This window comes from Numenius arquata, chromosome 2 (genome assembly GCF_964106895.1).
Source record: "Numenius arquata chromosome 2, bNumArq3.hap1.1, whole genome shotgun sequence".
In the NCBI taxonomy this organism is placed as follows: domain Eukaryota; kingdom Metazoa; phylum Chordata; class Aves; order Charadriiformes; family Scolopacidae; genus Numenius; species Numenius arquata.
Genome location: NC_133577.1, coordinates 105,741,560 through 105,885,738, shown reverse-complemented (window position 1 = coordinate 105,885,738; position 144,179 = coordinate 105,741,560). Strand labels below are relative to the sequence as shown.

General features: G+C 40.9%; 2 protein-coding genes across 2 annotated transcripts; one reads left to right on the top strand and one right to left on the bottom strand.

Annotated features, from left to right (window-relative positions):
- The first annotated feature begins 54,227 nt into the window (after window positions 1-54,227).
- ANKRD26 (ankyrin repeat domain containing 26) lies at window positions 54,228-111,992 on the top strand. Its single transcript, XM_074168487.1, has 38 exons — window positions 54,228-54,430; window positions 56,527-56,641; window positions 56,912-57,085; window positions 57,183-57,289; window positions 57,809-57,946; window positions 58,723-58,871; window positions 62,473-62,523; window positions 65,307-65,340; window positions 65,420-65,492; window positions 66,755-66,815; window positions 67,178-68,175; window positions 68,889-69,036; window positions 70,581-70,636; window positions 71,799-71,910; window positions 73,304-73,332; window positions 73,433-73,499; window positions 73,590-73,634; window positions 78,529-78,614; window positions 82,144-82,382; window positions 83,222-83,371; window positions 84,330-84,363; window positions 84,594-84,732; window positions 85,868-86,081; window positions 87,516-87,699; window positions 88,279-88,425; window positions 89,534-90,487; window positions 92,895-93,047; window positions 93,550-93,725; window positions 93,920-94,013; window positions 95,566-95,643; window positions 96,614-96,748; window positions 97,817-97,929; window positions 98,345-98,486; window positions 100,322-100,603; window positions 101,262-101,497; window positions 102,217-102,463; window positions 110,151-110,196; window positions 111,687-111,992. Exons 1-38 carry the CDS (start codon window positions 54,228-54,230, stop codon window positions 111,833-111,835), a joined length of 6,558 nt encoding a protein of 2,185 aa, XP_074024588.1. The 3' UTR covers window positions 111,836-111,992.
- Window positions 111,993-124,463: 12,471 nt separating this feature from the next.
- LSM8 (LSM8 homolog, U6 small nuclear RNA associated) lies at window positions 124,464-130,814 on the bottom strand. The gene is made up of 4 exons (XM_074169089.1): window positions 130,742-130,814; window positions 129,569-129,609; window positions 128,021-128,148; window positions 124,464-124,715 (listed from the first exon to the last, which is right to left on the bottom strand). The coding sequence occupies exons 1-4, from the start codon at window positions 130,770-130,772 to the stop codon at window positions 124,625-124,627; spliced, it is 291 nt and encodes a 96-aa protein (XP_074025190.1). The 5' UTR covers window positions 130,773-130,814; the 3' UTR covers window positions 124,464-124,624.
- Window positions 130,815-144,179: the final 13,365 nt, after the last annotated feature.

Sequence of the window (144,179 nt, the reverse complement as noted above, 5' to 3'; positions counted from 1 at the left end):
CAATACAGCTCTCTACTAACTGTTTATTCTCTTGTCGTTATCACCCGAAGCACTATGATATTTAACCACAGGCTACTAACATTTGCTAGGAAATAGTGAAGTGTTTTTTTTACCTTAGCAGAGAAAGGCTAATTGCAGTATTTAGCTTTCCAATATATATAGAAGCAGAAATAAAAATCTCTGCCAATTTTAGTATGCCTTTGAAGCACAGAACTAATCACTATTCTAAAGATTACACAGCAGAAGCCAAAAAACTCTTCCTTTTGCCATCTGAAGTGGCAGACACCACCTGTGGGGGGTTTTGTGTTCATTTGCCATTCATTACTAGAATTCTCTTAACACCATCCTTCAGGAGTATTTCTGTCACTATCTGTGAGGCAAGAATCCTGATTTTCTTTCAGATTTCCAATATACAAAAGATGCCTCAGATGGTATTTCACATGGAATTTTTTTTTTTTTAAAATTACACTGAGCTTAATTAAATTAGTGATTATTCTACGACAAGACCTAACATGAATATTTGTCAAAATACCATGTTCATTCTTTTTGCTAAAAAACAAAAAACAAAAAAAAATCAAAAAAACACCTTTATATATTGCTTTTAGGTACCTATTTAAGTTTTACCTTAGCTGCATTCAAAAATTTCAAGAGATACCTCTTCATTTATATCACAGAAGTATGAAGTGTAGCCTTATAATTCCTTTAATTTGACAACTATTTCTAGGAAAGGGTTTGTAGTTGTTTATATATGGTTATCATGTGCAAGATCACTCAAAACATAATTTAATAATAATAAATGGACTCTGGGAAGAAAATGTGATACTTAGCAGTAGTAAAAAATAACTTATTTCCACTACCTATAACATATTCATTACTAACTAATAAAACAAGCCCATAATTTGAATTCTCTTTTCTGGATTTCCAGAGGGTATTACAGTATTATTCAGTAAACATCCCTCTATTTAAGACTTTGTTTATCAGTATTTTACAATCAATTTAATTTACCTCAAGATAAATGGGCATGAAATTCAGACACAAGCATCTTCTCCCTACCTCTGCCTTTCATTTTTGTTTCCAGGGCAGTATTTTAGCCACCAATTGCCTGGCCTGACCTTTAAAGCTTCCCAGAGGAAAGTGTTTGGTAGAACCTTGCCCAGCCACCTGGGGCAGCTGATACTCAGCAACAAGGTCCTGGCTTTGTCAAGACATTTCCCCAGCTGCCTCCCAAATGTGTCTAAAACAGATGCCTCCTTTGCTCAGACTTTGCTGCAGTCATGTCTGCTCCCACTGAAATCAATCCAGATTTCAATATATGCTGTTTGGTTAAAGTTGAGTGCTTTTCCAATCAGGAAGAGGTTTTTATTGTATGCTAATAGCCCTTTTTACTCCCCAGACAATTGATACTAAAGGATTTATTAGGGTTGTTGATTATTTTGAACGAAGCAAGTTTTCTTCCATAGAGAGGCATGAAAAGGATCAACTTTGCTTAGCAATATTTTCATTTTTAGAAGGCATGTTGCTATCAAGAAGAAAAATTACACAGACAGTCTTTGTGAAAGCTATTTCCTTCCTGGAGCTATAACACCAGGCATTCTCTATATTGCCAAATAAAATAGGTCACATTACCCCATATGTACAAAAAGGTAAAAGAGGAAGAAACTTCTAAGGAATGCCTTACAAAAACTGCAGCAGAAAATCCATTACTCCTTAACAGCGACAAAAACTTGTGCTCAGTTTGCGAGTCTGTGTGGAGAGCTGAAGTAATTTACAGATGAATCTGATGATAAGAATTGATGGGATAGCGAAAGTGGTGAGACGAGTTTTCTCTCTGTGTTGAAAGTATCACAATTATATAGAAGAAGATGTTGCAGAGTTCCACCCCTAGACTCAACGTACACTTACTGCTAATCTGTTATCAGAGAGTTTGCCTTTCTTTTTCTTTTCCAGTGCTCATTCCCTCAAACTAATGCAATCTCTTCTGAAACTTACCAGGACCATAGCTTTTGATTTAGAGCCATTACCACGGGTATTTTCAAGGCTCTGTCAGCACTGTCATTGCAAACTCCAAGTTCCATTTATGTTAAGCAAAAATCCAACACTTAGGTTCCTTCGTTATTTGTCAGCTTGCATGCTGTTACAGCTTTGTGTAGATGGGTACCCACTCATCAAGTTGTCAGCACAGAACCGTGGATATTAACTGAGTGGAGATTTATCTGTGAAGCATACCATCAAACTAAGGAATAAAATAGCATAGGTTTTGTTTAAAAATGTGTACTAGTCAATTAGATACTTCCTGATGAGATGAATTCACTTTTCTAAGTGAAGTATGAAAGCATGAGAAAAACTAACTCATTTTTCTCTTCATTATGCATTTGCTTTTCCTTTCTCCAAACTCTAACAGCTCTGAAGAGAGCTGTTCTTGTCTCTTTTTTCCTTTTATTTCCTCTGGTAATTTCTTTTAAGACAATGATAAACCTCTTTCCAGACTGAACTCTTCACTGGATTACTCTGTTCTTCATTGGCTGAATTTTCAGGAGTGTGTATGTCCATCCTGTATGAGTCCTACCAAACCAACTAGATATGGACCATGCTTACAGAACACAAGATATACCCATCTTGTAATGCTGTGACTGAGGACAGATCTTCAGGACAGTGTGTCTTTTCCTATGTAATCTCTTCACACCAGAGAGACCAGGATTCAAGTCTAACTTCACAGTGAGTTGATATCCCTTTGCCACATCCTCAGGCAAGAACTTGAGCCGGGTCAGACAGGTGCCCTACAACTGTTGCCATTCTGTGTGTTTTCAGTCACAGGAGCCAGAGGCTGCCTTCATCCTGTGTGCCCCATCAACCCTCAGGAGTCCTCTTGATGTTCCAGCTGATTGTTCACTGAGGACTCCTGGGTCACCCAACTGATGAGAAGGCTGGGAACAGCCATGCGTTATCAGCACAGTTCATAGCCCTTAGATGTCACTGAGCCAAGAATACAGCCAAATCTGAAGAGGCTACCCAAGGGAATCACCTATAAACAGGTCACTGTGCAGTGAGAAAACTGATGCATGGCTTCTGATGGCTCTGTGTCCCCCCAACCCTCCTCATGCCTCCTTCCACAGACCTCACGTTGTACTCCCCACACTTACTGTTTGGTGTGGGCTGCCTCGAGCTGCCCACAGGCTGCCAGGCACAAGTCACCAGCCTTTCCCTCAGGAATGGAGATCTCTGTCCTCTGTTTAGGGGCCAATCATAATCAGACTAGTGAGAACTTAAACATGCTCAGGACCTCAATTCTCCTCTGAAATCTGAACCCTCGTCAAAAATTTGAAAAATTTTTAGAAAGGCAGAGAAGGACATACAGAAAAGACAGCCGTATATGGTTTCTTCTTTAGGAAATCATGCTAAAAATATTTCAGATATTATATATATCATACCTATGTATGGTCTAAGAAAGAATAAAATTACTGGATTTAGAAATATAACTACATTTTTCCGTATCAGATGGACCATCAAGTTTCCGTCATGAACACACCAGTGACATCACTGACATTTCGCTTTTGCTTTCAGTGGGAACAGAATCCAGACAAGAGTGGACAAATACATCAAACAGCAACAGGTCAGTCTGCTTAGGTGTACTTTCAGCTTTGATTAATTAAGTATATATTACACATCCCTTCGGGGTTTATATGCTATTAACAACTAGAGTGGTAGACTTAACGAATAGACAAATGGACTCTGTAAGACAATGCTGTTGGTTACACCAACAAAAGTTGAGAGCCTAACTGAAAAAACTTGGCATACTTCATTAAATGTGACAAGCAATATATTAGGCAAACAGACTAGTCAGAAGCTATTTTTGCTGCTGTGAACTATGGGAACAGGTTGCGTGCTGCTTTTGTATAATTTTTAGAAGGAACTCTGGGCATATCTCCCACCCTCATTCATTCATTGTCGGCAATGCTCAGGATGTCTATTTGATGTCTAATAGCAAATTGCCTGCGTAACGCAATTCTGCTGGAGCCCACTAAACCTGAGCTCTACTTTATCAAAGCAAAGTGCTTATTACTAGTCTGAAGTTAAAGTTATTGATTCGGTTCTCAACGGAGATGTTATAAATCCTTAGGTAACACTGAATTTTGTAGGTCACACCTGACCCTGCTGAAGAAACAATTCATAAACTTGCAGTCCCCATCAGAGTCCAATTTCTAGAAACAATTGTTCAGGCAGGAGGAGACAACAATAAAGAGCGGTATCCCATCCAAGAGATGCCGAATGACATAGGCGTGTTAGCACAGGGAAAAGCAAGAAACATTGCAATCATACATGTAATTTTGCAGAGGACTTACTATAGTATTATATGTTATGTATGATAATAATAATGATGATGTAAAAACAACAACAAAGAAAAATACTACAGCAGAAAAGTTTTTTCAGTGAATATGAGGATGCAGTTGACAATGAATATAAGAACTAGTCAAGAGTACCCCTGCAAAGGAATTAACAAACACGAAATCAAACAGGTGAGGAAATTGCCTTTTAGAGACAGTTCTATGCTCCTATTATAGAATCAGCAACAATCAAGACTTAAATCTCGCAGTTTTTCACATTTGTTGCTATGTAAATTGCTAATGTCTCAATAGGAAAGAAAAAAAAAAGAAAAGAAAGCCCTCAGTGCAGACGAAGGGGGAGAAAGACACAGCACTTCCTAAAATAGGAACTTCTATATTGCACCAAGTTGTGGAGGAATTATCTCACCAGTGGGGCCCATGTTAGACTCTCACAGCTCCCAACATAATTGAAAAGGTTTATCTTCCCACAAAGAAACCCTTCACTGCACTGCTGCAAAGAGCACTTCTCTCCATTTCCTCCAGGTTCCTCTTGGCTGCCGTCCAACAGATCTCAGACAGCTGATGTGCTGCAGGATGCAGTGGAGTTTGAAGCTTTCCCTTCAGGGAGCAGTGACGTATACACTTTTACCATTGCATTGTGTCATTAAAAGGAGAATAAGCTTCAATGCACTTTGCACTGGCACACATCTTAGATGGGAAAAAGGGGTTTATTGCAAAATTGTTTTTATGATCCATTCAGTTCCTCAGAGATACACTTGGTATTAGCCTCACATTGTTACTCAATCTCTGTTTTTGTTTCCCGAATACAGGCTGTATTCATATCTGTAATATACCATGCTAAACACCACATGGTACAGGTCTGCACTGGGGAATACACACTTGCTCATAAGGTGCTCTGGAGCTTTAAGTAATCAGTATTGATACAGAGAACTGTCAGCTTCACAAATGTTCTTGTGGTTCCCTTTTGGTTCACTGACTCACACAAGACAATCATGAAAAACTGCCTCCATTTATAGTCAAATAGAAATATGCTTTACCGTCTTTGAGTGTGGTAACATTCAGATTTGGATCTGAGGCCAGTTTGAGCTTAATGATCAAGTTTAAAGTCAGGGTCTGTCAAAAATTTGAACCTAGATCTAATGATATTGAAATAAAAATGTGTAAAACGTTGCTCCAAAATAGCTGAAGTCTCCTGAGCTCACCTACATGAGCACACCTTTCAAGTCAATTCAAACCCCAGAGCATTTCAGGAGCCTCATATTCCAGGCAGCCGTGGTGGTTCAGGCATTCCTTCCTCCCACTAGAGCCAGAGAAGCAGAAAGCAGACGTGCACCCAGCTCTCCCAGATCCTCCTCCTCCTGATGCACAGGGGTAAGAGACTTACAGCAAAATGGTAGCTGTTGGTTTTTTTCTAATTAAGTAACAGAAAATATGTTTTTTTAATAATTACAGAAGGTTATTTCTGTTTTGCTATAGGTAAACAGCGACACTGTCATTAATATAGCTTTAAGGCACAAAAGAATAGAAAGGGCAGATGAGTATAATGAAATGGATGAGGCAATTAATCATTTGTTACTGGCTCTGCTGAAAAAAAAATAAACAGTCCTAAATGATCACAAACCAGTGGAGTATTTCTTATAGATGATGCAGCACACAGCAGCTCACCATGCTCACATCTGAACAACACCTCTACTTAAACTCTTTCCCTAGATCATCTTCCTGCCATAGGATGCATTGCCATAATTAAAAGAAAATAAACTTACCAATTAACTCCCCCCCACTTTTTTTTTCTTGAGGCTGGGAAAGAAAGTCAATCATTGCCATTTCTATTTTTAAATCCTTGGGAGGCACTCTGATACTGCAATGACGCAAAATCTGAGGCAGGCAAATGGATTTTGTAACTGAAATCTGAAATATTTTTATCAGGTCCACCAGAAGATGTAATGTTAGTCCCAAGGGCAATACAGTGATGTGGACACATTGCTTCATGTTATAAATCCCATATAATTTTTTCATTTCTGTCCCTTCATCTCCCTTGCAACATGTTTCCCTTCCACATACAGAGAACTGAATGGAAAGAACTGTTTACCAGGAAGATTTGTGCCTGGAAGGAATGAGATGCACTTTCTGCATTATCTCTGTGAAAAATGGATGATCTTTCCTGCAATAGTGACTAACGCAGCACTACTGAATCCAGACATTAAGTCATGAATATTTCACAACATTTTCAGAAATGGGCAAATAGGCGTAGGAGCCAGAAACTTTTCAAGTGGATGACATTACACTGGAGCTTCCATCACAATTAGGTATCAGTTGAATGTCCAGAAACAAATGCATATTTTTACCTCATAAATCATGAGTTATATAAAATAGGGAAAAAATATTTTTTCTCAAAATAGGAATTTTGTCTTTTTAGTACATGCAATTCCTTATCTGCCTAAATTACTTCCTTGCAAAATAATTTTGAGAGTGAAGTTTTAACATCAGTCTTTAAGCGTTTATCATACATACTTCATGTCACATCAATGCAATTTAAATTTCTTAGCTGAAAAGATTATTTTTTTTAATATGTATGCAAAAAAAAGATATGTTCCATGTCTTCAAAACCTAGGTAGGTTGCAAAATGGAACATATAGACTAGTCTCTCATCATAAGGAACCACATTTATCTCAAGATAAACAATGAGATCTACTTTTATCTTTTACCTTCCAACTCTAAAAAATTTTACACAGTTTTTTTAAATGCAAACTTTTTATATATTCATCTAGTGTAAATTTGATAGCTACAGAAACAGAGATATAATGGGTAAAATGAACTCATCATGTACAGCAGCATAATGAAATTTTGTAAGTTTTTTTTTTTTTTAAGCCACCTTTGAGTGGAGATCATGCCTGGAAAAATCTACAAAACTGAGCTAAAGTCTCAGAAACCTGTGGGGAGGGAGTTGGACTAGATGATCTTTAGAGGGCCCTTCCAACTCTGACGATTTTGTGATTCCATGATCCAAGCAGCATAAAACCCTATAATGGAAATGGTTGTTTAGTCTTTACTATGTATCCAATCCAACACTGCACTTCAACATGTGTGCAAATTTTATCTTCAAGCAAAACCAGCACAAGTAGTGTAGAACAGGAGTACACTTAATGGTACTTTAGATATATGGACCAAATACAATGATCAGTACACTGTCTGTATGGTGCTTTGAAGGGCTAGTATTAATTCATCCCGTTATGTGGCAGAGTATGCATGTGCTGACAGAAAGGTTCTTTCATAAGTCAGCTCCATGGTGGAAAATACCAAACAGTTGACCACTTTTTTAAAGATAACGGGTTAAAAAACACTTAATAATATTAATTAATAATAATAATAAATTAATATTAATGTTTTCCATAGAAAATTAAGACACGAGCCCACTAAATAAATTGTGTTTTGCAACTAATCAAATATTTTTGTAATTGCAAGCTACACCACACTGAGCATGTCTAAAGTCAAACACATATATTCATGATGAAAGCTTGCTGAGCTACAAGCTGGCCACAAAATATACTGACAATTTAAAAGACACTTTTTTGGTAAAGTCATGGCTTTAACAAACATTCACCCTTAATCATAACACCACTGAGGTGATACTATATTTCATTACCTGAAAATATATTTCATTACCTGAAAAGTTGAGCTCAGGATCTATCTGTGTTATAATTCACTGGTTTGTAGCATTAAACTGAATGTGTTTGAAGTACAAACTGTGACAGGCAATAATGGAGTATATTTAAACTACAAACTGTGACAGGCAATAACCTCTCTCTGGTTATCAGAGAAGTATTGTACTCTTAAAAAAGTCTTGAGACACTGGTGAGACAGATCAACACAAGTTTATAAATCTACTGAAGATGTCTGCATTAGTCTTTCCAGATATGATAGTGACAAGACAAGTTTCAGGCTGTAGTTACCATGAATTTAACTTCTGACAACTTTCCTGTTAGGGTGCACCAACTAGTAGACACTTAGTTATCACAAATCATAAAAATGACATAAAAAGGAAAAAATAAATAGCATGGGAAAAAATAGACAGCAACTTCTGTGTATGTTTTTTCAATGAACATTTAATTTTTAATTTACAAGTAACTCTTGTTTTATTAGTAGAAACTTAGACATTTTGCAGTATTTAACCATAAGTGCTTTGGAAAGAGATTGCAAACACTAGCCTAATTGTTCTTCTCATGTTGAGCCCCAGAGCAGAATAACTGGGGCTATGACCAGCCCAACTGTTTCTTCCTCTTAAACTAAAGCAAACAAGCAATCTAAATAATTACAGTAAGATCATTTGAATATTTAAATATCTACTTTTCAGATCACAGCCATAAGCCTAATCTACAAATGCTAACAAAAATATAAATGCAATAACATTATAAAATACTAAATTATTTAAAAAAAACAAATTAACATGAATAAACTGGATTATATAAAAACTCAGTTTTGCATCATTTCCATCATGCTGAGATCAGATCTGCATCTTGCATGGCTTTTTTTGGTTCCTTTCAAAGTATCTGGTTCTCAACCCTCACTGCAATGGGACAGTGAGCTGTTCCAGCAAGATAATATTTTAACCTCTGGGAAATGTAATAAAAACATAAAAGGTACTTGCAGTCCTCTGTGGCAGAAAGCACTAGGACAAAGGAATGCATGTTGCCAAGCTTTCCATGTTGTATTACATACTGCTTTATTTCTCTAACTGCCCAGAATTTCCACTAAACTATAAAACAAGTACCAGCAAAAAAAAAAAAAAAATAGGAAAAGGTATAGGGTTTTGATAAAAACTAAGCAAAACTAGTAATTCCTTTTTCCTTCTTTTGTCTTAGAATCATGTCTGCATGACACTAAGTGCTTTTCATGCATCTTAGTTTTTCTTTTTCTTGTGAAAGGGCAAGTAATTGATTCCATTTATAAAGGCTTTTTAATACATTCCTGTCACTGGGATTGCTTTTTATGACTCATTCAGGTTCATCTATTGCATTCTTCAGTTTATTGCTACCTTGTATTTTATATGCAACAATCTCTGCAATGACTACATTTCCACTCTTAACAATTCTTTTTCCTTTCACCTGCTTTTCTTTGCATTATCTATCCTTCCCCATCATCCAGTCTCACTCCATCAAGTTTTTGCTAGCAGTAAGGAAAAGAGCATCTACTTAATTAATTCAACCACCACTTTTCATAAATACACATTATCTGCATATGGGTGAGAAAACTATTTTCACTGTCATCACAAAAATTTAAAAAAAAATATAAAAAAAAAAAAGAACATTCAAAAGGAGGGACCTAAAAACCCAAACCAAATTATTTCAGCTTAGGTTCACAGAATCATTTTGGTTGGAAGGGACCTCTGGAGGTCATCTTGTTCAACTTTTCTGCTCAAGCAAGGTCACCCAGAGCAGGTAGTCCAGGACCATGTCCAGTTAGGCTTTAAATATATCCAAGGAGACTCCACAACCTCACAGTGGAACCATGGCCCAGTGTTTGACCACCCTCATAGTATTAAAGTGTTTCCTTGTCTTCAGGTGGAATTTCACATGATTTAATTTATGACCATTGCCTCTTCTCCTGTCAGTGGGCACTACTGAGAAGTGCCTGGCTCGCTTACTTCATTCCCTCCCATCAGGTATTTATTTATACACATGGATAAGATCCCTCTCAACCTCCTCTTCCTCAGGCTGAATGGCTACAGCTCTCTCAACCTATCTGCATATGAAAGATGCTGCAGTCCCTTAAGTCATTTTTGTAGCCCTGTGCCAGACTCAGTCATAGCTTTCTTGTACTGAGCTCAGGACTGGACAAAGTAGACTATATCTTCATCTAGCTGGAAGGATATCCTTATCTGTTCTGTTGCTTCAGTGACTCTAAGCTTCCTAGAAAACCCTGCTCTTACCACAGATTCTCTTACCACCAGAACCTGGTGAAAGATTCTTCTCTTAGTTCTGAACTGAGTTATTTTTCGAGACACAGGAAGACATCATTTAAAAGGTTTAAAAGGTAACTGAACAGCTTTTGCTCCTTAGAGCTACCTGAAGATCCAGCTACTTTTTCAGCGTTTACAGACCTTTGATCAGTTAAGATCAAAAGCTGGCAAAACTAATCTTGCGACCTGTTGGAGACAGGCCGTAAGACCTTCAGAGCTGGTATTGGTAGCATGGTGGTAACAGGTTATATACAAAATAGCTCCAGTGCTTTCCAGTTTTTAATTCCAGTAGGCTAGTACGCTGATGCAATCATTTAGGAATTCCTAATGATCTGCATAATGATAGTACAGCTTTACTTAAGATAAAATGTTTGTATAAATTATATATCTGTTTTGTTAAACTATCACAGTTATTATGGTATTCAGAACATCGTAGCATCATTCTGCTTCTGGCACAGCCCTTTCTACCAAAGCATTGTTCTCCTACAGTAAACACTCTATTAGCTAGATCTACACACAGTACTTGTCAACAGCTGAGCCCATTTTTTTCAAAACTATTCCTACCGAAATCAGACAGATGGCACAGCTACAGAAAAGAAGATATAAGCATCCACTTATACTGTACCCTGCAAATGCACAGTTTGATAACTCAAGATTAAATGCATAGGACTAATGTACACCCCCAGGTCAGCATTACTCAAATCAGTGCAGCTGATTTGGTAATTATGGCTTATTCAGAAAGCATTCAGTTGAATGTAAACATGTACTTCTATGGTAAGTCTACAATTTGTAATATTGACTTGCACTGTATAAGTGCTTTGGTTGTAGCTGATGAACTCTTCAGGACACATCTTGAGGCTGTGTGATGAAAGAAAGAAAGAAAAGACATTTGATCACTCTTATTCACCTATTCCAATATAATTTGCATTGGAATTAGCGTTAGCAACTGCAACTACTCAGCTATTTTCACACAAGAGTTAAACATACTGGATGTATTCTGTGTATTTTCATCCTCTATATGTTCTACTTAGCAGGCCATTTATTTCCTTATGTCTCTGAGTATCACATACTTAACCAGGGACAGGTCGAGTAGATCAGCCTTTTTCCTAAGTCAATTCCAATATAAATCCTTATAAAATGAACAGGGCTGGTCATTTGAGAGGGTTTTTGTAATTGTTAACTCCCTCCTGTATAATAAATGACAGTAGAATCTCAGTTACCTGAAGGTCTCTTGGGAGACCTGAAATCTTTGGATAATTAGGGTTAATTGGATAGAGTTGGTTGGCTGCAGTGATGCTGCCATGCACATACCCACAGGTTAAAACACTCTGCCTTCACAGCAGAGATTACTCTGGCAGAAGAGCAGGGACAACTTGATTTCACGAGAGGCATATTTGTTGCACTGGGGGCTTGAAGCTCATTTCTTCTGCGATGTCCTGGCAGAAAGACTGCAGTCCCATATGACATGGGATTGGGATCAGGATATCTTGGATTGCATGGGTCTCCATGAATAAGAACATCCAGGGGAAGGTCCGTTCCACCTTTTTCAGCCGCTTATCTACTCAGTGTGCAGTCCAGACAAGTTAGTATGCAGCTAGAAGGACAATTCTAAGCATAAAGGCATCTTTTCCTATGAACCTAAACTCTTTATTTCCATCTCTCTGTCCTAGAAACTGTGTGAGTTCCCTGCCTGTTCTCCAGAATTCCTCTTTGCTGCGTAGCAGAAAGCCTGCTACAAAGCTGCAGGAGAGACTGTCAGTGCTAATTTGAACAGGCTTTGGCAAACTCAGATTTGTGTCTTCCTGATTTTTAGATATTTTTACTTGATAATGTTCATTTACCCATTCCCACCCGCAATGGCAGCACATGACCAACTCCTTAAAAACCTGTTAAAAACATAGGGCTTAGAGTTATTGAAGAAATAGCACAGGCAAGGGCGTTGAATTGACAAAAGGAAGCACTTGGGATACTCACTTATTGCAATGTGGGTTTGATGTTTTAAAAATAAACATTCTTTTCACATTCTTGTCAGGTTGGAAAAAGAAAGAGGAGGGGGAGAACGTCAGCTGGCAACCACAAGCAGTGCTATTAGAGCCTTCCTACAGAGTAGAGCCCACAGGCTGAGCACTGTAGGGCTGTTCTCACAGTGGTGCCTGCACACGTTAATCCGAAGAAACCAAGAAGAATGAAAGAGGACAGAAAACATCTCGAAGATTATTCCCTCCTCTATTATCTCCTTTCAGAGATCACTGTGGTTCAAAAGGAAAGCAGTCATCAGATCCTGAGCTGTGCCATTCAACTAAGTTGGATCTAGTACAGAAACTGCTACAAACCACTGACAAGTATTTTTTCCATACTATTTCCTTCAAATAAAGCAGTGACTCTGCAATACTGTTAATATTTTGACTTGCCAAAATTTTGCTTTCATTATTGTCTTTTACTATGGGTTTTGCAGGTACACCAAAAAAGGCAGGGCTGAAGCTTTGGAATGAAATGAGGCATCGAATCATCAAAATTCTTTTTTCCCCAACAAGCTCATTTCAGATAATGGAACTTGCCAGACTTGTATCAATAAAGATATCAGTGCTTGCCTGGGGCTTTACCATGAAAAAAATCTCTAAATATACAACAGTTCTAGCAACTCTGCTCATGACACTAATATGCTTTCCCAACAAAAAGAGCATAGATATTGAATTAACAAAAAAGGAACATTTGCTTATTAAAGTGTAGGTTGGTGTTCTGCTACAGCCAGTACATTGCATTCCTGTCAGGCTAGAAGGAAAATGCAGGCAAAACCCAAATAAAATTAATCAGAATAAAACATCTACTCTTCTGATTATTTTTTAATTATTTTAACTGATTTTATTTAAATCTTAAATAATTTTTATATATTCTATGTGCCCCTAAGATCTAATTGTATACTTATTTCCTTTGTTCCTATTTCACACCCAGGACTTCAATGTTCCCAATGCTACATAATATTTTTTTTCCGTCATAACCTTTTTTTCCTTGGCTCTGCTTGTGATCTTGGGCCTCTTTCTCCCATTCAACCTCTTCCTCCCTCTTCTCCTCTACAGACAGGAAAAGGTTAGAAATCTCTCCAGTATCATAAGCTTTTTGGTATTTCATCCATCTTGCAAAGGTCTGAGTCCACATCTGATTGAAAGAGCTTTTACCAATTGGCCGGCTTTATGGGATAAGATTGAAGAAAGCCAATAGATTTATCACATTTCCTTTAACTCTTTCATCTACCTGGTGCCAAGGGAGAAAAGGTGACAGGTAGTGAGGCTGGTTTCCAGCTCCTTCTTTTGTCTGGCTTGTTTCTGCCTCTCCAGGTGCTGGTTCTGCTCTGAAGGAGGACTTTGAAGGATCCACTCACTGTCATGACACCCACTGTCGCTTGTGCCTGCACATCATCGTACTGCGGCTCCCCGTAGTAGGTCTTCCCTGGGAGCTTTGATTCTTCACTGAGGCAGAGCTTGCAAGCACCTGTAATGGGGCTGTCTCAGGGCTTTCGGTGATCACACCTGTATCGCCCCAGTTTTTATCCAGGTCACCTACATCAACGTGTTGTTCAACAAGAATACATTTATTTTTTCTTGGTTTTACCGCAGCTTTTCCTGCATGGCATCTAAAACTACAGCAATCTTGGTAGTTCTCTGTTTTCTTATTAAAAAGTGATACTGGGAAAGCAAAAGGCTGAATGCAGAACTATACAGTACAAAAACACAGTGTTACAGTCCCTGAAGTACACTTGTTTACTGCTAGGCAGGCTCTTCTTCAAAGGTCAGTTTCTGAGGTTTGAGTTAATCACAGGCAAGCAGCCTGTTGCCCCATGCCAACCTACCTACAGTATTTATTTTATATTTCTGTTTTATACATACAGGGTGAGGGGGAGTATGTATTACTATACGCACATGAAAATCACTTGGTTTAAAAAAAAAAAGGTCAATATATTAAACAAAAAAAAATGCTGGGATGATTATATGCCCTGATGAATATACCCTACTGTGTTTGATGGCAGCTAAGCTTCTAGTCTGGGTTCATGCTTTGACTGCTTTACATGCCACCCGTTGAGAAATGAGTCTTGGGACTGATTTCTCCTGCAGAGAAGGAAGATGGTATTTATGACAGCAAACTGCTGAGCTGCAGACACACTGAGAACAGGTGTCAGGTCCACTGGTATTTTAGTCCACTCTTTTTAGTATCTATTTAACATATTTATTGGCTCCTAGTGATATAGTTTCTAATCTGAACAGCATTTATTCTTAAACCCTTTGGGTCTGAGAAGCAGTATTGTACCCATTTGCACAGGTGGATGGAATGAGGCACAGCGATTTTTAATTATTTGCCCAGAATCACAGAGGGAGTTCTTGTTCCTTTACAGTGCAAGCCTGAGCTACAAAAGCTCTAGTCAATTTAATGACTTCCAAACTCTCAAACTCGTTGATGAACAAGCAAAGCAGAGCAGCGTGTTTGTAGCATCAGTCTGAGGTGTGGCCACACACATCTCTAACGAGCACACGACTGGCAATGAGGTTACAGCAGGTCATGCTGACCACGTCTTTTCTCTTCCTGCACAGCTCCCTGCCGTATACATCAGGGCTTCACTGGGGGACAGAAATCCTAGGGTTGACAGGGTAAAACTTACCTAACTCCTGAAATCAAGGTTGTTGCACAACAGCAAAATGGGGTGAGGCTAAGAGGACTCTGAGACACCCTGCCGAGTGCATGTGTCCTGGAATTACACAGGCACCTTTCTGAGCAAGGCTGGGAAAGGCAGGTTCATCACAAGCTTGTCACTGCTTTTACCCTGCTGCAGCTGGTGTGGCAAGAACACAGATTAGAGCCATCACAGGCAAAGGAAACAAACCGCAGCATCAAAGACACGGCGGCTGCACCACAGTTGTGCTTTGCTTATGTAGTGCCGGGCCTGATGCCTTTGGTTGGGAAGGGCGGCCTCTTGTGCCCCAGCAAGACTCCCTGGAACTTCTTACAGGGAACAAGACCAGCCATTAGATATAACAAGGACATCAGATTGAAAAGGTGTTTTGTCAAAGTGACACAAGGTCTCATTATGACATTTGCAATTGGCCCTGGAAAAAGGAGCCACAGGGCTGCGTACTTGAATCCTCAGAGTCCTCTGTGTTGGATAAAAGGCTTCTCTCTGCCCTGAGGATGTAAATCCACCCCCTTTTAATATTGCAAATACATGCTTTCTGGCTCTCTGAGATTCAGAGAGTCTCTAATGAAGAAGCTGAGGAATTTAGTGTTCTTCCTTTTGGCTCTTGAGAGCACTTGCCCCCAACCATTACATGTGTCACCTAGAACGTCACTTAGTAAACTTCCTAAAGGCAGCTAAAATCCAAAACTGCTATAAGCATTGACAGCATAAATCAAGCCAGAGAGAGGCTTTGCGCTAAATCCTAGCACACGTTTTCAGAGATAGCCCAGGGAACCATTCCCAGGTGGGAGGAGATCAGACTTAGCTGAGCCTTCATGCAGTCCCTGGCTCCCAGGAAGAGTGGAGTGTCAAGTGAAGGATCAGTTTTGATGTCAGTAATTTAGGACAAGGAGTGATAGAAATAAGAAGACCTGTGTTGATTTTTTTTTATGTGGATAGATTGTGCTGGGATTTTTTTTCCCTGACTCTCGTTTAAGCTTCACTAAGAGAAAGTAGCCAGTAGCTTTACTGTGCATGTCTGTGATGTTTCAGATACATGAACATCCTGTAATTATACAATAAAAATCTGTGGATGGATAACATGCTCACTTCCTAGCTCCACAACCTGTTACAAGGGACCAAAAATGCTTCTTTTGTTACTGGAAGAAAGACAGTGTTTAATATTAAAACTAGTTTATTCTAAATCTGGTAGCTCCAAACACTCCTATTTGTACATATCTTAGTGATCTAATTTCTTTCAGTTGCCTGTTTCAGTGCATTTCTCTGTCTGACTAAGCTTTAAGAGGCAACAACAACAAAAAATCTCTTCAGTGAATTTACTGTTGATCTATTTCTGGTTCATACAAATCAATGATGTCAAATTTCTCAGTGGCCTAATTTTTTAATCAGCAAGAGTTTTGTTGAACCTAGCAATTTTCATTGAGGTCTGATTTAGGTATTTGCCTTCCATCATTTCTATCATTCTTGACAGATAATGTTTTATAATAGCTTTCAAAATGTCCCATGCCCTAGTAGCTTCCAGCTTAAATATGCTGTATCTAACAACACAGTCTTTGATATTCTCTGACTACTTTACATTTACAGTTTCACCTTTCCTCCCCCTTCTCACAGAAGAATATCATATTTTGACCCATGTATCCCATTTATGTCTCCTAAACAGCAATAGCTCTTTTCTTTTCACCGCTGTTTAAATGTCGCCCAAGCCATCCATCACTTTAGGTCAGAGTGGTGCAGTGAAGGAGATGGCAGCGGGGCTCTGCGACTGCACTGAACCCACTACTGTGCTGGGCCAGTCAACAGAAGCAGCAAAAAAACCCTGCAGCATAAAAAACAACCCATCAGATTGATTAGAGCAATGGAGAATACTAATGTCTTAAATTAAACGCATCTGATAGTATCCTCAGCTATTTCTCACATTTGATGCCAGGCTATACTCACCTTCAGCACAGGCCATGACAACCTGCAGCAAAATATCAGGGATGGGGAGAACGCTGGTCCAAACAGGGGGAGATGGAGGGAAGCCGGAGGAAGGGCTGTGCAGCCGTTAACTGTACAGCACAGACATCAATGTAGAAATAGTTTTGTGTCGGCTGATGCTAATGGAAAGAATAAAGCTTTCTTATCACTGCTGGTAAATCTGTGTCTGGTTGTCACTTGGATTTCCTCCAAAAAATCAACCCAGCTAATTCATCTGCCCTGTGGTTCGCATATGTTCCATGCATTTAAACTGTCATGACTAAGATGTACAGACTCTAGCGATATTTACTCATCTTCCAAAAATTGCTACAATCTCATGTATATGAAGTCACGAAATGAGACAATTGCAATTACTCAAATTATTTCTAAAACATACAGTCTTTTCCACAATGGTTATTTGCACTTTCTTAGCCTCCAAGCTAGTTTTCCTTTAATATGATCTATACACAGCATTTGCTTGTATATATATAAGTATTAGTGTATGCAGGCCATATTTCTGTATATTGGGCTTACGCATTCAGCCACTCCGACTAGTAAGTCCTGAGCTTCAGTGGTTCCAAAAGTGTGAGTAGGAAACACAAGCCTGGGTCTTCCAAATTTGCTGAAAGTTTGTCCTGTGGAGTTAAAAAGGGATTTGATTGTGATGCTACTGAGAATGACATCAAAATCCTTACTATCATCAAATAAACTTTCCATTTATATTTTACGTGTGGTAATAGCTAGGGTTTTTTTCCCTTAAGGTTAGGGGACAGACTCTAAAGTTGATGTACAGTTGATATACTGACCCTTTTGATTGCATAGGAAGTTGTCTATTTAAGGCTTTGGGATTTGCCATAGCTCTAAGAAGACAGTATTCTTATTCTTCCTACACAGAATGAGGAAAATAGGCATATTATTTGAACAATAATCTTACTCCTCTTACTTAATCTTACTACCAGTGCCATAAGAAGGATTAAGTATTTGTGCAAGATCTGCTAGCAAAATCCTGTGAGCCACTACCATATTTTTAAAGAGCGTATTTTTCTGCAGCAGCAGGATGCCTTATGAAGAGATGATATAGAGTAAGGATGCACGATGCTAAGTATGTATCTCAAGTGTGTTATAACAGAAGGACTAAATATTTTGAAGAAAGAACAGGAAAGTAGGATTGGTTGTTGCAACAATTATGATACTTTTCCTCAGTTTGGATGAGATTCATCTCACCTAATTTTAGCACTCTAAAACTTATTTATTAAGTTTGAGCTAGTCATATAGAAGCACTTTTACCTCTCAGAAGAGGACAGTCTTTAAAATACAGCTCATATTCTAAGTTGTGTTAATTATTCTTTGGTGGAGCCTTTCTCCTTCTACCGGCTATACAATAGCATTGGCTATACAAGCCTAATTTAGTTTAGGCTAAATGAGTAACATCTAGATGGTTAAAGTCAGTTGAGATGACTCCCACCCTGCTAGAGGCTTACTGAGCGAACAACTAATATTAAGACTGGTCTTGTGGTTCTTCTAAAGGGAAATACTGAAAGGACAGAGGAACTGCAAATGCTGTTTCTCTGTTTAAAAAGACTGAAAAGGATGTGCTAGCAAACCAGAAACTGGTTAGTGTGACATCACTCACAAGTAAAATTATAACACAGTTAGCAAAAAATACAACTACCAAATAATATTACAATATGTAGTTACAGTGTTCTAAACGCAATTATAGTGAGTCAAAATGGGGATTTAAAGAAGATAGGTCTTGTCATACAAAACTGTTTCTTTTTTCTTTGAGAAAATTACAGGGATAACTGATAAATACTCCTGTGCTGATGATATTTTTCCAGGTTTTCATAAGCACCACTTATTACTACATGATACCTCAAATAAAAATCCCTCACTGCATTAGGCAACACCACACTTTCATCAAAAACTGTCATTAACAGATCTTTAACAGTAGTTGTTAATGGGCAGATGCAAACATTTTACTGGTAGTGTCTCTGCAAGGATGAGTTCTTGGTCCAAATCTAGTGTTTTCAGAAGAGAATTAGATGGTATCAAGCCTGGGGTTCTCTCCTTGAATTGGGTCCTTCCTTCAGAAGGACTTTAGGTTTTGGTTGGGCCCTCCTTTTTTCACTTCTACGAGGAGCTAGAGTCCTAAGTATTGTGCTAAACTATGCAGGCTGGCTACAAGGAATATAAAGGTGGCCTTTAGTAGTCTCTAAAGAAAACAAGATCAGACTGGCTGATCCCAGCAGTAACATCTGTGAAATTTTGTAACCTACTGTGTACCTGTCAGAGCAAAGAGATAGACTGGCCCCCTCACAATGGCACTGTTGATGTGTGAAATTCAGAAGACAGATAATGTGTCAGAGATGGTGACTGCCCTATAAAGGTTCCTGCGTTTGTGTTATTTTTCCATATGGTCACATTCTCGCGGACTGGTGGCAGAACTGAGGGGGGCATATCTGAGGCTTTTTCTCTATATCATCTTAAACTGGCTAGGTTTCCAGCTAAAAACTACAAACTCACTGCAGCTACACCAGATGCAACCACAAACTCTTTATTATCATTTACTTGGTATTTATGAGTTTGACACTATGATACATGTGTTCTATGTACGGCAGACCCTTCTCTGCTATTCTGTGATTAAACAGAGCTGCTCATCTCAATACCATCCCCTTTCTTGCTAGACTGAATCTGGGCTATGAACTCAGAACAAAAGAATGACTCATTTAAATATGTTTCTTCCACTAAGTAGAAAGCCTCAGCTATACTTTATCAAATCTAGAACACTAGTTGACATTAGGTACTCACCCCATTAGCTACTTGTTTGCTCACTAGATACAAAACAACTTTTCTTGTCAGTAATTCTTCTGAATGCATCTCACAACTCATTTGGCAGTGAAGGAAATATGTATTTTTATTGCACACCTCATCTCACTGACTACTTTCCTTCTTTCCTAAGTATCTTTGTGTGCTCTGCTTTCCCTTACGTAAGCTCCTCTACGTGTTGTTCTCAGTCTTTCTTTGTCTGTGTCTTCCTTACTTAGCCTAGCCTACAGTATACTGAGCCTGTCAAAAGCTGGCACAGCACCTACAGAGAATAACCAAATCGCCATGTTGATGCTTTTGAAAAAACTGATTAAATTTACACCATGTACTTGTCCTGGTACTCTTATTCTAACCTTAGCCAAAAGGAAATAGTTTGGAGAATTTCTGTTCACACAGTAATTTTTATGCTGAGGTTTGTTCTCATTACATTTTTTATCAGGCAGATGGAATTCTGAGCCCTTTTTGTTCTCATTAAAATTTATTAGATGAATGGATTAATTGTATGCCACTGTCTGGTCTCTTATGATCTTTGCAGGAAGAATCAGCCAGCATCTCTCTGAACAAAGAGAGGTAAGCTGTTGTTGAGTATTATGGTTGTTTTTTTATAACTTCATTTCTGAAAAATGTCATGGGTTTCAAAATAATGAGCATTTTCCCTCAGGCAATGTCTCCTTGAGGGACATACCACAGCTGGCTGTCACAGTCACCTCCACATGACAGAACATGACACAACCAAGCAACTGGTGGTAGCATGCTACACAGGAAATCTGGGGAAAGAAACACCTCCTCTGGGTGCACTTTGGCAAAGTTTTCCTGTCCCTTAGATCTGAAGTTTATGTTCCCTAGAAAGGAACAAGAGTGTAACATAAAAACAACAAAAATGCCAAGAGGCACTAGTAAGTTCTGCAATTCTGTTTGCCCAAAAGATTCATTTTGGACTGAGAAAATAAATAAAGCAATCTTCTTTTTTGATTCTCCTTCTTTTTTTTTTTTTTCTAATTCAGGAACCTGACTAAAAGTTTTGTTAAAGAATATAAAAAGTGCACTCATTGAAATGCAGATTTGAGAAAACCAGCAAGAATCTCAGCCTCTTATTTTGTAAATATACACAAAATCTAGGCTCACATATTTTTTTTCAACTGCAGTTTAAACCATAACTATTGAAATAGGCTTCAAGAAATGTCTGCATTAATATTTCTGTCTGCCAGAGAAGGGGCAATGGATGGAAAACATCTTATGCTACATCTGAGTACGTCACTCAAGATTTCTTTGATAGTCAGTGGAGATTCATCACTCCCTAAGACAGGTATTTAAAACAGGTCTGGTGATTCATGCTCTAGAAGTGCCTGTTTCTTCTTGACTAGAAAGGGATAGATGAGAGGTATAGGTGAAATGAAGCTATATATACAATTAGGTGAGATGGATCCTACTACAGGGTATTACTATGACCTGAACTCATTCCAGAAAAGAAGAGGGAAACTTTACCTTCACACATATTACCCATGTACACACAGAAATCTAGGAGCCAAATTTAACCTCTTGCTCCTTCACTGAGCCTAGCATATTAAAATCCTAGTTTCAGTGAGAATTTCTGGGAGCTTTGTCAAACTGAAGAGAAAATGCTGAGGGCAAAGGAGGGAAAAATACACCTTTCCATTTTTATACTGTATTTCTCTCAAGGTAGAAATCCTAGTTAGAGTTAAGCCTTAGAACACTATTAGTATCGGAGAAGGCAAGGCAAAGCTTATACTTAAACTGGAGCTTCCATCTAAACACTGTGAAGGAAAGCCTTTGCTTTGGATTTATATAAATTTAGGATTCAGCGTGATTAGAAAAAGCATCACTTCCAGCAGAGCAGCTCTCAGTGAAGTAGTTTTCTATACAGGCTTATGTCAGAGATACAAGCAAATTTACAACTTAGAAATAAATACACGATGATCCTGTTTAGGCTCCTGTGTATACCTATGACTTGTTAAATGGATCATTGCTTTCTATGTTCTTGCCAAAATCTGTAACTCCACTTGCTTTCAAGTTTCCTCATCTTCAAATACCACATACGCCTTATCCCGGAAAGTTGTTCAGACCTTCCCACCGTGTTGGTGTGTCATTGTCTTGGAGCCTACACAGCTGTAGCGCATCTTCTCCTGTATGTATTTCTCCTGTGGCACTCTGGAACATGTGTAAATGTCCCTTTGTTGGCCTTGGCGTTTGGTGTAACGCTCACCAGCAAAAGCAACATAACTGTCTGCTGCAGGAGGAGCCTCAGAGCCTACCATGGGAGTCATGGCAGATCAGATACCTCCAAAGAAGGACCCTAACCAGGCAGCACATTGTTTAGAGAGCTGTCTTACCCAGCAGCAAGAAATGGTGGCCACCAGACAGCTTCTGAAATCATGGACCTCCTCGGGTCTCTTTATGAGGAAGGAGCCATGTCTGCTCAGGATCCACAGGGCACTGCCTAGCTTCAGCCTCTGCATCTCAGGGCTCTGGGATCAGCTCCTCTGGCAGCCTCCAGGGATCCAAATCCCTGTCCTTTGCTCTGAAGAAGCAGCTCTGCCCTCTGGCTATGGGAGAACCTGGCTGGAAATACTCACCCTCCCTGCTGAAGCTAACATAGCAGAGCCAGGAGCCTCAAGGCTGGCCAGATAGGAGCTGTGAGTCGTAGCAAGTCTAGTGGGGTCAGTGGCCTCACTGGCCAGGATGCAGTCCCATAGGCCTCGAGCTAGAAGAGCAGAGCAGGTTCAGTGACAACAAGCGGGTCAACCAAAAGTGCTCCAAGGCTGCACCACATCAGTGCCAGTGCTGAGCTGACTCTGAAAAACCCCCAGAGGTCACAGATGCACTTGGGCCCCTAACAAGGAACAGAGAATGCCCTTTTCATCCTTGTTTCATACAGAAGTGCATCAATCCTGTGACTTGCTCCAAGTACCCATGTCTTTCACTGCACATGGTCCCTTCCCAGCTGCCACTTTCACAGGGATGCAGGGATAGAAGCAGCCCCAGCACCAGAGGGCCATGCCATCCGCGTACACACTTTCACATCAGAGGAGCTAGACAGAAGGTGCTCCCTGTGGGGCAGCAAGGGTTGGGTCAGATGTCAGCACTGCAGAGGAAAACCAAAAAATGAGGACTAATAACAGGGCTAAAATTCCTCCTGCCCCACAGCGAATCATGCCTGGTCCACGTTCTCTTAAGATTCCCCGGCCTCAGTGAGTTCCTTCATGACCCCATGAAATATAGAAGATGATGTAAAATAAGAATTTAATAGAGAAGCACTATCCCAGTATGATACTAATCTCAGCAATTTAGCAGACAAAATGCATACATTGGGAAGGAGTGGTATCATACTTTGTCTTAATTAATACTGTCTCCAGGCTGCAACTGAGTAATAATTAAATGCAAAAAATCTGCCTTTGTGTAATGCTAGGGTTAATATTTTATGCACGGTAGGAGTGAAGACAGAACAGAATGGTATTATTTGTCTGCCAAGTCAGACAAAATTGATCTATGCAGAATATTTTATATATAAAGAAAGAAACACGTTGCTCACTAGAGGGTAAAAATAGGACTCACGTCATTAGAATACTAGAAATAATCTAATTTGTATCATAGATCATGTCACCGTAATTACAGTGTTTTTGAAAGGTACATAATATAGTCTTGTTCTCTGTCTTAGGGAATTGTGTTGTTTTACTTACTGTCACTAGTGGGCACATGTTCCATGTTATGCTCTTGTAGCTTCAAATAAAATGGGCAGCTAATACTGCATAGAGCTATTTAACAAGATTCAAAACACTCAACGGCTCCTATGTAAGAAGCAGTCTGAATAGAAGAATTTATTGTGAATAAGATGAATCACTGCCAATATTAGAAAGTCTTAAAGTGTTTTTGTTCTCAATTAAATTACTCTATCACCTTAAAAAAATCACCTTCTGAAGGGAAACTTTCAGAAATCTCAGATGCTGGTATCTCCTGGCCCCTACCATCTTCCCCGATGCACTTTCCTGACCTCTGCTAAAGCCTGCCTTGTGTCCTGTATCCATCAATTACAGTGGCAGCTGTCCCCATTATATACTGTATCTGGCAACCAGAGTGAATCTTGTTCTTGAGTGAGTAATGCCAGTGTGAGTTCAGTGTCTGTGCCCCTCAAGGTCTTAGCCTCTGCAGTGAAGAGATTTTTCATGTACAGTATCTTGGTAACTTTCTTCCACACGGACAGTTTGCTTTGAAAATACCACAAATAGGTGAACCCTTTTTCTTTTTCCCCTAGACATGATGCTAGATATTTTGGAATGTAACTGTCATTCCACCTTTTTCAAAATCTGGTCCCTCACATCTACATACCTACCTCCTTATCTAACTTAGCATCTTTGCTGCAGTTTACACTACTTATTCAGCAAAAGCTCAGCATTTTGCTTGTCCCTTTGCACTAAATTTTGCCATGGAGCCACTAAGTCAGTCTACGCTGCACTTTAGCACATTGTTTTGCATTTGTAAGATAACATCATGATTGTTTCATTTGGCACTTGAGACAGGTAAGAAGGGCGCGCTGCAAAAGGGGGATGAAGAATTTGACCTGTAGCTACTCTAATACTTGCCTCTGTGTAGCCATCCAAGTGTTGCTAATGTATGTTTCTTGTTTCTCAGCAGTAAAAGAAAATACATCCCAAAACACTCACATTCCATAACTGAAAATTACAACATGTATTTTGAAGGTGTGATGACACTCTTTGCCTTGGGAGAGGTGTGCAAGCCCTGCATCTCCAGCCTGATAGCACACTGCCTTCTCATCTGGAATGGGATGGCAATAACGCAGGATGGAAGTTTGGGGAGTACTGCAGCACTCAGGCACTATTCCAGTGCTCTCACATCTTTCAAAGTTATGCTGTGCTAACGTGCAAATTACTAGCCACATGGGATTTTCAGGAAGACATCTGTAATTACCAAGTACAAGGCAAAGATATCTGCACTTATTTTGGCTTTGAACCAACAAGGTATTTAATCACACATTTATTTTTGAGCATGAGACTGGAACAACTAATTTCAAGTGAAAAGATAAGGAAATACTTAACCACTTTGCTAGACAAGGGCTATGAATTGCACTCTAAATTAGCGTTAAGGAAATAATCATGCCTTTCCACGTGATAATTTAAGTAAGGGCAAAAGAACTGGTTAAGGAATGGGGTCTTAGGGACAAAACCCCAAACTCAATAGTGGAAAGACAGAAGGAGTGGACAACCTGTGGGAAAATATGGACATCTCAAAACAGTCGACTGAGGTTTCTGTGCAACAGTCTGATCCCATTCAAATCTGCAAATAATTGATGACTATACCCTTCATGCACAAAAGAAATGTCTAAAGATTTGCAGAAGGTTAAAGACAAGGCTCTAACCCAGGTGTAGCATTACATATGGAGCCGCTCACCCTCTTGAAAATATGCAACCCTATGGTAGATCCTCAGTTGATATAAAATTATATGCTTCTGAAGCAAGATCAACTCACACCATCCAAGAATCTGCAGTGGAGGTCAGTAAAGCTGGGGAAAAAAAAAGGAGGCGATAATAACTGAAGATTTTGTCCCAAGAGCACTTTAACATCATAGCTCTAAAAAAAAATTTATGGATAGGTAGATTTGCAGTAACATAAGCAGCAAGTAAAAAAAACAAACAAGTAAACAAACAAAAATCCCCCAAAAAGCAGCACAGTGAGAAAGTGCAGGATGCTGAAATGTTTGTCTAAGGCACTACAATACTCTCAGGAGGCATTTGCGACATTACTGAAGTTCAACAGGTAATCTGAGAACTTCCACTCACATACCAGCTGGAAACACGGGACTGAAAATCTGAAGGACTCAATTCTGATAAGGGTGCTCCTACATTAGCAAAGAATTCGGTATTGTCTTTCTTGTGCACCCAAATTGCTTACAGCATCAGAAATACTAACACAAGAGTCTTCATTTTCATCCTATTTGCTTTTCATTACCTGAGGTAATGAAAACCCAACTGAAAACTGTAATGGAGGGTACCAGGAAGGTGGGAAAGGAAGCATAAAATTTTGCTTATTATAGATTAGTAGCTAATATCCAAGCAGCCTGAGAGAGAGGGAGAAAGATGTCATGCTTATCTTCTGTTTTCCTTCTGTGTCTCAAAACCCATCTATCACCTGTGATCAAGTTATAAAACTGCTCTTCTTAATGACTTAACAGACAGAAAAAAATTCCACTCCCACGCACATCGTCTGTGGTAAAAAGCCTGCATAACTTGTGTCATTGCGTTTTGGCATATAAAGAAGAAATTATATTCTATCTTTATTATAAATGCTGTATTCTGTGATATTCTGCTGATATTATTCTATAAAAGTAGATTTTCAGTATTGCTGAAAATATCCTGTAGTAGTTAACTAATTAGAGATATTTAAAATCTCTCACTGACATTCTGGAACAGCCAAACCTCACTAATTAACGCTAATGATCAGGGGGATCAAATTAGTGAATAATAGAACAAATACATCAACAATGCAAGGTAATGTATCAACCAAAGTTGTTTGTTAATTTCTTTGTCAAGAACAGTTTCATTTCCTATGCAATGCTTTATGATTAGAGTCAAATAGAATTCTTTTTTATTACCTTGGCAAAATACTTTCACAGTGGCAAATGCCGGTCTGTTAAAACTGAGACATCCTTGAGAAACGTCTGAACACAAGAAAAACACTTACAGAGGAGAAATACCTGGATCCCTAGATCTTTGGCATCCTGCCAAAAGTTACACTGCCCTGTCCAAACTAGTGTCAGACAGAAACACTGGTTCTATCTCCAGATAAACTGGCATTCCCATACAGCAGAATTCAATGCTATCCAGATATTAGCTTGGGTCCTAGATGCAGTACCCACCAGCCTATGCTTGCACAAACCTCTGCTCATGTGAGTGAGCCTGGGCAATGTGGAGTGCCCTACCCGTAGTCCTTTGGGGTCCCAACCTGGCTGGTTCAGAATGGCCTTGTGATGTACAGTTGCACACCCAGAGACAACCAGCAGCCTGGTAGATCTCGTTCAGGACTCCAGCAGAGATTCAGGAAGGCTTCTGAGCACCTTCTGCATCCTCTTGCTGTAAATATGTACGTATAGTGGCAGCAGGATTCCCCCATCTCCATGCTGGCCCCATGTACTGTCCCTAGGGCTGATCTGGACTGCTCCATTCACTCTAAAATTAGTAGAGCAACTAATTTCCATTTTCCTAAACTAAAAATTTTAGTTTAGAATTCTTTTTCCCATAGCAACCGTTTAAAATCCATCTTTTTTTTTTTAATTCCTGAAATGATAGAATTTCAGGAATTGCAGTACATGGTAAGTTATGATGATAACAGTACACCTAAGCCCTAAAACTCAAACTAAAACTTACCATTGCAGAAAACCTGAATTTTTTTAACATGCCTGTGGTCTAAACTTGCTCTCTTAGGAGTGTCTCTAACTTTACCAACTGGACAGTGAAGTATCTATTGGAGCACACAACAGCTTCCATCTGGCATAAGGCACCTGTGTTACCTTTGAGACAGGGTAATTTTTGGAAATACATGTTCCAGAGGCATTTGAATATGAAGGGAATTTAGAAGAAAATTCATTTTTATCTAAAAATTGTTATTTAGGCAAAGTGCAAGTTAGTAAAATTTCACTTTAACACTTCTTAAGATACGATTGCTAATCCAGCATGATAGTGAAAAGGCAAAATAGACACTGTACATATGAAAATAGTAAGACAAAAGCTGATATTAAATACAGATCTTGAGCTGCTACAATCACTGCGTAACTCTCTGTAGGGGAAGTGCACCACTGAATTTACCTGCTCTTCCAGCAGCTCTATCATAAACCTATGCTGTTTTACAGCCAAAAAAGGGAAATTGACTGTGGAAGTTCTGCCCATGGAAGCTGAACAGAAAGATAGCTGGAGGATGTCTACACAGATGGACAGCTTCTCTCCCATGCCCTAGCACTGAGCCATGAACAGCTTCACCCCAGGAACCAGACAGCTGTATCTGTAAAATGCAGAGCTGTGGGCAGCCGGAGCAGACATGGCTGTGCTGTTCTAGACAGGAATGGGACCCCAGCCTGACCTTCTGCCAGGGATTTCTCTGCTGGGTGACAGCACCACATCAGCAAAAGCTGCAGCACCTTGACTGGGGCCCCAGCTCACCCAGTGGTGCTCCCCAGCCTGAGAAAAAAGCTCCTACACATGGCAGGGCTTCACAGCAGAGATGAATTATCACACCCCTCTCTTCTTTATTAAACGGGGCATATGCACAGACTGTAAATAAGCAAATTCACCAGGGAAATTACTTTCTGTGTCACTAACTTTCCTACAGCCTCTCCTTCCAGAGGCCTGAGAAGACTGGTACTGAGCAAACAGGCAAAAATAATTAACCTCTCTGCCCTTCCAATTGATCGGCTGTGACCATCCTCCCTTTTTTCTGGCTAGGAGGTATAGGTTTGTGAAACAGCTTTTCTGTAGTTTACCACTGGTCACTGCATGGGAAATTATGAGATCTACTGATGCAGAAAGAGCTTATAATTAACTATCTGAGATGTTCAAAAAGCTGAGCTATGGGGTCAGAGATGAGATCTCAGGCCTTATCACATGTCCAGGGAAAATGACCAGCTCAGTGACAGAGCCCAGCCTCCTGCTGGGAACAGTCTACTCTAGAAAGACCTAACCCTTAGCCAGTAAAGTATTTTGCATGTGGAAATTCTATTGCAATGCTCCAGTGAAACTTGCATTGAACAAACGCAAGTCTGCCCTTCTAGTCAACCAGACGCAGAGCTTTATAGATATTCACAGATGACGCGTGACGCAGCTCCCAGAACAGCCCTCTGCCTCTAAGCACTTTTTAACATTACTTATTAAAATGGGTGTGGAACTTGTTCCAAACTTGTGTTACAAATAATCCTCTCAAATAACACAATTCCCTCTGTATGCAAAGAAAGACATGGTTAACTTTGTTCCAAATCTTCTGCAGATTGTGACCAATGAATTGTGGAAATTGTCAGGATCAACTACTACTGTGTAGGTCTCCCCGGAGCCTCCTTTTCTCCAAGCTGAACAACCCCAGCTCCCTCAGTCTGTCCTCATAGGAGAGGTGCTCCAGCCCCCTGATCATTTTGGTGGCCTTCCTCTGGACCCGCTCCATCAGGTCCATGTCCTTTCTATATTGAGGGCTCCAGACCTGCACACGGTACTCCAGGTGAGGTCTCACCAGAGCAGAGCAAAGTGGCAGAATCACCTCTCTGGATCTGCTGGCAACACTTCTTTTGATGCAGCCCAGGATGTGATTGGCCTTCTGGGCTGCGAGAGCACATTGCCTGCTCATGTCCAGCTTCTCATCCGTCAGCACCCCCAAGTCCCTTTCTTCAGGGCTGCTTTCTAATACCTCATCCCCCAGTCTGTATTTATACTGAGGATTGTTTCTTCCCAGGTGCAGAATCCTGCACTTGCTTTTGTTGAACCTCATGAGGTTCATCTGGGCCCACCTCTCCAGCCTGTCCAGGTCCCTCTGAATGACATCCCGTCCCTCTGGTGTATCGACAACACCACACAGCTGGGTGTCATCTGCAAACTTGCTGATGGTGCTCTCAATCCCTCTGTCTATGTCTTTGGTAAAAATGTTAAACAGTACTGGTCCCAGCACGGACCCTTGCGGGACACCACTTGTCACTGCTCTCCATCTGGACTTAAAGCCATTGAGTACCACCCTCTGGGTGCGACCATTCAGCCAATTCCTTATCCACCGAACCGTCCACCCGTCAAATCTGTATCCCTCCAATTTGGCAAGCAGGATGTTGTGAGGAACCGTGTCAAAGGCCTTACAGAAGTCCAGATAGATCACATCCATAGGTCGCCCCTTGTCTACTGACCTAGTCACTTCATCATAGAAGGCCACTAGGTTAGTCAGGCAGGACTTGCCCCTAGTAAAGCCATGTTGGCTGTCCTGAATCATCCCCCTATCCTCCATGTGCCCAAGCATGGCATCCAGAAGGATCTGCTCCATGATCTTCCCAGGCACAGAGGTGAGGCTGACAGGTCGGTAGTTCCCAGGGTCCTCCTTTCTACCCTTTTTAAAAATGGGTGTGATGTTTCCTTTCTTCCAGTCTGCAGGGACTTCACCTGACTGCCATGACTTTTCGAATATCATGGAAAGTGGCTTTGCAACTTCATCAGCCAGTTCCTTCAGGACTCTGGGATGGATTTCATCAGGTCCCATGGACTTGTATATCTTTAGATTCCTTAGGTGATCACGTACCATGCCTTCAGTTATAGTGGGATGGACTTTGTCACCTGGATCCTCAACTTGTGGGCCATCAACACAAGAGCTAGCAGGAGAGGGGTTGCCAGTGAAGACTGAGGCAAAAAAATTATTGAGAACTTCCGCCTTCTCTTCCTTGGTTGATACAAGTTCCCCACTGCTGCTCATTGGGGGGGTACATTTTCTTTAACCTTCCTTTTCTGATTAATGTACCTGTAGAAGCCTTTCTTGTTTTTCTTTATGTCCCTTGCCAAGTCCAATTCTAGCTGTGCCTTGGCCTCCCTGACCTCATTCCTACACAGCCGGGCAACATCCCTATACTCTTCCCAGGTTGCCTGTCCCTTCTTCCATTTCCTGTGTAGCCCCATCTTGCCCCTTAGTTTGACCAGCAGGTCCCGGCTCAACCATGGTGGTTTCTTGCCTTCCTTACCCAATTTCCTACATGTTGGGATTGAGATCTTTTGTGCTCTATGGAGAGCATCCTTAAAGATCTGCCAGCTTTGTTCTGTTCCCTTGTCCCTAAGGGCAGTTTCCCATGGGGTCCTATTTACTAACTCCTTGAAGAGTTGGAAGTTCACCTTCTTAAAATTTAGTGTCCTGATGGTGTTCCTCTTGGGCTTCAAACTTCTTAAGAGAGTGAACTGCACTAGAGCATGATCACTGCAGCCCAGACTGCCTTCAACTTTGATATCCCTGATGGCCTCACTTGCATTTGTGACCAGCAGGTCCAATAATGCATCTCCTCGAGTAGGGCTGGTGATTTCTTCTCTCAAGAAGTTGTCGTCTAGGCACTCTAGAAGCTTCCTGGAGTGCCTGCAGCCAGCCGTGTTGCTTTTCCAACAGATGTCAGGGTGGTTAAAGTCACCCAGCAGGATGAGAGCCTGTGACCGTGATGCCTCTTCCAGCTGGAGTAAGAAGGCATCATTGACAGGCTCTGCCTGGTCAGGGGGCCTGTAGTAGACTCCTACCACAAGGTTCCCTTTGTTGTCCCGATCTCTAATTCCTACCCACAAGCTTTCTACCTGCTCATGGCTATTCTTTAGCAACAAGGTTGTGTGGCTGCGTGTAAACCCAGGCAGGGACAAAGGGATCCGTTTCCCAAACTATCCCAATGAAAACAGGACGGGCGGCCTGCCTGCTAGATCCCAGAGACTGTGGGGGCCAGAGTAACCCCACTGGCTACCCCTGCTGGCTCTGTGGACAATGCTTTTACTGGGATATTGACTGGTCTGGGTGTTTTAATGCCCGTTTGCTCCGACTCACTGAGTTTCAAAGCTCACATTCAGCCTGCACCCAAATGCTCTGTGTCTGAGGTGCCTGGGGTTTTACTTCAAAAGTGACCAACCCTGAAGAAGGTTGTTCCCTTAAAATTCAGAACAGTTCTGCTTAAGGTGGAAACACAAACTTACTGTTCCTCATCTTTACAATTAAGACTAATCCAAATGAGTTAACATTTTACAGACTGTATTTATTGGTCTCTTTTAAACATTTTTGTATTGAGTACCCCCATATCCAATTTCCTCTCTTCCAGCTTCTCTTTCTTCGTATCAGTTTTTGTCTTCTCTCTTTAGTGGAGTCCAGTGTTATTAATCCTAAATAATCTGCTGCATAGCTAGTTATCTAGTGATACACAATTACTCCAGGGCTGTTTGACAGACACAGCACAACTAGCAGTTCAGTGGTAGATCATAGTCACTGGGGACCTGTGCAAAAAAATGCATCAGGAAGAAATCATCAAACTTGTGTACTTTACTGAAGCCTACATATAGCACTTCTGTGAGAAAGGAGAAGTGGCCAGCCAAGTGAAAACCCAGGAAATGCTAAAATGCATTACACTGATACTAAATAATATGGTAATCTAGTAGTTCTTCAGTAGACATGTGGGTTCACCCACAGCTGCAGCTCACCAGAACTTCAGAAAACAAAAACTGCACAATATACAAACAAAAATATCTGGTGGGAACTAGAGAAATTCAGCTACCTAGCTAGCATTCCTACTGCTAAGGTGGGGTGCAACTAAGGCAAAGCCTCTTGCAGACCAAGTGCTGAACAACGCAGACAAACTCTCCCTAGAGGAGAGTGACAATAATGGTGACATTTTTCTTTACTTACTGTGGTCAAGCCTGGAGACATATTACTGAGATCAAGTAGGATCAAGCCTGAAAGTAGGAAAGTAAAATGTATCACATTTCTCTGAAAAGATTATTGTTTCTTTAAAAAACAAAACAAAACAAAACATATATCTGTAACATCTTTCCTTGGGGACAAACATGATGAGCCTGGTGAAGAGGCTGACAATAGCCATCAGATCCCTGGAAACAGCACCAGGGCTCACTGCTGACCCCCTCTCCATAACACGTAGGTACAGAGTAGAGCCTTTTGACATGTGATATTACTCTAAAATGGTTGTTACCTGTGATGAACAAGGCACTTCAATTATCCCTCTCTGACTTTTATATAAGAAAAAATCCTTCTTTCTCTCCCTCTTTCCTCCAACTTGGAACAAGGAGAAAAATTATTCTTTTCTGGATTTGATCTTTGCTGAATTGGAATCAATTATTACAATACTGAATTTGGTTTTTCGTTTGTTTTGGGTTTTTCTGGGTTTTTCTGTATAAACAAAAAAAAGGAGCAGATTTTTCCCAAGTAGTTTACAGCCACAATTCCTCTGAAAACAAACAAGGTTTATATTCCAAAGCTAGTTACACATTTTAAATAGCCTATCAATTGTATTTTATATACATACTTACTCAACTATATTTGCGCATATGTATTATGTACATAAAGGAAGCCACAAATAGTGCAAGGTGTATAAAATGACCACCGTAATTTGAAATGTATAGCAACAGGCAAGGAAAGCTCCAGATTTTGTAATAAAGAAGAAAATTATTGATCTGTGATTATGCACTTAAAAATCTTGTTAGCAGAAACTAACCAAAGAAGTATATAGATGGCATAACAGTGGTACCCAGAGACGGAACAAAGAAATGCACCCAGTTATTTCACATCATTTATAAAATACTTTTTTTCGACAATTAATATTTTCATCACCAAAAGTAATCCTTTCATTAGATCATGTAAAATTCACACCCTGTATTTTCTGTCTTTCATTAACATAACATTATTTAGCGTTATCTGCAAATACAGTAATCAATGTTTTTAAAAAACTGATGTTGAAAAATAAATTTAATCTACACTTTCCAGTTTGCATACTGCATGGGTGATTCTTTTCTTATCTGCCTTTTAATTACATTGATAAAATGTGATGGCCAATTGCAATCCTGCAATTTGGGAAATGTTGCACTATCTTTCATTAGACACCTTAGTATTCGTTGCTTATTTACCTCTTACTCTAGTTACAGAAAAGACAGTTGTCCTTCCAATAATTACTGGTAGGTCAATAAAATTATAAATGTCCATTTTTCCAGTTATGGGTTAGACTTGTATTGGGACAAAACCTAAATTATTATAATTGTACCATAGCAGTGGAACATAATACCTTCTGCAGCGAGTTCTGTACAGCCATAGCAAGCCAGTTTGCTATTTAAATATGAGATGAGGAACAACAAGTGCTTATTATAACTGAAAAGATGGGGAAAGGTGGTAACAAAGAGCTAACGGCATTCAGCACCTTATCCAATAGCAAAACAACCAAACACCAATAGAACAGTAACTGTCTATCTCTAACAATACGAAATACAGCCAGCTGAGTACCCACCACAGAAGAAGGGTTATTTTTACCATTTCTAGTTACTTGTTTTAATTTGTCATAAAAAAGCCTCACTTCAAGAGAAGAATTTGCCACTTCTTTATATCACTCCTAAGATATGTGACAGTTTCTCAGCTTCTCTCAGATACTTAAAGGACCACTATCAGTCAATGGCAATGACTGAAGGCTGAGGCTTAAATCAAAACAAGGTTTAATGGTTAAACAAGCCTTTTACTTTCATTCTATGATCTTGTAATTTTAAACTAAGCAGCTTGGAAATTATTTATAAGGGACGATTATTTTAGAGTATTGTAAACCAATTTCCTTGGACAGGAGAAGAAACTGAAATTTAATTGTAAAAAAAAAAAACCAAAATCTAAACATCATACGCATAGAGGCTTTGATACAACAGAATAACGTTTCAGTCGGACAGGAAAACTTCCAAACAGAAGGTGGAGGTAAAAGAACAGCATTCCTTAATCACATCACACCACTTAAAGAAGGCTCTGCCCCCAGCTTGGCACACTATGTAACCATGTCCTGCAGTAAATAAAATAGGCCAGATAATCAGGCAATTTGGCTTGCTTACTGGGACTATTTCTGTGGGTAAATATGTAACATTGATGTTTGTTGGGCTCATTATGCATTAGCACATTAATTCTTTGACTATGAAAAATTTAGTATGTCAATAATATAATACACATTTAAGATATCTTTGCTATTGGTGTTTTCTCTCTTTCTTTGCTAGCTTTCTTGAAATTCAGCTTAAGTTCTTGTCTTGCACTAATAGATTTTTAGAAATAAAATGCTTGACCCAAAAAGAAGCATGGAAAAGACATGAATTCTTTATAGTGTGCAGCATTTGGGCTATGACTATTCACACCCTCCCAGATTCAACTGGAGTGGTGAAGGACTTTTCCACTTCCAGGTGCTGGTTACTGGCCCTCTGTCAGAATTACTATCCCACAGCTGGGTGGAAGCAAAAAGTAATTTTTGCCAACAGCAGCAAATATCCCCATCTAAAGCTATTACCTCAAGCCTTTGCAGAGTACTTCCTCAACTGCTTCAGGCAGAATCCAGTCAACCATTTTAAAAGGGAAAGCCCACCAGGGAACGCTCACACATACCACAGAGGTGAAAGGCAACCTCTTTCCTTCTGAGTGGAAGGCAAGAGCAAGCAGCTGGAGGCGAGATCACCCTAAATCACCACAGATGCTTGCTAAACAAACATCTATCAACTAGACATCTGGAAACTGTGTACTAATTGGGCAGTAGCCATCTGTGAAGTTTCCATAGGGGAAAGCAAATTAGCAGGCTTCATACATGGGAGAGGTGAGCCCCTAGAGCTCAGTGGGGCAACAGCTCTGTAAGACGCACATCAAATGAGGTGGGATTAAGGGACTGTCCTCATGACATCCTGGTGAACAGGGTGAAGATACTGTTAAACAAGCTCACTTGCTTATGGGAGCAAACATGGTTATGGCAACATAATCTGATTATGCTAAGAAATCCATCATATCATGGAATGTAGATCTACCTTAGTTCTCCATCTCCAGTGCAATGCTGCTTTGAGCTGTGTTGCCTTTGACTGGACTGTATTCTGCAGAGTGTTTCTGTATCTTGGGAAATAATGCCTGTCTTGGAGCAAAGAAAAATGCATTGTCAAAAAAGCCTGCTTACCAAAGTGCATTGCATAGCACTCTTCAGACATTATAAACTACTGGAGAGTATTTCAGTGAAGGCCATTTCAGTGTTGTTCTGCAAGATTGCTCCAGAGTGTAGTTCCAGTAAAGCTGTTTAGATAAAGGACCACTCCAAGGTCACTATTCGAGACATCAGGGCATGCCTGAAACACTCCACAAATAGCTACACTATGTCACATCCACTCCTGTGTGCAACATCTATGCCGAAGCACATGGGACATACCTGCTGTGGCCTTTTGGCACCTATCACCCATGGCGAACATTGCTAATGGTTGCTTTAGGTCTCAGTACCTCAGCAGTAATATGGATGGATATTATTCCTATCATACTTGCAAACTGGTGGGACTGTAGCACCCTTCAGATGTGGGGTGAACAAAAGTAGGCCTCTAATTTCTGGATGTGAAAAGACATTTTTCATAGCTTCACCTCAGGAGCTAGAACAAGCCATCAATAAAGACAAACACATTTCAAAGATGCAGCCTGCTTCAAAAGTGGGTGGAAGCTCAAGAAGGTGTCCACATGCAGTCCCTCCAGACCTGCAGGACTGCAGTTCTTCCAGCGAGGAAAATTTCTCTAAAGCAATTTGGCATTAGTGTCCTGGAGCTGGTTTAACTACCTGCATCCCCAACACAACTGCTGCATTTCAGATACAGCATACTTAATTGTGCTGATGGAACAAACACTCCCATTAAAATATGACTTTTCATTGTAGAAGTCTCTCAGTGTTACCTTTCAGGATTCATCCCCAAATCAGCAACAAGGCATCCACAGGATCACATAAGGAGTATTTCCTTAAATAACTCCAAACTCCATTAAGCTTCAGAAAAGCACCGATTTTGAGCATTCCTGTAGTTTTACTTGACAGTGGATATTTCCCCCAGTCTGACCATTTCAGAAAAGGCTAGTCTCCTGGCTCTTCATCACAGCAGTACAGTCAGTAGCATGGATGGATAGTTAGACCTTGCTGCTTGACGAAGTCCTACGGCACTATTTTGGACCATGCCTAGAAAGTGCGATTAAAGAGGCAAACATTACACCAATATGTTGCTGCCACTAGATGGCAAAAAGCGCACATGGAAAGCAGCAACACGTTTATGAGAGGAAAACTACCAGTCTCTTCACGCAGGGGTGTTCGTTCCTTCCTGGGGCTGCACAGGCAGGAAGGCAACACGGTAGCACCAAAGCCCTGTTCCAAGCATGCACTGTGCCTTTGGAAAAGCTGCATTGGGCCCCAACGCTGCTTAATTATCCATCTCCTTCTGCATTAAGCTGTGCTGTAAAGCTAGCTACCAAAAAAAAAAATTATAAAAAAAAAAAAGCTGCAGCTGGAGCCCCCACAGGGGACATGGGGAAGCTTTGAGGACAGGGCTCAACAGAGTTAAGGAGCCTGGCTCTAAGAGACTGTGAAGCTCTGTGGAGAATGCAAAACAAGTGGGCGGGGGGAAATCCTTAGCCATTTGTAAGGATTTACTCCTCGAGACTCCTTGTTGTATTGTGGAGTGATTATGGGATGAACCATGTGATGTGGACAGAGACTTAACCAACACAAAATTACCTCACCCACCCTAAACCTGGGGACAGACTGCACTATGGGGGTCACCTGGGAAAACAGTGGCACCAAACAGTAACTACCACAGTGACAGTGTTATAAGATTTCTTTCCCAAACACACTGGGTAACAAATTTCCCAACCTACCTCCCAATCTACATGGCACCATCTCCTTTGAACACTAGGCTGGGCAGTGATTCCTACTGCCATTGCACCTCTGTGAACACAAAATGAGCTGTCCTTAGGGGCTGAATGATTGCGAGGCTCACAAGTTACACGGCAGCGAGGATGCCATACATCCTGTAGCAGGTGTGCTACAGAGGACCATATTACTGGTAAGCTTCATTTCATCTGGCACAGTGCTACAGACAGAGCATATTCATCCTCTTTTTGCACCTACAAACTTTCCTCGCAACAAAATTCCCTTTCCATACTTCTTGGGTTTAACAGCCTTTGCAACACCTTGCAAAGAAGAATGACACAAGAAAAAGCAGATTGACAAGGACCTACTGTCACCCGCACTAGGGCCACTACAGGCATGGCAAAGGAAAGACAGTTTACATGAATATAGCTGCTGATTAATAGATTTTAGTCCTTCACAGTACTTAAGGACTAAATCACACCTTCCTTGTGCTGACTCCTCTACAAACACAGAAGTTCAGTCTTGAGCTTTCCACTCTGTGGCTGAGAAGGAGGACACAGGAATTGGTGGAGGTGGCAGCCCCTTATAGCGTCCCTTCACAAACACCAGCTGTATCATAGCCCTTGACTATCTATTAGGGAACTGTTCTAGCTGCTCACTATTTTCTCGACTCATAGCTGTACTGATCCGCTTACAATTATACTCATTCAGCATGATGTAATTTCACATGCTGCTGCATTTTCATACACTGGCACCTTCTATATCATAGAATCATAGAATGGTTAGTTAGAAGGGACCTTAAAGATCATTGAGTTCCAACCCCCCTGCCATGGGCAGGGACACCTCCCACTAGAGCAGGTTACTCAAAGCCCCATCCAGCCTGGTCTTGAACACTTCCAGGGACAAGGCAGCCACAACTTCTCTGGGCAACCTGTTCCAGTGCTTCACCACCCTCACACTAAAGAATTTCTTTCTAGTAACTAATCTAAATCTCCCCTCTTTCAATTTAAAACCATTACCCCTCGTCCTCTCACTACATTCCCTGATTAAGAGTCCCTCCCCATCTCTCCTGTAGGCCCCCTTCAGGTACTGGAAGGCCATTATAAGGTCTCCCCGGAGCCTTCTTTTCTCCAGGCTGAACAACCCCAATTCTCTCAGCTTGTCTTCACAGGAGAGGTGCTCTAGATGTCAGATCATTTGCGTGGCCTTCCGCTGGACCTGTTCCAACAGGTCCACATCCTTCCTGGGTTAAGGACTCCAGAGCTGGACACAGTTCTCCAGGTGGGGTCTCACAAGAGCAGAGTAGAGGGGCCAGACAATTTTGGAGAAAATCCTAGTGTTAGCAGCTTTCTGCTCTTACAGCCAAAATAAAACAAGGGAAATGTCTCCAGTGACTCTAAACCTTCAAGTTGCAGGCCTGATTTTATTCAGGTAGACCTCTTGCCCAATGTAACTAGCCTTTTGCCTGAGTCTGGCTTAATCTTTAGTTGTAGTCTTCATTTGCCTACATGCAACGAACAAAAGAACTGCAGAGTGTATTCAACATTTGCAAGCACAAAGGCACAAAGACTAGAACAACCTTCTTAGACACAATGTCATGTTGTGAGGCATAATGCCACCACTGAAGTATGGCCATAGATTTGGCCATGGAAATCTTGATTCCTAACTCCAGGTCATGAGGAAAGAGCCTTTTGGAACTTCTCCATGTTCCCAACCATTTCTTCTTCATCTCATCCATGCAACTTCTGAGCTGCTGAGATAACACCCTAGAAGCACTGGTCAGTGAGCAATCTGAGTGGCAGTGCCAAGGTATCTGTCCTCATGCTAATACCTTGCTCACCAAGTGACACCAGCTTTGTTATAACCTTTGAGTGTCAATTAGGTGGAGCTCTTCTACTGTCAGAGTGGTTTTTGTTAACAGGTGCAGTGATCTGCTTTCAATTAGATTCATTCAGCTTGCCACAATCTGACATGCAGCCACATTATCACACTTTTTGACTGCTGTTTCCTATAGCACTGGTCAAGACCCAGAAGCAGAGAAGAACCACCACATTCCAGGTCTCTGGCTGGGAAGCAGCTAGCTATGGAAGTCCACCTAACCAGTCTTCATCTCCTCAAATGCATGGATAGGCATTATAACTTTGACAAATCACTCTTCACATGTACACCAAAGCACACTTGACAAAACCACATTGAAATACTGTTCCACCTCCTCTCCAAGTGATCACCCTTCACAGTATATTAGTATTAGCGAACGTCTGGGCTGTAGAATCAAAATGGCCCTTGGAAGATACCAAATTTATTCAAACAATAAACTGCACCTGTTCATCACGTAATTGAGAATGAGAGACCACTCTGCCAAGGAGCAACAGTTCTGTAAACTCCCAATACAGGCAAATGACATAAGAAGCAGCAGTAAGCTCTGTGACAATGTGTATGCTGATGACATCTGACTGCTTAGCAGTCCAATCAAAAAATATCACAGAATCTTCTTGGTTAGAAGGGACCTTTGAGATCATCGAGTCCAACCAACAAAAAAAAACCAAAACCAAAAAACAACAACAAAAAAAAACCCACCAAAAACCAAACACCAAAACAAAACCAAAAAAACCCCACACAAAACAAACACCCACAACCACACACCACACCCACCCACAAACAGACACAAACCAACAATCTCAGGCACTAGAGCATGCCCTGAAGTGCCATGTCTACACGTTTCTTAAATACCTCCAGGGATGGCGACTCCACCACCTCCCTGGGCAGGCTGTTCCAGTGCCTGACCACGCTCTCAGTAAAGTAATTCTTCCTAGTATCTAATCTAAACCTCCCCTGCTGCAACTTTACACCATATCCTCTGGTCCTGTCATTATTCACTTGGGAGAAGAGGCCAACACCCACCTCTCTACAACCTCCTTTCAGGTACTTGTAGAGGGCAATGAGGTCTCCCCTCAGCCTCCTCTGCTCCAAACTAAACATGCCCAGTTCCCTCAGCCTCTCCTCATATGACTTGTTCTCTAGACCCCTCATCAGCTTGGTGGCTCTCCTCTGGACACGCTCCAGCACTTCAATGTCCTTCCTGTAGTGAGGGGCCCAGAACTGAACACAGTACTCGAAGGGAGGCCTCACCAGGGCCAAATACAGAGGCACGATGACTTCCCTGCTCCTGCTGGCCACGCTATTCCTGATACAGGCCAGGATGCCGTTGGCCTTCTTGGCCACCTGGGCACACTGCTGGCTCATGTTAAGCCGGCTGTCCACCAACACCCCCAGGTCCTTTTCTGCTGGGCACCTTTCCAGCCACTCTTCCCCAAGCCTGTAGCGTTGCCTGGGGATGTTGTGACTGAAATGCAGGACCCGGCACTTGGCCTTATTGAACCTCATCCCATTGGCGTTGGCCCATTGATCCAGCCTGTCCAGAACCCTCTGTAGAGCCTTCCGACCCTCAAGCAGATCAACACTCCAAACTTACTGAGGGTGCACTCAATCCCCTTATCTAGATCATCAATAAAGATATTAAACAAGACTGGCCCCAAAACTGAGCCCTGAGGGACACCACTGGTGACCACTCACCAACTGGATTTCACCCCATTAATCACAACTCTCTGGGCACAGCCATCCAGCCAGTTTTTTACCCAGTGAAGAGTACACTTGTCTGTGCCATGATTCGCCAGCTTCTCCAGGAGAATGCTGTGGGGGACGGTGTCAAAGGCCTTACCAAAATCCAGGTAGACAACATCCACAGCCTTCCCTGCATCGAGAAGTTGAGTCACATGGTCATAGAAAGAGACCAAGTTGGTTAAGCAGGACCTCCCTTTCATACACCCATGCTGGCTGGCCCTGATTCCTCGTCTGCCCTGCACTTGCCGTGAGAGCTCACTCAAGATGATCCTCTCCATGATCTTTCCCGGTATCGAGGTCAGGCTGACAGGCCTATAGTTTCCCAGATCCTCCTTCCGGCCCTTCTTGTAGATGGGCGTCACATTGGCCACCCTCCAGTCATCTGGTACCTCTCCTGTTGACCAGGGTTGTTGATAGATAATGGAGAGAGGCTTGGTGAGCTCTCCCACCAGCTCCCTGAGTACCCTTGGGTGAATCCCATCCGGTCCCATAGACATATGCGTGTCCAGGTGCATAACCAAATCATTAACTACTTCCTCCTGGATTATGGGGTGGTTGTTCTACTCTCCATCCTTATCTTCCAGCCCAGGAGGCTGAACACCCTGGGGGTAGCTGGTCCGACTATTGAAGACAGAGGCAAAGAAGGCATTAAGTATCTCAGCCTTCTCCTCGTTCTTGGTCACAATGTTTCCCCCCGCATCCAGTAAGGGATACAGATTCTCCCTGACTCTCTTTTTGTTGACGTATTTATAAAAACTTTTTTTGTTGTCCCTTAAATTAATGGCCAGGTTGAGTTCCAGCTGGGCTTTTGCCTTCCTAATTTTTTCTCTGTATAACCTAACAAGATCTCTGTACTCCTCCTGAGTTGCCTGTCCCTTCATCCAAAGGTGGTAAACCTTCCTTTTTTCCCTAAGTCCCATCAAAAGCTCTTTGTTCAACCAGGCCGGCCATTTTCCCCGCCCTTTAATTTTGCGCCTCATGGGGACAGCCTGCTCCTGGGCCTTTAGGATTCCCTTCTTGAAGAGCGTCCAGCCTTCCTGGACCCCTTTGCCCTGCAGGATTATCTCCTAAGGGACCCTCCCAACGAGGGTTCTGAACAGGCTGAAGTCCACCCTCCGGAAGTCCAAGGTGGAGGTTTTGCTAACCCTCTTCCTTACCTCACTAAGAATTGAAAACTTGCCCATTTCATGATCACTAAGACCAAGACGGCCTCCGATGTCCACATCTCCCACTAGTTCTTCTTTGTTTGTGAAAAGTAGGTCTAGCGAGGCGCCTTCCCTGGTAGGCTCTCCTACCAATTGTGTCAGGAAGTTATCTTCCATACACTCAAGGAACCTCTTAGACTGCCTGCTCTCTGCTGTGTTATATTTCCAGCAGATATCCGGTAGGTTGAAGTCCCCAACCAGAACAAGGGCTGGCGATTGCGAGACTTCAGCCAGCCGCTTATAGAATACTTCATCAATCTGCTCATCCTGGTTGGTTGGTCTATAGCAGACTCCCAGCACAAAATCCCCCTTGTTAGCCTTCCCCTTCATCCTTACCCATAAACACTATGCAATACCTTAGCAAATCGCTTGCATTTGTATTTTGATTTGGCATTGTTTTTTTTTTTTGTCTGATACTGGTTTGATTTTAAACATCAAATGTGCAAAATTATTTCAGAAAGTCTCAGCCTTTCAAGCTTGAACTTTAAAAAGAAGGCTAGCAATCAGTATTTGAGGCTCACAGAGAAACCACTTACCCACTGAAGCTTTCAGGGCACTTTACTGGGAACAGTCATGGTTCTCTCCCTCAATACCAATTGAGAACAATGTCTAAGCCTGTCGGAGTGGGAGACGGACCCGGAGTAACGATGAGTCTCAATATGAGTATGGTCGTTCTCCCTTTATTCAAGTTCACACAGAGTATATAAAGACAGACAAGCAGAGCACGCGCTAGCAACAATTATACGATTGGCTTACAGTCTCTGTTCACGCGCCTAGAGCGCTCACACAATTAGTGCAGACCTCTTGTCCACGCGCAGCAGATGTTTCTCTATCTCCCAGAGGCAGTACCGCTTATCACTTACTTATCATGTAGCTACTTCTTCATACTTCTGTTTCTCAAGGACAGTTCACAGCCTCCTCCGGGCTCTCATCCCTATCAAAGACTGGGTTGCTCATTGTAATCAAGTCATGCCCTTTTTCACTCAGCCATTCCTCCACAATTCCCCCTTTTTGTTTTTGAGCAATCCAGGCTTGGTTTACTACTTTTAACATAGCTCTCTTAATACAACTAAGCACTAAACATAAGCATAGACCTATAATCACAAGAGTTATTATAATGCGCAAGCCTTCAATAAGCAAGCCTACTAACCATTGTGGCATATTCCCAAACAAGTTAGTCAGCCACCCATCTAAAAATCCATGGTTTTGATGAATTTTGTTTGCATGCTCTTTTAACCACTGCAACTGTTTATGAATTGATTCGCTGTGATCGGACAAATTCATATAGCACATGCCTTCAAAATCCTCACAACCATGACCTTGAGCTAATAGCAAAAAGTCAATTGCGGCTCTATTCTGCAAAATTGCGTGGCGTAAGCTATTTTGATCTCCTAACAGAGTTTCTGTTACCTCAGTGGTGACTTTAGCTTGTTTTTCAGCCCAACAAGCTAACCGTCCTATCTCCTTCAAAGCTCTGCCTGCTGCTGCCCCAGGTACAAACATGGATAAAAACACTCTCTCAGTGGGATTGAGTAAGGTAACTTCATCATTGCAATTTGGTGGGAGACCCGTGACCGCTCGTTTCGTACGTGCGGCATTTTCTCCCTTGGTCACATTTTTCCACCAGTTTTGATTTGGGGCTAACAACGTTAATTTGCCAAGATAACATGGACCACCTATCGCATTTTTCGGAATTCCCTGCCATGCCCTGTCACCACATATCAAAAACACGTTTGGCGGCAAGGCTTTTGGGGTGCCATTGTTCCAAATTTGCTGTTCCCCTTTTGTTCCAACCCCAAGGGCTCCCAGTCCTTGTTTTGATGTGTCATTTGTGCCACAAAATGCACCTTTATGTCTATAGTCATAGTAGTTTGCTTTCGGAGTGACGTTTGTCCACCCCGTCCAATTAAATGATCGATAATAATTTATGCCAGTAAAGGCAGGTCCTCCAAAAAATATGCAGGTTTGAGTCCAGTTCTGGGAGACATTTCCAATTCTCATTGATCCTAACAGTTCTAATTCTTGAGGGTCCCAAGGCAGCGTAACATTCAGGCTATTAAGGAGCGTGGCACTACAGTTACTAACACTCTGAGAATTAATACAGTTCTGCTTACTATACTTGCTAAAGTCTTCTACCTTAAAACCAGGCACTCCTATCAAACATGTCCGAAAAGGCTCTGTAGCAGAGGCAAGCGATAGACAAAAGGCTTGTTGTCCTGTCTTATTCGCCCAGGTGACCCACATGTTTTCCCTAGGTTCAATCTTGTGGAGCGTCATTACCGCCGGAATCAATATCCCCAGGGTCAGGATCTTGAACATCTTGATTGTCAGGCGGATCATGTCGAGTCAGAGCAGGTTTTACAGCTCGACTAGGCACCCACACTGGACCGCAATCTGTGGAGACACACATATAACCTCGACCATTAAATATAACAGGAACAGGCCCCAACCAAATTCCAGAGACTGGATCTCTATACATCACTTTGAGTTGCGGGAGTATTGTTGTACTATTGAACTTAAGGTTTTGATGGTGAATCATCACTGGCGGTTCCTCTCGATCACCCATGAGACAGAGAAAGTTCAACGTAAAGAGCACACGATGTAGCCTTTGCTGAGCATCTGTCTCTACTCCCTTCTGTTTACCTAGATAGTCCTTCAACACTTGATGAGTGCGTTCCACTAATCCTTGTCCCGTAGGCGAATGTGGGATCCCTGTCGTGTGATCAACTCCCCATCTTAGCAAGAACTTTCTAACCTTTTGACTAACATAAGCAGGCCCATTATCAGTTTTAATGCATTCAGGCACTCCTAATACAGCAAAGCAAGCAAGCAAGTGTTTACATACATGATGTGCCTTTTCTCCGGGCAATGCGGTTGCCCAGATCATTTTTGAAAATGTATCAATGGTCACATGTACATACTTCAAGCGACCAAACTCTGGGATATGTGTGACATCCATCTGCCACAACTCTAACGCCTTTAATCCTTTTGGGTTCACTCCTAACCCTATTCCTGGGCCATGGCTCCCACATTTCGGGCAGGCTTGGATAATGCCTCGAGCCTCATTTTCTGTTAAATTAAATTGTCTTTTTAGCCCTTTTGCATTTTGGTGAAAATTCTCATGACTCTGCCTAGCTTGTTGAAATTTATCCATAGGAGGCACATGACACACTGGACTAACCAGGCTGTCAGCAAGTTGATTGCCCTGGCCTAATCCAAGGTCTAGCTGATGACTACGAATATGGATAACACAACAGGCAGCTGTTCTTTGGTCAAGTACAGATCGCAACCGAATAAATAAAATTCCCAGCCTAGGATTAGCTGTCTCTCTAAGTAGAGCGTCTTCCAGGCGTGGCACTATTCCAGCCACATATAATGAATCTGTTACTACATTCAAGGGAGTGCTTAGCCAATTGTTCAAGGCCCAAACTACTGCGGTTAGTTCCAATGTTTGAAGGGAATCTCGAGGTTGTCCCTCTATGATATGCTGACACCATTGACCCTTTTCCTGCCAAACACAGGCTGCACGCCGCAAGCGTTTGCCTGCATCTGTATACACAGTGATACCATCTGACAATGGGTCTCTCCGTACCTTGGGTCTTTCTAGCCACTGATTTCTTTTTAGAACTTGCCATAATTTCCCTTGTGGCTGTTGTGAATGCACTCTCCCACTGTAGCCTAACAAGGCTTCTTGCATGGCAGCGTCATTACGCAGCCACCATTCTAAATCTACAGCGTTAACAGGTATGCTAATATCCTCTGGTTCTTTACCACTGATTTCTATGATTCGTGATCTTCCTTTTCGTATCAATTCACCTACTGCTTCAGTTCGCGTTTGAATGCTCGTTTTTGGTTGTACACTTAAGAATACCCATTCTAAGACATTGAACACATTCTCTTTTGTTACCTTCCCTTCGCATTTGTCAGTGGCATCACCAAAGAAGGAGAAGGGAGTAGCAAGTTCCCCCTTTTTGTTTTGCCATTGACAAATGACTGCATATGGTGAATCTTTCCCATTACATATTATCAGAGACACTGGCAACATTAAAATGCGTCGAGATGACCACGTCGATTGCAGTTTTTGTGCAATTTGTTGTAGTGCTGCTTGCTGCATCGCCGTCAGAGTAACACCGTCTGCTGGATGATTGCTTCTCAATAATTCTGTTAAGGGTGCAATGTCAGTATTGGAAATACCAACACAGTTCCGCACCCATTGAATGTCTCCAAGCAGGGTTTGGACATCAGTCAGTGTGCGCAATTGAGTTGCAAGCTCGGTTTTTTGTGGTCGAATCTTGGAGTCTATGATGGACCATCCGAGATATTTCCAGGGAGCTGTACGCTGTACCTTTTCGGGTGCGATAACAAGGCCTTTTCTTGATAATACGTCGGTTAATTGCTGCAAAGACTCTTCAGTGAAAGGCTCCTTTTGACAACAGAGAATATCATCCATATAATGATAGATTATTGTGTTCGACCATTGGTTCCGAAGTGGTTGTAGTGCCCATGCTACATAAAGTTGGCATAGCGTGGGTGAATTTTTCATCCCTTGTGGTAAAACAACCCATTCATAGCGGTCTGCAGGTGAGGCTTTATTTACTGCTGGTATAGAAAAGGCAAATCGCTGTGTATCTTGAGGGTGTAAGGGAATGGTAAAGAAACAGTCTTTCAAGTCCACTATCAATATATGCCATCCATCTGGTAACATATTAGGGGAAGGCATTCCAGGTTGTAATGCACCCATAGATTGCATTTGTGCATTAACCTTTCGTAGGTCATGTAAAAGTCGCCATTTTCCAGTCTTTTTTGGGATTACAAAGATGGGCGTATTCCATGGGCTAACAGAAGGTTTTATGTGGCCAGTTGCAAGTTGCTCAGCAACTAGCTGTCTAGCGATCTGCAGTCGCTCTTCGGTCATGGGCCACTGGTCAACCCACACGGGTTCATTGGAGGTCCAAGTTAACGGCGGGTTGGGCGACTGCTCTCCAGTGCCCATGACTAAAAATGGCTTGTAGTTAAAACTGCTCCAATTTGGCTGAGAACATCACGGCCGATTAAGGCTTCTAATGTCCCAGGTAAGGGTAGCACGTATACCTTGAGACTTACTTGTTGGCCTTCTGGAAATTGCAAATGTATTGGCTGTTTACTGACATAAGGTGTAGACTGTCCTCCAACACCTGCAATGGATGACGTTGGTAACTCTACCGACCAAGTTACAGGCCATATAGCTCGGCTTATAATTGTAACATCGGCTCCGGTATCTAGCATTGCCAAAATTCGCTTAGACATGCCATGCTGTGAAATGATTACACTCATCGTGGGGCGCTGGTCCATTTTCGTGGTAAAACACACTGCAGGCCCAGTGGACCCAAAGCCACGATCACCACGATAGACATCTGATTCTGGCGAATAATCCAATGAATTGTCAATAGCGACTATTTGCGCAATTCTGCTACCTTTTGGAATAAATAAAGGCGGACAAACGGTGTAGGCCATAATGTGGACGCGACCAGTATAATCTGCATCAATGACTCCAGGCAGTACAATCAGTCCCTTGATTCCTGCCGACGACCGGCCTAGTAACAGTCCTCCAATAGCACTGTTTTGATGAAATAAAGGCCCTACAGCGTTGCTAGGAATTTTCTGGACGTTGGAGTCGATGAGGGTAACATCTATTGTAGTTTCCACGTCGATTCCCATGCTTCCTCGGGTTGCTGGTTGGTGCTGTTGTAGAAAACCTTTGTCTTGTTTTGAGGGTTTATTTGTTTCTGCACGCGGCCTCTCCCCGCGCTCAGCTTCCAGTTTCCCGTACAGACTTTGGTAGCATGAGTACTCTTTTGACACTTGTCACACCATACGGCACTGCGACAGTTGGTTTTAACATGGCCAGGTTCACCACAGCGGAAACAACTTCCACGGAAGGGTTGTGCAGGCCGCCGTATTTGCTTCTGTTGGACAATTGCGGCCAAGGGCTGCACGACTTCTCGGACAGCTCCTTGAACTGCTGCAGCAACTGCGGTGCTTTGTTTTTGAGCTTCAGCCCTTTCTACTCTCAATAACATTTCTTCAACGCCTGCTCCTTTTGGTAGACTGGCTAGAATTTGCTTGGTGGTCTTATTGGCATTGTCAAAAGCCAATACTTTGAACATCTGTTGTTTACCGCTGTCATCTAAATCAGGGTGATTCATGATTGCTTCCCACAGTCGGTCAACAAAGTTACTATATTTTTCTGTAGTTCCTTGCATCATGGTACCAAATGACGGAATAGTAGAACCTGGGAGGCCAAGAAATGCCTCTAGGGCAAGTTGCGCCGATCGCTGTAATAGGTTTGCTGGAAACGTCAATTGTACTTCCAAGTCACTAAATTTTCCGTGCCCTGTGAACATCTCTGCCGTGACTCCACGGAGGGGGTCTCCCTCCCCTTGTCTTCGAGATGCTTCATTCATAGCTCGTTGTTGCCAGGAGGATTCCCACAACAAATATTGTGTTGGAGTAAGCAACAGTCTCATTAGGTTACGACAATCATATGGACACATCAGATCAGCAGAAAAAATCCAGCTGACAATTTGTCGGGTAGCCTCAGATTTTACTCCATAAGTTGAGATGGTGGTGCGAGCTTGTTGTAAAATTTTCCAATCATGTGGTTCCCATTTGCCAGTATTGTTTACATGTACAACGGGACACGCGAGAGGTGGAGTTCCGCCCAGACTAGCGGCTGTTCCCCACTGTCCTTCTAGTATAGCGTCTCTAATAATGCCATTCCAGCGTGCAGTTCTCGGAGGTGTTGAGGGATTCACTAGCCATGGAGGCATGTTATCATCCTTCCTCGCCACACGTAAATCTAACTCGTCGAGCCGCCTTAAAACTGTCTGTAGCAGTTTGTCTGTGGACAGTTTACGACTCTTGTCCGGGGGTGGAGTTGGCGGACCAGACGAGTCACTGGAGGGGGGTAGCGGTGGATACAAGGCAGGCGGAGTTGCTGGAGGCGGTGCTGTGGGCGGAGGGCGACACGCTGCTCCTCCCAAATCGATGAGATCAGTAGACGTTTCAGGCCCCTCCCCTATCGGAGTTTTCTGAGGAGACGCTTCCGCATTTGCATTACTTTTCTGTTCTGGTTTCGCATCGGTCACTTCCGCTTTTCCCGAGTTTTGCAAGGGGTTCAGCGGCAAGTCTTTACTTTTCTCAGGACGGTCAGAGTCCTCATTAGCTCGAATTTCAGCAACAGTTTTACACACAGTCCCGGTCATTCCCTTTACCGCGGGCAGCCCGAAGAACCGCGCAATAGGTCCAGGCTTACTTTCAGGTTTTAAGGCGGCCGCTCCTGGACCTAACATTTGAGCAGCTGCACAGGCTACTTCCCGCTCCGCTTTCATCGCTTTTAAAGTCTCTAGCACAGTATGCCACAACCCACGGACGGCTTTTATCTCTTTCTCCTCTTTTTCATCCCCCTCGATTGTTTTTTGCCACATCGTCCCTCCAAAATCTCGCCATTCCGAAACAGAAAACAGCATAGGTGTGTCAGAAAAATGACCCCATCGCTGTCCTAATTTAATTAACTTTATCAACAGTTTCGCCGGTACTTCATTATCTCTCTTAGAGAGGATTCCAGCGAGTAGCATGGAACTTATCAACAGTTTCGCCGGTATTTCACTCCCTCTCTTAGAGAGGATTCCAGCGAGTAGCGTGGCCGCAGCTTCTACTTGCATCACTGCACCTGGGAGGCGAGAGGCCACCTCGCACCGTTGTCTGCTCCCGACTTTGCGCCCGAGCAGCACTTCTCCCAGCCGTGGTTTCCCACTCCCCTCCTCTAGCTGCTTACCGCAGACTCGGAGAACTCAGTCCCGCTGAGCTATGGATCTCTGTGCATCCTCTGCTACCAGATGTCGGAGTGGGAGACGGACCCGGAGTAACGATGAGTCTCAATATGAGTATGGTCGTTCTCCCTTTATTCAAGTTCACACAGAGTATATAAAGACAGACAAGCAGAGCACGCGCTAGCAACAATTATACGATTGGCTTACAGTCTCTGTTCACGCGCCTAGAGCGCTCACACAATTAGTGCAGACCTCTTGTCCACGCGCAGCAGATGTTTCTCTATCTCCCAGAGGCAGTACCGCTTATCACTTACTTATCATGTAGCTACTTCTTCATACTTCTGTTTCTCAAGGACAGTTCACAGCCTCCTCCGGGCTCTCATCCCTATCAAAGACTGGGTTGCTCATTGTAATCAAGTCATGCCCTTTTTCACTCAGCCATTCCTCCACATAAGCCTGTTCCAAACTTTAGTTTATCAACATCTGAAATACAGCTGGCACAAACTCTAAGCACAAACACCATCCATTTCAGCAGCCAACAAAGTGAATAATAAATACATCATTAACTTTCTGTCTATTCTGTTATTCACTATAGTGGTCCACTGCTGGAATGAATAAGGTCCCCATATCTCTCCAGCAGAATGCTTCTCACAAGTTCTCCATATTCATGAGCGCCTCTGGGCAGGGCTATGATATGAGCACTGCAGACTCAGAATAACCGATGTGTTACATCAACTGTGTGGATGCACTAAACCCAACAACACTGACCATAACTCTGACTCAACAAAGCGTTGTAGCTCAAATAATTTCACTAACATTTTTAGTAGCAGGTATGTGCTCACAGGGCTTGATTTTTAAAAAATTTTGAGAATAACCATGTTAGTAGGAATGCTACTCTCTGTTCCTTTGGGAATTGAAATAAATTCTCAATGCATTGCAGTCCTACTTTTAGCAGACATTTCTCACTTTCTTATGGTTTATAAGTAGTTTAATTAAAAGAAGGAAGACAAAAGTTTTATTTTGCCTTGTTATCAACTAAAATGTAAATAAACCTATGAAATCCAATTATGATCTATCTGGCTCCACAATAACACACTCACAGTCTATTTCAATAATAACTGTATATAGGTATGATATGCATGTGCTTGCCCAAAAAGCGTGAACCAGTGAATCTATGTGGTTCTAAATATGCTAGTGTTATGAAAAACTCACACAATTTATTGTCATTTAGACAATTATTCTATCACCCAGTGACCCCTCCCCACCCAGCAAGGGGAACCAGGAAAAAACAAGGAAATCCAAGGGTTAAAATATAAACAGATTTAATGGAATAACACTAAATAATTAATATTAATTACACTGCAAGTGCTACAGCTTCAGGAGGAAGGGAAGACCTCAAGGGCCAGGCACTGGGGCAAGAAGTTCTCAGGATCACAGCCATCAAGGAAGAGAGAGAACTTATCAGTAAACTTTCTAATCTATATTGAATGTGATGTTCATGGTATGAAATAATCCTGTTGGCCAGTCTGGGCCAAGTGCCTGGGTCTCACTCCTTGTCCCCGCACCTGGCGAGCTTGAAAAGGCTGAGACCTTGAATCCCACATACTGTAGCTGGCTACACAGTAAATATTTCCACAATTTCAGACACTAGAGTCTTCTAAAAATGCAGTTTTCCCAAGCATTAGAAGAGACCTTGCTGAAAAATAAAATTACTGAAAGAGAAATTAATCCTGTGTCACTCAAACCAGGACAGCTCAGGGACCAGTCTCATCTGTTACACAGTAACTCTTTTACTGTATTGAAAAGAAAATAACATTTCTTGTTCATCACAGAGAAAGCCAAAAGAAGTCCATTCCACATTCTCAACAGAAAGCTAGCTGTTAATCCTACTGTGGGCACACATGTGCATGGGATATGGCGTGAGTGTCAGACTGGTGTGGGGACAAGTAAAACTGCCACCACTTGACTCAAGAGTGCCCACTGGCTGTGCAGGGCTCCAGCGGTGGCACACCAGAAGCACCACCGCAGCTCCAGCTCTCCACCTAGACACAGCAAAAGCTGTTACAGTCACCGCCTGCAGGATGCATGTAACAACCCAGTTCTCTTCAAAGCCTCAAAGCAAGCAATGGCAAGAAATGCCCAGACAGCTTTCCTGAATTGTACCACTCCTCCTATAAATACAGCAGTTGCAAAGCAAGTGTAATAAAACAGATTATTAGCAGCATATGCTTATCAGCACAACAAGTATTTATTGAATTTTCTCCTTCTTGGTAAACAAGATACACAGGGTGACTCAATAGCGGAAAAGTACAGATTGGAAAAAGGTAATTTTAGACTGACATTTTGTACTTCAGAGGTACAAAGATGGTAAACTAAATAATCCAGCTACAGTGAATCACGATGAAGGAAAGGTATACCTTTAGCAGACGAACTCAAATACCAAGGCTTATGCAACACTTAAGCTGCACTTAAGCCCTATTTGGAAATCTTCCTGTGGTATACAGGTCTTGTGCAGGGTACCAGAACAGAAATGAAACATTTCATGCAGACAGGAATAGAAACAACAGTTACTAGATGGTACTGAGAAAGCTACAGATAAGCCACATAGAACACATTGAAAGGACAAAGCAACACAATCGGAAATACCAACATCTTAAAAAAAAAAAACAACCAAACAACAACAAAAAAAGAACTATTACAAAGCAATTAAAAATAGGAGTGAATTAAAACTAAAAGCAAAAAAAAAACTTGGGTATCTTCAACATCACCTATGAGCCAAAGAGATTAAAGAGCACGAACAAAGATCAAAAAGCTGGCAAAAAATAATACGAACCACTGACAATTGGTGTATAGATTCTAGCTACTCATTTTGGATCTTTTTTGACTAATAATGAATTAATAGTTCCTGTTGTGCCCATATGACCCACAGGCCCCATCAGCACCCCCTTATCTTCAAAACGTGAAACTAAACTTCAGCCTAAGCAGCTATCAAAGCCGCTACCAACTAACGCTGACTCCTTAGTCACAGGGGCTTTTATTGATACCATTCTGAAACGTTCGACATTTGACAGGGACTGTAGGGTCTTGGGTCTTGGTTGGCGAGTGACCTGTAAAGGAAAAAAGTTTTTGTGGTTGAGCATGTGTCTACTTGAAAAAAGGACTGGAGAAGAAATACTTCCTCCTGGGAAGAGCGTAGAGGTAGACTATATTTACTCTATATTGCCATCTTGTAACTAAAATCCTTTCTTCTAAGACTTCTGGAAGACATCTTAGTTGCTGACCCATTTAGTGGGTTGGACGGGACGTTAAAGACCATCTGGTTCCAACCCCCCCTGCCGTGGGCAGGGACACCTCCCACTAGACCAGGTTGTTCAAAGCCCCATCCAGCCTGGCCTTGAACACTTCCAGGATGGGTCATCCACAACTTCTCTAGGCAACCTATTCCAGTATTTCACCACCCTCACAGTAAGGAATTTTTCCCTAAAATCTAATCTAAATCTCCCCTCTTTCCATTTAAAACCATTACCCTGCGTCCTATCTCTCCACTCCCTGATAAAGAGTCCCTCTTTATCTCTCATCCTCTTATCCCTCTTTGATTTAAGAGTGGGGAGGGGCAGAATCACCTCCATCGACCTGCTGGCCACACTTCTTTTGATGCAGCCCAGGATGCTGTTGGCTTTCCAGGCTTCGGGCACACATTGTCTGCTCATGTTGGGCTTTTCATCCACCAACAACCCCTCCCCCCAATTTGCTTTCAAAGCAAAATGGGCCAAGCTGCCCCGTGGGCTGGTGGCCCAGACCCTGCTGGGGGCCAGCGGGGAACCGCTGCTGCCAGGTACACCAACACCCCCAGCAGCTCCGCAGCGGCGGTCCCCGAGTGCTCTGTGGGGCGCAGAAGCCCCCCAGGGCCCCATCGGGCCACGCCAGGCCCCTCGCTGCCCCCGCCGCGTTCGGCAGGGCCGCGTCCAGCTGCCTTCTACCTCAGGCCCGTCGTCACAGCCCGAGGGGGAAGAAAGCGACATCACTCACCGCTTGCCACACAAACAACTCACACGGGCAAACCCGCAGTTAACTTTAAAGTCACGCGTGCCGGCATCCCGCGCGGTATTCGAGACGCCCGATAACTCCCGCCGCCGCGCATGCGCGGACCCGCCGGCGGAGCGGCCCTTCGTCCTCCCCTCGCCGCCCCACCGCGCCTGCGCGAGACGCGCCGTCCTGTGGGAGGCGGCGGACCCGGGGGGTGCCGCGGTTACCGGGGGTGCGACCCGGCCCTCGGGGTCCCGGCCCGTCGGCGGTTCGCTCCGCAGCAGCCGTACCGGTCCGAGGCCGCTGCTGCGGGCTCCTTTCTCCTGCCTGAGGCCCGGCATAGCCCGCCGGCTGCCTCCCGCTGTAGCTCTCCTGAGGCGGGACCGTGCCCGCGTCCCAGCCGCGGGATGAAGAGGATCTTCGGGTTCGGGAGGAAGAGGAAGGGGCAGCCGCCGTCGGGCAGCGCCTCCCTGCCCAGCCCCGCCGGTGCCTACGAGCTGCGGCAGAAGGACCTGAGCAAGCTGCACCGCGCGGCCGCCAGCGGCGACCTGGCCCAGGTGCGGCAGGCACTGAAGAAGTCCCGCATCGACGAGCGGGACAAGGCGGAGCGGTAAGGCGGGGACAGCGGCGCTGAGGCAGAGTGGGGGGTCCCGGGACAGCCAGGAGGCCCTGCTGCAGCTGCGGCCCCCAGCAGCTCAGCGGTGATGGGGGCGAACAGCTGCCTCCCTGCCGGGAGCGGGAGGGCTGGCTCCGCAGCCGAGCTCGGCCCTCGGTTGGGTGCGGGAATGGGGCTTGGGCTGCCCGAAACCCTCGAGTTCGTCCTGGCGGGCAGCTGTCGCCTGACACTTTTTGTCCCAGTGCTCTCATGCCCGGAGTGATATTTCCTTGCCTGGGGGCTGCAGGAGTGGAGGGGAGCTGGTTGCAGCCCGGCAAAGGTGGGTGGCACAAGGAGCCTCAGGGCCATTCCCCAGCCACGCATTGAAGTCAGGGTGCGATCTCATCCATCACTGTGCATCTTTGAGGACTCAGTGTGTAGGTTTAGTGGTTGAGCCAAGAAAGCCTCAGTTGTGACTAACTTAAGGAGAGGGGTTCTGCACTGCAGTTAGGAGAGTTACAGTGCAGAATCACAGGATAACGAATAACAGAATTATAGGGGTTGGAAGGGACCTTCAGAGATTATCTCGTCCAACCCCACTGCCGAAGCAGGTGCCCCTAGAGCAGGATAGACAGGAACACCTCCAGGTGGGTTTTGAATATCTCCAGAGAAGGAGACTCCATAATCTCTCTGGGCAACCTGTTCCAGTGCTCTGGTACCCTCAAAGTAAAAAAGTTCTTCTTCATGTTGAGATGGAATTTCCACTGTTCTAGCCTGTGCCCATTGCCCCTTGTCCTTTCACCAGGCACCACTGAGAAGAGTCTGGGCCCATCCTCTTGAAACCCGCACTTTAGATATTTATAAGCATTGATGAGGTCCTCTCTCAGTCTTCTGTCCTCCAGACTAAACAGACTTGGGTCTCTCACCCTTTCCTCATCAGAGAGGTGCTCCATTTCCTTTGTAGCCCATCATCTTTGCTCCATCATCTTTATAGCCCTCCACTGGACTCTCTCCAGTAGTTCCCTGTCCTTCTTGAACTGTTGTTTCTTGATGCTGTGTGCACAGTTGCCTGATATGCCTTTTGTGACTGTGATGTAGCAGCCAAAGCAACAGTCTGATTTTAGGTGGCAGTTACTTAGTTTTTTGCTCCGAGGCTTTGGTATAGCTAATTGATACCTTGGATTGGAAGATCTGGACAGTGACTTGCAGGAGAAGCGGCTTCTTCTGGCAGGTGTTATTGTGTGGGCTTTTGAGTCAAGCACAGCAAGTACTTGGCAATTACATCTTAAGGAGAAGCCTTAGGATGCAGCATAGTTCCTAGTGATCCATCGTAAGCATAAGGAAATCAGCTGAAGTTTTGGGGTTTTGTATGTGTCAACCCTTTAATGCCTTTTCTGAAAAGACTCAGAGTCAAAACCTTCATGCTGTTCTGAAGAGATGCTGGCTTTATCAGAGTAGCTCAGCTTCCTAGACTGTCTATCCTGAAGACCAAACTTTTGCCAGCCAGCTAGCTTATTGCCCTGAAAACACCTAAAACCACCTAGATCTGTAGGAGAAGCAAGGAAGAGCTCAGTAAACATGCACTTTAGTAATGTGGGTTGTGTGCCTGAGTGTTGCCAGTCAGTATTTGCTTGTGCAGCTGGAGATGGGGCATGCAGTTTTAGGTGGATTGAGTGCATTTTGTGCATACTCCAGTTGCCTGAATCCATTTGCTACATCTCTGATCACTCCTGGCATGTGAACGATCATGGAAGAACTTAGAGGTTTACTTGCCGCAGTCCTCAGGTTCCCAGGCTCTGGTCTCTGTTGCTGTGGCATGTGTGTAGTCCTCCTGGAGGCAGTGACCAATGCCTGGCACAGGAATATCTGGTTTTACAGATTCAGTTCTACAGTGAAGGAAACGTCACCTTACTAAGCGGATTCTCTGGAGAGTTTTTGCTAGCCAGCCTCACGCATTTGGTGTGCAACTGCTGTTACTCATGATGGAATGAGAAATCTTTTCTTAAGCTTGCTTTTTGCAAGGTGAAACTTGTGGCCATATCCATTTATCTTAGCCTGAAATTATTTCTTTAGTTGCCTGTCTGTGCTAATTTAATATATTTAATTTTTAGGACACCTCTGCATCTTGCTTGTGCAAACGGTCATGTGGATGTCGTTACATATCTAGTAGAAAACAAGTGTAATCTAAATCTTTTTGACAATGATAACAGATCACCACTGATGAAGGTATGTGGAATATGTTATGTATGTGGAATATGTTGTGTTCTTACAAGTGGGTCTTACATATTATTTCATGCATAATAAATATTTTGCAGGATTCTTTACTTAGACCCATGCAGAAAATGTATATTGTAATTAGCATGGAATAGGAATACAATAGCTAATCTTTGAAGGTGCTCTTATTTTACTTTTTTTTAGCATTGGGAGGCTGAGGGGATTGTAGCAGAGTGAAATGTAAATGCTGAAGTTTTTCCTTTTTTTGTGTGTTGTTCCCAGGCAGTACAGTGCCAGCAAGAAAAATGTGTGGCTATTCTGCTAGACCATGGTGCCAACCCGAATCTGGCAGATGCTGATGGCAACACTGCCCTTCACCTGGCTGTCATATCTCCTAATACATCTATAGCAGGGCTGTTACTTGAGCATAATGCCAGTATCGATGCTCAGAATAAGGTAATTTTTTATATTTGTTCAGGAAGTTCTTTCTTTCAAAGAGTTGCATTAGTATTGAAGATTTTTTTTGACTTGGTTTATTTATCTGTCCTTTCAGGAGGGATATACCCCACTTATTCTTGCTGTTTCTGAACATCATGAAGAGATGGTAGACTTTCTCCTTAAAAGAGGAGCTGATGTGCATGCTCGAGATCAGTGTGAAAGGTGAGGGATTTGTCAAAACACTGCATCAGTGTTTCTAGTATTCTTTAGGTTGGATTGATGAGAGGCATGGAAATGAGCTTTGGAAAAAAACAGGGAGCCACAAAGAAGGAGCTATTTCCATGTGACTTGTGAAAGCAGGTCTGCACTTGACTGCTCTCATACTTCAATGGATGCTTTTGACGTTAAAGATTGCAAGAAGGCATTGTCTGTTGTGGCTCTTCTGGCAGGAAATGCGCCCATTAGCTCAGCAGTATTGCCCCAATTTGAAAAACCCTCTCCTGCATAGCAGCATGGTTTTTAAGTGTTGTCAATGTGGAAGCTTTGTCTAAAGATTGAACACATGGTTGTTATGTCTCCCTCTCTGATTTTATTGTTGCCCTTAATAATGAATATTGCTTTGTCTTTTGTTCATTTTAAAGTAATGGGGGAAAATACTTTTTTTGAGAGCAAATAGGAATAAAAAAAATTACAGTGTCTGTGTAAAATAATCTATTTCATATCGTATTTTGGATGTTTCAGAACCCCACTTATGACTGCTGCCTCTGGTGGGGAACTTAATTTGATTAAAGTTCTTCTTCGGTATGGTGCTGATGTTTCCCATAAAGACACTAATGGATGGACAGCTGAGGATTATGCTGTTATTCATGGATATTCTAGGTGAATATTTTACTTTATTGTTAGAATAAGTTGCCAGTTATCAGTGTGGCTTTTCAACTGTTTTGGTAACAGCACCAAGGTGTGTTGAGACCTGTCTTGAAGCTGTGCTCAATGATGTCTTGTGATATTTATCATTTATCATTCCTGTGTCCAGTGCTAATTTGGAAATTGAGGAAAAACCTTACACCCAGAATTTTCTGTAAGATTTCAAGTTTTGTTGCTAAGCTCACGTGTGCCCAATATAAACTCTAAAAAAGCCTGTGTCCTACAGTTATCCAGAGGTGCAATTTGGCAAACTGAAATGCATGTAAACCCTCTCCCTAGACCAGCACCTTTGTCCTCACTGACTTCCACTATAATGACCAGGAACTACCAGCCTTTTATTTCAGAGGAGATCAGACTGATACCCTTTTTGTTAAAATCTTGAGCAGTTTTATTCTTCTTATGCATAGCTTTGTACCTGTGGCTGTTCCTTCTTTAAGGTGGTTATTTGTGCTTAAAAGCTAGGCTGAAAAAGATGTACCAAGTAGGAGTTAATAACTTTGTAGGTATGAATATGCATCTCTAGAATGAACATGACTGTAGTGAATATTGAAGTGAGTAACAGTCATGCAGTACGTGCTGTGTGTATTACCCTTAGCAAATACATATGAATATATGAATTCATATGGGTATGAATATGTATAGGATGGATAAAAGTGGCTATTCTGTTAAATGTTATATGCAAGTATGTGGCAATTTTTACAAAATATATTTCTTTTTTTTTCTCTGTATAGTCTTAGTAAACAACTGGCAGAATACACAGACTGGGAAAACACAGGAGAAGCTTCTGCGGGTGGTGCACAAGGCACCACAGTACTGAGCACTCCTTGCCGGGTGGGAGCTGCTGGCTTTACGTTGGGTGCACCTGCTATGGACAGAGGAGGTAGGATCCTTAACCATGGAGGAGCTCATGAGGAAAACCACTATGACCTTTTCTTTAGATGGTTTGTATTGTTAAAGCTTATTGTGTTCACTGTTGATTTTAGCAGAGGCGTCAGATGGAGCAGCACAAGAAGTTTTGTGAATGTGCTTATTTGTTGCTAGTTGGCAGTGTCAGACTGTGAAGGCAGTTGTGATTTTTGTGCTACGTGTCCACTTACAGGGTTGTTGCCTTCTGCCTGTCAGATTGCCCATCTTTATGGGTTTTCCTATAGAAAGAGAGAAGGGGCACAAGGAGGGAACTAGATAATAGTGGTCTGGTTTTTCAGGTGTGTACTTTTTACCTATAGATGGCCATTGAGATTGTGAAAATCCAATTGCAAAAGCATTAAGTTCATCCTGAGTAGTTCATCTTTCTGTGGCTGGGAAGCAGCAGATGAATTAGCAGGAAGATACACGTCTTGTTGATTTCCACTGAGTTTGTGTGCCTTTGTTTTAATAGCACTAGTTTTACCTGCCCTAAGCTCCTTTTAGTGAGTCACTTTATTTCTCAGCGTCAGTTACAATTGTTTCCGTGAAAGTGCTGCAGAGACATATTTCCATGTCTTGGAAAAGTAACTTTGTAGCAATGACGGTGTCATCCTTGCAGCGTCTGTGTACACTGTATCTTCTTGGACATAGTTTGATTTACAATAAAAATACTGCTTTTCTTCAGCTTCCAGAAATTTTTTTAAGTAAACTTTAAAAAAATCCGTATTACCTTGTGATCCAGAAAAAACAATTAAATTGCCTTGTGATCAAAAAAATTAACACCTTCAGTGAGTTTTTAAAATCCAGGCTATGCTTAGGAGCTCACATAGTGCTAGAGGAATCTTGGAAAATTAATATTTTAATATAAATGAAATTGTCTTGTACTTTGCATCTCAGTCCCTACAGTGGGAGGTTTTATTCCTTCTTGTTTTTAAGGGTGTTATATCAACTACGTGGCAAATGGACAGCAGACTGTTCAAACACAGTTCATTACTCCTTCTTTAAATATGTCAAGAAGTATGAGCAAAACATGGGATATTTTTCCTCATTGACTTTTCCCAGATATGGGAATTTAATTTAGAGTCAGCCTTTGTTCCTTTGACTTGGGAATAGTTGCTTTGATCTAGTTGGAGATTTGTAAAGTTTCTTGATAAATTGAAGGAGGATTTTTTGGTTGCTTGGTTGGTTTTGGCAGGTTTGGGTTGGCTTGATTTTTTTTCTGGAAAGGGCTTGGTATAGGTAGTTTAATCAGCAAAATGTTACTTCCACCCAAACAGCATGCTCTGTTATTGCTGCCTGTGCATGTAGATAATTGCTGTGGTACCACATTGTAATGGCTGACAGGCCTGGGTTATTTTAAAATACGTGGCTTGAGGAATAATACTGTTGTGGTATTCCAAAAATGATTTACCCGCAGGGAAATGTGGGTTCTTGAACGAAATAATTTGCCCCATTCCTTGAAAATTATAATACTACTAATATAAACCCCAAATATTATGGGAAATCTTTACTTCTTGTCTTCATTTAAAGAGGCATAAGTGTGAAGAGAATGTTATGTGGGTTAAGGACTTGGGAGGAGAGAGTATGCTCTGTTCGCAGGCTGTTTCTAGGGGGGCTTGGTTTTCTTCTAAATAGTGTGAATCCTTTTCTCCTTGTGCTCGTTCTCTTAAAACATAGGACCCCAGCATGTTCAGCGAAGGAGATCAGTAGCATATAGGGAACATTTATTGGCATTAATTCTGCAGTCCCTGGCTTGCACCCACAAAGCACAGGTGCATCCTGAGAGTCCCTTTGTTATGTTGCAATAACAGGGTTTGAAGCCTCTCTTAGAAGAGAAGCTGGGATGATCTTGAGAGACCAAACACCCGCTTTGGAATTCTTTCTTTTCTTTCACTCTCCTGAACTCTTTTTCTGGGATCTTCAGTGTTGTCCTTACTCCTTTTGCTGCTTTTGCACTTGTTGAACAGTCTTCAAAATATTTCCCTCTAATGAGCAAGTCAGCATATTTAAGAAGTTGGCTTTTGCTTATTTGAATGTTTACTTTTTGTCAGAACATGAACCTTTTTATTAATCACAGGTTTGCAAAAACCTCCCCATGAATGGCTTCCGGCCCTAACATATTGAATGACAGACTATTGAGATTTGAAGTTGGAATTTCTTTGGCAAAAGCATAACGATCATGCAATTCTTCTAAAAGCAGGGATTCAGATTTCTAGTATGTCTGTGGTGGCACCTTTTTTTTAGCTACTTTACTGCATATTACCATATTGCTCCTTTAGTGTTTTCCTAAAAACGATGAAAAGAAATGAGGACTTCAGTGTGAGTTACATCTCCTCACATTTTTCCTCAGGAATAGTTGTTTTATATCGCCTTTTAAGAAAACTGAGAAATGTAGAAGAGATGAGAAACCATCTTGAGGTCCTTTCTTAACTCTTTAAGTGTATATTTTTTTATAGGAGTCCTTTTGCCACATCCATTCCTTGTATTTGTGGTAAAATCAACATGAGCAGGACTCCCTTCTGCTCTGAGACAAGTCTTATGGCCTTGTCACAAAGAAATTTGGTGTCAGGTAGCTGCAATAACAGAACCACACCATTCATTGACTTAGTAAATTTTTATATTTTAAGTGGGATGGGTAGAGCAGGTGGATAGGGATTTATATTCTAAAACTTCTGTTCCACAGACATGCATGTGGACACAGACACACATGCATGACACACCAGTCAATGCATTCATTTTTGGTCCATCTGTGACCTGCCATATAGCGCTGGGGGATATATGCCATATAGCTAGCATATTCATTCTGATGGCTTGTCACATTTGCATTCTGGCTGGTGGCATAGCTTCTGTATGGTCAAATCAACAAAAACAGTACTCTTTTCTCTTCAAACTGAGGTAGGAGGGGCCCGTGTTTGCATCAGGCACCAACTGACACAACTTTTAAGGTGAGGTGGTTTAAGGCAACAGGTTGCTGGGTTACGTTTTTAGTGAGGGATAAAAAAACATGCTAAAACTGTAACTTGAGTGAGTGTAAATAACATAATGGCTAGAAGTTGTGTGGTGGTGTGAGTACTTAGAGCCAATATTTCCCTCCAGATTTCTGAATCGTGTATCTCCAAAGTTTAGTTGTTGATCCCTAAGGATTTTTGGGGTGTCTAGAGGGAGGGATTTCAAGTGTGCTGTATGTATAAAGCACTCTCCAAATATGAAGGAATTGCATTTGCAGTCTGTGCTAAACAAGTTGAGGGAAATACAAAGTTGGCAGTAGAGTAAATTTCTGTTAATCTGTTTCAGTATTTCAAAATATTGGAATATGGGTATTCTACATGGAGCAAGTAAATTTAAGTTACGCTCTTTGGCACTGTCCCTTAAGAGTGGAGTTTTGTGGATTGTGGTTGGTTTTGTTTCTAGGACTTATAACTGTAGACTAGGCTGATGGTCACAGTAGCTGACAGTCCCATTGCTATAGCTTTGTTTATGTACTGCTTATGTCTTCCAAATATCTGGAAATTCAGGTTTATTCTGATGTCATTGTTTCATCTGTCCTTTCCATGCCTTTTCCTAAATGGATATAGGAATGCAACAATCTCCTAACCAGACATCAAGAACAGGAAAATCAAGGAAAGGTATTCTGTACAGTAGCATTTCAAATATGAAACATGTTGTATGATATACAAATATTAACACATCTATATGTTTATTATCCTGGATGTTCCTATTTTGATAGTTCTGGCTTTATAAACTAGATTTGAGAACAGGCTTTGGGCACTTTTTATTTGTTTGCATGTTTTGCATGAGTGCTTTATTATAGCAGTGAGTGTTTGCTTTGTGTCATTAGTGACAGTAAATAATTTTTTTCAAATATGTTCTTCTGTTACTCCAAAATGGAAATGGACTTCAGTTAAAGTGGAAACAAGCAATCCTCAGAGACTGCTTTTCTAGATCCCATTTCTATGGTAGAGCATCAAGATCTGTCTGAAAGCATAGCTCATGAACTTCCTATCTTGCCTTCTAAAGGACAGCGTGACCTGGTTTTGATCATTGCTTAAAGTTACTATACACTGAAAGCAAAAGTTCATATAATTTGCTCAACTGTTTTGATTAATTATAACTGTACTAATTGAAAATGTAACTGAAGTCACCTGTTAAGAGTTTATAACTGACTGCTCCATGCTATCCACCCAGTTCTAAGAAACAGATTTTTATTCAGCTTGAGAGGTTAGCGGGTAGATTAGACTGCTGGTACCAAGTGAGTTAACAGGAAACTGTGGTATGTAAACTAATTAATATTTTTAAATATTATGTGTTTGTAATAAGAAACATTAAAAATCAGAGACTGCGTTAGTATTTTAACTGTTTTAGCTTGTCCTCTCACTGGAAGTTTCAGCCTGTAAGTTTTGTCTACGTGACATGTCTACACTGAACATGTACGCTGTATTTCATGTTCAGGTCAGGAGATGCACTCATCAAAGTTCCCACATAAACACTGTCTTTAGGACAGACAAAATTTCCATGCTAATTTGTGGTTTACAGATACTAGAGCAGATGTCTTCAGGCATGATATGCCTTTGTTTCCTTTTCCCTTTAATGATTTAGTCCAAGACCTCAGTTTGGTTGTGTTCAGGTGACTTTATAGAAGGTCATGGATCTCTTGTTTATAAGCAACTTCATTTTGTTATGACAGGTAACAAAAATTAATTATTGAGAACTTGAAGAACACTGAAATAGCTACTATGTGGAGGTTATATTTGTTGGTTTTTTCTCTTCTGTTTTGGGAATTGAAGAGCCCTTTTATTTTATCATAGTTGTTGGTAGTTGAGAGGTTTTAGCGCTCTTCAGGCTGGATTCCTAGAATTCAGATTTCATTAGTACATCAGTGATGTGCTAGAGTGTACTCTCATCGAGTTTGCCAATGCCTTGTATGGGGGGGATCAGTAGATATGCTTCAGGGCAGCGCTGCCATTCAAAGGGACCTTGGCAAGCTGGGTAAATGGCCTGTTGGGCCTGTCTTATGAAATTCAGCAAGGCAAAGTGCCAAGTCGTGCACATGGAAAGGAACAACTGCTTGCTATAAAACATGATGGGGCTGCCTGGCTGAGGAGCTGCTTTGCTGAGAAGGCCCAGAGGGTCTTGTCAGGGAATGAGCTGAGAATGAGCCAACAGGGTACCCTGGCAACTGAGGTCAACAGTGTCCTGGGCTGTGTTAAGAGCAGCACAGCCAAGAGACTGAGGAACGTGGTTGTCCACCCCTACTGGGCACTCACTGGATTGTGTCCAGCTCCCTGGGTATAATTTTAAGTCCCCAGTGTAAGAGAGATTCTACAGTGAGCAAGTTCAGTGGAGGGCCATCAAACTCGTCAGGGGCAGGAGTACTTGGCCTTTGAGGAGCGACTGAGGAAACTGGGCTTCTTCGCCTAGAGAAGAGGCAGCTTTGAAGGGGACCTAGCAGCAGCTTCCAGTACATACGAGAAGACAAAGTCAGGTGCTTCCCAGTGGTGCATGACAGGAGGCAGAGATGCAAGAGGCGTTAATGGAAACGAGAGTTTCTAATTGGATGTGAGAAGCTTCACCGTGATAAGGACAGCAACCATGATAAGCACAGTCTCCCTCCTTGGAGGTGTTCAAGACTGGACTGGATAAAGCCCTAAGCGACCTTATCTGGCCTCATAGCTGAGCTTGCTTTGAGGCGGCAGTTGGCTAAGAGACTTCCTGAAGTCCCTTCTGATCTGATTTATCCTATGATCCTACATGCAAGTTGCCTTCCTAACACTGATGAAAGCTTGGAGTGTAGTATAGAATGCCCTGGTTATGCCTATTTTGTCTGTTGAATATCTTTTTTTGGTGCAGTGTAGAAAACTGCTGGTGATTCTTCTACCTGAGCATAAGCTTTAGATCTTGATTATGCTTTTCGATTTTTATTTACCTTTTGAGAATAATCTGTAACTGAATAGAGCAGCAGATACTGTAGTATATAGCATAATGTTATACATAATTCTACATAAAATAGTAAAATCTCTGCCTGTGATTGGTACTTGTGTCTGTAATACAAGTACTTCAGAGGTTCATTTACTTACTGTCTTGCTAAACCACCACCATTTTTTAACTGTTTACTAACATAGCATATCATGCTATGCTATTTTTTTTAGTTTAGAGATGTTTCTTAAATTTCTAGGCATAGGAGTCCAAAGGAGATATAACTCTGGTCTGTTTTGTTTTCTTTTTTTTTAATTCAGTATGGCTTGAAAAAGCAGTTGTTTTGGAAATGCATTCATTCATTCTGTCTTGTTTGACTATGCAAAGTTTCATTCTGTTATGACCTGTAGAATTGTCCATGTTAAGTGTTTATATGTACTGGTTAATTTTTAGCATGCCAAAACTAATTTCAACATGTCAATTAATGTTTGAACAGCAATAGATGACTTTTCCCAAGGAGACTCAATAAGGTGAGACTTTAAAAATACCTAACACTTACCTGAAGAATTATTTGAGAGGCAAAGAACTCATTTTGCTTTGCTTTTTAAGAAGCTCTGAGAAAGAGGGGAGTGATGACAGTTGGCATACTTCTGAGGAAGAAGAACTCGATTTTACCCCCAAGGTATGGTGCCTTTACAGGAAAAATATCCTGTAAAAAAATAAGTGATTTGAAAGAAACTTTTCTGTGGGATTGAAGGAAACTGCAGTTCCAGTCAATATTGTTTTCTCCTTAGAAGCAGTCTTTGGCCTGCCAGGCTTTCTTATGCTGTGAGTTTTTCCTAAAAGACCTGTAACTGTGGCAGAGAATGCAGTAGATTTGTAGTTTGGGGCAAAAGAGCAGTAGGTGACGAGATAAACAACCACGTTGTTTTGTTTGTTCTTCTTCATTTGAGTCAGATTTGCAGACCCTAAAAGTTCACAAGTTACTGTTATAACCGGTTCTGTTCTCCAAACATTAATATTGTTTCCTGTGAATTTGGTGACAGAATCCTAACTGATAAAGAAAAAGTGTTTATCACACTCTACTGAAATTCTTCATCACCTAGTTCTCCTTTCCTCCTCATCAGGTTCCTCAAGAGCACGCAATGGATGAGTTACTCAAATGGGTTTTCTTTTTTCTTCTATGAGATGGCATTCCATGTTTGCATGTAATCTCACACTGCATGTTTTCCCTCTTTTTTTTTGAATGCTCAGGTAGTATTCTTTTTGTCAGCTACAAGCTCTCGTGGCTACTGTTTTTACTAATATTTTGAAGGATTAACAACTTCTGCAGTGATGTCTGGAGCATCTGTTCTGTTGCACTGGGATTCTGCAGTGATGAGGAACCCGAGTGTGGTAGTTAAAGCCGCTCCATAAAGCTGGAGATGCAAGCATGTTTAGTTTTAACATGATTTCATTTTCTTGCACTGATTTAAATAGAAAAGGTGCATTTTTCTGGCATGATTTTGAAGTTTAGGGGTATTTTACTAAGTGTCATTGCAGGGACTAATTTATGCATTAAGTCTGGGGATCTTAACAGTTACTGGCATTGTGCACATTTGCAAGTAAGCATCCTGAAACTGCAGTCTTAAATATATCTGAATTTTACTTAAGTATTACAAATATTAAAACCAGATTTTTAGAACTATTACACATGTAAACATAGTTTTGGAAACAATTTGCAGAAGGGTGTCTGCACAGTGTTTTGGGGCAAAATACTGAATTGCAAGTGTGAGGGGTGTTTGTGTAGTTAGAACTGTAGGATGGAGCCAGCACCTGAGCACTATCCAAAGGACAGCCTGATTATATTTACTGTTGAAGATCTGATGTGAACATAGGATTTGGGTTTGCTACTGTTTTAAAATAATAATTATTTTTTTTTGCTTAAATAAATCTTTTTTACAGAAGCTGCAGAAGCCCAACTTGACGCTACTAATGAATGCTTCCCAGCAGTTCAGAAAAAACAGTAAGCTATTTGGAAAAGATTGCATGGTATACTGATATATAAAAGTAGACTTGCTAAGTAGCTTTTTTATAATTTTTTTTTTGCTGTAGTAAATGACAAAAGTAACATTTTGAAAAGACAACATGTTTTTTTTTTTTTTCTTCTGAAATGACTAAGTCATATCATTAAAATGAAGATATTAATCCCTTCCTAAGCCTTTGTCCCCTGGTCAAGTCCTTCCTCCATCCTGCCCATTCCTTGCCTGGCTCCTTTTCCAGACATTCCCAGGTGACTCCTCTGCTGTGCATTAATCTGGTAACATACTTATTGCTATTTAGATAACTCCTTTTGTTCACGTGTATTTTCCCTTTTCTTGCTTTAAGATGATGGTGATGGTTCTAGAATTGAAAGTCCGAAGTCACCAAAGAAGACCCTCAAACAAAGAACTCCATCAGGTGCAAACCTGAACAAAGGAGAATGTGGAGAATTGTTGAATCAAGATGTCTCAGATGCAAGCAACCTGGAGGAAGAAGAATTGGAGGAGGAGGAGGAAGATGATGAAGATGACAATGGAGATGACGATGAAGATTATGAGGAGGAAGAGGAAGAAGAAGAGGAGGATGAAGATCTTTCTCAAGATGAAAAAGAGGAGGAAGATCTGGAAGATGAAGAAACTCAATCTAATGACATACTGGAGGAGGACCAAGGGGGGAAAACAGAACCTAAAGGGGAAATTAATCAGAAATTGGAGTATTTTAGTAATGCTAAGTATGAAGGGGAAGCTCGCTGTGGAACTGGAGATGTCTGTGATGATGATGATAAGATTAGTAAAGAACTTAATGAAAAGGTGGAGGAATCTGTTGATACACCTGTGTCTTTTATAGCTGGGTGTTATGAAAGGCTGCAAGAAAACATAACTGCCATGTCTCCAAAGAGAATGAATAATGAAATATCTTACAAGTCAGTACCCAAACAAGCTGTCTTTCAGAATCTAAATAATTTGCAAGATACACAAGAAAGCTGGAACAGGAAAAGCTTGATTCAAGAGAAGTTTCACAGAAATGCTGACTCTGAAACAGCAGACTGGAAAAAAGAGATACCTCACCCTCTCACAGATAATTGTGGTCTTAAGGAGAAAAAGCCAAGCTTTGGTGATGGCTTTGAAAGTGGTAATAATTCTTTGTCAGCAGCAAAAACCCCAAGACTTGAAAATCAAACACCGACCTTTGTCAGTCTTGAATGTGTGGATGATGAAGATACTGAAGAAGAGCAAGGTGAAGTAGATGATAAAGTCTGTGAAGCCCTGAAACAAGGAAGTGAAAACTTGTGCTTAAATAGGCGTGAAGAAAATTTAAGAGCAGCATTTCACTCAAGCACCAAAGTAAGTATATAGGGATGATTCAATCACAAGGGTATTTTTCTAAGGGCAATATAGGTAAGAAATAGATGGTAAACTGAATTTCTGTTAATATTTACTTTTCACATATATCTATCTTCTGATCATCTTTTTTTGATATTAGAAAATGACATGCTCCTTGGCAAAGCAGTTTCTTAGGTATAAGAATAATATTAGGCAGTATTTTCAATATTTTTTTGTCTATTAGCTACTACTGGTTTTGCAGGAAAAAGAACAGGCAGCAGATTTTTTTCTGGAATCAATTAAAATTTTCTCAGTTGTATATGCAGGTTTTATCTGTGAAGATTTACTGCCATTTAGTAAAATTCAAAGTGTGATGTCTGAAAGTGAGGAAACAAAAAGTAAGATTGAGAGCAGGAAGCTACTTATTTTCCTTGGAGCAAAGTAGGGGGAAGAAAAGGAATGTGTTACAGAATGGAGTAACTTATATGAAGCTAGAGTTACACTGATACAAGGAAGTGCTTCTCAGGGGCTTTGCAGAACCAGCGATGAGACTTATGATATTAGGCATTGCTGTCTACTCACATAGATTCTCTTGTTAAAGGCCTTTGTAAAACAAAGCTCAACAAAGTTTCCCTTTTCTCTTACACAAGAAAAGTATCTTTGAAGTTGTTAATGGATGGTGAAGAAGTCGCTTCTCTCTGCTCTTTCCAGCTGTTTTGGTCTATCTCTTTTAGGAAGAATCACCTGAATGGGAAGAAGAGGAGGAGGAGCAGGAGAAGGAAGACACTGGTGAAGAGCTACAAACTGCAGTTGTTGAGGGTCTGAAAAATTCTATTTGTAATGAGAGCCATCAAGTCCATGATGCTTCAAAAGACAACGCTGGTGAGAGAAATGAGTTAGTAAATACTGATCCCAATTCTTCCTCTATAAATATTAATACACAGTAAATGAACTAAAATGGTGCTTGACTTCTGAGATAGGCAAGGGAAAAATTTGCTGTGAATCATAGGGGGCATTGGCAGAGAAGGAAAGCAGCTTTTATTCCTTTTCATTCATTCTTAAAGAACTGAAATTGTGGCATTGGATTCCAAACGATGCTATATGAAGCAAGTGCCATTCTTGCTTTTGTTGCTGTGTTCTCCCTGAAGCGATCTGAACAAAATGCACAGATGAAAAAGAGGAGGCCTAGAGTGTCTTGGGTGAGACAGTAGTATTCACCTTTCTGGCCCATCCTGTTGGATTGAAAAGATGTGATTGCTCTTGGCTGAAGTCTGGGAAAGATTTGAGTCAAGCTGAAAGAAAGCTCTTCTGTTCCAGTGCCTCACCTTGTCCAGTTTTAAAATGTAGAAGGTCTCTCCAGTGCCACACTTGTATGTGCTTGGAAGCATTACCAGCTCAGTCAGAGTTGAGCACTTTGGTACTCGTCTCAGAGCAGGAGGAGAAGGCACCATTTCCATTGTCTGTCTCCAGAGAGTAGCTTGGTGTGGTAGATGTTACCAGAGAACGTGTAGCTGCTGATCAAATACTACACAGGGGGCCTGACAGAACCTGCTGTATTCTGGTGTTGTGCCTAGACATGCTTTTCTGTCTCTATGCATTTTAAGCGTGCATTTGACATAGTGTAAGTAGTCAGAGTTCAGGCTAGAACGACCAGTTGCCCTCTTTTGGGGTGGGTGCCCTCACAGGTCCCCAGCTCCTTCCTGCTTCTTTGTGTGCATGTCTCCACACAAGTGAATCCTGAATCAGTTTTAGTTAATAGAGTAGCTAAAAACCGAGAAATGAAGATAGCCTAATCTGGCCAGGAGCCCACTGAGACCAAGCCTTAAAGAAGAAATTTGGATGTTAACTTCCTGAGGTAGAAACAGTATTGTTTGAGCTGTAAGCCTCTACTCTATTTTTCAAATGGCAATGCTTAGGTGTCTAGCCTCTGGGAAGGTGTAGGGTAACAAATCTCTGTCAAGGAAGATCTTTCCTGGTAGCACTACAAAAGGAGCATTGTTTCTTGGTGGTGTTAGTGTAAGGATGTTTTGCACAGTGTTTCTACAGTACCTCCTGTCCAGTAGAAAGTGGCAGTAAATGCCAAATCCTGGAGCTGGAGGGCAGGTGACCTAAACTCTGTATGCCACAGGACTGCAGCGTGCTAGAGTCTATTCCTGAATGTTACACAAACTTGGGTTGGGTGTTGCTTGTAGCTGTGTCACCTGTTGTGCATAGCCATCTTCTGGAAAGGAAGCAAGAGGAAGTGGTGATGTAAAGGAAATACCATGTTGTGGCTGGGTGTGAAGAAATCCTGAATAGCACTCGCTTCTTAGTTTGTCCTCAGCAATAGAGCCACTGCTCATCTTTTTGGATGCAGGGCTTGACTGATGGGGAAAAGCAGAGTGAAATATAAACACTCAGCATCTCACCTCTTACCTTGTTTGTAGGTACCCTGCCAGCAGTGGGAGCAGAGGAAGATGCAGAATCACCCTGGGATTCTGAGGTACTTTCTGTGAAGGACACAGGGGTTCCCACCAGAGGAGATGGGGAGGGAGAGTAGGAGTAAGATCCAGAAGCACTTGAGAGCTTGCTTTTGGCTTGAGCCCTACCATTGATGAGGCTTATTTCCTCTTTTCCTACTTCTGCAATGTGTTTGTAACTGGAGGCCCTTGAAATACTACTGTTCTAGGCCAGCTGTTCAGTTAGGACTGGGATGAAGTTAGGTCAAGCTAACAACTTGGGTCTCATAGCAACTGGCCTTTGAGTTTGATTTCTAGTATTGAAGCAGAGAAGTTTCTTACTGCTTAAAATACTCTTAAAATTCACGGGCACTGGCAGGATTGTTGCTTTTTTCCCCATACAGCTCTGTTCTGACCTGCTCAGTGATTGCCGTTAGGGTCTGCAACCTAGACAGTTAGCTGCTGCTGAATACATCCTGCTACCTTTTGTAGGTGTACTTCAGTCCTTTTTCAAAGTCATGTTCAACAGCTATACCACACACACTGTCTGTATTTGCCCTTTTAACTCATTCTGTCAGTGGTAATGGGCTGGAAGAAAATGAGAAATGAGCAGGGTCTGTAGCTAACACTCTCTGGCTTTTCTTGTAAGGAGAAACAAATTCTTCCCCACCCCCTTCTTAAAAATACAAGACTAATTTTTTGTTGTTGTTTTAGGTAGCCTTAGTTTCTGTAAGCTTTACCTTGCTAGTTTTTGTTCAACACAAGTCACCCTTGTGATTTGGAAGAGCAATGTGTTTACTCACCACTGCAGGATACATGCCTGGGGAACATAAGCACAAACTCAAACATCCAGATACAGGTTCAGTACAAATGTTGGATCACTGCAGACCTGCAGTTACTGGTTCACAACCCTTATCTGGAGTTACTGTGTTCTCTTTTGTGGCTGTCCAGTTTATCAAGGTTTATCAGCTTGACAGAATAGTTTAAATGAGTTGTGAGCTTTTTTCCTAAGATCTGAAAATACACATGACTGCTGTGGTTTTCCAGTATACTATGTCTTGATGTGTCCTTTCCAAGGGTCCTATCAAAGGTTTTTGTATCTCTAAAGTACTTGATACTGTGCTATGCAACTTGGCTTAGCAGGAGCTTTTTGCATAGAAATGAGTTGAAAATGTATTTGTTCCAATTCTCATGCATGTGTTTTAGATTATACAGACGGATTCTGAAAGTCTGAGAAAAGTGTCATCCGGTGTGTTACTCCCAGCTGCAGACAGACATGGAACATACTCACAGATTGTTTCAGGGGAACGTGACAATGGTAACTTCATGGTGGACTAAGTGTTTGTCTGTAAGCATTTATAGGCTAAAGTGAACTTTTATCAGTGTCTGTGTTAGGAATGCTGCTATGATGTGGGTGTGCGCGATAGCAATGAAGTGCTTAGTATTTGTTAATTAACACCAGTTATCACAGCGCTTGCTGGCAGCGTGTAAAGGAAGTTGTCTTGTTTGCGTTATGTGTGTTCTACATGTTTGTATTTTTTTTATTTTTTTTTTACATTCAGGTTCTTTTTGCATAGTGATGAAAGTATGTGTGGTTTAGAACTGATGTGTCTGAATGCTTAATCATTCCTGGGTGATAATGCAGGTGAAGAAAGCTACCACCTGGCTAAGGATTTTTTTTTTTTTTTTTCCTAGCTTAATTTTTGATAGCTTTCTGTTGTGCTTTGCCTAGGAGCTAAAATGTGACTAAACGTTCAGGTTTTGTTGCAAAGGGTTTCTGCCTGTAGTTTGTGACACTGTCACTTGAGCATCTTGAGCATAGGATGGCAGGGAAGTTTTGCTGTTGGGGTAGAAGCCTTTTCTGATGGATTTTGCCTATAACAAATAGTTTGTCAGTCCTCCTTGTAGTATAGGTACAATAGAATGGCTGAAGAAGCTCATCCAGTTTTAGTAAGATGGAAGCAAAAACTTTACAAGCTCCTGGGAGCTTCTTTATCTACTTGTTGAGTAGCTGTCATGGAAGTCTACTTTGTATGCTTCTACTAGGATAAGTTTAAAATCCGCATGAAAAGGGGATAGAAGGTGATGATGGTAATCTTTCGAAGGTATTTCCATACTGCTAGACCACCAAGTTTACTGAAATCAAATAGTATTTGGTTTTTGATTTTTTTTGATATTTTTTTTTTTAAATATAAACATTTTGCAGTGGAGCCATTCTTAGTGACATTTCATATACTTCTTTCATTCTCTGTCCCACCAATGGAAAGGAAAGTACTTCTCAACATTAAACACTTGTAGGATATTCACAGTCATAGTGCTGCTGGACTGTCTTATGATTATTCATTACAGCAGACCAGCTTTGACTTTTGAAATAATCCTTTAGAAAGCATGATTCAGCTCCTCAAAAGGACTAAATATTTTGATCTTGTTCTGTTAATGCGCATGACCTTATTGTTTCACATGAATTGTCATAGTTCTGTGATTATTATTCTTTTAAATCCAAGGTGCACAATGGGAAATATGCATTGTCCATTTCTTATATACTAATGCGAAATCTCTATGATGAGGTAAATTAAATGTTAGGTATTATACTCTTGATGAAATAATACTTGCAACTAATACTTAGTTGTAGAAACTACTGATGGTGATTGGAGTAAAAGATACCTTCAATTAAATAAAATAACACTTTCCAAACCATTTTTCACCTCTAGGCTTTTCGGAGAAACCCAACAATTCCCAGGTAAGTATTTATTCATGTTGTTGACTACTTGTTGTGCTCATTAAATAGTATGTAGTTAGTTTGAATTTGGTTTTTTATCACTGGATTGTGTCTTTCATAGCTGAAGACTCCTGAATCTGTTTTGGAAATGAACGAAACCTCTCCTGAAAGAAGGCAGCAGAAATCAGGTAATGTTCACTTTATGTAGTTCTGGGTTAACTTCATAATCTTTCTGGATAGGAGTATTTAATAAAGCATATGACTTGTTTGTTTTGCAGATCTATTGGAGGAATTTGGTTTAGGAGATGCAGAGGATATTGAAGGTATTCATAACACTTTTTGTAGTGTTCTTTTACGGATAGACACATTGTACTTGCAAATTTTGTCCTAATATTAAATTAACGGTTCTAGCAGGGTGTTCTGGGAGCAAAAGGTCTACTGAAATATGCCTCTATGTGGGTATGTGCTCCCTCCTCTAGTCAGCCATTCAACACTATAAATACCCTTCTATGATGTAGGCTTCCTCCCCCACACCTGCCGTCATTTCCCCTTTTCAGGCAGTCCTCAAGTTGGCTTTTCTTCCTATTTCTCAAAAAAAACCCAAAAAACCCCCTTCTTATTTCTCAAAAAAACCTTTCCTGATATTTTGGGTTCTCTGCACAAGTGCTGTGGCTGATTTCAGGCTAGGGATCTGGAAGCTAAGGTGTCCAGAAGCAGCAGGTGAGACAGAAAGGGTAATTCTTGGGCTCATGTTATAGCTGAACTTTGCAGGAATTATTATTTGCCTGGCTTTTCACAGAATCACAGAATCACAGAATCTTAGTGGTTGGAAGGGACCTTTGAGATCATCGAGTCCAACCACATTAAAAAAAAAAAAAAAAACACAAAAACAAAACACAAAAACACACAAACAAACAAAAAAACACAACACAAAACCAAACAAACAACAACACCCCCCCCAAAAAAAAAAAAAAAAAAAAAAAAAAAAAGCAAGCAGCATCCATCAACTAAACCCCACACACAACACCCCACCACAAACCAACAATCCCGGGCACTAGAGCATGCCCTGAAGAGCCACGTCTACACGTTTCTTAAATACCTCCAGGGATGGTGACTCCACCACCTCCCTGGGCAGGCTGTTCCAGTGCTTGACCACTCTCTCAGTAAAGTAATTCTTCCTAATATCTAATCTAAACCTCCCCTGCCGCAACTTCAGACCATTTCCTCTGGTCCTGTCGTTATTCCCTTGGGAGAAGAGGCCAACCCCCGCCTCTCTACAGTTTCCTTTCAGGTAGTTGTAGAGGGCAATGAGGTCTCCCCTCAGCCTCCTCTTCTCCAAACTAAACATGCCCAGTTCCCTCAGCCTCTCCTCATAGGACTTGTTCTCCAGACCCCTCACCAGCTTGGTGGCTCTCCTCTGGACACGCTCCAGCACTTCAATGTCTTTCCTGTAGTGAGGGGCCCAAAACTGAACACAGTACTCGAGGTGAGGCCTCACCAGTGCCGAGTACAGAGGCACGATGACTTCCCTGCTCCTGCTGGCCACGCTATTCCTGATACAGGCCAGGATGCCGTTGGCCTTCTTGGCTGCCTGGGCACACTGCTGGCTCATGTTAAGCCGGCTGTCCACTAACACTCCCAGGTCCTTTTCTGCCAGGCAGCTTTCCAGCCACTCTTCCCCAAGCCTGTAGCATTGCCTGGGGTTGTTGTGGCCGAAATGCAGAACCCGGCACTTGGCCTTATTAAACCTCATCCCATTGGCCTTGGCCCATTGGTCCAACCTGTCCAGGTCAACAGGTTTTCTTTACCTGTCTGGCAGTTGTTTTGAAACGTGTAGCAAAGACATTCTTCTGAGGCTTCCCTTTCTTATTTCACGGAAGCTGACCAGCAGGTTCAGAGGTAGGGGAAGGAAGTGGGGAAGAGACAAGGTTGACATGTTGTCAGGAATTCTCTTTTCTTGGAAACAAGGCTGAAAGGGAAGCAACTAGCTGGTCCACTGTGTATTGGAGAGAGGATATAGGAACCTTAATGTTTTTTTACTTACTTTGTTCTAGCATGTATTGATTTGCATATTTGTTAATGAGATGAGAAACAATTCCCCATTCAGGTTTTAGAGTTTCTACAATAAGCTATTGAAATTATAAACCAGAGAGAGGTGAACAGATAAGTCAGTGAAGTAGGTAATTGGAAATAATTTTAAAAATTATTTTAACTTCTAAGTGTGGAATACAAATATTTCCAAGTTTTTTGGCATCTTTGTTTTAGGGGATAAAACCCTTCCACCTTTGTTCTTTTGACAATAATGGAGATTAAACTTCTAAGAAAAATATCTCTCCTCTTGCTCTTCTTCTCTTTCCCTTCTCTCTCTCATGTATTTGTAATGGATAAGCAACAAGAGGTCCTCTTTTGCACTTTATTTTGTGGTGATAGTGTTTTTGTAAGAGGTGTAGAGGTTTGTTAAAAGTTGTTCAGTTAAAACATGAGGTTTGGGTTTGTCTGTATTGCACAGTAATGTGAAATGTAGCCCCATAGTGGGCCAGTATGCTATATTATTCCAAACACAGAAAGGTTGCCTTTTCATAGCTGGTTTCATGTTAGCTCTTTTTCCTTTATTCATTTATGTTGTGTTTGGTTTTACCCATGTGTTATCTTGAAGATCAGGTATATATGAAAATTTCTTTCAAACTTTTATGTTGGAATTTGGGTTTAAGCAATTTAGATTGCTTCAGCAAAGCGTCATGATTCCTGCAGCATAAATATTTCTAACTCTAAAAGGGTTGAATACCACCTTTCACAAGTTTATTTCACAAATCTGGAAAACAGGTACATTATCTTGTGCAACTAAATGTTGAATGAGAGATTAAATTTCCCATTTATTTACTTTGTTATTGACTCATAGTAATAACTCCTTAAAACATATTTTTGGGTCAAAATTAAGTAGTGATGTTCTCGTATTTTCTGTATAGAAGAGTAGCTACTCTGCACTGTAATCTGGAAAAAGTTGTTATGTAAGACAATTTATGAGGAGGGAAATCTCAGAAGAGGTAAAGGCTAATTGGAAAGAACAATAAAAGTCATCTTGCGATGCTAGCCAGAGAACAGACAGAGTAAAAGGTGGGGATTTGCATCTTTTGTATGCACAGGGATTTCTGTGTATTTGTGTTAAGCACAAAGCCAGATTCATCTAGCCCCACTGCAGGTATCCATTAATAAAAATACATGCTAGTAATAAATGACTGGCAAAAAACCTGGAATTTCATTTATTCTGTGATTTTTCTTTTTTTGACATACTGTTTTGTTTTTTTTTTTAAATGTCATGTTCTTCAGAAGCTTCAGATTTGGGTTCTACTAGTGTTTTAACTAAAAATTTCTCCCTTTGCTAAAAGTGAAAAAGTCTTGACAATGAGGAATCATCCCTCTTTCACAATGTTGACAGAAGCCAGTAAGTCAGAAAATAGATTCATGAATTACTGGTCCAAGAAGAGAAGAAAATTTACTTACAAAAACTAATGGGAGTATGGGAGTGGTTCCTTTTTTTTATTTGTTTGTTTTTGAATTATTTTTCCAGCCACTGGAAAAATAGTGACTGACTAGAGTTACTGACATCATGAGAACTGGAATTTTGCAGATGGAAGAACATTGTTGCCCTACAGAAATTTCAAGATTGATTAAACCCTATGGAAAAGAAATCTTATGGGCTCCGAGTATCCTAAAATCTTATCTAAAGACTGAGACTTCAGATGGACAGGCCCATGATGGGCAAGACTGAACAGGAGTTTGAGTTGCTTTTCATGATAGCAGTATGGCACCTAATTTTAAAGTGTCTGGACTCTGAAACAGAATCCAAAACGTTAAGACACCTGCATACTCTGAACAGTGTGTTGGGAAAATGCCTTGTGCTAAAATACCAAAAAATTCAAGTTTACAAAAAAATCTAAGAAATTGCACCCATCAGTGATTGAGGTGGGAGGAGAAGGTTATTACTTCACACTGTGTAACTTGAGGTTAGAATTGACCTTTGGAGACCTGTATGACTGACCGAGGAGCTTAGGTTCCCAATTCAGACATAGGAGTTATAAGCTTATATCCAGTGTAATCCCCTTCAAGAAATGAAAGCTTGCAAAAGGAGTCAGCTAAACCAGAAAATGCCAGAAGTGAGGTTGGCCATGGTTCATTAGTACTGGACCCTTTTATATTTTTGATGATACCTACTTTCTCCCTGTCTCGCTCACTTTTCTTGTAGGAAGAATAGAATATTGTGTTTCTCTTTAGCAGTGAAGCTTTCAGTATGTAACGGCTATTGTGTAGAAACTACAGAATTATGGAGCAGAAAAGGAGATATAGAGTGATTAAGATGAAAAGCCTCCATTGCTGTTTTTAGATGCCACACTTGAACTGGGACTTATTTCTTTCTGAATATTTGATACTCCGAAGTGTTCAGTGTGCCTTCCACACAAACAATGACAATGAGTTGCTGCTTCTAAGTTGTAGAAGTATTTAGAGTTCAATTCTCAGAGATTCATGGTAGGCACCCCATAATGGGGAGCCAGAGTGACTGCTTTGGAGGAATTTGTGACCTGTCCAATATTCCTTAAAAATTCTGAAAGATGAAAGGCGGAACCCAGTTTTCAGGAGTACAAGTGAAATGTATGGATCATGGGTTGTTTCTCAACATTTCACAAGCCTGCCTCTCAGTGTCCCATCTATCTCTTCTGCAACAGATGAGGCATCAGTTTGACTGAAATACTCAGTCCAGATCTGTGTGTGGAGACAGATTTGTTTCATGCATGGATTAAAGCTGGGGACTTAAAGACTTCAAGCCTGTAATTTTTGTTGGTTATGACTTTTTGTGCACAACACATAGGGAAATTGAAACTGCTGTAGATAATTACTGCATGTCACACCATGTGTCAGAGAGAGAGAGAGATCACGCACCTTTAAGACACAGGAATGGCTTATTTGTGACCATTTATAGTGATTTTCAACAAATTTCCTTTATACATTAAAAAGTAAAATGCCCTGAAAGAAAGGAATTCACACAGAAGCATCTTAAATCTGTATTATGATAGTGTTCTCTTCAGGAGCTCACAAATTTGAGAGGATCTGTTATTTTGTGTTAAGAATTTTTTCTCACAAATATGATTCAAGATGTACTCTAGGTGTAAATAAGTAGTATGAATTCATGCTGGTTATAAAAATACATGTTTTTCACTGTAGGTGAGTACTCAGGATCTACCTTTCATATGTCATCATCAGCTGAAAATGAAGACATCAAAGATGCCATTGTAAACTATGGGGTGCAGGTACGTAAAATCAAATATTTTGAATTAGGGTCTGAATTGGTAAATTGTATTATACACTAAGGTAAAAAAGCTTACCAGTCAGTGAATAATGCTGAAGGGAAAGTGCTGTAGATGAAGGCTGTATTATAGTCTGAAGTAAAATTGGACATAATCATCTTACAGTGGGGTAAAACCTTGTCATTATGTTGGATACTTGCTGTTATACCGATTTGTTTCCAGCTGGTTTGCTTAAATTTTGACTGGTATTTTTCCTTTTTTACGGTGCTGAGAAACAGTGTGATCAAATGTATTTTTTTCCCTATGCAAAATGCACATTCAAGTGAAGAGGAAGATTTGTCTATAATATCCTGATCTTTTTGATTAAATGTGCGTGGTTTTCTTCTTTGTAAGAGAAAAATCAAACAAAAAACCTTGACATTTGGTGGCCTTTCTGATGCTTCCTCTGCATCTGCAAAATAGTGCTTGTTTGGCCATGTTAATAAGTGTTTGAAAAGGTGCTGTGGTGTATTTTGTTTTCAGAGGGCAATCTAGAGGAGAATAAAACAGGCATCCTCTTTGTGTTGGGCATACAAGACAGGGCTGGATAGAGTGGTCTGGAGTCTTCTGTAACACCTCAAGACACAGTGGAGCAAATTATTTCAACCCCATACTCAGGCACCGTGAAAGAGGGGCATGCTTAATTTTAACAGGCAGAGCACAGAATTTAAGCATCTCAGAAGGTGGTAGTAGTTAGGCAATGAACTTGGGAATGAAGAAGCTGAGACAGATGGTGGCTGGCTGAGGTGCTCCTTCCCTGTTCTGAATGGAGGAATTTTTGCAGAGGGCTAACAAGAAAAGAGAGCAAGGAGTTGGATGTCTGTAGCCCATTGGGGTACCAAGATTGCAGGTATCCTACTTATTATAATTATTTATTTATTATTATTATTTATTTATACCCTATTTAGAAGGCACCACTGGTTAAGGAAGCATGTGGGGAGGGAGCATGATACTTGACAGGAGCAGTGAGAACTGTTGAGGAACAGAGAACGGGGTCAGGGATGTGAGGAGACTGGTTGGGTTTGAGGCATGGTACAGTTTTCATGCAAGCTTGGGTTCCTGATTTTTGAGATAAGAGGAGGAATAGATGGGTTTCCCTAATAAATGCTTTTCTTTGGAGCTTGGAATGGAATTTAATATTTCTGAATATTGGGTGAAGAAGTAGTCCTAACTTAGTTAATTTGTGTGGTGGACAGTAAAAATCTTGTCATGTTCATTCACGTTGTATTAGCTTAGCTGGCAGCGGACTGTAAAATGCCAGACAGTAGAGAACAGTAGAGGAAGGAGGGTGAGAAAATGTAGGAAGTTGTAATGAAAAATGGTATTAAAGCAATAAAACATGAAAAAAAAATTGCTTTGTGACAAATGCCACCGGTTATAGAAAGCAGGCAGGCTAAAAGGTAAAAGCAACCCTCAGGTACAGAGAAATCTAATCCAAGAAAAGCTGTTGTCTCTAAAGTCCGTCCTATTTTTAAGGAAATGATGATTCAGTGAACCTTTCGTAAAAAAATCAAGGGATACTAAATTAAAATAGTTTTCAAAATGTCGTATTTCTGTGGTTTCTTTTATATGATAGGATGAGTTTGCAACAGAAATTACCTAGGTTAACTGTAACTTCCTTTTTCTTGGTAATCTTTCTGTCTGTACCTGCTTACTTAAGGATAAATATACTTTAGAAACTACCAACTTGATAGAAAAAACGGCATATGAAAATCAGACTGACAAAGCAGAAATTTCACATCAGGAAGCCCTAGGAGAAAATGAGGAATCGCATAGTGCTGACAAGCATTTAAGTCCAAAACCTTGGGAAGAAAGATATGAAAGAATGTGGGTTGAAAATGAGAAAAGGGAATTGAAAATAAATTTTAAAAACATTACAGCAGAGCTGAAGCAGCTTTTTGGTGAAATTAATGAAACTGAGAAAACTGCTTCCCTTGTGGAACAAATGTCAGAAGATGGCTTCAGTGAAGAATTGAAGAGTACTCGTGTTGTTTCATCTCGTGTGACAGAGTCAAGTAATAAGTTAGAAAGTAAAGATGACTCTGGAGATGTTAAACTTATGCTAGGTGGAAAGGTACCCAAAATGGAAATTGTAATTCCGAGTCTTGGTGTCCTTCCTGATCAAAATAACTTAAATATGGAAGATACCTGGAATACAGATGAAGAAAATAGCACAAATGATACGGATAATACAAAAGTGCCTCTAGCAAAAGGAGAGAAAAAGAAGATGCCTACTATGGAAATGGAAGAGAATGAAAATGCAAGTAGTAGAAATGTAGAGGGAAGTCCTGAATACTCCCTGAGACATAGCTTAAAAACAAGTATTTTGGATGACATTTCTAATATTCTTCCTGAAACAAGACCTGTTTCTACAAGTGATGAAAATGCACTTCTTGTAACAGAAAGGAAATTTGGAAAAGACTCTGGATTTAGTGGTGATGTTCCCAGGGACTACCTTATCAACAATAATAAAATAGGAGAAACAGAAATTGAAAGTCTTTTTGCAAATGCTCAGGAACCATGTGGCATGCTGAAAAGGAATATTGATGAAGAACTAAAACAAGATATGGAAAGATTTAAGAGTAAGGTAGGAATGCTGCAAATAGTATTCCTGGCTTTGGAGAAAGAGAAGGTACAGCTGCAAAAAGAGGTAGAAGTTCACCTGCTAACTCCTTATTCTTTAGTCTTTCTCCATATCAATGGTCCTGTTCACTTTAGCTATTCATCATTAAGGGAAGATGCTTTGTGCAAATTGGGTTTTGTTTTAATGGAAATACATTACTTATGAATAAAGAGAGCAGTGGAGAGTTGTCCTTTTCCCCATTTTTGGAAAACACAGAATGCGTTATTCTAGTTTAACAGTAGGTGGCACTTGGTTCCAGTGTAAGTAGTTATCATTTCATTACCATAAAAAGAAATGCAAACAATTACATCAGTTCTGATTCTGAATCAAAGAATGAAAATAGCTTCTGAACAGGGTCTTGACTTGTCTAGTCATTTGCTGTGATTTCTGCATGGTGTGTCTTCATTGCCCTTCACTAAAATTCCTGTTTGCTGTGAAACAGTTTCTGCTTGTTGCTTTGGGATCTTTTTTTTTTCCTCCCACACCCCCCCGCCCCCTCCCCCAGGACACTTTCACTTGATTATTTTTTTCTGTGTTTTTTACAACTAATATTGTGCAGTCCTCCTGACTCTTTGTCCATCAGTAATGCTTTCACTTTTTGTTCATGTTTTAAGATACGCTATTATTTTCTTTCTAAGGGCTATGTTTTTGTTATATCTTTAATCATGAGTGAATTCAAAGTACTTTCAATGACTTAATACACTTTATAGTGTAATTTTGTGGAACTGCTTCTCTATGAATTAATTTTTTATTTTTTTTTTAATTTTACATTATTTCGGAAGTAAACCCTGAATTATTCAGTCTTGGATATTGTGTTTCTCTCTTCTAGAAATACTGATAAATATATGAAGCTTAACTTTCTTTTTGTAGGTTGAAAAGGAAAAAAGCAAACAAACATGTTTCAAAACCCAGGCGGTGGCAGAACAGGAAGATCTTGATAAATTAAATACACCACCGGGCAACATTACTCATCAGCAAATGAAACAAAAGCTTACTCTAAGGAAGAATGACAGTGTGAAAATGGAGAATGAAGACACTATAGAAGAAAAAGACAATAAGAATTTTTCATCTGAGGAGAGATCAAAATTGATTAAAATGCCGATCAAAGGGTAAACTAAGGAAATAATCTCCAATTCTTATTTGTAGTATTTCTTAAGTATCTTTTAGGTTTTCTACTATTTTAGTAGTTGCTCAAAGCCATACTGAGTAGTTCACTGCTTCTCAAATATTTAAGAAAAAAAAAATTTTTAGAAAAAAATAAGCTCATAATGGAGGTTAAAACTTACTGCCTGCTTTACAAAAAAAAAAAAAAAAAAAAGAAAAAGGAAAAAAAGAGAAACAAATTCCTGTGGATTTCCTTGCCAGTACTAAGGTAAAACTTGTCTTCCAAACCAGAGTTCAAGACTGGAAAAAACAGTTATTTTTGTAGGAAATGGCCATCCAGAAAAGAAAAGTAGGAACTTGCAGTTTACTTTGCTTTCTCCCTTCTCTGGGTGATTTTAGTGATCTCCATGTAGATTATATTTGCCTTTTAATTAAGTTCAGATGCTCTTTGTCAGGCAAAGGGAGCAGGTAATATTACCAAACCAATCTCAAAAGCCTGAAGAAGGCACAGATGTTTTTATGTAACCCTAAGCAGGAGTTTTTTCCTGTCTGTCCTCAAAGGAATCTCTGCTCTAGATACTTTCTCTAATGGGGATATTAGATATGTTCCAGCTTACCTGAATCTAGCTCAGATTCTGCGTTTTCCCCTTTATTCCTAGGGGAAGGTTTTTTAAATACTTGGGCATCTTCCACAATCTTCAGAGTCAAGTCTGTGTTTTAGCATAGATATTTTTCATCTTAGTTGTTTCTGGACTTCATTTTAAGTATGTCTGTTTCACAGAAAAAATTTCTGTAAAGCTACTCAACTGGTGATAGTGGGTTTTTTCCTTTCTGTTTAATCTAGTAAATTTGCCCTGAATGCCAAAGTTGCAAAGAAAAATAAAAGACAAACTTCAAAGCAGAAAGCTAATCAGCAAATGAGCTCTTCCAGTGGGAATCATTTTCAAGTACTGGATGATAGCACTTTCAGTGAAACTTCTCAAGATGAAGGAAGGTACTGAATATAAGCAGTGTTATAAATAAAACTTGCATAATGATAAAAATTGACCTGAAAGCTAAAGGTAAGTTTTGTAAACCTGATGTGAACAATGATTCTTGTTCTTTCATGTGACACCACCACCCGATGGCCTTTGTATTCAAAAATACTTCCATTTTGCTTAGAGTGCTTTGAACATACTAGCAAAGTAATGATAAGGTCAGATGTGTGTGAATTCTGAATAATTACCTGAGTGTGGGCATGTACATAAATATATATATATTATATTTTTTAAAAGGGAAGGGGAGAGACTTATAAAAGAGCAAAATTACTCTTTCACTGCAGGCATTTCAGTTTTTACTGCCATATTTTTTTATGCCAACTGTGTCCCCTCCTGACTTCTTGCCCACCCCAAACTTACTTGTGTGGGAGGCAAAGTGAGAAACAGTAGGTGTTGCCACTGTACAAGCACTGTTCAGCAATTGCTAAAATATCGGTGTGTTATCACCACTGTTTTGGTCAGAAATGTAACATGCAGCACTGTGTGGGCTGCTATGAAGAAAATTAATTCAATCCCAGCCAGGCCCAGTACACTAGAGAATCCAAAATTATGGTTCTTTGAGGTGTAAGAGAAGGATTCTCAATACTGAGAGAGTTAAACCTCTAGGGTTGAACAGGGAATGTACATAACTCTGTGTCTGTGTATCTACATATCTGTAGCTGTAAGATTCCTGTCACTGTGGGCAAAGTGCAGAAAACAGGTATTTCAACTATTTGCTTAATATCTTGTGGAAAAAATAGCCTTCCAATAGACAGAACATAATTTTTTTTTCAATCTTCAACTACATCTAAAAAAATTTTTTATATTAAATTTGAGTTTAGTTCACTTCTGAAATTAAGTTTCCAGAGCAACTTTAGGTATTGTTTATAATGCAATATAAGCATTCCAGTACTGAAATATTTTCCTGTTTTCCAGACCTACAGCAAAAACAGGCAGTGAAAAGAACAAGGTACTGTAAAACTAGTTTCTTGATAAATAATTCGTATCACCTTTTAATTGCTTAGATGGGAACAGCATTTATGTAGTGGTCAACTAGATGCACAAATTACCATTAGTATGCAGCTTTATCATATTTCAGCCAAATCTAGGGACTGTGAATGGGAGAATGAATCATTCATGCATTTGTAACGATCTGTAATACTATATAGTTGTATACAGAAAATACTGTATCATTTGTAGGTCAGGATACAAATGGATGTAACTGATGACCTTGACCTAACTCACTCATCTGACACAACTTCAGAGGATGTCGAATTACCAACTTCAACCTACAAAGAGGCCATGTTGCTGTTAGAACAGCTTAGTGTGGATCATACAGGTATGTTTTCAAGTCACTTTGTCTTCAGCTGTTACAAGTTCCTCTTTCAAAACATGGTTTCTTTGTTTGCACTCCTAATTATTTTAGTTTTATATTTTGATCTAATATTTCTTTATGATTAGAGATCTCCTTTGAAAGATGTGAAATTATCTCACCTAACGTTAGATGTCTGCGTGTATTGTCCGCTAACATGCCTTACTGTACCATTGATTCTCTGTCTAGTCAGAGCTGGAGAAGCAAGTTCTTGTAAAGTACAGTTCAGCTCCCTCTAATGCAGTTATCAAGAGCTTCTTTTTCTTCTTTATATCCCCTCAATAGCTAATGACAAATAATGCAGCAAAATCATGGCTTTGCTTAGAGATATATATATAAAAAAAAGAAAATCGACTGTCATAAGATGCTTGCATATATACACGTTATATAAATATATACGTTTTATAATAATACACGTTTTATATATGTATATATAAAAGCGTTATATAAACATAAGCATCACTCACTGTGTCCAATAAACTATACTAAAATTTCATTAGGCAAGGGTTAACCTTGGCCAAAGGCCAAAATCCCACCCAGCTGCTCTCTTGCTGCCCCTACTCAACAGGACAAACTAGGATGAAAAAGCTCGAGGATCAATACAAAGGCAGGGCTGTCACTTACCAGTTGCTGTCACAGGCAAAGCAGACTCCAGTTGGGGAAACTTAATTTGTTACCAATTCAACTAGATTTGAATAGTGAGAAACAAAGACAAAACAAATTAAAAGAACACTTCCCCACCACCCCCTTGTCAAGTTCAACTTTGTTCCTTCACTCCCGACTTCTCTACCCCTCCCCAAGCAGCGCAGGAAGGCTGGGGTCTGCAGTCAGGACATCGCAATTTCCCTCTGCCACTCCTTCATCCTCGCACTTTTTCCCTGCTCTGGTGTGAGTCCTTCCATGGCCTGCAGTCCTTCAGGGAAAATCTGCTCCAGCCTGGGCTCTCCATGGGCTACAGGTCCTTCCGGAAATATCTACCTGCTCTGGCATGGGGTCTTCCACAGCCCATCACTGTGGGTATCTGCTACAGCATGGTCCTTTCCAGGGACTGGAAAGTATTTGTGCATATGTGCAGCTTTGCGTCTTTTCTATCTCAAAATAGGTTCTACTGTTTTGTTGAAAATTCGAAACATACTTCTTGAATATGAACAAATAATAGAACGTGAAAGAAATAGGTACACAGCTGCCTGGAGAGAAGTAAAGAAATTAGAAAGTGAAAAGGAGGAGTCACAATTAATAGCAGAAGAGACTCAAGATTTGAAATCCATGTTGGCTCATCAAGAAGTGGAATGGAAAAGTGATATCGAAAGCCTTAAGTATGTAACCTTGCATTCTGATAATGCCTTATTTTGTCAGTGTTCATGTTCCAGAAGATGACGATGGTCCAGGTGATAAAATGAGAAGTTTCCTGCCTTTTGGGTCTGGGATTTTTGAATCCATGGGCAAGTTATGCTATAAAGGGCATAATGTCAGGGGGAAAAATGCTTGGATCTTAGCTCCGTGTAAGATTATTCAGATGTTGTTTTCACTTTTTCTTTTTTTTTTTTTTTTTTTTTAAAAAGCCAGTTCCAACTTGCTCTGGATTTGACTTGAATTGTTTTTCAAAATTCTCAAATATCTATCGATTACAAAGACTTAATATTTTCATTCTAAATAAATTCTCAAGGCAATATTGTTTACACTTATAAAAGCTATACTTTTTGTGAAATTACATTAAAATTATATGTAAGGATTTTTCTTTGCAATGGAAACCATTCAAATACTGTCAGTCTTTCAAATAATTTATTAGTGGTTGCTGATACTTTTTTTTTGGTGGAATTTCTAAAGCAGATTGTCAGTTTGCAGCTCTTTCATTAGGTTTATGCTTGATTTAATTTTTTTTTTCTTGTTCACCATTGCAGAGATATCAGAAAAAAATATTCAAAATAATTATCAAGCATAAAACTGCTTTCTTTTTTGGATACCATGGACACACCATGGACCATTCTCTACCATGTTGGTGCTTGCTGCTGATTGTTTCAGTTAGTAAAGAAGTTGACATTCCCTAAGGCTTTCATTATAAAATAGCTTCAAAATTAAATTGCTGTTGTTTCTCCCAGTTGTAGATCCATTGAGGTTTAAAACTATTTTTAATTGTATTAAGCTTAAATCCTATGCATTTCTAAATCTATTTTTGAACAATGACCTCATTCTTTAGTAAATAGAAACTGCTTGCTCTTCCTATGGTCAGCAGATTTTTCAGATTTACAGAAGGCTTGATAAAAAATTGTTGATTCTGTCACAGATAAGGGGTGTGCTACTTCACCAGTATTACCTGCAATCACTGAATCCATAATATGGAGACAATGCTCAGCATATTATGGAAATATATATTAAACATAGTAAAGTTTCTGGTGCTTTGATCTGATAAGACAAAGAATTATTTTGGATGAAGTGTCTGTAATATGAAGATGATTTTTTTTTTTTTTTAAATTATAGAAATGTGCATACTACTATACATTTACCGATGTAAACTTACTTGCAAATAAATGATAAATTGCTCAGACATTTATTTCTGTATCTTGTACAACTGATACTGTGGATAATGGAGGGAAGTTAGATTTCTTTTAAAAGTTAGAAATTACAGTAAAAATATAAAATCTAAAAAGATTTAACATTTTTATGGTTTGTGTTGTCTGCAAGTTCAAAATGTGGAATATCTGCTTTTTATATCAGTGGTTTAGTCTCTCAAACATTCTGTTAATTCTCAGATTTACTTTGAAACAAGAAGAGGAAAAGAGGCTCAGAGTAGAAACACTCTTTGAGAAAACACGAGAAAAACTCAGAGGGAAAGAAGATCAATATTGTAAAGAGGTGGAGGAGAAACAGCAACTTGAGTTACGCTCAAGGAATTTAGAAATGGAGTTAATAGCACTGAGAAAGCTCTTGAAACAGGTATATTAAATAATGAGCTAAACACTTGTCATCTTATTTTCTTTTTCTTTTAATTGGCATTGTATTCCAGTATGCCTAAAGAAGGAGGTACTTTGTTCCTGGAAGAGGCATTGGATAACTATTGTGAAATTTTGAGGATAGTTGAGAACAGTTGGTTCACAAGTGGTTTGTTCTTTTTTTTTATATAACTTATATTTTTATATAACTTATATTTTTATATAACTTATATTTTTATATAACTTATATTTTTATATAACTTATATTTTTATATAACTTATATTTTTATATAACTTATATTTTTATATAACTTATATTTTTATATAACTTATATTTTTATATAACTTATATTTTTATATAACTTATATTTTTATATATAACTTTCTGAGTTATTTTTTTAAATTACTACAAAATGTTCTGTATTTCTTAATTTTTCAGAAGAAAATTAAACTTTATTATTTATAGGTGGATTATCATAACTGTGGGGAAGCAAAAATATTTGCAAGAACACAAGGAGAATGGGAAGATATTTCTAGCTCTGATTTTTCTGAAGATGCAAGTAGTTTAATTGTATTACTGTAGGTTGAAGAAGAGCGTGATGAAACACAGAGACAGCTTTCTCAGGAAAAGAGTGCCAGAGCCCTGCAAGAAGGAATTTTGAACAACCACCTCTGGAGACAAAAGGAGCTAGAAGAAGAGACAAGAAGAACTATAGAAAAAAACTCAGAGGTAAGCAAATTTTTTTCTAATTAACTAAATTTCACCATGTTTGTTCTAAAGTCATAATAAATCTTATATAACTCTCTTAAACTGTAAATAATCCATCAAAAAGCATATCAATGTAACTTAACTGTGTAAATACCTTTTCTGTTTCCCCCTAAGTCTTTAAAAGTTCTGGACAGCAAGATCAGTCCTGTATGTACCTGAATTGCATGTGCAAGTAGGAACCTAATAGAAAGCACTATTTACACCATTTTCTTAAGCTATCTATTATTTTTCATTTCATAGACATTTTATCATCACTTTTTAAGATTTATAGCAGTGAAACACCTAGCTCCCTGTGTCAAGGTTGACCAGGAAGTTGGTTGACACTGACTCTTGATGTTCCCAGTACTTGTTTTTTTAATTACTTAATCCCTTATCAAACTTACTTCAAGTATGCCTTTCTTTTTCACCTCCACATACTAACATTTATAAAGGAATATCAGCAATGAATTAAACTCTCTGTAGGAGTTGGAATAATTGGAAGAGAAAAAGCAATCGTAAACACTGTATTAAAAAAAAAAATCTTGAAAATATTTTACTGAATCTACTAAGAATGTGCAATGCATGGAAAAAAGTTACATATATAATGAACAGGAAATATACAAGACTTGCATTCCAGGGATGATTGAGTTGCATACAAAAGGATGTGTTAAGAAGACACTTGAGAATGAAAATACCCTTTTTAGCCTTGTTTTTACCCTATTTGTAACACAGCAAAATTAACCTTAAAGGCATGCACATAAAAGAAAGCACTGTCATTTTAAAAGCTTTATACTTGAGATATTTTAAACAATTTTCTTATTTGGTTGCTTGTTTAAGAACAAAAAAAACAAAGGCATTATGTATATTTGGGATGTTCATTTAGGTCTTAAGAGTGTGTTACACTTCCATTGTGTGCATACGCTGTACACGTGCATGGGTTCATAGAGCAGCTTATGTTCTACCTGAAATTTCACTCTCATCTTTGAAGTCATGTTTTGATATTAGAAATGCTGAAATGCATTTTAGTGATGAAGTGTTCTTGTAGATTCATTTCCCTACTGGCTATTTATTCATGTTCCCTGTCATTCAGGAATCCGACACTGAGAGAGAAAAGGACCTGTTGTACAAAAATCAGTTACTACAAGATGAGATTGCTGTGCTAAGACTAGAACTTGATCAAGTAAGACTTAGGCACCAGGAGGAAGAAGGGAAATATTTAGAGGAAAATGAGACCTTGAAAGAAAAAAATGAAGATCTCAAAAAGGAACTTAAACTGAATGAGGAAGCCTTAACACAAACAGTTATCCAGTACAATGGGCAGCTGAACTTACTAAAGACAGAATCTGCAGTGCTAACTTCCAAACTTGAGCAGACAAAAGAAAGCAAAGACAGACTAGAAATAGAAATTGAATCATTTCGTTCCCGCCTGAACACTACCGTTCAAGAACTTGAACGTCATCAGTCGTCAAAAAGTGACGTCGAACGAACATTTCAGAGAGAGCGTGATGAATGGCTTCGCTTGCAAGACAAGCTCCGTCATGACCTCTCTGATGTGCAAGAAACCAACAAGAGCTTGTCTCAGCAGCTGAGTAAAGCTGAAAGCAAAGCTAATAGTCTAGAAAATGAGCTTCACCAGTCGAAACAAACGCTCAGAGAAAAAACATTGCTTTTAGAAATGACACAGAAAGAACTAAGTCAAGCCCAGTGTCAGGCGAAGGAATGCGATCATGCTCGACAACTTGAGAAGGATCAAGTCAGCAAATTTATAATCAAGCAGGAATCAATGCAGGAGCGATTGGCCCAGCTCCAGAGTGAAAACCTTTTACTCCGTCAGCAACTGGAAGATATGCAGAACAAGGGGATCATCAAAGAAAAAGTAGTGAATGATGTGCAGGACCGGTTTAATGATATTTTCAACAAACTCAGAGCTGATACTGAAAAGCAAGTTTACCTAGTGGAAGAGAGGAACAAGGAATTAAATGCCAAGTGTACTGATTTAAGAGAACAAGTCTTTAAATATGAGACTGACAAAGTAGAAAGAGAGGTAAAGTATATGCTTAGAACAATGTAAAGTTTGTCAGTTCTTGAAATTATTTTATGTTTCTAAGATGGACCAGGTATAAGTTATATGCATGGAAGCAAATAATGCTGATTTGTTCTGGTTTTCCTGTTTCTCTTGGAATTGTGGAAGGTTTTAGCTGTATCGGGATGTTACTGCTCGGATCCAAGCAGAGAACAGAAAAAAGGTATCCAAGTCTAAGCTTTGATCAAGAAAGGTGATTCTTCTCTAGAACTTTTTTCATCATCTTCTTAGTCCATTGTGTTGCCCTGTAGAATGGTTTTATGTATTTGATGGTTTTTATATATGTATTGCACTGAGGACACAACTAAGAGTGGGATAAAATGAAGAACCATCCAATATGCAAGGGTTGAGAAATGAAGATGCCAACAAGTGAAGTGATGAGGGATGGATTTATATTAAGCTCCTACAGAGAAAAAAAAAAAAAAAATCAAATCACTTCTCCATAAGTTGCTATCAAAATTGCAGAGCATTATTAGTGTCTTGGTGTTAATTTATGTCTGTATTTTGGGACTTCTAGGGGGCCTTCCTGTTCCTTGAGAAGTTAATTTTGGACACTGACCTAAGCTTTCTTTTCTCTAGTTTATGATGTGTAGCCATATTTAAATGTGTTCTTTTTTTTTGTGGCTCTGAGGCAGACTAACTGGACAGAAGACTCATTAGGACATCATTTAAACTGTCTTTTTGCAAATTCACACAGTACACCAGTATGAAATATGCTCCTGTGCAGAGCACTAGCTTAACTTTATGTTGCTCAAACATGCATGAACCAAGTGTTGCTCCCATTTCTGCCTGTATATGGTTTTTGTCAAGAAAAAGAGTGGAAGAGAATAAAGGCAGGGGTACGAGTGAGGAGTAGGCGGATAGTTGAAAAAGCTATAGGTAATGGGAGAATGCATTGTTATATGAGTTCCTAAGAGTATGTGTGAGCTGACATAGGCGGGATGCAGGAACAACCCCAAAACCCCAGATGAAACGCAAAGAGTAAATTTAATCTCGATACCTTGTGAACCAGGGGATCCCCGAAGCAGGACCTGGACAGAGGCACACAAGCAGGAACGTAAGCACTGCGGAGCTCGGTCCTTGCTAGAGAGAGAGTCCAAACCTGCTGTTCTCACCTGTATATCAGGGATTCAAGCAGGCATAGTTTTCCGCTGTGCTTTGATCCGCTCCAATAGCGGGAAAGGCATCTCGAGCATGTTCGATAAGGTGCCTCTGAGTCTGTCATAGGCTTATGTTACCTGAGTGCAGATGTTCTACTTGTCAAGCACACAAGACTAAACAATGATTAGTGCGATATATATGTTTTCCGATACCCACGTGCAAGTCACTTGAGGATATTTACAATCCTCCTTGCCGATCTTCCATTACTTTCCCAAAGAGTAGGTAGGATCTTCTCTATTGATAGGGTATTCTACCAAGTCCAGGTAGAGCAATGATTTAAAGGTTGCCTTACCCACTTTGTTTAACTTTCCTTTACTTTCTGGAAAACAGGAACTAATCACATTCAGTATTTAAACACTCAGGTGTAAGGTTTGCCTCCCTTAATGATTTGAATAGTGATTTAAATTCGTGTTTCCTTCTTCATAACAAATCCAGAATCTTTGAGTGAGGTAAATGTCTGCATGTGTCAGATAACCACCTTATTCTTCATTTGTCAATTACTTTGCCAATAGGAGGAAAAATCCAGGAATGCTGTCAATCATTTTAATCTGTGAATTGTTTTGTGTTCTTACTAGCAAAATAACAGGTTCCTTTTGAAAATTTTATACATATATATATATACTATCCAGATTTTTTGTAAAACTAATCTGTCAGTGTAAAGGCAGTTGTTATTCTAAAATGAACTCAGTAAGACTACAGGAGTATGAGATTCAACATATACTTAAAGTGTGTGTCAAAAGAGCTTTCAGACATATGTATTCATTTAATTTGTATAATGGAAGAATAAAACAACAAAAAATCTAATACAAAAGTCCTGCCTTTGGTCATCAGAGTAATATCTGCAGTCAAACTATGGCTCTTACATCACAACAGATTTGTTTGGTTTTCATTAGAAAAGAAATACGATTGCAGTGTGTGCTTGTGTATTGTTCCAAGAAGAATAATAATACTTTAGCCTTTTTTAATGTTTTTTATTTTATTAGGAAACAGAAATCCTCATGAGTAGCTGCTGATAGTTTGGAGGTGCTCAGCTGAGAAAGATGAAGAGAGGTCATTGTCTGTGTAGATGCCTGCTGCTGGCAGGCAAAATTTCATACCTTTGAGTTCAATCCAAACACAGGGCTAATTGTATAATCAAGTAAGTTAAACTAAAGGCATCTTTCATGTTCTTACAACTTTCTTCATGCTCATTTAACTGTTTCATTAGGGCATGGTCAGACAGCTGCAGCAGGAGCTTGCCGATGCTCTTAAAAAGCAATCGATGTCAGAAGCTTCACTTGAAGTTACTACGCGCTACCGCAGTGATCTGGAGGAAGAGAAGCTGCGCTTACAAAAGGAATTGGAAAAGGTTAAAACCAAGGTACTTAATGTCTGTAATTACGTGAATAAATCTGAGGGCAGCTGTTGAAAGCAGGAGCAAATGTTGTCCTAAAACCCTAGAAAAAACTTCAACAGGATAGATTTAATGATACATGAATGAATTGCACTGATTTATAAACTTGGTATCCATGTTTTTGAGGAGAAGGCTGAACTTTTAAATTCGCATTTTCAACAGAGGAACAAACAAGTGGAAACAGAGTGTTACGAGTCACTTGAAAGGGTAGGAGGGGCAGTGTCGGTACTTGGAAATGTGCTATAGGAAATCAATGTAGGATGGGAGACGCCAGTAAAAAGGATCATGAAGTAAGACAGTTTATGTTCATTTACTAGTAGAAATGAAAGTTTGAATGTTCTTGAAATTATTACAGTTCTTTGAGTAGAGGGTATGCACAGATATACGCAGTACCTGAATTCTTCAGCAGCAGTTGACTCCTCTATTAGAGCTCACCTGACTCCTTTGGATTCTTACTGTGATTTTACAGCTGCGGGAATTGGAAGAACAGCATCTTCAGTCTGAGCATTGTGTTCATGACTTGAAGACTGCCTTGGATAATAAGGAAAGAGAAGTAATAGCTTCTTCCCAGAAACTGCAGGACCTTCTGTTGGCATCTTCTGGGACTAATACTACTATAAAACAACTGGAAGAACATGTGCAACGGTAAGATAATAGTGAAGCAAGGCGGGGTTTGCCTTTTGGGATTGTGTTAAAACAACAGGATAGCCTTGTTGCATCACAGCGAGTTAATATGATTTTGAAGGATGCTTTTGTTTCAGATTATATTATTTCACACTGTTTTTTTTAAATTGTTGCTCTAGTAGATTTCCGTAATAAAACCTGTATTTCTTTTTAAGCCTTGAAATTGAAAATGCCAGATTAGAAGCCACTGTCCAGCAGCAAAGCAATAGGATTGAAGCCCTTCAGAGAGACCTGCAAGCCTCTGCCTCAGTAAGCTGGTCATAAACTTCCATTTTTGTGAGCTGCTCAGCCTAGTTATCTGTTTTTGTGTGTCATGGTATAATCCCAGACAGCAATTAGGATCACTCAGCCTCTCAGTCACCGCCCACTTTCCATGCCCCCTGAGAAGGACAGGGAGAAGAGGGGGGGGAAAAATGAAGGTAAAGGGGAAAAAATGCAGAAAATCATGAGTTGAGATAAAGACAGTTTCATAGAACAATAAAGGAAAAGGAAAATAACAAAATAATGACACAAGTCACTCTCACCGCCCAGTGAATCGTCACCATCCCAAGCAATGGTCATGGACCACCACCCAGCCAACCCCATTTGTATACTGAGCATGACGTCTATGGTACAGAATATTCTATTCGCCATTCCATTGTTTTGTCTACATTTCTTCTCAGCTTCTATGGAAAGCTGAAAGGAGTCCTTGAAAAGCATAAAGATCTCCTATCAATGTATTGTTGACATTCCTTTCACATGGCAATTACTAGAAAGAAAATTAACTTTCCCAGCTGAAACCAGGATGCTGTGAGCAAATTTTTAGATGAGGTTTTCCTGGACAACCTAGGGGAGCTTGGTTCCTGTGTTCTACTGAATAAAGGCTGCTTGGACTGCAGCTTGCTCCATTCCCCAGCTTTCTCGTTTTGAGAGTTTTGCCATGCTACTATAGCAAGTCCTACCTAATGCTCTAAAAGGTGTAACTGTTGTCTCCTTTAGACCTGTTGTGACATCAGATGCTGTTTCAGACACTTGTTTCAATGTGTATCATTAAAGCTATTTATTGAGTTAACTCATGGATATTCCACAGGGGATACTGATGCCAAACACTTTATGCTGGAGGCCTGACTGGCATCAGCAGACTGGAACAAAATGTATACTCCCCAGAGTTTTTGCTGTGCAGAATGGCTTTTCCTTTGGCCACTTGGTGTGTGTGTGTTTTCATGAAACAGTGAAGAGGAATTCCTCTTCACTGTCATCTGCAGAACTCAGTGAGGGTCATGTAATTTCTCACTGCCTCTATGCAGTGATTAATTTAAACTCAGATAAGGTGCTTTCATCTGTGGCCTATATCAAGCAAATATTTGTGTTGTAACCAGTGAATTAGGGTTCTTGTTACAACTGTAGTTGTTAACTAGAGCTGAAGAGATTTTGAAAATAACTACATGTGACAGCTGAACTTTGTGATATACTGTCAAGAGAAGAGGAAAGGCAGTCGCAATGCTGGTCCTCCCCCTTTGGTTAACAGGGCATGGTTTTCAAATGTACGATGCATGGGAAAAGTTACTCCTGCCTGTTTCATTGAAGATTCTTTCTATCTCACATGGTGTTTTCTTGCCCTGAAGAAAACAGCAGAGATGATGATTGCTAACAGTTTTCCAGTGGCATCAAACTAAGGCGATTTTGATCATCAGTGCTGGGTGTAAATACTCTAAGACTAAAGAGCTGAAGAGCCGTATGTAATATTCTTTTTGTAATGAGGTGTAAATTTTAGTCTAGAAAGTCATAGTTTGTCTTCTTGCTTCTTTTAATGCTTCTGTAGGTTCATAACCGCCTGGAAGACTTGATAACTAGCTTGCAGACAACACAGGCAGCTGCAGAGGACCACCACCATAAGCAGGTACATGACTGGTTTCTGTGAATGACTGGTTTATTCTTTGAATTTTTTGTGTGCAGGTAATTGATGAAAAGATCAGGTGGGCTGTGTAGGCACAGTTCAGGTGACAAATACCCTTCTGGTTTTGGGGCAAGGCACCCTCAAGGAAAAAGGCTGTAAATTTCCTTATTTCCCCTGCTGCTGTGTTTTGTAGCTGTGTTATGGTGAGCAAGATACTTTTGCTCCTCAGCATGATTCATCTGATGAATTCTCTTCCCTGTCCCACCAGGGGGGAGCAAGTGGCTGTGTGTTGCTTAGCTGCCTACTGGAGTTAAACCACAGTGGATGATGGATAAGATGGATGTTGTGGGCAGGGAAGACATCTGTAGTTGAAAGATAAGAGAGGAGACTAGACTTGGGAGATCCATATTATCTTCGCAGCTTTGTCAGAGCTTGCCCTTGAGACCATGTTGGCTTCTGTCATAAGACCCAGTGTTTCACCTACTCTGTAAAGACACTTGAGAACGTTGTACACCTTAAGGACTTTTTATCTAAGCCTTTGTGCTAAGGTTTTCATGACTTCCTGTAGATCAGTAGACAACTTGGATTTAGTGGCATTCTTTAAGGGAAAAAAAAATATCTAGTCAATTTGCATTCTTTATACTTGACCTGAACCAGCAAGTTCTGTTCTACTCAAATGCACGTTAGGCAAATCTTTGTCCCTTTGGATAGAAGCATAAATAGCATTGCCGATTTGAAAACATTTTCTTCCTCTCAGGAGATGTACAGTTGTTACAGAAGCAGTGAGGGTAGGGTATTTTCTGTGGTGAGCATTAGAGGAATTATTATGTTATGAAATATGTATCCTTATGAACTCCGGAGCACCTTTGGAAGAAAGCTGTAGGGTGATTTTGTGTGTATGCTACTGCTTTCATTTGCAGTGCTATCTTTTCAGTCACGTTAGTTTTTTCTTTTCCCACTGTTGCTTTCACAGATGCAAAATCAGAATGTGCTGGGTCTGATATCAAAGGACTCGCACAGTATGTGGGAAGAGCACTTAAAGTCAAGATTCCACCTTGAAGAGCGTGTCGCTCAACTTGACAGGGAAAAGGCTGAACTCTTGGAACAGGTAAGCCCAGAAAATACTCCAGACGCTTAGCCAATACCCAGGAGAACCGTGTTCACCTTTTTGTCGAGTTCTTATATACTTGGCTTTTTCTGTTATCCCTGCCATTCGGGCTCCGAGTATGTTGTGATTTGGGGATCATCCAGGAAGCAAATGAAAGCTAGCTGGGTATCTTTGTGTATATTCTGTAGTGGTTCTGTTGGGAAGAGTTCCCAGTGTAGTTTGCTCAGTTGAACACCGAGTAAGGCTGCAGTTTCCCAGTTCTTCCTTGGATTCCTTCTGGTTATCTTCTGACCCCTTGGTTTCTGGGCAGGATTAAAATGCTTCATGTTTCCAGTGCAATGTATGGAGGAGCTGTTGCATGTTTTCAGGGTAGCAGCAGCTTAAAAGCTTTGCAGAAGAACATACTGAAAGAATTCTGGGCAAATGAACTACTGCTTGGGAAACAAGAAATTGCTGCTAGTTTCCAAGGGGCAGTCTTTCCCTTTTCTCCTTTTCTGTAGAGGAAAAAGGGAAGTACAAAGTCAAAACAGCTGCCAGCTCTCCTCTAGTTTGGCTGAGAAAACACCGAGAGGAAGAGCAGCATGTGAATAATTAAATACCCACAAAGAAGAGATTAAGGTAATGGCAAAGGGGAATAAAACATTGAAGAATTCCAAAAGATCAAATTCCTCCACAAGCCCCTGCCTGCTGGTCATTGAAGACTGCATGAAAGCTTTAGATTGATGTATGTTTTCCCATGATGTGCCTACCTACGTAAACCCTTCTATGAGCTGAGGAACCTCCGAAAGTGTTCTCCAGCACCTGTTCCACCTTTTGGCATTAAAGAAGTAGAAGAGGGTGGCTTTTGCTTCAGTGGGGACATTTGTTTCTGTTGTTAGGTATTGGCCTGTTTGATGTGAATCCTGAAGTGATGAAAAGTTCTCAGGAATTCTGTCCTTTTGCATTCTGTGAAACTTGGCTAACAGATAGACATACTGCACCTTCTCTGTGGAGAATAGTAGATGCACGTACTGCATGCAGATACTGTTCCTGTGCTCTGTGTGTCATGTACCTTTTCTATTTTGAAAGTGTGAGAGTGAAAGAAAGAAAGTGAAGAAGCTGGTAGAGTTGAAACGCCCAGTTGAACTGCGTCTGGACCAAGAAATGAAAAGAAACATTGAACTGCAGAAAGACTGTAAGAGGTATGGCTTTTTAGTATACCGAAGAGGTATCCATCAGTAGAAGTCAAGCTTTATTGAACTTTAACGTAAAAGTAGGTGTATGTAACTGTTTGTGAGCAAATTCAAGCCTCATGTTAGTTCTTGCAATGCGCTTCTGTGCATGAGCCTATAGTTTTCAATAGCTGCCAAATGAACTGCAGATGCAGGTTGCCCTGCAGTTCTCCTGGGACGGAAGTCATTTATTCCTCTTTTCAGGTGAAATTTGGACCCTCCAAGTCATTTGTGGCACAGGAATGCTGTTTTTTCTCAGTAATTCCTGGTGTATCAAGCATGTTAAAGGTGAACCAAGCCATGTCTGCACTGTTTATGTAACAGTATATGAAAAAGGCTGGTTATTCCTTTGCTTCATTGTTTTCTTGACTAATCTGTTGTGTAGGTTGAAGAGGCTTCTGAGCAGAGCTATGAAGAAACTAAGGGTGTATGAGGAGAGAGATAGAGAGTCCCAGCTTAATTTGCAGGGAGAAATGAAGAACAAGTGTTCTGAAATGGTCAGTGAAGTTGGTAGATTAAGAACAAAGGTAAGCTCTGGTTTGTTTGGGTTTTTTGGTGATGGTCTCTTTTCTTTTGAAACCTGTGTTATTCTTTCCCTATACCTCTTTTCATGTTGTTGATTATTTTTTTTTTTCTTGGCTGTATATTGGAATTGATTGCCTTTTTCTTGATGCTTCTTTTACAGTTTGAGTAGTAGATGACTATGACTAATACTGATGTACTTATCATTATGGGTAAAAATGAAAACGTTGTGTGCAAAGCAGTATCTTCAAGGCCACATCAAGGGCAGGCTGTTCCGTAAAGGAAGGGCAAGCTAAGAGTCACAGCAAGGCTGGTAGGGTCCGTGACCTCACAGGCCAGGGAACAGTCCCACAGGCTATCACCAAGAAGAGCAGAACAGGTCTGGGGACAGTAAGCAGGGTCAGCCAAGAGTGCAGATCACCAGGCCAGTCCATAGGGCAGGTCTGCAGTCCAGCCAGGATGTCACATCCATGGGTGAGGGTCAGGGCTGAGAGCAATAAGGCCTGGCACAGGCCTGGCTGCGGTTTGAGGCTGTGGCAGCATCTTTTAGGTCTGACGGATTAATTCCTTCTCTGGAAGAGAAAGGGGTACCACTGCCATACCTGAAACAACTAATGAAGTTGGCTTTGCCCAAGACCAGCCACTGAGCCCTGTCTCAGGCATGAGTTGAGCAGGAGGCACTTCAGGGTTTGCTTTTCTAAACAGTGTCATTGCTTCTTGGGGCACAATGCAGTGAAGTGATGCAGAAAGAGTTCTGTAACTTATTGCTCACTAGTAGGTCCCCACCTTTCCTTGTCATGAGGACTCAGAAGTAGAGTTCCCAGAAGTGCTTTTGAGGTTTCTCTGTCTGTTAGGTAAAAGATTACATGCTACCAACTTCTCTGCCCATTACTCAGATATGTTGCCAAAGCAGCCATACTTCAGACCTATGTTTGTATTAAAAAGGTACTGCAGAATGAGGCAACTGCCTTTGCAGTGGCTCATTTTTAGTCCAAAAGTTGGTAGGATTTTTGTGTTTTTGTTAGAGGAGTTATTTTGAGTGAGAGAGAAGAGCATTACATTAGGCAGTTTTTAATAAGTCTAAAGTTTCTACTTTCTGTTAGAGACTCTCTTAAGTGTTTACTATGCTAGTTACCTCCACACTGTTTTTTAATAAAAGACAGGACATCATGTTTTATGTTCAGTAGGTATAGAAAAGGTATTTTTCTGGGGGAGAGGAGGACAGAGCTGTACTTGACCATAGGGACCTATTGAAAGTCGTATTTATTGCAAATTTTTGAAAATAAACTGCAGCTTTGACCTAAAGAGAATGTTTTGTGCCACCACTACTGTAAAAGCTGTGTTCTAAACCACTATTTACAAATCTTTCAATGTAATGGAAAAAAACAGAATATCTGCTTCTTGTCTTGTCAGTTCTGTAATGAAGCTTTGACTGTGTTGACAGCATGGAAAAATTCTTCCAATGCATGATACGAGTTGTTTCTGATGAAACCAGAAGGTGGCTAGATACGGTTGCATTTGATTTCATATGAGTATCTCACAGAAGAGTAGCCCTAGTGCTTTTCAACTTATCCCTACGGGTGAAATGCTGCTAGCTTGGTACCTCTTGGTCTGTGACCTACTGCAGAAGACCTGAGAAAGGATGGCAGCCTGAGGAATCCTATTGGAAATTATGTGAAAGCTGTTCTTGTTTTAAAAGCAGAGCCTAGTTTCATTTTGTTTTTAATACTGATTCAGCATATGATAAATACTGTCTCAATGACCAACCCCTTTACCAGTTCTCACAGAATTGACTCATTTTATATCCCTCTGAGTTCCTCTTTTTTTCTCCTGTCTACAGGTTGGTGAACTTTCCCAGCAGCTGGAGATAGAGTCTAAAAAATGCATGCAGCTAGAAACACAAAATCAGGATTTGCGAGAAGAGTTGTCTACCATGCGTGGGAACCAAGAAAAAATGGAGAAAAGCAAATGCCAGCTGAAAGAAGAGGTGGCTAACCTCAAGCACCGTTTGGAGACTAACATGGTGGATCACAGCCAAATAGAACAATATAAAAAAGAGATGGAAGAACGAGCTGGACAAGAAATAAGACAAAAACTACAAGAAGTCAATCTATTTCTGCAGGTAAGTGAATTTCTCACATCTCTGTAGTCTCTATTATATACTTTTGTTGCGGTCATCATTTTTTAAGGTTTTGGAGGTTTTTTGGTGCCTGATTCTGTGTGTTAGTGATGTACTTCTGTCTTTCCTGAAGGGAATATGATTGGGCAAGAGTGCTTTCATGTGTGTATAATGTGCCTGCAGGTTCCTGAAGCAAAAGCTTGCCCGGGGTAGATTTCCATTTTGCAGTTCTGGGGGGAAGGGGGGTATCTCTGTCCCCTGGTCTCGTTCTTGCTGTTTATCCTTGAATGGATATAGCGACTTGCAGTTGTCATGGCCAGACATACAGGTCCTGCTTTGTCTTTGTACAGGCAAAAGTGCTCAGAAAAGAAGTCACCAAAGTTGGGGGGTGGGCGAGGGTGGAGGTGAGGGATCCTCTTCTCTATGTCCTGTCCTACAGAGGCAGCAGTGTTCTTTCATTAGTAGCTTTGACAAGTAATAGTGCTAAGACAGGGGCTTCTTTCTGAATTAAAAGAATTCTGCCTTGATTGTTGATGGCAGTGAGGAGACACAGTTGCCTCACTGAGTAAAGCTGGGCACTTGAAATTGGATATGCGCAGTTGACTTGCGGGAAGAGTTCTCTTTTTCTTTGCAATGGTTGAAAGTCCATTATCTGCTTCAGACGCAGGCAGCCTCCCAGGACAGATTAGAACAAATAAGAGCCAGTCATCATGCTTCACTGAGAAACCAGCTAAAACACAGAATTAGAGATCTTGAATGTGAATTGGACAGGATAAAAAATACACAACAGGACAGTATTTTTCAAAAAGAATCCACACAGGCAGAAGTGGAAAGGTACAAAGAGCTATATCTGGAGGAAGTAAAAATCAGAAGATGCCTAGCAAATAAACTGGAAAGGTAAGTCTGTGCTTTCTTTGAGTGGTAATAAGATACTACTTTTTCCTCATGCATTTTCCTCCTGAAATCCCTCTTCTGCATCTGGTCACCAATGTAAGCATAAGAGGGCATATTTGTGAGGAAAGTACCTTAAGACCCTTTCCCTTCATTAGAACTGTTTTCATTTCTCTTTAGTATTCCAGCAGTAACACCACATTAATAGGGTATTTTTATAAGTTGATTAGGTTTTAGTAGGCAACCTTTTTGCCAGTCTCTAATACTTCTCCTCTTATGTGTATGGCAGAAAAGATAAATTTCATGTCTTATTCTGCTTGAATAAGGATAGGCCCTTCAGAGAACAGAATTTGATTCTGTGAAGCAAAGATAATAAGTATTTTTTGGCTTCCGTTTTAGCAGTTTGTCTGAGTTTTGAGCTTTACTTGGGAAAGGGAAAGTAGCCCAGAGTTCTTATACAGGTGACGTACCTTTCAGAAAAAGCCATTGAAACACATGGCATTCACAGATTCCTAAGTGTTGGTAACTCCTGCTGCTTTTTGCAGGTAGTGTGTTGTCTTAGAAACACGTTCTCCAAAAAACCTCATATCAAAGGATGTTCTTGTTTTGGACACTCTTAATCCCTTCCAGTTTCAGAAGTTGGATAATAGTCAAAGACCTGGAGAGTAACTTTGCAAAAGTGTTATGACCAAAGATAATTCTTTGTATGCTTCTACATGTTTCAGAGCTAATGAGAGACTAGCAGAAGCCAACGCTAAGCTGCTTCAGGAGCGCCATAGAAGCAAATCCTTAATTGCAAGCAGCATTGTCACTGGAGGTCTGACTGCAAGTCCAGTTTTATATTCAACTGAACTGGGACACCTTGGCAACAATTTGGCACTGAACAGAAGTGTAAGTCTAGGAGGAAGCTTCTTAAGCCCAGCTGGGAACGCATTATCGTCAAGAAACAGGGTTGAAGCCTATGTGGCCAAGGTAAGCATTTTGAAATACTATTCTCTGCTACTGCTAAAGAGTAACCATAAGCAAGGTTATGCTTTTTAGCCTAAAGTTAGAATCCATTTATAGTTCCAAACCATATGGTCTAATATGCCAAAAATAACTGCTAATCATCAAAACAGTACACAACTGTATGTGGTAGGGGTGAAGACTTTTGCTCGTCAAGGTTGTACAAATTTCCAATGGTGCTCAAAGACCAAAAAAATACTGATGTCTAAATAATGAACTGCGTAACTACAGTCTTTTACAAGAGAAACTATGATGAAGAATACTGTGGCATAGAAAGTTCCCAGTGAAGCTCTTCATTAAGTTTTAATGTATACTATGTATGATCTATTTAAAACAGCTAACTTTACCATAGATGCAAAATCTCAACAGGCATCTTTGAGACACCTTTTCCTTCTCCACTGGTCTTCATTCTAGCAGTTTCTTCACTGGAACGTGTTTTAGTACATTAATACCAACAAAGGGATGCTTCAAAAATAGGATGATATGAACGGGATCATGTAACTTCTCGCTTTATATTTCTGTGCGGGATGTATGCTATGCATAAGGAGGCATTTGTTTTTGTAGTTCCTGTTATGTGTTGTTATGTGAAAAGGAAAAGTTAACTACTTGGGAAGTTGTCAGAGTTTTCTAATTTTGCATCAATGCTGCAACCTCTGCAATACCTCTGATCAAAGTATGCCCTGTAATTAGCAGTCATTGTGACAGCACATCTCTCACAGAATGGTGAACGCTATATCATGAGCTTTGGAAAACAGATGTCAATAGTTGTAGTCAGCTTTCCACCTCACGTAAGATTGAGGCCTGGACAAGCTTCTCTGTTCCATCAGTGTTCTATCCCTCGCATATTCTGTTGTTGAACAAATGTGAGAAATATTTGTTCACTCATGAGTGCATCTCATTTCAGTGGTCCCACCCATATTGGAAAGAAGCCATTTAAATAATGTGTCTACATACTGCACCTGGTTTAAAAAACAAAATAAACAAAAAAAAATGGACAAAGCAGCGTAGGTAATGGGTAGCAGTGTCAGTTACAGAGATGAACTTTTCTGTAGAACTATGAATGTGTTTTTCAGGTGAGAGGGGTGGACATACATTACAGAAAGAACTCATGAAGTGATTAGTACTGGACCACCTGCAGGGCTGTTCTGCATGCAAGCAGTGCAAAGGAGGCAAAATTCAGGGCCCCACTGCAAAAGTGGAATGAGGAGAAGGCCAGGACAAGGGAAAAAGAAAGGCAGGGGGTGGGGAACAAGTGAGGAAAATACAAGACAGAGAGATGGGAGCAAGATGTTAAGAAAAAGGCAAAGGAAGAAACCATCCCACTTCTAGGAAAAAACCTGCCCTAGTTTAAAAGAGAAGGGTTACCAGTTGTGCCTTTTTTTGAAGAAGAAGAAATAGGGAAAAAGAGAAGGGAAAGAAAGTGGGAGTACTCACTGTTTCTTAACTGAATTACAGCAACATTCTTCAGGTAGTCCTCTCCGTTTTAATTTTCCAGAAGAAACTGGAGCTCTCTGGGCATCTCAAAAGTTTTGTCATTATCAAGACAGATACCTTTACTGGTTTACTAGCTTCCCTTAAGTATATTACAGAAATCAAGTATTTTAAAAGGCTATTTCATTGCTCGTTGTTTTTATCCAGTTGCTAATATATGCAGATATACATTTCAAATAGTTACATAGGCTGTTTCAATGTTTTGTGAAAAATGGTTCCCAAATCTACTTGTGAAAAACATTTGAGCTGATTCCATGAAAAGCGTACATTAGATCTGAGAATGGTGATACTGTTCTCACTCAGTGTCCTGACTTAGACAGTAACCATAAAGTTTCTTTTCAGAGCATATGTCTCTCACATTTTGTGATGAGTTGCCATGCTGGGGAATGCTTTTAGGTTTTGATACTGGTTTTTGAGGCTTTGCTTTGGAGGCTTAAAAGAAAGAACCAAAGAAATCCCCATTAGCCTTGAGCAGACTCTCAAGGACGTTGAACAATTATGTATGACATTTCCTCAGTCTCCAATTACTGATGTCAGGTGGGGTTTTCTGTTTGTTAGCTTGGGGGGTTTCTTATATACCTAAACGCCTCCTTCCTAGTGCAATTTTGTTGGTAGGACTTAGTGCCCTGAAGTTCTCTCAGATCTTGTTTGCAATCTACAGAGACTTTTTTACTTTGTTGTCAACAGGGGAGCTGAGTGTAATTGGCTGTTACTATACACAGTTTGCCTTCTCAGGATTCGCTTTGACTTTTAATATAGTATTAAATTCTAAAGTTTTCTTCCCTGCATGAGAGTGAGTAAAACTATTGCTAAATCCTCAGAGAATTTATCCATTTCTTACCGTTTCTGCCAGGTTCTCTTAAGAAAAAGCTGGAAATCTCAGCATGCCTGTTTTCTCTCAATCAAAGCAGAAGGCTGGTCTCGGACTCAGAATTGCCAGTGAATTTATCCTCCCTGTTACTAAATCCAGCTGCACATCCTTTCGTGATATTTCTTCCTGTAATCACTAGTTAGGGAACAACTGAGATTAATTGTAACGAAACTGTCTGTAGCCTCAAGTCACTCAGTGTTCAATGTATTCAGGAGTCTTAAGACCTGGTCTTCCCTTTCAGAGTCCTTCAGAAAAATGGAGCAGAGCTCTCAGAGGTGCAGTAGTTTCTAGAGGACATCTAAGTGGGTATTTCACTTAGAACTGCTGGCTTACATTTCCTCAACTGGGTACAGAATGTCATTAACAATGTTTGAAGCCATACCATATCTCTGAGAAACGGAAGGTACAGGATTCCTGACACATGCATCTAAAAAAGAGGATTAAATTGGAAAATAAGGCTTTAAGTCAGGAAGTAACAAAAGGGAAAACTGGCTTGTATTCCTCTGCATACAGCAGTGGGTAGTGAATTTCGATCAGTTTCCAAGTGCAAAATTACCAGATGCACAGTCTGTGCTGTCATTTCTGCAGGAGTCCTGTGTCATTCAGTAGAAAACTTGAAGCATGAGGAAAGAATTCAGAGATGACAGTTTTAGGTTTTTTTTTTTTAAGTACTTTTCCGTTTGTGCTGCTTAGTACTCTGCCTGTTCACCAGATTATTTAAAGACAGAAGAGTTTTGCTGATTCTAAGCCTTTTCTTCACTTCACTGTTTGCTTCATTTATGCCTCAGATTTTTTTCCAGTAACCTGGTTCCCTTCTACAGAATTTGTCTTGCCTTTGAATTCAAGCTGAGCAGTGCCTTCTTGGCTGGAGATTACAAATGCTCCTGCCACTAAAGCTCATAATGACGGAGTTAAGGAGCTTAAATTATAGTGTGCCTCAGGTAGTCTTCTTTCACTCCTTTTTTTAGTCAAAGCTCTCTGTGCAGAACTATTCTTGCAGTTGCTTCCTCAAGGTGAGAAAGGCTATTTGAAGAGGAGGATGTTTATGCAAACTTGGTTTGTGCAAAAGCTTTTAAATAGCTTCAGTGGCAAGAAGGTGAAAATACTTCACATTGCTGTTATTCAAAATGCTGGTATTCTTTGCCCGTGCAACTGTTGGAAAAAAACATTGGTAAATGGTGCTGACTGCATACAAGAGGATGAAGTGCTCCTCTGGCAAGTGGACACAGTTGCTGCTTCTACACATAACTAAAGAATTTGGAGTTTTAAGGGCTTGGAAGATTTCACAGTTTTCCTAAAGCGCTAGCACTACTTAACATGAGAAGTGGATGTCAGTGATGATGCATGTAGCCTTACATTTTGAAGATGGTCATGCTGAAAGCTCAGCAAAAAATGAACATTTTATTTAAAAATCAATCAATAAATAAATAAGTTCCGTTACCGTATAACTCCTTTCTCAATATCAAATATATGCCACAGAAATAAATAAGCTTGAAATGGAAGTACAAAAGTGTCTTGAAAAATATTAAAGTTTGCATTGAGACAAGCTCATTAAGCAGTAAAATCCCAATTACATGCAAATGTCTTTGAGGTTTTTTGGTTGTTTTATTTTTGTTAGAGCTCCAGTAACAAGGAATAAATTAGCAATAGTTGAAAAATTCTATGCATGTAATTGCAAACTGTGACTGTAGCAACTACCAGTTCATTATGTTCTGGACATTGGCTGAAATATGCTAGGACTTGTGTCATAAGAAGGATATATGTGTGTAGTATTGCCTGTCCTTTACAGGAGTAAAGAAATCTTTGACAAGGTCTTTTTGACTTTTCATGATCTAGTCTACTGACTCCAAAATTGCTCGTGAATTGGCATGTAACCATCCAGAACTAAATTGAATCAAGCAGGTGAAATAAAAATATGAGGTACTGTTAGTGGTATCTGTGTGATAATTTGGGAACTGCTGACTTAGTCCATAGACTAAGGGAAGGAATTTTGGCTGCAAGTACTGCAGGGAGATTTTGGGACTGGAGTCCTGTTGTTAGGTTTAACAAATGTCAAGCTTAAATCCTAACAGTTCTGCCAAAGGCTAGTGAAAATGAATGTGTGTGTCTTGACACAGAAAATAGTGAACTCTGCTAATGCAACCAGTGTGAGTTTGTGGTTTTATGAAACCAGTTTTCCTACGTAATGTGAGAAAGGGAATGTCTGCTTCCTACTGTATCTCTCAATTTCTGTTCCTTTTCTGCTTTCATTTTCCATCTGCACTCTTGTATTGTAGCAGTCTTTGTATTGTTAGCTTTTTCACTTGCTTTATTTACATATAGGCCATATTCTTATTTCTCACTGAAGACCTTTGAACTTAAGGCCATTTTTCTGTCGTCTTCAGCTCCTTAATCAAAACTCTGTTCTTCTCTCTCTTCTCTGCAGCCAGATACATGACAAGGTTTGTAGCCAGTGTTGTTTAATGTTGGGTGGTATTTTATACTGGAAATGTTTTGTCTATTCGTGCTTTTAGGTTTTGATTAAAACTTACTGATGCATTCACATTTTCCTAATACTGCAAATATTTTGAACTTGTTAGTTTGTCCAAGTGACATGCTTTATGTATTTGTGATGTTATGGATTCTGTGGTAGTTAACCACCTGTAAGATGACAGTGTATAGATTTAATCTGTTATAATGGAACTTCTTTGAACTATAGAAGTAGGCTGGTTTGCCAACTCCTTGCCAGTTCTGATAAACAAAAAGTTCTTGGTAGTAAGAGTGGCTATGGTCTGGGGAACCAATGCTGTTCTGAATTTGAGTTCCTAGACTCTAAGTATCCTCTCATGGAGTCTTACGGGATCCAGATTATTCTGTGCTCAAGTAACCCATGTGGGTAAGTAGTAAGTCAACACCGCTTTCTGAAAAAGAATTATTGAGAAGACAACTGCTGCCAGGGAATCCAGTATGTTACTGCCTGAAGAGATGCACAATGAGATGAAAAGCTCAGGAGGTTTGGGATAGTCAGCTGTGATGCCTTTTCCAGGGGGCTGGGGAGAAGAACAGTGGAGGCAAGTTATAGTCCTCAAAGGTGTGTTTTGCCTGGCTCTTCATTCCCTTTCCAGAAATCAGTGTGTTGGCTTTACTTCCACCTGTTTCTCTTTCCTTAGGCATGGGTGAGAATCACAAAGATGTTCATGGAATATATAAGAGGAAAACAAGATCTTTTTTTTTCTCTTGGTTCATCCACACATGTTGCAGGGGGTCCTGTGGACCTTCTGGTCTTTGTAAAGGCTCCAGAAACCAGGGAAAGTGGTTTCTTCTAACACCTCAATTACTACTGCTTAGAATTGGTCCTGATTTTGGGTCATCTTTCGGTCTAGGCATTAGTTTTCTTGGTTTTCTTTCTGTTACTTATGTCTCATTTCATGTGTTAGGGGGTCTGTTCTCCCCAGGATTTTGATGCTGCTTGTACCTGCTTGAAAACAATTAGAGGTTTGGGGATTTGGGGGGTCTTTCAACTCTGTGCTCCCCTCTTCTAGCTGTGAAGGTATAGACTATTCCAACAAAATACCACTGAGTGGTGGTTCTGGAGGAGCTGGTGAATTTGGTCACAGCTATCCCTGTAGTCCTGAGGAGAGGGCCCTTCCCTCCACTTTGCTGGTTTATAGTCCTGCTTCTTTGGCCTTTGGAGCTACTGCCAGTTACTGCTTCTCTTGCGAGGGCATGCAGAGGGCTTCCCTTCCTGAGGCTCTTGCTCTCTATGGCCTGTTGAGTGCATCGTGCAGTGTTTCAGTTCTTTTCTGTTGGTGGTGGTGGTGTGCTGCTAGGTGAGCCTGCTCATTTCATAAAATAAATACTTATTCCCCCAGGGATTCAGTACTAATATCGGAGAATCACAGAATGGGTGAGGGTGCAAGGGGCCTCTGAAGGTCATCTAGTCCAACCCCACCCCTGCTCAAAGCAGGGTCAGCCGTAGCAGGTTGCTCAGGGTTATGTCCAGCCAAGTTTTGTACATCTCCAAGGATGGACACTCCACATTTTCTGGGCCACTTGTTTCAGTGTTTGACCACACTTACATTAAAAAAAAAAAAAAAAGTAAGAAAAAAAAAAAAAAGCCTTCTGTTAAAATTAATTTTCCTCTATTTCAATTTGTGCCTATCCCTCTTGTTCTTTTACGTGGCACCACTGAGAAGAGTCTGGCTCTCTCTTCTTTACTCCCCCCAGCGAGTATTAATACACATAGATAAGGTCCCCTTGAGCTTTCTCAGTAAAGAAACAGTCGCAGCTCTGTCAGACTCCCCACGTGGTCCAAGCCCTTCAGCATCTTTGTGGCTGTCATAGGCCTGGAAGCTGTATGGTGTCTGTTTTGGAAATCACTTCTGCGTGTCATAGGCTTGATGGAAAAAATGTAGGAGTCACAAGTATCATCAAACGTAAACAACAGCATATAGTGCTTGGGCTACAACTCTTCAAAAGATCTGATTTCTTATGAAGACTTTGAAGTCAGAATCATAAGTGAGAATAACTTAATTGGTAGCAATAGTCGTCTTCTAGGGGAGAAAGGGGTAAGTGCTCCTTTCTGGTGATCCAAGCTGCTTTTGGTTACGTAATAAAACTCAGAGCACTTGCTCTGTCAAAGCTGTAGCTGTTGCCATCTGTTCTTATTACAAAGTTCACAGGAAAAAAAAAGTGTGTGTTTTTATATTTTTATATACGTGTGTCATGGTATTTGCAGTAACAATAAAGAAAAATCTTGGCATGATCTGTAGGTGCTCTTTCAATTTTCCACCTTAAGTTGGAGAAAAGAAGAATATTGGCGCATACTGTTTTCTATATTATGGTATATGTCAATCTTGCAGCAGCTGCTCTTGCAGCTGTTCTCTTATGAAGTTGCAGAAGTCGGCCTCAACTGAATTTGTCCCTATGGATGGCATTTGTTCTTATCTCACATGAGCAGAGGGTCAGCTAAATGGTATTTGATGATAAAGTTTAGCCATACCTTCACTGTAATAACTCCACTGTGCTTTCTTCTTGTATGTTTTTTAAATGCCCAGTTATAAATCAACTGGTGAGTTACAGATTGTTTTGTGCTAGACTTAACGTTGCTCAGCAATGAGAATGCTGCAGCTTGGCTGACCAAGAAGTTCTCTTCATTAAAAATCAAACCCCAAACCAAGATGTCTCTCTTCGGGTTGATATTTTTAGTTTTTATGACATGTTATGTGTGAGTTTTAAGAATGTCTTAGAAGGTTAATATTACAAAAACGTAACTGTTAAAATATTAACTGTATATTTTCTGTATAATTCTAGGTACGGCGGGAACTGGACGAAAAAATCACTAAAGAACTAGAACAGGGTAATGTGTCATTACATTAGGAATGTGTTTAAGGAAAAAGATTACTGTTCTTAACTCTTGAAAATAACAGTTTGAAAGCTGTCAAGTTCCTGTGCTAAGCACAGGGGGTTCTATGTTAGCTTTCCAGTTTACACTTGAATTTGAAAAATTCCTTCTTACCGAAATATTGTGTAGAATGTTAAGCAGTTGCCTGAAAAAAAGCAAATTCAAAGAAAACTAATCTGTTTTCCCCCCAACACAGATACATTTGGCTTAAGCTGAATTCCCCTTTCACTAGAATTAATCCTCAAGCATGAACATAAAACCATAAAAGAAGCTCTGAGATAAGATTCTTAAGGACTTCAGCCATCACTTCTCCTTCCATGTACATTGATTGCATTCAGCACTAAACCATACCATACATACATTCTCTGCTGTTAGTTCCTAATTTTTGCTATGTCTCTTATTCATTGCTTGTATTTGTAATTTATATGTTACAGTCTTTTTGAATGAGCAAGAAGAATATAATCAGTGACAAAAGCTATCCTTTCTTTAGGAACAGATCATTCAGTAGTGTTTAATGAAACATGAGTTGAATACTTGTATTACATAGCATAAAACATGCTCTATAACATGATGCCAGGTGTCCAAAGTGGAATTCCATCTATTTCATGGTAATTGTTCCTCCAGAGTCACTGCTTTGCAGTAACTGGTGCTTTTTCAAAGCAGGTAGCCCCTGAGTGCATTTCCTTCTGTTCCTGTATGCTTTTAATCATACAGAGAGTGTTCACCTGCAGCTTCATAGCTCTTTGCATGTGTCTGAATGGACACAAAGCCATTGCATGGCACTCGTGCATTCTGAACATAACTGCACATCTGCTAGGAGTCATAGAGAATGTTTGGTTTGGGGACATTGTCAAAAAGAGGTGACTGGAGAAAGATGGCAAAGGTGGATTTGCTTTCATTGACTATGTGTTCTCATGGAGGAAAGAGGGTTTTGCCAGGATGAGTTACAAAGACACCTCTCAGAGAAGGTGCCAGGCTGGGAAAGTTGTCCTGGCCTGACTGCAAAGGTGTTTTCTTTTTCATGACAGATTCTTTTAAAGTTTGTCACAGCGAATGCAGACGCTGCTTTTTAGGAGTAGTGTTCCAATAAATCACTGGTTTGAACGCTTAAGGAAAACAGACACTTGAGGCTGAAGAGGTCTGCAAGGGGCTAAATTTATCACTGGTATAAGCAGGAGTCATTTGTGGATTCTATGAAGATATTCAGTGTGTAGCCTCTGGAATTTATTTCACGAGCTTTAGAAATACTGTTGACTGACTAGGAAACGTGGAAAAGTGTGTTTCTTCCTTTGTGTTTAGCCCTTTCGTTGTTATGTTCGCCTGGAAGGTTTAAATCTCCTTCCGGATTGCAGTCTCTCCAGTTACCCACAATGTTTTTACAGTGACTTATTTGGCCCTGTCTACTATAAAAGTAACACCAGGAATCTTGTCTCTCTTCTCCCTAGCCACTGCTGAACTTGAAACTGGATCTGCTGGAGCTTCTCCCATGGTATCTACTGATGGATCTTCAAAAAATTTCCATGTTGACCAAGATCCCCTTTGCAGGGCAATACAGGAGTACCGTGATGTTTTAACCAAAAATTATTTGATTTGAACAAAATACTAGGGAAAGGTTTGGAAATCATTTTGTTTACATAGTGCATCTATGGTTTCCCATCCCACAGTTCAGATGTGAAAATGTATTTATTGCAGTCTGAATATAAATTCTAACTCAATTAAATGGATGTCAAGCACATTGCACTTACCTGTTTATCGATGCATAGTTGTTTTATTTTGCACTCACAATAAGAGCCGTATCTATTTTTTCTGAGTAGCAGATTGACTAATCTTGATTCTTGAGATTGACAGAACTGTCAAAACGTTTCTTATTGAGGTAGATGCATTATTTTGCTCCGCTCGTGTTCTGTGTTTTAACAAAAGCATTCCTTTTGTTCTGTTTAATCCTTTTACTCCATGTGTTTTCTTGTTTCCAGTGTTATTTTAATGCTTAGGACATTTATGTGCTTTGAGTCCACTGCTTCAGTCCTGATGCGGTGAATATTTCTGCTGATAGTTTTACCAGTGTTCAAGCTGGAGAATAGGGCACTTTACATTGCTGTCACTTTATGCGCCTTTGGTTTAAAATTACTGTGAGTGTATAGTAGTGCCAAGAAAGTTGTTGTGTGGTCTTTTTGGCATGTTTGTTTTGTATCACAGAACCACAGAATGGGTGAGGTTGGAAGGGTCCTCTGGAGGTCATTTGGTCCAACCCTCCCTCCTCAAGGAGAATCACCTAGAGCCAGTTGCCCAGGACCATGTTGGCTTTTGAGTATCTCCAAGGATGGAGACTCCACAGCCTCCCTGGGCAACCTGTGCCAGTGCTCGGTCACCTTTACAGTAAAGAAGCATTTCCTGATGTTCAGAACCTTCTGTGATTCATTTTCTGCCCTCATGGTACCTCATGGTATTCATGTTGATTTTCATATTAAAAATTGTTGCAGCTTTATACCTTCCTACATCAACACCTGCGGTGCACATGAAACACTTCATATGGGGGGGGCAGGGGGGAGAAGAAAAAATGTTTAATATATCAACTTTCAGTCTGCTCAGTACTTGTGTGATAGGACAGCCAATGTTTTTGTTGCTGCTATCAGCTGATGATAGGGTGGCTGTAACCCAGATGTTAACCAATGTTATGGGACACTCGTGTCAACAAAACAAGCAGTCTTTCTTATTTCAGGGAGGTACCTGTTGTTACTGAAAATCTGCAGTTGTCATTTCCTGTCTGCAAAAGTCACTAGCAATCAGAAGATTATGGGAAAAAAATCCCAATTCTGGAAAAGTAAGAATGGTTGTACTGAAATGAATTACAACTGGAAAAATTTGGGGATTTTACCCGCTCATTCAAGGACTTGAGGTAACAGGCGGTGAGGAAAGCAATGAATGCTGCTGTGACACTATTCTTTTTTATATGAGTACATTTTTGTGAAGTTAATACACTGTATTTAATTCCAGATATTCCATTGATATTTAATAAACTTTGTAATCTAGTACATGTCTTTGTTTTATTGTTCCCCTCCATGACTTTGCTTTCCAGCCTGTTCTCTGCCCATGTAACTCTCCAGAGCTGTTCTCTGCTCACTTCAGCTCTGTTCACGGCTACATCTTCAGCTTGTCCTGGAGGCCAGGATGCATCTGTACCTTTTTCATCCGGGGAGGCTTGAAGCACAATTCTGTTAAGATCCTGGACTGGAGTTGAGGTATTGCTAATAACGAGTTCCCAGACTCTTCCTATATTTCAGAGCAATCCTTCTTGTGGTCTGGGCAACAGAAGGTAGTGGGTGATGGGGAGGAGTCAGCACGGGTTTGCAAAGGGGGAAATCACGCCATGCCTATCTGATAGTCCTCTACAATGATGTGAGTCATTCAGTGGACAGAGGGAGAGCAGTTATCCAGGCATCACTGGCTTTTGCAACTTATCTATACTTCCTTATGTCTAGATTATCTTCACTGATTAAGCCTTTCTTGGTGCTATAGTAGAACCTTTGTCACCTTAGAAGTTTCTCACTTTGTTAACCTGCAAAGGCTGAGGTGGCCCATGGCAGAGCACAGGGAAACTTCAGTGCTTTCATAAATAATGCTCAGCTGCTTAAAGGCCCACAATGATGAAGGGCTTTGCACTGGGTACATCTGTGTATTGAAGCGTGGCATGAGCAGTAAGGCAGCCTGGCAGTTCCCCTTCAGCAAAGGGCAGTTCTGCTGGCATCTGCATTTTGCTGTTGAAACTCAGAGAAAGCATAATTAGAACCAAACCCGAAACTGCTGACGTACACAATGTGGTTGTAGAGCATCATACATGTCTTATCCACAAATAAAATAGTATGTCTCCCAGATTGAAGTCTGTCTGTCAATAAGCCAACCTTCTGCGCTGGATGGAGCATAAAATTCGAAATTACTTGATGGATGTTATAAACTATGCAAGATGTTAAACTAGTCTCTGGATAAAATAGGGAGCCATCCCCTTCACCTACATAACAATCATCACTTAGATTATAACAATAGCTAACTCTACCAAATATTTAAATTCTGTTCCATTTCTCATCAGACACCGCTTCAACTCTCATCCTGACAATTTTAATTGAATGTGAGCTGATGACTTTTCAGGGTGGCAGCCTTGAAAGTCAGAAGTGCAATTCCAGAGAGCAATCCTACCTTATTATAGTTACACAAAAGAATCTTAACCCTGCCTTTTCAAAGACCTTGAGCATTTGCACTTCCTAGACTTAAGCTGCACTTACGCCTGACTCTTGTATCCAGGATGAGTTGGGACAAGCAGCAGAAGAAACACAACAGAAAGCAAGAAGGCCATTTCCGTTTGGCGTTGATGAGCGCGTACTGTCACGCATTCTGCACTTGCAGTTTAATCATGGAAATCATCCTGCACGCTCCTGCTGCTAATGACCTAATTGTTCAGAGAAAGGTGGGCCCCATTCCTATTGACTATTTACATCTTAATGTGCCCTGGTTTTGAAATCTATTTCCAATCTAACTGAGGTTCTATTGTTTGATATTTCCTCCTCAGCATCACACATTTTCAATCAGCATCAGCTTCTCAGCCATTATCACTTCCACCTTTGGCTTCTGTTCAGCACTGCAACTCGCTGCAAAACTCCTGTAAATCCAGTCTGTGTACATGAAATGGTAGAGATGAAGTGGTTTTTAAGTGGCAGTTGGCAGGAACTGGTTTTATTCACTGGAAATGCTGTAAACTGAGTTTGAATAGGTTGTAAATAGCTAGGGTTTGTATCACTGTGTGTTTTAGAATCATAGAATCATAGAATGGCTAGAGTTGGAAAGGACCTTAAAGATCATCTAGTTCCAACCCCCCTGCCATGGGCAGGGACACCTCTCACTAGAGCAGGTTGCTTAAAGCCCCATCCAGCCTGGCCTTGAACACTTCCAGGGATGGGGCATCCACAACTTCCCTGGGCAACCTGTTCCAGTGCCTCACCACCCTCACTGTAAAGAATTTCTTCCTTATATCTAATCTAAATCTCTTCTCTTCCAATTTAAAACCATTGCCCCTTGTCCTGTCACCACTCTTCCTGACAAAGAGTCCCTCTTCAGCTCTTCTGTAGGCTCCCTTCAGGTATTGATAGGCTGTTATAAGGTCTCCCCGGAGCCTTCTCTTCTCCAGGCTGAACAACCCCAGCTCTCTCAGTCTGTCTTCATAGGAGAGGTGCTCCATCCCTCTGATCATCCTCGTGGCCCTCCGCTGGACCCGTTCCAACAGGTCCATGTCCTTTCTGTGTTGAGGACTCCAAAGCTGGACACAGTACTCCAGGAGGGGTCTCACGAGCGCAGAGTAGAGGGGCAGAATCACCTCGCGAGACCTGCTGGCCACACTTCTCCTGATGCAGCCCAGGACATGGTTGGCTCTCTGGGCTGCCAGTGCACACTGCCTGCTCATGTTGAGCTTCTCATCCATAAGCACTCCCAAGTCCTTCTCCTCGGGGCTGCTCTCCAGCCATTCTCCACCCAACTTGTATTTGTGCCTGGGGTTGCCACGTCCCAGGTGCAGGACCCTGCACTTGGCTTGGTTGAACTTCATGCAATTTGCACGAGCCCACCTCTCCAGCCTGTCTAGGTCCCTCTGGATGGCATCCCTTCCCTCCAGCGTGTCACCTGCGCCACCGAGCTTGGTGTCATCAGCAAACTTGCTGAGGGTGCACTCTATCCCACTGTCCATGTCACCGACAAAGATGTTAAACAGTACTGGTCCCAGTACCGACCCCTGCGGAACACCACTCGTTACTGGCCGCCACCTGGACATTGAGCCATTGATTGTAACCCTTTGGATGCGGCCATCCAGCCAGTTCCCTATCCACCGAGTGGTCCATCCATCGAATCCATGAGTTTCCAATTTTGAGACCAGGATGTCGTGCGGGACAGTGTCAAATGCTTTGCATAAGTCCAGGTAAATGACGTCAGTCGCTCTGCCCTTGTCTACCAAGTCTGTGGCAGTATTGTAAAAGGCCACCAAATTTGTCAGGCACGATTTGCCCTTGGTGAAGCCATGTTGGCTGTTTCCAATCACTTCTTTATTCTCCATGTGCCTTAGCAAGGATTTCAGGAGGATCTGCTCCATGATCTTGCCAGGCACAGAGGTGAGACTGACCGGCCTGTAGTTTCCCGGGTCTTCTTTGTTTCCTTTTTTGAATATTGGAGTTATGTTCCCTTTTTTCCAGTCAGTGGGAACTTCACCAGACTGCCACGATTTCTCAAATATGATGGAGAGGGGCTTAGCAACTTCGTCCACCAGTTCTCTCAGGACCCGTGGATGGATTTCATCAGGTCCCATGGACTTATGCACCTTCAGGTTCTTTAAGAGGTCTCGAACCTCGTCTTCTTGTACTGTGGGTGCTTCTTCATTCCCAGAGCCCCTGTTCTTGCCCTCCGTGACTTGGGCAGTGTGGTTAGGGCCCTTGCCAGTGAAGACTGAGGCAAAGAAGTCATTCAGTAGCTCAGCCTTATCCACATCCTGGGTGACCAGGTCTCCCGTTTCCTTCCGGAGGGGACCCACAGCTTCCCTCGTCTTATTTTTATCCCTGATATATCTATAGAAGTTCTTCTTGTTATTTTTCACATCCCTGGCTAGATTTAGTTCTGCCTGGGCTTTCGCTTGCCTGATCAGGTTTCTGGTGACTCGGACAGCTTCTCTGTATTCTTCCCAGTCTACCTTTCCCTGCTTCCACCCTCTATAGGCCTCCTTTTTGGTCCTGAGTTTGTCCAGCAGTTCCTTGTTCATCCACGCCGGCCTACTGGCTATTTTGCCCGATTTCTTCTTTTTTGGGATGCACCTCTCCTGAGCTTGGAGGAGGCAATCCTTAAATACCACCCAGCTTTTTTGGGCCCCTCTCCCTTCCAGTTCTTTTTCCCACGCTACCTTACCAATCAGATCTCTCAGGAGATCAAAGTCTGCTCTTTTGAAGTCCAGGGTAGCCAGCTTGCTGCGCACCCTCCTTGCTGCCTTATGAATCTTGAATTCTATCATCTCATGGTCACTGCAGCCGAGGCTACCCTTGAACTTGACATTCCCGACCAGCCCCTCCTTGTTGGTGAGGACAAGGTCCAGCACTGCTCCTTTCCTCGTTGGTTCCTCTATTATTTGCAGAAGAAAGTTGTCGTCGACACATTCTAAGAACTTCCTGGATTTCCTGTGCTCTGCTGTGTTGTCCTTCCAACAGATGTCGGGGTGGTTGAAGTCCCCCATGAGGACCAGAGCGTGTGAGCGCGATGCTGCCCCTATCTGTTTGTAGAGGGCCACATCCTCGCTGTCACTTTGATCTGGTGGCCTGTAGCAGACTCCTACTGTAACATCACCTGCCCCCGTGCTCCCTTTAATCCTGACCCATAAGCTCTCTGTCTTGTCTTCACCCATCCCCAGGTGAAGCTCCATACATTCCAGCTGGTCCTTGACATAGAGGGCAACACCCCCTCCCCTTCTGCCCAGCCTGTCCTTCCTGAAGAGCTTGTAACCTTCCATTCGAACACTCCAGTCGTAAGAGCCATCCCACCACGTCTCGGTGATGCCAATAATGTCGTAGCCCTGGAGGCGTGCGCACATCTCTAACTCCTCTTGTTTGTTCCCCATGCTGCGTGCATTTGTGTAAAGGCACTTCAGCTGGGTGCCTAAAGGGGCCGACTTATTAGCTGAGATGGCAGGTTGAAGGCTCTCTTTGAGTTTTTTTCTGCTCAACCTACGCTTAACCCCCTCCCCCTTCGATCCTAGTTTAAAGCCCTTTCAACAAGCCCCGCCAACTCACTTGCCAGTATCTTTCTCCCCTTCTGAGACAGGTGTACTCCATCTGTTGCTATCCGACTCGGTGCCATATAAAATTCCCTGAGTTCAGAATACCCAAAATTTCGGTGATGGCACCAGTTTCTGAGCCACTTGTTTATCACAGTTGCCTTTTTATTTCTTTCAGGATTTCCTCCTGCAACTAAGGGTATCGCTGAAAAAATTACCTGTGCCCCTGATCCCTCAACCAGTTTTCCCAGTGTCTTAAAGTCCTTTATGATTGTTTTTAATTTCCTGGATGTATTATATACATCATCACTGCCTACCTGAAAAACTACAAGGGGGTAATAGTCAGAAGGGTTGACTAGAGCAGGAACTTTTTTCCTGGTCTTCTGCATTCACATTGCTTTGAATACAACTTTGACATTCTGTTCCCTGTATCTGAGGACACTACGTCACCCGCATGTTCCATCAGTGCAAATACTGCAGATCCTTGCCACACGCCACCAGCAACTCTGGCCAGTTTGCAGAAACATCACAGCGTTCATCTGCACACAGGTTTCCATCTGCATCCTAAGCAGAGTTGAAGTCTGAAATTATATAACTGAGAATTCCCAAAGACTTCAGCACAAAAATCCAGAGCAAGAACTATAATTGAAAAATACTATTTTAGGATGGGAAGTTTCCATATGAAATTCTAGTGTCTTAAAATATTTTTGAGTAGAGAATGTTTTCTCACAATTCCTCAGTATTTCTCATCATATGAATAACACGCACAATAATGGTATCTGTGTTAAAGAGAACTTCGCTATAATGAGCACTGCTGTAAAACCTAACTTTGTCCGTGTTCAAAGGGTTTTTATCCTGCTTGCTTCTATTTTTTACGGATTTCACTGCTTCAAATCCAGCTTCTTCGATTTCTCCACTTGTATAACTTCCACACCAGTTTCCCTGCAGAGTACTGTAATCATCACTGCTGAAAGCAACAATGCTAAGTAAAAGATAAGATAAATCTAGAGTATAAAACAGAAGGTAGATGGCAGGAGAACCATTAAAGATGTTTTAGTGGACAAAACCAGTACATGCACGTGCCCTTGTGCTCCCTTGAGTAACGAACACCTTTTATCTAAAAGTGCAAGTAGCAGGCAAGAAGTTCAGCACTGAGTGAAATTTCTTGGCACTCGGTGGCGCCGTTACTGATGTCAGGCTGAACGGCAGCAGCACGTTGTTCAACGCAAGTTCCAGAGTTCCTGGAACGTGCTGCAAAGCTCCAGGAAGGAAGGTATTACAGCCTAGATAAGGTCAGGCTTTTAGTGCTAGCGAGTAGTTCTTGGCAAAAGTCTGAATGCTATTGTCTTTTCAGCGTTGATTTCCACTTTGGGCAGTGGAGCTTTTATTTTCTTCAGTGAAAATGCTGCTACTGGAAGAAATGTCAGCATTTCTGCCATTACTGTAAAAATTACTATAAAAGAAAGGCCCCTGAAAAGGACCCTAAAACGGAATATAGCACGCTGGAAGACGCTATCGGGAACAGAATTGCCAGGACAAATGCCTGGCTCTTCACTATCTTCTATCTTAGGTTTGTAACCTAAGCCTGGTACAAGTTTTCCCTCCCTGACATCAAGGCTTGGTCTGTACAGATATCACCATCTGGGTTTTGTGGTTTTTTTGTCTGTGAATACCTGCTACATGAAGTATGCCTTATTATTTAAACAACAGGGAAGCTAAGACTGATTGACACGATGCAGCTTTTCTGGATCTTTACTGCGACTGAAGAAACTCTCTTTCAGCTAAAAAAAATAACCCACAGACTTATTTTCATCAATAAACTGCAGTTTCCCCAACTGGAAAGCAGAAATAAGAACACAATTAGTAAAAATTAGTAGAGTTGCATACACAGGTGCCGAAGTGTACCATAGACCAAATATAACTGGCAAGCACAAACCATTGTGATGTTTCACTGGCACAACTCACCTTTGTTGTTTCCAAGTCTCTTTAAACTGAGGCTTCTACCTTCTTGAGAAGTGCCTTCATGGTCATTGTCATTTAATTCCTAAAGGAACAACAGCTCCTGGCTTGGTATTTGTCATGTCAGCTGTGGAATAAACTAAATCCTTTCTTACCAATGCACAGAGAGCACAACCCTGGTATTTAGGATCATTTCTGTATGAATCTGCAGAATAAAACTCCTCGCAGAGTGCTGCTTCACACAGCAGAGGATAAGAGGTGGAACTATGTTATGACGGGTACAAAGCACCTACTCAAGCACACAGATCTGGTACATTTGCTACAAAAGCGGTATGGCAATGGCCGTGAGATAAATCTATCATACAAACCACCCGTATTTCATCTTCAGCTCCAGCACAATGTATTTGATGTGTCTCTCAGGTGCTTTACTTATAAAATGGATTGAAGAATAAACACTAACTCCAGGGATTAAGGGTAACAGGCCAGAGCTGACAGCAAACATTGAGTCATACAGAAATTCTCCACTGTCAGAATAAGTCCTCAAAACAGAATCCCTGCTCTTTGAATCCAGTAACTGCCTGTGGGCCAAGTAATATTTGAAGAACTTTGATTGCAAATATGTGAAGTGGACATGGAGGCGCTTCACAGGGATTGCACCTAGGAAAGTTGTGGACCACAGAAGGTGGCTTCTGCGTTGCTTCATGCACGCCAATGAATATAATTAACCTCTTTGTAAGCCGGCTCAGTCATGTCACTGGAGGCATCCTTTTCCAGTACTAGGTAAGACTTGTCCTTTAACTCCAAGATCTCTATTAAACAAACAAAAGGAGGAAGTGACCAACCTAGGGCAATGCAGGAAGCTTAATGGAATATGACGATTACCTCCAATTCAGCGTTACTTCCTTTTGTCCTTAGCATCACCTTTCTCTGCCCTGCTCATTTTTGTAAAATTGGTTTATTACTCTGCAAGGACTCACTGGATTTTACTGAACATCACCTGTTATTTATCTATATCTAGGCTTTTAACAGGAAAAGACAGTTTCCAAGAACACTATGGACTATGGCCTCTTTTTCTTATCATCTAAGCAGGGCTCTTCATGTACCCTGAGAAACCAGCTGACAGCCATACTCACTGGGCATGCCTTCCAGTCTGAAAAGGGAGTTATTCTTTTTTTCTTGAGAGTACTTTTCCCTCCAGTGAGAATTAAGCAGAGACTTTTTGCAGACAATGCTACTCCTCATCTCCTACGAGACATTTGCTTCGCTACATCTCTACAATCAGCGGGAAATGGCAAGGAGAACCTCTGCCCAGCCAGCTGGCACACCCCGACTGGCATAGCCCTCTCTCTCACGCCTCCTCAGCATCTGAGGAGATAACTCCTCCTCTCGAAAAACCAGCTCTACTTCATTTCCTCTATGTTTTACCTTTTTACACTGGCTGCCGTGTGGGTTCACATAGCACCAAGATACATACACAACCTTCACACTTGCTGAGCTTCCACCTTAGACCCTTCCTCCTCCTCCTCTGGGGACTAACATTCTCTAGCTTTCTTCTTTTAGAATGACTAATACAATGCCATCACTCTATGTCCACTTTCTTGTTTCAATCCCATTTATTTTTCCTACTTCGATTCATTCTATGAAAGTAAATTAAGGACATAAAAAAATATTAATTTTCATTTGTGACCTGTTTTTTCAGCTGGACTGCACTACAGGTTTGATTCAATAGAAATACTGTTTCAGACTGGTTATAATTCAACTTCCTGCATCAAATACTGTTTTCCCGAGTGCTTTCTCTCCACCATATGCTTACAGTTATCCACTATAGATTAGAGCTCCTATAAATTCACAAGGCTATAATTTCATTTTATAATTTTTAAAAGCATATTGAGCCCCAGATTCAATTTCAAGTAACACTTTCTGACTGGGTCTCCTGTCTTCGATCCCTTCCCCAGTACATCCAGAAGATGCTTTTGTCAAATCCAGATCAAAACCAATGGCATAAAATTGAAGCAAAATTAGGTGCAGAAATTCAAACAAAATTTGAGTGCAAGACAAAAAAACACAGCTCTGAAAAGCTTCACATTGCTGGTATCTATGCATGAAGGTAAAGCAAACTCCACAGCTGTCAGTTTTAAGGTTTTAGACAGAACTTTGCTTCTGAGCAGGCTGCATCTTGGCAAGGCTGAGCTCCTGCCCACAGTCCCAATCAGAGCTGTGAGAACTGAGCTGCCCGTTCTTTGCCTACCTCACTGCAGAAGAATCCATTTCACAATGCACTGTGTATCAACCCATTTGGGCTTTGTGCAGCCAGCCTTTGCTAGGATTCTTTTCTGAAAGGGAGTTTAAATTTATCTTTCTCAATCCCTTGGAAAACACCCTGTGTTTAGGTCAACCTGTGAGTAGAGACACTTCTTAACTTCTTTAAGCTGTAACGCCCCCCACCCTGCTTGCACAATTTCACAGGTCCAGAAAAAGTGCATGCAAGAGCTGAGGTCACTCACCTGAAGGGAAGAGGACAGGGTTTGCAATCTGTATTTTAAACACCTCACTGTGTAAAGCTGTTTTCCAGATCATGTTTTTGCTGCTTCAGCAATTCCTGAACTACTCGGAATTCTCAGCTGGTCAGTCCCCAGATTTTACTGATCAGCTTCACCACGTTGGCTCCACGGCTTTGCATCTGAAATCATCACTTACAGGATAGAGAAAATAGTTTCAACTAACAGCAGCAGCTCATCATATTTTAAGTCCTCGACCAAGCACAGGACCAAGGAGTTGTATTGCCAATGATGTGCTCGAGGCAGATGGTCTCCATATGCATTAACATTCCATAACGCAGCCTCAAACATAATTCCTCAGCTATAGAGCAACTGATTTCCTTAGTTGTTCCAGTGCCTCTACAAGTATTCAACCTATGCATTTCAACTATAACTCTAACAGATCCAAGGCTAAGTAGTGCATTTAAAATCAGCTCATCCTGATTCTACTCTTTGCCTCTGCATTTTTTTCTGCTGAGCCCTAAAGTAGCTGATCTACCTCATCTGCTTCATTTGTCCTTTATCAATACAATCCACTTGCTCTACTTCCTTTTCTCTTGTGCCAGTGTGTTTCAGTAGCAAAAGGGGTCTTCGTTATATATGATTTTGTTGACTGTTTAACGAAACTGATCGATTCTTTTGACATAATGAATTATAGCCAGACTTCACTGAAAGCCACACAGAAAAACCCTGGTTTGCCTTACTCATTGTCTGCTCAGCAATTCCCTGCCGAAATGTGGACAAAAAATTACAAAACATTACTTTACTAGGTCACAAGATGGATAAAGGCAAAAAAGGTTTGCTGGCCTTCACATGACCCACCAAGAACAATCTCAGAAAACAAGCTGGAAGTTACAAGAATTGAGAGCCAGATTTTGTGGGAACAAGTACCTTGTTTCCAAACAGTGTACTTGCTGTACAAGCAAATATCAAATCCCTTAATATTAAAATCAATATAAAAACCCCCAAATATGCACATTAAAGTAACTTTTTTTTTTCTTTTTTTTTTTCACTCCCACTCAACAGGACACATATATTGGACCTTTTGGCACACTAGAGGACAAGGAAAACAACTTTGTCCAATAGTACCAGCTTCCTCTCATGCCACCATACCAGTATTTCTGCTGGGTAGTAAATAGGATGTGGCCTAAAGCATGCTATACTGCACAGAGCTTGTGCCACTTAACTTGCCTGATGCTGGTGTATAAGAGGTTCATTATGGTTACATGCAATCCTTATATGCAATAGGAAGGCAAATTTCATTCAATAGAAATAATTTCTCTATCTAAAGTACTCCTGTATCTTCTAGACTACACTCTAGCAAGACAACGGTTACACAAACCGTTATTAGCAAACACACAATTCTCTTTCTGTAGACCTTACCCAAATTTTGAGCAACACGACAGCTGCTGAGAAGAGAAGCTAGAGAATGAGCTGGTCACGAATTTAATGGGCTTCAAATAAATTGTTTAGGTTCTGTGCTCTTGCTCAAAAGTCTTTCTTTCTCCAATTTAATTTGTCTGCAAGCATTAAGGCGCTAAGAACTCACCAATCTCCAGTATAGTCTTGAGGACCAGAGAACAATGTTTGATAAACAACAAAAAACCCTATTACATGCATGTCATTAATTTGTCTGTGAAAGCTTTAAACATTCTTTCTACACTACACCAAAAAAACCCAAAAATCATAAAAAATAGTTTTCTTCTTACAGCCAAAGCTACATTTAGAGATTGTTAAATTGACTGTTACACAATCCACCTCTAAATAATCCTGAGTTAACACAAAAAGCCTTGGTTTATCTTTAGGAATTAATCTGATTTTAAGGTATGTACGAGGTATGTACATACAATATCAGGACCATCACTGATTCCCAGTATGTATTTTACAGTGAAATTATGCAGCATGAAACCCAAAGGAAATTCAACGAAAGCATCTTTAGTAAAACGTAGAAACTTTAATTTACATGCAAAACTACAACATATTCATAATAAAAAACTGGTGACGAAACAAATTAAACACAATTTGTAAAAATCATCAACGTTGTTAAATAGGTCTGTACAACCAAAGATTTACAAAGTCCCTGTGCATTTTCATCTTCTCAATGCACAACTGAGTTTAAAGGTTCTGCTCGAATATTCCCCAAGTCAAGAGCTGAATCTGTCTCTTCATCAATTTCACCGATGACAGCACTGCAATAAAAAACAGGTTATCATTTGTTGAAATCCCCTGGTACAAAACTGGAAAGCCACAAAATTAACTTGCTTGATTAACTTGCTAGTGAAGACCCTTTTTCAATTTTTTTATTTTTTTTTTTTTTTTAAACTGTAGAGCTCTTATCTTTTAAACTTCAAGTTGTGATGGCTATAAGTAGAGTCTAAAGGAAGTTTTGATGTTTAGGTGTTTGGGGTTTTTTAAGGTATAGTTTATAAGAACCAAATACTACTGACTGGTCTGTTTTAGGCAGTAGGCTAGCCTCTGAAACAAGAGCTGGAAACCTTTTAGAGAGAAGAGCTTTTCAAGAATAATGTCTAACTGTAGCAATTCATAAGTGCATACAGCATCAGATAAGCAAGACAATTTTCTTCCACACAGCCTACTAAGATGTTATTAATTTATCCAGGGGACAATATATAGCATTTCACCTATTCCATATTAAGACCTACCTGGACTAAAACACTAGTGGACTCAGTAAAACTGCTTTAAAGAGAAAAGAAGGTTAAGGTAATAGAAGTCATACTAGCTCAGGCTGCTAACTAACCCAGCAGTAACATAAAAACAAAGAGTCTAGTCCTGCTGGCATACCCTTCTATTCACCACTTCAGAGACTTAGGAGCTAGTGGCTGTATCCACAAAATGAATTAATAACCACCAGAAACTACACTCTTATTAATCGATTCAATAGCTTTCTGAATACATTTCTATTTTTGGTCTTTGCTACATCCTGCTGCAGAGAGTTCCACAATTAAGCTTTACAGTGTGCAATGAAATACCTTTATACATAACTTGTTGGATTACCTTTCACTTTCAATAACAGAAAAAAATAGAGGAATTTAAATGAAGCAATTATCTTCCCATCTCCTTCTACTACTCCTGATTTCACAGCAACCACTAACCACTATAGGTGTGCTTTTTCCAAAATGAAGAGCCCTTGCCTATTCAGCCTTTTCTTGACAGATAACATTTCATACCTCTGGTTATTCTCACTTGTGCTCTCCATGCATTTTCATACTGTACCCCTCTAAAGACAGTCGCATACCAGGTGTTTATGCAGTGACATCACAATGTCTGCTGGTTTTGTTTTCTTCCTAATATTTTTTCTTCCCAACGAACTGATATTTACAAAAAAAAACCTAACAGCCAGAGACCAGGGTGAGACTGAGCTTAAAAGTAAGACATCCTAATACAGGTGGCCAGACTTCCACGACAGTTAGCGGAAACTAGGGAGGAATTTAGCTTGCCTTGAAACAGAAATCTGGTCAGCTGAGTAGCTTGCTTAGTTCCATCACTGCCTAGATCTTCACTATGCTAGGAGCTCAGACAACACAAATGTAAACTGCTTATGCCAATTGAATATTGAATATTGCACTGACCAGCATGAAACCTCAGCTCAAATTTGAGTCCCTTCAGAATTCTTGTGTGAAAAGAACTTTATCCCAGATGCTCGTTACTACTCCATTTGTTAGCTTTTTCCGAAGTGACACTTTAATTTAAAACATTTCCTTAGATTAAAAACTGTCTATGATATCAAAGCGTAAGCTTCTCTTTAGTTCACGTCGAGAAATACAGCTTTTTCATCAGAGATCTCATTTTCCTAGATGTAAAAAGAGCAAACAATATCTGCCACTCCTGATGTCTCTTTGATAGGCTTTCTGCTTTTCACGCAGCAAAACAAACACATGTATTTAAAAGGTTTGGGGGTTTTAACCAGCTTTTCTCCACTGTTTTTATTACAGTTTCACACACAACTTTCTAGTACTAGTATCTTTTCCGGTTTTCATAATCCATCACATACCTATAAAAGAGAAGTTGCTTTTTCCTACTAACAACTTTTACTTGCTTTTGAGCCATACTGAGTTTTTCTGATTGATGCTACATATTCACTGCAAGCTCCTAGTGACGCACAATCAAATGCCTGGAAACATTTTATCCCACGACTGTATCTTTTATTTTGTTTTTCAAGAGCTTCTCTATTTTCTGAGAGTTCCCTATCTTGAAGTTACTGTTACTTAGCTGTTGTTTCATTTTTCTTCTTCCTATAAGGATGCTGAATTTCAGTATGTTGAGTTGCATTAATACAGAATTATTCCTTCTAACGAATAAGTTACAAATACGTTTCCAAGTTAAGGTTATTAAAAATAGAGTAATTTCAATAAAAGAATGTTTTGAGTATATTTGAGTAATGGAGGAGCCTGGTATAGTGAAATAGTGAAGTGGTAAACAATTATTTGGCTTTTTATACACATTTGTACTATTTGAATGAAAAGTTACTTGTAGAGAGGCATGCTTAGCCTTACCTTTGTATATTTATCAATTTATTTTTGCTTAAAAGCTTAAGTCAAAAGCGATGAAAGCCTTGCAAGATTATCACCCTCCTCAATGATGCTAGATAAACACACCTAGATATAAATCTTAAATCTTGACATTTCTTTGTACAGAAAAAAACATTAGAAGATTAAAATTCCTATCCAGGCTCACTTGTTGGTCACTGTGACGTGCTCTTTTTCCGGTTGTCATAAAAAGTAATCTCTTTTTTTGTCATCAGTTTTAGAATGCTGCTGCAAAAGTGATCTTCCTAGCAGGCCCATTTACCAGGCCTTCTTTCCACTTCTCTTGTAACCCTCCCATCTGTTTGGCACATCAGCTACTTTTGTCTGCGTTTAATGAGCTTTTACTCTCATTTTGTCAGGGCATTTTACATCAAGTATCAACTCATACGTTTGACCTGTCAGTACGTTGGCTTCAACAGTTGTTACACTGTCAAGCCAGAACCTTCATACATTTTCCAGATTATGAACTATTGTCTGTGAAAATCTCATCTAAAAAAATCCTGCTAAAAGTCAACCTTGTATACCTGTATTATGTATTGCTGACTTTTTGCACACAAGTTCTATCTAATCTTTTGTTCATTCTTCTACCTTTTCCTCCACCAATGGATCCTGCCTTTCGCAGACTGGAATAAAGAACATCTACACAATGCCTCTAGACTCAAAAAAGGAAACTGCTGAGCTTTATACTGACCATTCCTAGACTGCTATCAGTACGTGAGCTGTTAATTTACAGCTCAGTAAATCTTAACATTACAATGCAATCACTTCTGTAACAGAAGCATAGATATTTGAATTTTAATACGCCTCAGCTTTAACAGCATTATCAGTGCTACCCACAAAGATGCAAGATGTCTGGGGCTTTCAAGATGTATACAGATAAATTATACACATATACACACACACTAAATTTTTCTTAATAGGTTTAAACAATAACATGCTGTACTTACACGTTATCACCTCTTACAATGTATAATCCCAGCACTACTTGCTCAACTCCTTGTGAAGAACTGAACACTCGTTCATGGCTTTCATCCAAAATCAAGTTAATGGTCTGATCAAAACCTTTGAGTGTTCCCTGAAAAAACACACAAAAATAAAGTACTCCAGTTACCTCTTAAATTTATTATCTTTGCTCTCAATAATATCTTAAATAAGGTGGCAATACTAAGGCACTAGAGAGCAGGCGCTCTGTTTAGGTTTTATTGTTAGGCTTCAATACAAACAGCTGGAGAATGAAATTTAAAAGCAGTATCAATTTAAGAAAAGTATTTACATTTACTACTGTTTATGCTAAAAGCTACAGTAATCTTTAGCATAAAAAGAAGTAAAGTTTCCCTTTAACCAATGACAGCCCTCCAGACCACTAATTTTACTATTTCTACATTATTTTAGTCTTCCTTGGACAGAAGTTTCCAGAAATCAAATTAATAATTAAATAAATCAACGAACAGAAAGATTCTTGTGGTCAACAATATTGAAACCACTCTTAATGTGCAACTTTAAGTGGTATCTCTTTGAGGGAGATTAGCTTTGTTCCACAAAATTATTCAAAAAAACGCCAAAATCAAAACACACAAAAAGAAACATTACTGTGCCACTTCAATATGCATTTGGAAAAATGACAACATAACTCATTTGTGTAATTTACCATCAGTAATTGATTAAGAAATTTAAACTTGTGTAAAACACCATAATTCAAACAGTGGTAATAACCATTTATATCATCTAACCATGCAACAGTGAATCATGTATACCAATTCCATTCAAATCTTTTTGATAGAAAGTATCTTGTATCACAACACAAAGTTTACCAGACTGACTCCAACCAGACAGGTTTGGTGCAGCTAGTATTTTTCTGCTAAAAGTACTGTTTTCTCTCTTCAAAGGCCATACAAAGCTAAGTACAGACAGAAAGATATAATCCTCATGCAATGATCATACTATTAAGCCATACTCAAAACCCAAGAGATGGGAGGATTAAAAAAAAAATAAAAAAAAATCCCAATTCAACAACACAGAAGCAATAAAACCAGAACACTATACAGTCTAATAGTTTGCCAATTCTCAGCTTTTCAGGCTTAAACAGAATCCCACAAGAATTCTTCAGCAATTATCAGCTGATGTTTTTCCACAACCATATGGAAGAAATTGTTTTAGCATGAAAGCTGAAGAGCTTACAGAAAAAAAGAGAACATTTTAGATGGAAATCAAATTACTGAACAGAAATGCATTTTCTTGTGCATTCCTACAGAAAAGGCCATTTGACAGAAAGTCAAAGCATTCGCATGCACAAGTTTATCAATGGACAAAGCTGACAGGCAAAAATCAGTAAGTGTTTAAATCATAGAGCACAAAATAATTGCCATAAAGCTTTTAAAAAAACAGTTTGTAAAGGTATGAACATATAACTGATAGTATCCTAGCACGGTTTCTTTATTGCCATGATGGAAGGTCTTTATGGGGGAAAATAAAATTTTTAAAAATACAAGTCTCACCACAATCATTCTTCCATCAGAAGTAATTACTGCAACAGTACCTGATAGTTCATTAAGGAAATGTTTAGAGATATCTGAAATAGAACCATTTACATTTTCTGAAACATTCATAGGTAATAAAAGTTTTAAGAGCCAAAAAAGCCTATCACTATTTCTTAAAAAAAAAAAAAACACACAACAAAAAACAGTACAGTTGATAGTAACATTTAACAACGTAGTATTTTTTATGACAATCTGTTTTAAAGTTTCACTTTACCCAACCAGGGAAAGTCATACACAAACATAAATACCATTAAAAGCAGACTAGAGTTCACCTCTCTTCCCATTACTAACTGTACTACCTCAAAATTGAAACAACATAAACTTTTATGAACACTTCAAGCTAAGTCCTTAAAATCAGCTTAGCAGTGGTTATCCCGAGTCTGGCATCCTACATTCCCTGACTCTAAAGGTCTGATTATCCCAATTTGATGATCACACATCCATCACCCTGGATGATTTTGGGTTAGTATCTTACTGTTTGTGAATAAAGTTGAAAATTCCTAGTTTATTAGGAGTACAAAAAAACTAGCAAGAAAAGGGTTCCAAGAACACTAACTAACAGCTTTTGAGCAAATGATGTAAAGCTGGTAAGGGAACACATGTCAAGAGCTTTTTAAGGGACGAGGCCCATCGTGAATCTCATCACAGATCAAGCAAGAATCTGGTTTGCAGCACTGGAGGCTATATGGGACCCTCTTCTTTGGGTCTCCTGTAACTTCCGTTCTACCTGCCAAGCCGGTCTTATGTAAAGAGAAAACAACAGAGCCAAGCAGGCGGGCCCCAAGGAACACAACTGCCCGCGGGAGCGGCATGCAAGAAGACAGAGGCCCCAGCTGACATGCTTTCACAGGCCCTTCAGCAGCCGGCCTAGGGCTGGGGATCTCCAGGGAGCTCACACCTTGTCAGGCCAGCAGGTACCCAATGCCCGCAGCACCTCCGGCACCCAACCCCGGGTCGTGCTGCAGCCACCAGACGCCGGGGCCAAGCGCCGCCCGGCCCTCAGCGGCACCAAGCCGCCGGGGCACCGGCACCCGGCCTCCTCTCATGCCCACCGGCGCCAAGGAAAGGGAAGGCCCGTCTCCCACAGCCCCGACGGCAGCCCCGGGACATTTCCGCCGCCCGGAAGGATACGATTGATGTAATTCTCCAAAGCAGAGGTCATGGCGACAGCTCCCGCGCTTCGGCTCGCCTCACACCGCCGCCGGCAACCACCTCCCGCGAGACGGCAGCAGCGACGAGACTTCCGGCTCCACTTCCGGCGCACACCGCTGACGCGCGACCCGGCGCGCAGGCGCACAACCCCGCGGGGCAGGCCGGGTTCCGAGCGGCAGAGGATGCGCATGCGCTGAGAGGCAGGCGGCGGAGAGGAGAGGCGGGTGGGCTGTACCAAGTAGCGATCGACGGGGATCGCCCGGGGGGGGGTTACGCTGCCCCCCCATCTCCGCGGCACATGGCACCGTCCGCACGGGCGCCTGTCACGGAGCTCCCTCAGCCGCCGTCATGGGGGGGGGGGGGGGGATGTTTTGAGGGGAGAAGAGGGGGGGATGTCTCCGTGCCCAGCTTGAGGGTGTATCTTCAGGGCCTGCGTGCCCGGGCGTCGCGTCTCTGTTGCTAACACGGGAGCCGCAGGCTGCCGGTGTGAGGCGGGCAGGAAGGAGACCTGGCTGGTACCCCTCCACGCTGGCTGGAAGCAAAGAGCCTCGCAGCAGGGCTATGGGGTGTGTGTCCCGGGGCCAGACTTGCAGTGTTTATTGACATCCCATGCAGAGGTGCCAGAGGTGGGGGCGTGAGTATGGTTGAAAGGAGAGGCTTGGGGAAGGTGGTTCTTTTGCACCCAGATCCCACACCACCTGCTTAGGCCCCAGCTGTGGTCTACAAGTGGAGAGTTGTGCCAGTTTTTTAAAGGGAAATGCAACCCAAGCAAAACTATACATCTTTTTAAAAAAGATGTGCGCTGTCAAGTAAGTGGTGATTGTTACACAGAAGCTTGGATGTTAACGTTTACAGGAATCTCCTTTCGCCATAATCCATAAATGTGGGAACAGCAAGTAGGGATGTCCTGAAGAACTCTGGGTTTTTATTTTTGTATAACTTTGCCTTTCACAAGCACTATTGGCTTTCCTTTTTTGTGACCTGTTACTTCTGATGTGTCCCTGATTATTAGTGCCTTCCATTCTTTCTGGTGAGTCTACGTGATGCACACAGTGTTTCCTGAGAGTCCTGTGAGATAAGAGGAGTGCGTGAAATGTGCTGGATTCAGTGGTGGTGCTGGAAGACAATTTTCAGGAATGTAGGGAGCTAGGCGTACTTCACACAAGAAGAAATATCTTGGGGAGATTAAGTTCAGACATTCAGTAATAGAACCAAGTTAAGCTGCAAAACTAATCCTGGTTCTTCAGCCATCTTTGTGGGAGATAATACAGTCAGCATGCAAGAGGCTTTTAGTAGCGTACTGCAATTGTACTGTACTGAATTGTACATACAGACATCCTCTGCATTGCAATGTTCAAAGTCATGAATGCATCCCTCTAATTGTCTTTAATAATATAGCAGTCTGTTGGTGATACCTAAAACCTTACACACGTATGACATCTTAACAACAGTCAATCTATCAAGCTTCTGAAAACATGAGCTCAATGCTGCTCTAATGAGCACCACTGCTCAAATACTCTTCATGGAGTCCCATTAAAATAAAGTTTCTTCCACCTACATTTTTTGACAGTATAGGCTATTTATTGCACTGGATGACAACCTTTTCAGATGTAACACTGTGTGGGAAATACTCTTTCAAAGTATAAAAATAAACAGTGAGCCATTTCCAGTCCAGCATATTATGAAATTAAATGTTATATAAATTGTGGATTAAATATTGTAAGTTCATGAACTTCAGTAGACAGAAAATTAGCTTAGAATATGGAATTCTCCTTTCTGTCAGTTTTTGGATGACACTGAGAAAATGTAATCTCTGGAAAGTTTTCCAGTCTGTCAGTGAAAAAAGTGATTGTGATGGGCATCATGAAGTGATCTGAAATAACATTAGATATGTGTATAATCAGGAGATAAGATTTGCTGAATCACTGAGAAGACATTCATAGGAGAAAGCTCTCACAAATAATACTTTGGAAAAAATGTGAGGAAATTCATCTACATCTACAAGAAGGGCCGGAAGGAGGATCCAGGAAACTATAGACCTGTCAGCCTGACCTCAGTACCAGGAAAGATCATGGAGAGGATCATCTTGAGTGAGCTCTCACAGCAAGTGCAGGGCAGCCGAGGGATCAGGGCCAGCCAGCATGGGTGTATGAAAGGGAGGTCCTGCTTAACCAACTTGGTCTCTTTCTATGACCATGTGACCCGCCTTCTCGATGCGGGGAAGGCTGTGGACGTTGTCTACCTGGACTTTGGTAAAGCCTTTGACACCGTCCCCCACAGCGTTCTCCTGGAGAAGCTGGCGAATCATGGCACAGACAAGTGTACTCTTCACTGGGTAAAAAACTGGCTGGATGGCCGTGCCCAGAGAGTTGTGATTAATGGGGTGAAATCCAGTTGGCAGGTGGTCACCAGTGGTGTCCCTCAGGGCTCAGTTTTGGGGCCAGTCTTGTTTAATATCTTTACTGATGATCTAGATAAGGGGATTGAGTGCACCCTCAGTAAGTTTGGAATGTTGATCTGCTTGAGGGTCGGAAGGCTCTACAGAGGGACCTGGACAGCCTGGATCAATGGGCCAAGGCCAATGGGATGAGGTTCAATAAGGCCAAGTGCCAGGTCCTGCATTTCAGTCACAACAACCCCAGGCAACGCTACAGGCTTGGGGAAGAGTGGCTGGAAAGCTGCCCAGCAGAAAAGGACCTGGGGGTGTTGGTGGACAGCCGGCTTAACATGAGCCAGCAGTGTGCCCAGGTGGCCAAGAAGGCCAATGGCATCCTGGCCTGTATCAGGAATAGCGTGGCCAGCAGGAGCAGGGAAGTGATCGTGCCTCTGTACTTGGCCCTGGTGAGGCCTCCCCTTGAGTACTGTGTTCAGTTCTGGGCCCCTCACTACAGCAAGGACATTGAGCTGCTGGAGCGTGTCCAGAGGAGAGCCACCAAGCTGGTGAGGGGTCTAGAGAACAAGTCATATGAGGAGAGGCTGAGGGAACTGGGCATGTTTAGTTTGGAGCAGAGGAGGCTGAGGGGAGAGCTCATTGCCCTCTACAAGTACCTGAAAGGAGGTTGTAGAGAGGTGGGTGTTGGCCTCTTCTCCCAAGTGAATAATGACAGGACCGGAGGATATGGTGTAAAGTTGCGGCAGGGGAGGTTTAGATTAGATACTAGGAAGAATTACTTTACTGAGAGTGTGGTCAGGCACTGGAACAGCCTGCCCAGGGAGGTGGTGGAGTCGCCATCCCTGGAGGTATTTAAGAAACGTGTAGACATGGCACTTCAGGGCATGCTCTAGTGCCTGAGATTGTTGGTTTGTGTCTGTTTGTGGGTGGGTGTGGTGTGTGGTTGTGGGTATTTGTTTGGTTTTGGTGTTTGGTGGTGGTGTTTTTGTTTTTGTTTGGGGTTTTTTTTGTGGTTGGAATCGATGATCTTAAAGGTCCCTTCCAACCAAGAAGATTCTGTGATTCTGTGAAATTAACTTTCAGAATTTTTTTTTTTTAAATTATCTTGATTTCCAGGGCTTTCACCTGTAAACCTCATAAATTGAAACACTGAGAATGCATTTTTAATGACTAGAAGGTACAATCAGGTGTTTAATCCAACTTTCTTTAATCCAACTTCCTTTTATTTCAATAAAGACTCCAGGGACAAATCGGGAAGAGGTGCAAACTAGAACTCAGTGCCCAGCCCCTGGTTTAATTCCCATGGGGAATACCATTTCTGGACAGCAGAATGCTGTTGTTTCATCCCCTTTCGGTGTGCTGATTTTTTCTTTCCACATTGTAGCCAACACAACTTCAGAGAAAGCAAAATGAAGTTTTTTAAGGCAAATTAGCCAGGAAAAATGGATAGACATTTCTTGGCACCTCTGAAGGTAACTACAGTAGTCTCTCAGGAATTTGTCTAATGGCTCAGCCTTTATCAAAAATATGACAAGAGATGTCAGAGGACGTAAAATACTTCTGGAATTGGGCATTACATAATGCCTATCCTCTTAAGCTTTTATTATAAAAAGCTTAACAACTGCCACTAAAACTTATACCAGGATTGGAAGTAATTATTGTATATTCCATGTAAGAGGCTGAAGATATTTTTTTTGGTGTGTGGTTTGACATTTTCTTTTCCATACTCTTCCTTCTCCCTATAAAAATAGACATTTTCAAAGGCCAAGAATATGAGATCATTAGGATACAAGGATGTAGGATAAAATCTTAAAATACTTGTATGGCAACATTACCTCAGTATCTGATCCCCTGAGAGTCTCTGATCTACCTGTTTATTTAAACAGTGTCCTTGAAAAGCAGCAAAGAACTGTGTTTCTTATTTTTTAAGAAGGACTGGGACCCAAGGACTAAGGACTAAGGACTGAAGTCAGGTGCCCAGGCTTTTCCAAACTGGTTGTTTAACAGGTGTTAGCACTCTCAATATAAAGGAACTCTGAAAAGAGAATTTCTGGCTACATCTACACAGGCTCTCTCTGTGTTTTCCTGAAGGCAAGCAGCTCTACCCTTCCTCTCACAGTCCTAATAGAGGTTCAGGCTTCTGTTTGAAGCCACCACTACTATTATTCTCCTCTTATGTATTAAACCTCCACATAGGAAGTGGAAAACTCTAATTTAATCCCTGCATTTTTTCGGGGGAAAAAAAAAAAAGGAAGATACTGCTTGCCTCTCCCCCCTCGGTAGCAAGGTTTGGTACATTAAGTTATAACCTGGGGCCATAATTTGCCCTTTTATTGAAGCTGTGGCACATGCAGAGAAAACATCAATTCATTAGGCTAGAGAGAGAGCACCAAGAGTCTAAAACTGTGGTTAAACTACTTGCCCAGTAGAGGGAAATCTTAGCTTCTGGTTGCCATTACGAGGTCTCAGTACAGAAATCCAGTGGCATTTTAGGTGAAATGAATAAGCAGCCTTGAGCATCGGTTCTCTGTAGCTGGTTAAGATCACTTGAGTTCCAGCTTTAGATGTAGAAATTCAGTATTTAAGTCTGAGCATGTCACCTTGATCTTCTTTACAGAGAAAAATAATTAGTTTTCTGCTGTAGGTTGAGATGCGTTTTCCTCTGAAGGTGTCCGTGTTTCTCCAATACCTATAAAGTGAACCTAAGGATGACTAACTCAGACACAGGCATTTCACAGGTTCACACTTACATTAGGCCAGGCAAATTTTATTCCTGGTGACCATAGTTGCCAATATAACATTGGGTTTAGGATCAGAAACCTGCATCTAGGTACCCTTTTGCCTGTTTCTTCCCTTCAGTTGCTGCGCAGTGGATCATGAGGACACGCTAAATAACAATATGAGTATACGCTAAATAACTGAATAGGAGCATAATGCCCATTAAGCTCTCTAATTAATTGAAGAAACAAAACACCTTTTTAAAAAAGGCTTTTCCTTTCTCTTACATTGTCTAGATATAGCTTAGTTGCTAATGACATGTACTTCTCTAATTAAAATCAGTTTATTTCTGCAATTGATTCTCCATACATTAAGGTTGCTGTGGCAAGTGATTGCTGTATGGTATGCTTTCTGCAGAAGATGTAACCAACTAATCATGCCCTGGAGTGTCCCTGCACACTTCCCTGCTTCCTTGTTGTCTGCCAGGGCAGGAAGGAAACCCTGCAGTGGTAGTTGTAGGGTGTATGTGCATGGAGTTACTGCATGTAAACTTGTTATCTGGCCCAGGGCTGGTGGAATGGATGAGTGAATGGTCTGTTGCTGCTGTCACTGTATATATTGCTTATCAGTTTTACATTTCCCAAAACGCGCTGGCTTCTGGTGGCTTTGCTTTCCTTGGTTATTAAGAAGTAGACAGGTTTTATAGACCCAGCCATGCTGAAGCGTGAAATGACTCTGGAGTTCTCACAAGCAGAGGCGCCTGACCAGTACCACTGTGCCATGGCGTGTCAAGCCACGTCCCTATCAGATCAGATGGAAAAAGGTGCAAGACCTACTCCTCAGGCTTCCTTGAAAGCTGTAACTCTGATACAATCACCTGACTGTTGGAACAGGAGCTATAAGAAATTTGTTGTAACAAAACCACCAGCATTGGTTAACATCTGTTAGTCTGCTCAACAAAAATTGTATCCCCTGGTTTCTGCTCAAGAAAAAATAACATCTGAAGTAGGAAGTAATGGAGTGGTACGTACTGAAGAAGAAAAATAATCAGACAGTACACACTCCAGAAGAGAACTAAGCACCCCCAAATCCCACACATTTCATTTACTTAATCCTTTTAACAGCCTTTCTTATACTTTCTGGGACTCACAGATTTAAATCTCTCTGATTTTTACCTGCATTCCCAGAATGTCACTCCATAAAAAGCCTAGTGGTTTACCTCATCTTTAGTTTATACACACCCAAGCTGGCTAAACATGATTGATTTCTGTTTATGTGTTCAGGAAAAACAGAAACGTCCCTTCACCTCTGCTTTGTTCCTCTGAGTCTGTAGAGACTCAAGGGATCCATTATCAGCAATGCAAGGACACAGATTTTATCTGGTAGCTGGAGAAAAGTAGAAAGATCTTGCTTACCTCATACATGACTAGCTGCAATCTAAGTTGAGATGTGTTTCATGTAGTATGTTATTATATCAAATGACAGGGGTTTGCAGTGAAACAACTGGAAAATATTGTCAAAGTTTAACAGTCTGAAAATCGCTGGTAGGCTCTGAATGTAAGTTACAATGCATTAGAAACAAATCTGTTGCATGAATAGTCCCAAAGAGCTTTTTATTTATCTTTAGAATCTCAGTGTTAACAAACACCTGATCTAGATTTTGTTTGTTATGATAGCAACTGCTATCATGGGAAACATTACAAAAAACCTAATTTTACTCAGAGCTCCTTTATATGAGAAAGTGTATATTTTTTCCAGCAATTTTTGCTAAAATATGCAAAATACAATAGTTATCTCAATGACTACATCCCTACTTTAAGTGTTAGCATAAAAAATAGCTCTGCATGTTTCTGTTTGCAGGAAAAAAACCTGTTTTCCATTTTCCTCTTTTTTTTTTTTTTTTTTTTACCAGAAGAAACTGAAAACAGCTGTAGAAGTTTAGTACCATTATCCTTTTAAATAATAATTTTAGGGGATGTTATGAACTATTGGTAGGAAAAATGCTATTGCTAATAGGTCACATACCTACACTTACAGAATTACAAAGCAAATGGATTCTTGTTTTCAGCTTCTCTAAGTAGACTGTTAAGACAATTCTGTTGTACGTAAAATGAATAATAAGCTTCAAGTAACTGACATTTACTAGCATGTCAGGTTCATCATTTTTTACAGTAATAGTTGAAATTGCAATTGCTAACTTGTTCTCATGAAGCAGGTTTTTCGTTCTGATAGATTCCCTACTTCTCAAAGTATAATTCATCTTCCTGTAAATGCACTGATCCTAATCTTTAGCCTGTGTTAAGATGACTAGATCTTCCAGTTTTACATATAAGGTCCTTTATCTTAATACTCTCTGCAGGGATGCCCATTTGACCCCATTCCAGTTCTTTCATTTCCTCTGCGGCACACGATCACCATGTAAAAGGAATAGCGCATGGTCAAAGGGCTTTGTTCAGAGGTGACTTACACGCTGCTTGCTGCCAGGTATAATGTAGATTGCACTAAAAAATCAATATAATTCTGCTTTATAACTTACATGGCATCATTATTTTGAGAAGTAGGTTATTCATTGTTCCACAGAGCAATCTTTCGGCACCAGGGCCTTTAAACCAATTACAGAAGTTGGAGACAGAATATACTGTAGATTTGGTCCTGCCCAGAAGAGGTGCCCAAATCCTTCCTGTTAAAAACATGTCAATGAAAAATGATCAAGAGGAGATGAAGATAAATAGGAGAATCTGCCTTTCCTTTAACCGGCACTGAACTGTGTTTTGTCTAACAAAAGGCATAAGACCAAAGGGCAGAGAGGAGGCCATTTTTTGTAACCAGTAGGCTGTGCCACGAAAGGCAAAACTTGAAGCACAAGCAAACAGAATTGCACCAACAGCAATGAAGAGAGGGGGCACATGAGGATGGCAGATGCTATGCTTTCTTCACAGCCTTGAAGAAGGCTGTCTGTTTTGTGGTTATTTCTAGCCTAGGATTTTGCTAGCTACTGCTCCAACTATATATTTTCTCTTACAGCCCCCAGAATCTCCTTGGTAATTGCAATTGGCATCCTTGTTCACCACCAGAGTATGTGCTAGTTCTTTCGCTTGGTACTTTCAGGTACTCTCTTCACATCCTCTGGTTTGTGTTTCTGCTGGCGCTTGAGATTCCTTCTAGCAATGTGTCTTTTTATCTGTTAGGGTTCTGATACTGAGATCAGTCAATTTATGGGGAGAAGAAATAGCTTCAATGAGCTTGTCCCAGCTGTGGTAGTTGATGATTCACTCAGGCAGGCAGCTGGCACCATCTCTGGGCTCAGTGTTGAGGCCCTTGGAGTGAAGAAGATAACGGTATGTGCTGCACCCTGCAATCTGGGCTGCAGCCAGCACAAGGGTATCTGGAGGGGAAGGAGGGATCATAATTATAGAGCTTAATAGGGATAAGAATGATTGGCAGCAGAATAGAGTCTTTCTCTTGACTTACTGATTGCACTGTTGGTCTAAATAGGGGAACATAGAATCATAGAACCATCTGGGTTGGAAGGGACCTTCAAGATCATCTAGTCCAACCATCAACCTAACTCTGACAAGAAAAACATCACTAAACCATGTCCTCCAGCACCATGTCAACTCATCTTTTGAACACCTCCAGGGAAGGTGCCTCAACCACTTCCCTGGGCAGCCCATTCCAATGTCTGATAACCCTTTCAGTGTAAAAATTCTTCCTGATATCCAACCTGAACCTCCCCTGGCACAACTTGAGGCCGTTTCCTCTAGTCCTGTCGCCTGTGACTTGGGAGAAGAGACTGACCTCCACCTCGCTACAACCTTCTTTCAGGTAGTTGTAGAGAGCAATAAGGTCCCCCCTCAGCCTCCTTTTCTTTAGGCTGAACAACCCCAGCTCCCTCAGCCTCTCCTCATAAGACTTGTGCTCCAGACCCCTCACCAGCTTCGTTGCCCTCCTGTGGACCCGCTCCAGCACCTCAATGTCTTTTTTGTGGTAAGGGGCCCAAAACTGGACACAGTACTCGAGGTGGGGCCTCACCAGTGCCGAGTACAGGGGGACGATCACCTCTCGAGTCCTACTCACCACGCTGTTCCTGATACAGGCCAAGATACTGTTGGCCGTCTTGGCCACCTGGGCACACTGCTGGCTCATGTTCAGCCGGCTGTTGACCAACACCCCCAGGTCCTTTTCTGCCAGGCAGCTCTCCAGCCACTCTGCCCCAAGCCTGTAGCGCTGCATGGGGTTGTTGTGACCCAAGTGCAGGACCCAGCACTTGGCCTTATTGAACCTCATCCCGTTGGTATCAGCCCATCGATCCAGCCTGTCCAGATCTTTACATCTTTATAAAGAAAAAAACCCAGGGTTTATGGGTCATGACAAGCTGTATTCCTTGTTTGAAGAGGTATCTCCATGGGTAAAGCTTTTTGTTTGAGGCAGATCTGCTTCACAGCAAGAAGTTGCATTGTGCTCACTGGGTTTTTTTTTTTGCTTTTAATCTCAGACAAAATTTCTTCCCCTGGGATTAATGGATCGTGTGTCCAAGGCCTAACTGCCACTCTGGAGTGATGAACGCCACAGAGAAACCTCATGCCCTGAAATTTCTGGGCTATTTGGTTGGATACATCTAACACCTGAAAATGTAAGTTAGTTTTATAACTCTATAGTGCTCTAGTAGCTGGGAGGGAAATGAGAAAAGGCCTTGAGAAACATCCTTCTATGGGAGTGTGCGCTTACCTGGCTCTGGTGTAGAGGGGCTACCATCACTCCACAGTATCTCACATGGGAGAAGAGCAGTGTCCCAGAGAGCCCAGTGCTAACTGTTAGTAACTGCTGCCTTTTCATTATCAACCACTGTGCTATTGCATTATTGATTAATGCTGTTGAAAGCCATTCCTGCTGGTCCCTGATGTTCTTACTGAAAATCACTTAACGTTATCAGCCACATCTAATTGAATAGCAAGGGGAATGAGTGAAGTGTCATTCATAAGCGCTCCCTCCCTTTAAAGTCATTGGCAAAAGTATGTATGTCATTGAATATCGAAACCATCCTGAAAGCATCAAATTTCCAAATATAATGCTATTTTTTATATTTTACTCAACTTGTGCTAGACATGCTGATACTACTTGTGTTCTGGAGGCTTGTATGCTTCGCTTATTGTGGGTACTAAAAGTATTCTGTACATCTTGGTTAAGCATAACCATATCTTCAGCATGATTGGTATATATTATTCTAATTATTTACTAAATCTGTAAGTTCAATCACATAGACATCCACCAAAATTGCAGAATTTCTTTTGAAGTCAGTGGTGGATCTGTAAATAGAAGTTAGCTAATTTTTAAATATTGGTATTACAGTGACACCAGAAGGCATCAGTCAATATTAGGGCCCAATTATGGTAAACTCTCTACATAATCATGTGAAGAGAGACAAAAACTCTTGGCTACAAGGAATTTACACAGTGAATAGCCAAGAGAAAATACAGAAAGAAGGAGGTATTAATGTCTCCATTTTACGGACAGTATGCAAAGAAAAGTGATTTGCCTAAGGCTGCTATGTACCACCAGTAGAAACCAAATTGGATTTTTGAACTATTTTCTATGCAGTTTTTCATAGTTTATTTTACAAGACCCTTTTGTTCTTGAGGAAGGTTCCTCTGCTTCCTACCTCAGCTCATAATTTGATACAGAGCATGTATGAGCATGCCCCATCTTCCCCTTTTCTTCCCCTTTCCAGAGACTCCAGTGCTTTGCCAATCACCTTCATTGTCATTCAGCCTCAGGAGGAGAAGTTCCAGCATGGAATATGGACCACAATATGCCACACATAAGGTAAAGGTCTGTCTATTAATTAAAAAAAAAAACCCACCCAAAAAAACCCACCCAAAACCATGTGAGAGAAAAATAGAGAATTAAATGCATCTGAAAGATCATTGGAATGGAAATAATATTCATTGCCATTCCCAATGACACTGACATGACATATTAGAGTGTTTATGTATCTTCCAAAAAATGGTCTGTCTTCTTTATGTCAGATAAGTGATGAGGCAGGTGTGTCACCTAGGCAAAACAGGCCACTGCAAATTGAAGCCCACTATCAAGATAAGACTGTCATTGTGCAAGTCTCTGCTGCCCTGAAGCTAATGTGCACAATCTGTTTTCGCAAGTGCTTTCATATTTTTGTTCTTTATTATGAACATATACAGCACAGAAATGTTTTTAGTATTGGCTGACTCTGGTATTTTGTAGTCACGATTGTGGTATTTAAACAGGAGGTGATCTGTTCTGCACATGGAAAAGGGGCTGTGTTATAGAGGAAATAATTTTAAAAAGTGTTGCTATTTTTTGGCAAGAGGGTGTTATGATTATTTTTCAAAGAATATACCCAGTGTTCATTATGTTCATATACAAACCCTTGGTGATTTAAACCTGATTTTTAGTCTGTACCTAGGGAGCATTATCATTGTGTTAGAAATGCAAGTATGACATTAAATTGGAAAGCTCTTGCACGTATATAGTGTCATCTATTTCTTCTGTAGCTGCTGTATAATATTGCTCCCCAGTTTCAGCCTAAGAGCTGTGATTACTTAGATGAAATGAGTAATGTCACTTGAATAGCAACTATTGTAAATAAAGGAGATCTTTTTATAAAACCTTCATCATATTGTTAATATCCAAAATGCATTTATTATGATAAAGCATTGCCCTTGGTTAAGAAAATCCCTTTCAAAGAGTTGCCTTTCAAAGAGTTTGCTGTAATTATCTTCAGTTTCCAGATGAAGCAGAGCTGGTCACTTACCTCTAGTCACTGCTAGCAAATTTGTTTAGACACTTATTGATTGCAGGCATTTTTTATCTGCTGCACCACTCTTGAACAGAGAGTTGTTTTTTCAGGAGGCATTGTGTCCAGGGTATACATATCTAGCTGAAAGTTGTCTCAAGGTAGGAAGAACTCCTGAAACATGCAGCCTCACCTCTCAGGGCTATAATCTTTCCAGGAAAATGCTCAGCTTTAAAAACAGTCCGTCGCGGCACCATGTGTGTATATTTTGCAACACAATGCCAAGTATAATGCCAGGTTTTCTGAAGCAGGTCTGGTTTTTAGTTTAAAGCATTGTTGTGCTGAATTGATGATTAATCAGTAATGTTCCAGCTGAACAAAGCCTCAGTTCAGAAAGGTACAGTTGCTGCTCCAGGTTTAGACATTGTCCAGCAAGGGGCCTCTATGCAGTGCGAGGATTCCAAAGGCAAATATTTGAACATAGAAATAAAAAGAGCGTGGAGGAAGCTGGCAACAATATTGTGCCAGCTAATACTCTAATAAACAGATTTTGAAAAATGCTAGTGCATTGGATTTAGGGGATGGGTGAGTTACAACCCTGGCATATTGTTTCATATTGGCTATTTTTTTTTTTATGCATGTCCTTACCTTTTTTTTCCCTCCATGTGGTTACCAAGGAATGCAAAGCAAGCTATCGTTGTGTGTCAGATGCAAGCAAGATCTAAGAGCTCTAGAGCAACTGAGAACATGGATACAGCATCTTGGGTGTCAGGATGACACTACAGTGGCAGAGAAATCTGTAAGGGGCAGAGGTTTCCATTTCCTGCTGAGTTTTGTTGGGATCCAGGTCTGCTGTGTTACACAGAGAGAAAGTGTTGTCTGCAAAATGGGAGTGTGTCTCTGTAGCACCTCACAGACTGGGGGGGGTCATGGCCTGGGAGTACCAGACACATTATGGGTTGCTGGGGAAGATAATTTTGGGACTGCGCAAAACTTGTCATAGGTGTTTAGGGGAGGAACCACAAGCAGGGAAAGGGAAGGATAGAGGTGGCTGGGGAAGAAAAATCTTGGGAAAACAGAGGGATAAGGGGCTAAAAGGGGGCAGCTGCATGTAGAGAGGTGGCTGGCCAGTAAGCTTTTCTGGCCATGCCCTGCACTTGATCAGCACAGTCTGTCCTGTCTTCTCATTAAACTCCATTTTTGTTTTCCTGAGTGCAGGTCTGAGGAGGTCTGAGAGGGCAGCAGCTAGAGTGGGACCCTGGGATCACAGGGACCCCTGTCTGTGATGTTAGCGACTGGAGTGGGTGGGGGTATGTAATTCAGTGTGTGATCAACTCCTGAATATCAGCCTGGGCTTGCAAAGTAGTTGAAGTGACCTGGGAGCCAGGTGTGCACATGTGTCTCTGGGAGTGAGACAACTGGAAGAGCTGGCAGTGGGAGGGAGTGGGGGTCCCAGCCATGTGGCAGAGAGAATCTAGGGTCTGGGGTTGACTGAGAGATTAGACGTGTCTCTGTGTGGTTGTGGTTGTGGGTGC

What these genes read in the sequence shown, in the direction of transcription:
- ANKRD26 (XM_074168487.1), top strand. Translation starts at nt 54,228, where the DNA reads ATGAAGAGGATCTTCGGGTTCGGGAGGAAGAGGAAGGGGCAGCCGCCG. An exon ending in CCAGCAGTTCAGAAAAAACA is followed by an intron (nt 66,816 to 67,177) that starts GTAAGCTATTTG and finishes TCTTGCTTTAAG; the next exon opens with ATGATGGTGATGGTTCTAGA. An exon ending in ACCTGCAAGCCTCTGCCTCA is followed by an intron (nt 94,014 to 95,565) that starts GTAAGCTGGTCA and finishes ATGCTTCTGTAG; the next exon opens with GTTCATAACCGCCTGGAAGA.
- LSM8 (XM_074169089.1), bottom strand. Translation starts at nt 130,772, where the DNA reads ATGACCTCTGCTTTGGAGAATTACATCAATC. An exon ending in TTTGGAGAATTACATCAATC is followed by an intron (nt 129,610 to 130,741) that starts GTATCCTTCCGG and finishes ATGAACTATCAG; the next exon opens with GTACTGTTGCAGTAATTACT. An exon ending in ATTGTAAGAGGTGATAACGT is followed by an intron (nt 124,716 to 128,020) that starts GTAAGTACAGCA and finishes TTTTTATTGCAG; the next exon opens with TGCTGTCATCGGTGAAATTG.